The 144,179-nt window shown below is 46.4% G+C and overlaps 2 protein-coding genes across 6 annotated transcripts in view; one reads left to right on the top strand and one right to left on the bottom strand.

Moving 5' to 3' along the window:
- The window catches only part of DIP2C (disco interacting protein 2 homolog C), a 476,875-nt gene extending 470,108 nt beyond the window's left edge, over positions 1-6,767 (top strand). For all 4 annotated transcript variants that reach the window (XM_066585296.1, XM_066585294.1, XM_066585295.1 and 1 more), the window contains 3 exons: positions 1,834-2,008; positions 3,131-3,254; positions 4,362-6,767. In XM_066585296.1, the coding sequence (XP_066441393.1) occupies positions 1,834-2,008; positions 3,131-3,254; positions 4,362-4,614 (552 nt within the window). In that variant the 3' untranslated portion in view covers positions 4,615-6,767. The remainder of the gene's footprint in view (positions 1-1,833; positions 2,009-3,130; positions 3,255-4,361) is intronic.
- A 31,090-nt stretch (positions 6,768-37,857) lies between these two features.
- ZMYND11 (zinc finger MYND-type containing 11) lies at positions 37,858-115,892 on the bottom strand. Of its 2 annotated transcripts, none has more exons than XM_066585318.1 (16): positions 115,816-115,892; positions 103,519-103,656; positions 97,447-97,606; positions 89,802-89,855; positions 82,915-83,076; positions 76,173-76,250; positions 71,351-71,443; positions 68,677-68,764; positions 64,789-64,844; positions 62,390-62,467; positions 62,051-62,169; positions 60,321-60,528; positions 54,963-55,031; positions 51,399-51,677; positions 46,904-47,089; positions 37,858-43,967 (listed from the first exon to the last, which is right to left on the bottom strand). In XM_066585318.1, exons 2-16 carry the CDS (start codon positions 103,650-103,652, stop codon positions 43,845-43,847), a joined length of 1,887 nt encoding a protein of 628 aa, XP_066441415.1. In that variant the 5' UTR covers positions 103,653-103,656; positions 115,816-115,892; the 3' UTR covers positions 37,858-43,844. The 2 variants fall into 2 exon arrangements, with proteins under 2 accessions (XP_066441415.1, XP_066441416.1); XM_066585319.1 differs by having other exon boundaries at positions 54,963-55,028.
- Between the last annotated feature and the right edge of the window lie 28,287 nt (positions 115,893-144,179).

The raw sequence follows: 144,179 nt of genomic DNA, 5'->3' as shown, positions 1-144,179 counted from the left end.
AGCGCTAGCCCCATTGAAAGGAAAAGCAGAATGCCGGGGACTTCTGCCACAGCTGTGACAGCTGTGGCTGGAGTTTCCTTTATCCCCGCGGTCCCCACGGGGATGAAGGAATCCTCTGCCACAGAAGTCTCCGGCATTCTATCCCATTGCTTTCAATGGGATCGGCACTGCTGCGGATCCCATTGAAAGCAATGGTTTCTGCCAAGCCCTGCAGTAAGATTATCGGGGAAGGGCTATATCTTAGCTATTCATGAATGAATAGCTAAGGGCTATGTGTCATTGGCTGAGCACTCAGCCAATAGCTAAGCAGTAGCTGCTATTGGCTGAGCCCTCAGCCAATCTGCACAGCCCTTTTAAAAGGCGGGGATTTTAAAATCCCCAACTGCTGAAAGAGGTTGTCCCGCGCCGAAACTGTTTTTTTTTTTTCCAACACCCCCCCCCCCCCCCCCCCCCCCCCCCGTTCGGCGCGAGACAACCCCGATGCAGGGACTTAAAAAAAAAACAGCACAGCGCTTACCTGAATCCCCGCGCTCCGGTGACTTCTATACTTACCGGTGAAGATGGCCGCCGGCATCTTCTCCCTCCATGGACCGCAGCTCTTCTGTGCGGTCCATTGCCAATTACAGCCTCCTGATTGGCTGGAATCGGCACGTGACGGGGCGGAGCTACACGGAGCCCCATTGAGAACAGAAGAAGACTCGGACTGCGCAAGCGCGGCTAATTTGGCCATTAGACGGCGAAAATTAGTCGGCTCCATGGGAACGAGGACGCTAGCAACGGAGCAGGTAAGTAAAATACTTTTTATAACTTCTGTATGGCTCATAATTAATGCACAATGTACATTACAAAGTGCATTAATATGGCCATACAGAAGTGTATAGACCCACTTGCTGCCGCGGGACAACCCCTTTAATAGCAGTGCAGGGGAGCCACCACGAGGACGTGTCTGAGCGCCGGAGAGGTGAGTAATTATTTTTTTTTTTTTATACTTTTTGCTGATTATCGGGGAAGGGCTTATATTTCAAGCCCTTCCCCGATAATCATTTAGCGGGGCATGACAAAGCAGTGTTTTCAATGGGATCGGCAGCAGTGCCGATCCCATTGAAAGCAATGGGATAGAATGCCGCGGAATTCTGCCACAGGGGATGAAGGAAACTCCTGCCACAGCTGTGGCAGAAGTCCGCGGCATTCTCCCTATGTTTTCAATGGGGCTAGCGCTGCTGCTGCTGGCCCCATTGAAACCACTAGCGATATTCCGGTTCTATACCGGCGTCTTTCTTGCGCTGCGTGGCGAGTGTCTTCTCGTGCTCTCGCAGCGCAAAATAAAAAAAAACATCGCCAGTGAGCGTCCACCCTAAATCAAGGAGCGTCAATAAAACTTTTGCCTCACAGGATTCTCACAGCTGTAACTTTTTTTTCCATTTGCCTACAGATATGACTGCTTGTTTTTTTGCAGGATGACATTTATTATTTCATAGCACCATTTTAGAGTATATAAACAAAATATTTAACTTTTACAGTTTTGGGGCAGTCCAAAGAGAAAAAACAATCCTGCCATTGTTTTTGCTTTTTACACCACTTTTTGCCGGTGGTGGGCCATGGGTGTTCGAAGACAACCCCCTCCCTTTGTTTAAATTACTTAGATGCTCTGATCACCATCACCGGCTCCATGTTACCCCTAATAGGACAGATAATGTCCTGGATACCAGTTCTGTTCAGAGAAAAGTTCTTCCATTGTTGTGCCACGTGAACTTTAAAATGTTCTTATTGGAAATCGAACCTTGTAGGAAAAGTTTACATTTTGCCAAACTAAAATAATAATTTTTTCTGTAGATTTGGGTTCACAGTGCGCACAATGCGAGCGGCTACTTCACAATTTATGGAGATGAGTCTCTGCAGTCCGATCACTTCAGTTCCAGGCTTAGTTTTGGAGACACGCAAACGGTCTGGGCAAGAACGGGTTATTTGGGATTCTTAAGAAGAACGGAGCTAACAGATGCAAATGGCGGTAAGATATTAAATGAGACCCTAATCTGCTGTTTAGAATCTTTGTGCCTTTGCAGATGTACTACCGGAATGCTAACATAGATTGTATCATTACTGGGGACGACTACTGGCTCATACAGTCAATTGTCTGCTCAGAACCAGATAATACTATAAGATTTAAAGAGAACGTATCATGACTCGGGCACTGTATAGCTTTGGAGCTGCAGCCCACTAACTCCAATGAGGTCTTTCTTCATTCACACTGGCTCCCGTTTCCCTATACAAGCTCATATCTTCTTAGATTCATTTCCTAGTGCTAGGAATGTGTCAGGTGGGCGGTCCCCACCACTTACACTCATTGGGTCACATCATTCTTGATTTTCAAGTTTTGCCTTTCTAAACTGTTGGCAGCACTATATCAGTCAGTAATTAACCTTTCTAAACATGTGTCTTAGTGCCCATAAGCCCAACATATGTCTAGAAAAACTGTATGTGAAATGAGTTCTGAATGGTGAGCTGGGCTTTCCCGAACTGTTCCAGTTGCCCAGACTCGCCTTTTTTAACACATCCCACTCCTTTTGTTTGACGTGGATGACGTTCCTACTTCGTCTACAAACTACTCCAAATGAAACACTAGTGCTGCGCATTCTGGGTGTGGCGTGCACAGTTGGTTTTGCCATACTGTGAATGGACACATCAGCTTTTACTGCTCCCAGTATGGGCGGCAAAAGCATGTGTTTTAGGACCGCTTGTGGGTGATAGAGACATTATCCACATCAATCAAAGGAACGTGTTTACAGAAGAGAACTTGGATCACTGGAACTGTCCGGATACGCCCACTGGACCATCCAAAACTTAATTAGCATACAGCATGAGAGTTTGCTGCTCCTCTACAGGTATTCCGGGCTTATGGGCATTAAACGCGACGTGTTTAGAAAGGTTCATCACTGAAGTTATTTGTTGACAGGTTCCCTTTAACTTAAAGAAACTTACATGCGATAAGTCTTGGTTTCTGGATGAACAGTGTGAAAGTTCAAAGGACTGAGGAATATAGAAGTTACATAAGAAACTTAAATTTGCATTTATTCTTTTTGTAATGTTTGACCAAACTTTTCTGAGCGTTGTTTCCTTATTGTCCATCTAGAACGACACGATGCTCTTTATGTGGTTGGTGCTCTGGATGAAGCAATGGAACTACGAGGGATGAGATACCACCCAATCGATATAGAAACATCTGTGATCAGAGCCCACAAGAGTGTTACAGAATGGTAATTGCTTTGTTTTCCTTTTAATTTAAGTTCTATTTACAGCATAGAGTATAGCAATGCCATAAAGTAGACTAGAATACGAATTACTATCAATAAATCAAATAAGAATAACAATAGGAGGGAAAATTTTATAGGCAAGTTTAAAGGTGTTGTGCCAAAAAAAGTCCGATTATGAGACGACTGTTCAGAAGATACAAGCTAGGAAAGGTGGAGTCTGTACAGGCCATAAAGCAGAAGTTTTGCTGTAAGACTATTGTGCTAAGTTAATTGTGAATTCAGCATGTCAAGGTACTTCCTGACATGCCAATGTTGTTGTTGGAGCATTACTTCAGACAGAAGACATTTCTAGCTATTCATACACAGTCCTAATCATTCTAAAGGTGGCTGTATACATTAGATGATCGCAACCTACCGATTTCAGGAGGGCCAGTTGACTATCTAATGTGCTTTGGGCTTCTTCTGAAATCTGGGGAAGAGAGGACTGGACTGGAAGAACTGGGACTTAAGCATGAGGTTTCCCTTTGTTTTCAAAGTCCAGACAATTATCCAATGTCTATGCAAGGGTCTCCAGGAGGGCATATGTTGAGGGAAAGACTGGACTTAAACACGCCCATGTTTTTTTCAAAGGAGATAAGCCAATAAGCCACTGCTAGAGCTGTCTGAACTCATAGAGATCACATGCGTCGTTGGCCGAGTCAAATATGCATGTATGTCTACAGTGGGATCGGGAAGAATAACTGATGCCTGGATGAACAACTGACACCTTTAACGGTGCAGAGTAGCACTAGACAGGAACATCAAGGTTAGCCAAACACAATTTAGTGATGTCATTGGGTGATGGTAAAATCGGCAAGTTCCTCCTTTTTGGCCATCTTTACTTATTTATTTTCACTTTACGAGAGTTAGTGAGTCCTTGAATATTTTAGGAGCTGGATTTTGTAAATTAATTTCACATATTTAATTTTGTGGTAGAGTCTACTTTAATGACGTAGTATGCGCCACGTGTCCGCATCAATATGAACAGAATATTGCTGAAAATTCTTTGCCACATTTCAGTTTCCCATTGCTTCTAAATCCAACTTTTTTTGTCCTTCTTTCTTCCACTAGTGCTGTTTTTACCTGGACAAATTTGTTGGTCGTTGTGGTAGAACTTGATGGCTCTGAACAAGAAGCCTTGGATCTGGTCCCGCTAGTCACCAACGTGATCTTGGAGGAACATTATCTTATTGTAGGCGTGGTTGTAGTAGTGGACATTGGTGTCATTCCTATCAACTCCCGTGGAGAGAAACAGCGTATGCACCTACGAGACGGGTTTTTGGCAGATCAGCTGGACCCCATATATGTGGCCTACAACATGTAGTCTTGTAATTTTAAAGGCTTCCATGGACTTCACAATAGATGTATAAATTTTTTTGTGTCCACTAAAAAAAAAAAAAAAAAAAAAAAGCCCACAAAAAAAAAATTGCAAACTTGCAAATAGGGGATTTAACCTTTGTTCAGAATGGATCAGTTTTCCTCATTTTAACTTTCCAATTTCTCAAAAAATTGGGCAGACAGAATGTGAAATGTGCTTTTGTTTTTACCACTACATTTTAGCACCGAGAGACTTTTTTAAAAGGTACTTTTGCTGCCTCAGTTTCACGGGCCGACAACTATGCAGGCCTCCATTGTACGAAGACCTGTGTGACCCTCGGCTTTTTTTAATTATTATTTTAAAATGCCAGTTTTTAAAGAAAGAAGTTTTTTCGTCTTTTTTTGTTGTTGTTGCTAGACTGACCCCATTGTTTTCATTACGTAGCTATGTATTTTATGAAGGATTATTTTTCAATGGAACGACATAGGTGGTAACAGGATCACGACAGGGTTCACATCTGTGTGTCGGAGACCGTTGAATCCTGTTATTTACAAAATTTAAAAAATGGTACGAACACAAAAAAAAATATATTAAAAAAATCCAGTTTCATAAGGATACACCACTTATAGAAAGGATCGAAACCACAGTTTTAGCTTTTATTTTTGTTTTGTTTTTGGGTACTGGATTGAAGCCAAAGTTTGTAAGCTGCTAATCTGTCCAGTGTTTTAACCCCTTAATATCAGAGTGGAAGGTTTTTTTTATTTTATTATTTTGTATTTCTCCGTCTGATACAGCAAAGAAAAAAAAAAGAGGATTGGTTGCGAACCGTCAAGGGCACAAGTTGGGCTTTGAGGTGCAACTGAAAAACCAGACTACTGTAGAAAGTCTTTATTTTAATGTTTTATTTTGACTTCTTGGGTTTGAAGGATGACTGATTTGAGTGCAACTTAGAAATCTAATTTCTGCAACCCCAAGACGGTCTAAATAGCAATTCCTGAGTAAGCACACAAATGAAAAAAACTAATTGCTGTTCATCTCAGATTGAGAGTAATATAACTAGCGATTGTTTAAAATTACGTCGTATGCATTAGGTGGACTCTGGCAAGTATCTTTGTACTGAACTAAAAAGATAAAATAAGTTAACTCTCCATATGTAATTATGTATAAAATGTTTAATTTATTTTGATCTCTTTAGAAGTATAAAACAAAAACGGCATTCGGGAAAAGTAAACTTTCTCGTAATGTTCGCTAATATAAAAAAAAAAAAAGCGTTGTATTATCTTGAGTGGATAGTATCACATCAAATATATATATATGAAATTATAAAATTCACTAATGGGTTATGCGGGAAGGGATATATTTTAATGTTTACGATGCAGTACGTGTCACTTGCATGGTGTCTCCCACTGTATATAACTGGGTGTTATTCACAATCTTTGTTCAAAAAACTGCAATCGTGGATTGCCTGTGTTCCCGTATACAAGATTACTCTAGATACCAGCAAGTGGATTTTAAATACCATCCTTTAGATGGTGTACAAAACGTATGTCTGATATGCACTATCATTTTTTTTTTCTTTTCTCCTAGAGAAGCAACAGTAGATACAATTGTATAATGTGCGTGCCGACCGGAGGATGCGTTTGATAATATGTACAAAAACTAAAAATAAAAAAAAAATCATGTTGAGGAATGACGCGGTATCATCATCATCATCATCATCATCCTTGTTCAGAATTGTGCTGCCTCACATCTTCCATGGGCATTCAATATTGTCTAGATTGTAACGATACGTTAAAAAAAAAAAAAAAAATTGGATTTTTACTTTACACAACTTTTCAAGACGATGTAATGACGAACCAAAATTTTGAAGCCCCGTGAATTTCAAATTAAAAGCCACCTAAAAAATGAAAAAGGCATCAATCATGTTTTCTTTTGTATGGGGTGCATGGAGGTTCCATCCAAAAGGTTGTTTACGTGGACATCTTTTTGTGAATATGAATTGCTACTGCATCATCCTAAATTCTGTGCAACATTATTTAAGTCTGTCCTCAGAATGGGGGGAAAAAAGTTACTTTTTTGTAATTGTGTCCAAAGCAGGGAATACACGAAATCTCTTATCTTCTCACAGGGTAACACAAATAAAAAGAACTTTGGATTTAGTCATTTATCTTTAAGAATGTCTGTTATGTAAAATTAAGCCTGCTACCGATCAGCGCTCAGGCAGGGAGCGGCGTCCTGCCATGATTTCTTCTGACAGAGCTTCCATTGGAGAAAAAAATTGTATTCTTCTGCCCAGCGTGCTGTGTTCAAACGAGCCTGAGCCCATCTGATGGGCAGGCTGCTTGGTTCAGACTCATCCTGTGCTTCTGCCCTTGGTTTTTCTCAGCCCCTCCCCTTGCCTAATGATTGCATAAGCAAGCTGTCATTCATTGAGCAAGGGGAAGGGTTGAAGAAGACAGAGCAGAATACACGCCGAGTCTGAGCTGAACGGTTTGCCCATCGGAAGGTCTCCGATTCGTTTGTATAGAGCTCGCAGGGCAGAAGAATAAGGATTTCTCCATGATGGAAGCTCTGCCAGAAGTAATTATGGTATGATGCCCTTCCATATCTGAGTGCTGATCTGACAGCGCTAATAGTAGGGTTAATTTCACCTGACACGACTTCCATTAAGTGAAACTGTGACAGCAGTTAGGTCTTACCCACCATGGTCTTCTGCCAGCTAATACTATAGAAGCTGTACTTTCTGAACCCGGAACTGGAGCTAAAGTGAAATGCCAAATTTTGGATCATTTAACGTCCTATAGTTAAAGAGGACTTGTCGGTGAAGCTGGCTACATAGCTTAGCAGACACTACCCGCTGACTTTATCGCAGCTTCTATTTTCTCTCTACTGCCCGCCACCTTTTTTCCCCATACGGTCCCATTAGGTTCAAAGCACCAGGAACTGAATCTATGAAGTCAGGGGATCTCCACCACTCACTGTCAGTCAAATCTGACATCATCCATTGACAGTGAGTGGTGGACACTGCCCAGATGATATTCAAATTGCCTAGAGCCAAATCTAACTGGACTTTATATGGGGAAGTGGGGTAGTGGGAAATAAAAAGCTGTGATAGGGTACTTTTACATGTTCTGAAAGTTCCCCGAGTAATTGCTCAAAAGAGTGTTTACGGGTGACTGTCGACCCGTGCAAACACATAATCCAACAGGTAAGTGAGCAAAAATCACTCACTTGTTGGAGTCACTTGATTTTCAGCTCGCCTAATAATCAAGTGACTGTCAGCCTGTGTAAACAGGCAGTTGTTCATCTGTGAATGACTTCCTGTTTACTCTGGATGGAGGTTGGTGGCTGGAAGAGCTCTCCAGCACGTTCTGCCTCCATTCAGTGAGTGATTATCACTCCTGTGTGAAAGTTCAGGAATGATGATAGTCAGACAACTGTCGGGCGTCGAAGTGCCTGACAGCTGTCCTGTGTAAAAGTACCCATAGTCAGCTTGGCCGCAGATGCAAAGTTATGCAGCCCACCTTGCTGACTCGAAGACACGACAGGTCCTTTTTAAATAAACTAAGGGTGGTTTCACATCTGCGTCAGAACTTCCAGCCCGTCAGCTGGGTGGACCCCACTATAATTAATGAGGTCCACCCGGGGCTGTTCGGGAGCAGGAAGGAAGAATCCCTGTAGCCAAACGGAGCAGGAAAGCGGAATGCCCAGTGCAAGTGTGAAAGCACCCTAACTCATTGCTAATTCCAATAAAGTTTCAAGTATATGGTCTCTGATTATTTCTAAAGTTAAGGTGCGATTGTAAATTTTGGTTGCAAACTGCAGTTTCTGTGTTATGAGCGGGCAGACGTCCATGCTAAGTGGGGTCAGATCAAGGTTTATGGAAGAGTATGCAAGGCAAATAAATCAGAGCTGGACAACACAAGAGGGTATGTACACCTTCGCCACCATTGCTCGAATGCATCTAAAATAAAAGACTTTACTAGATTTTGAAGCCTATTTGCATTGTTTTGTTTCTACAAGTCATATGCAGACGGATATGTACCCATGGTAACAGACCACAAACAAACCTTGTGTAGTCTGCTCCTGTAGTTGTACTAAATGTATGTTAGCTACAATTAGGGAATGGATGGAATTAAGTATAACTGTAGGATTAGCCTACACAAGGTTCGAATAGACAGGGAACTGTAGATTTTCAATGACGACCTGTCATGTCCGCGAGGCTGGTTGCATAGCTTTGCAGCTGCTGCAATACTGACTCTGCCAGAGCCCCACCTTCTCCTTCCACCGTTCCTTAGATTTGGTTCCAGGCACTTGGAATGTGTCAAGTTGCAAATCTCCACGAATCACTGTCAATGGGTCAGAATTGATTGACAGTGAGTGGTGGAGACCGGCCACTTGATATGTTCCAAGCGTCTTGAGACGACTAGAGCGAGTCTGTAAGGAAGAATGGAGGGGAGTATGAAAAAAAGAAGAGCTGTGATAGTCACTGGGGCTATGCATCCGGCTCTGGCGATATGACAGGTTCCCTTTAATGTAAACTATTGGTGTTCTCTTTTAAATGCATTAGGGCAATAATAAAGCAGGTTTCAGAGCTGTACATGGCTGTTGGCAAGAAACTAATTTTATTTCTATACCTTTCACCGAATACGAGGCAACTTTGGGATTGTGTGATACTTGTATTAGCGGATCTGCTGTTTCCAGTCTATTTCCCTGGTTGTTGCAGTAATTTGCAATTCCTGGGGCTGTCCGCCCCTGCTGACTGCAGACACTGATGTTTTATGGAAGTACTCAGAGCTACTTTAGCTGTCCGCAGGCTATCATAATACACAGCTGGCAACCTGTAGTTGTTGGACGAGGTGCAGCCTCTGGAATTTTTAATTCACGAGCATTTCTGGAAAGAAAATACAGTAAAGAGCAATTTCTTAATACGTAGTGAAAAGTGAAGCTTCCAGTAAGTGATCCTGCACGTACGGCAAGCTTCTAGCCGCACCGTTTGCTTATTTTACAGTAGAGATACTTTACCGTACAGAATAGACATTGAATAAGCTTTGCCATCTGGCATTTATAAATCATTTGGTACCAATTAAAGTGACCCTCAGTAAGGTTTTTACAAGGCCCGACCTCTATGACAAGTGCATGTCGAACCTTTAATATCAGTTTTGTTTTCACAACCATCAGTGCTGATTATTGTCTTAATTCTTCCTAATAGTCTTTGAAGCTCCAGTTTAGTGATACAGAGCTCTGCGTCCCCCCAGAGATGTAGAGTTAATGGGGGTGACCACTTTTACGTGAGTCTTAAGGGGTGTGTGAGAATGGTGGGTTTATATTACTTCTTAATAGAGTCTTAAAGGGGTTGTACTACAAATTAAAGTTATCCCTCATCCTGTGAATAGGAGATAACTATCCATAGAATAGGGAAGAACTTGATCAGTGGGGGTCTCACTGCTGACACTGCCGCCGATCTTGGGAGTCCCATTCTGCAGATCAGACCTCTACTGATCAGCAAGTAAGACCCTATGCTGTGGATTGGGGCTAACTTGCAATTGTGGTACAACACCTTTAATTACAAATGGCTCCCAATGTCTTTAGTTTTGAAGCCACACCTTCCCAGCTTCCTTTTCCCTCTCAACAGTGTTTTCTGTCCATACGATGGCAGCCTGTGGAGGGGCATATGATCAACACATCTTGCCGCCTCCATCAAAACACAGTGCACTCGCCATTTGCACATGTGCAGCTACTGGGCATTGGGAACGAACGCACTGTGTGTCAATGGGACAGCATGATGATGTCTTGGTCACATACCCTACCATAGGATGCCGTGAATGCTGTACAGAGGGGGGACAGGAAGTTGGCCAAGCTGGGGACATGGCTTGAAAACGAAGGACATTGGTGATATTTGCAATTAAGACTGCATTAGTAAGTAACCTAAACCCACCATCTCACACGCTTCTAAAGACTCCCCTAAAAGTGTCCCTTTAAGTGATCTATCTGCAGCCACCTCTAGAGAAAGCTTCAGAGTTTACTGCATAGTGTCTTGTTATAAACTTTCAAGGGATTCTGAAGGACTTTGATATTGATGACTTACCCTGAGGATAGGCCATCAATTAAAAAATCAGCAGGTGTTCAAAGTGGATATTTCCTTTAAACTTGGGACCTAACAGCGAAGTAGAGCTTTTAGTATATATCAAATAGATCAGTGTTCTCCAACTCCAGTCCTCAGGGACCGCCAACAGGTCATGTTTTCAGGATTTCCTCAGTGTTGCACAGGTGATGTAATTATTGTCGGTGCCTCAGACATTGCCACAAGTGTTCTTACCATAGGATATCCTGAAAACATGACCTGTTGGTGGTCCCTGAGGACTGGAGTTGGGGACCCCTGATATAGATCACAATGGAGCAGAATGAAAAACTATGTCGTAACAATGCTGATAGCTTTCTGTAGGATCATCACCTTACCTTCATCATGAAGAGTACTTTATTTGTAATACAGGACAACTTCCCAAGTAGATGGATCAAGGACAGCCCAGGGTGAGGGTACTTGCCTTTTGTCATCAACTGACCTGACCAAAAAACAAAACCAAAATTAGTAAAAGATTTTGGGGTATCTCTAGAATTGTTTTGTACACCAGTTTTGTGGTGCACAAAAAGTGCAATTTTGGCACATAGGCACAATGTGTGGCTTTAGACTTTCACATTCCTGCTCATAGCTGCGTAGGATTCCACCTGGCACATGAGAGGTGCTGCCAGATGTGACAAATAGATTAAGAGGCTTGTGACTCTTACTACGTTTGTAAGATAAACACCAGTGTAAGTAAATTTGCCCCATGGTATATTAAATCTAGTTATTTGTATAGCACCAACTCATTCCGCTCTGCTTTCCTGTGATTTATTTTTTACTCCCCCACCCCCTCGGTCCGCTTCTGTATTTAGGCTCCATGGACAACCTTTTACAGACTTCTATCCCCCCAGATATACCCACCACCCCTATTCATAAAGCCCCATGTTGAACTGGGTCCAAGGAGCTGTATGGGTTTTCATTACTTAGATTTTTACCTTCTAGCTGATCTCTGCTTGTCATCAGTGTCTGTATATGATAGACAAATAGGTTGGGCCAGGATGGCCATGCCCCTCTGGCTAAGCTATGCTCTCTTTTTTAAGCAGGCGCCAATGGTGTAAGTTTTAAAAAGGTTGCAAAATGTTTGCACAAGGAAGACATGCGCCAAATTTTTTTTTTTTAACTCCCAAGTTTTAGAATGATAAATTACCCCCCAAATTTGTGTCCAATACAGGAAACAGAAAGTAAAACTGATGAATATGAATCTCCTTAGTGGTAAAAAAAAAAAGAAAAAGGGACAATTGTGACATATTGCAAAAAATATATTTAAAAGTGTTGCTTGGTATTACTATTGGCCATGGATCATGTCTTGTATTGTATTTCAGTCTCATTCCCGTGAATGGGGATAAGTAGCAGCATTAGACAACAATGACCGCTTCATGAAATAAAACAGACCCTTTTGCTGATACTAGCCAGCCCCTTCCTATTCAAACATGGATTTTTGTTTTTACTAGAGATGAGCGAGCATGCTCATTAAGGGACAAGACTGGAGCGAGTATCGTCCTTTTCGAGTACCTGCCTGCTCGTCAGAAAAGATTCAGGTGCCGGCGGGGGTGAGCAGTGGGTTGCAGGGGGGAGCGGGGAAGAGAGAGATCTCCCCGCCGCCCCCCTGAATCTTTTCTGCCAAGCAGGCAGGTACTCGAAAAGGACGGTACTCGCACGAGTATTGTCCCTTAACGAGTATGCTCGCTCATCTCTAGTTTTTACACATCGAAAAGCAACAGTGCCACAACTTTTAAAAGAGTCCAAGAAGAGAACTGCAGTCATAAGCGCTACATTTAGAGGGTCGCAGTATTTAATGAAGAATCTCAAATTTATTTAGTCCAGGTAATTTTTCCTTCCCATTTTTTTTTATAATGCTCTTCTATAATTCGTACAAAGTTTCGAGCTGCAACCACTTTCCTTATGGCAACCCAACAGCTGATCACTTCCATTACATTTCATCATTGGCTCCAGTGTAAGTCCAGGCAGTCATTTACAGGATGCTGTCCTGTTTGCTGTACATAAGTAATGTTTCTTGACTTTTTGGACAATGAACTGTAAGATGTAAACATTACTTCATCAAACACTATGGACACTTTTGGAGAACATTTTTTTTTCCACTTGAATGCCTTTTAGGGTGACAAATTATTTTTTTATTCAAAAATGTTATACCTTTTGTCTTGTCTTTTGCAGCTTCTACATATCACTGTATATAGAAACTGCAGTCTAAGCGCTTATTCCAACGTGCATATGTTGTCCGGGTTTTCACACCCGGACGTTATATGCTGTCCCTTTCTGCAGAGGGAGGAGGCAGGATGGGACAGGCCAGGAGCAGTGCACTGAGCTCCTGCCCCTCTACGCCCCCTCACCACTATTTGCAACGGGAGGGGTGGAACTTAGCTCTGCCCCTCCCATTGCAAACAGCGGCGAGGAGTGGAGAGGGGGCAGGAGCTCAGTGCACTACTCTCAGCCCGTTCCACCTCTTTCCCCTGCAGAGAGGGACAGCGTATATCGGCTGTGCGTAAAAACATGGCCAATATATGGTTGTCTGAATAGGCCCTTAGTCTGAGGCTGGACTGATGGCTTAGTTTCCTTCTGCTCTCTCCGCCCCTGCACCTTCCTCTGAGCAATTTTCTCACCACAGTACAGTTTTGTTTTTTTTACTGTGCTCATAAATGAACTGATAAGAAAGCACAGGAGAGATAAAGGCTGAAAACTAAGCCAACAGTCCAGCCTCACCAGTGGATCTCCTATTGGGACTGACGGTCCTTTTACATGCAAAGATAATCTTTAAAACTGCCAAAATATTTAGTGATCTATTTGCATAAAGTGTTAATGGCCATTAACACTTTATCATCTTCATTTGCATGTAAAAGGACTTCCAGGAGTTGTTTGCTGAGCCCAGCTAACAAACAGCTGCCGCCACATTACATTAGAGTACCCGCGGGGAGAACAAACATGCTGCGGGGAGAACATCCGGCAGTCTTTTGAAAGATGAGTGAATTGCATTCAAATGGAATGTATTTGCGCCGTCTTTCACTGGCTGAATGGTGGATTTTATGTGACGTAAAATCTATCACTCGAACGAAAAGTGCACGATGCCCATGTTTACCTGTAACGATTATCGATCATTTTCAGCTGTTTGGATGATCGTTCGATAATCGTTGTGTGTAAAAGGGCCTTCAGACTGCAGTTGCTATATACTGTGATATGTAGAAGCTGCAGAAGACAAACACAGCAAACAGTTTAAATAAAACATTATTGGAAGAATGATTGTTTGCCCAAAGTACATGTATTTAAGTGAAAAATATTTTGACCGACTGGGGTGTCCATAGTCTTTAAAAAAAAAGGTTTCTTCAATCATAATCCTAATGACTTAACAGATCATTAAGGTAAGTTCACATGCAGCATATTGCTTGCAGAAATTTCAGAAATTATCCCAAACATTTGAATGCAGCTTTCAGAACTCTATGTACTTGCTGCAGAAAAGCAAGAAATCCCGCTGAGATGTATGGAACTGATCACCAATCGCAGAAACTTCTAAAACAGATTTACTGTGTGTGAATACACCCATATGTATAGAAACAGGATCAGGAATTTCTCTGTAGGGCAAAAAAAAATATTTTACAAAAATCAAAGTTAGTTAAGTAACTGTAAGGCAACGGCTCATTCCCTAATATAATGGGTCTTAAAAGGGTTACTCAAATTAGAAAACTCATTTCCATAAACCCTATTAGGGAATCCTGACTTTATAGGGGGATTCATATGTTGAGAATACTCCACTATTAGCCAGAGTGGAGAGCAGTTACAAAGAGCATCTCTCACTCTGGAGGACCGGCCACGTCCTACATTACAAAGACAATATACTGATTTGAACAGACACCGTGTAATACTTCACTTCCCCTGTGGTGGCACTGCAGGGCAATGAACACTCATCGCTGGGTTTCTCCACAGATAACAACATGGGGACACTTTGCGATTAGCTTTTAAGGGATCCTGATAACTAGTAGGGATTTTTGAAGGTGGTGAACCCCTTTAATGTCTCTAGCAATTGGTGTGCCCAGTAATACGCTGCAAAACTGTGTCAAATTTTAAATGGTCAGAAGCCTCAGACCATTTTATGGCAACCTGTAGAGTCCACCGACAGTCTGCAGTAAACCATGTCATGCAGTAAGCCTACAGGTCTACAACATGCCAACTGTAGGACACTAGGATTGGGTAGACCAGCGTACAGGTTATTCTAGATGGCCCTATGCTCCTAAAGATATTGCTCACAATAGTGGTAATACACTGTATTGGAAAATTACTATTAATCCAACTGACTAACCAGTACAGATATGAGGTAGCCATTGTATCTTCAGTAGAGTATATGTGATTAACCCCTTGTCATTCCATAAGAAGGAGATTTCCATCATAAGGTTCTATTGTGTCACCTTGGGACATGAAAGCCAATCATTATATTCACCGGGCTTCTTTGGCTTCTCACCTATAAACTTGATGATTATGGTGTTTGTGGCGGTAAAACATTTCTAGCGATTAAAACGATTGAACACCCTTTACAAGGAAGCAGTACTGACCTGTTTGGCTCTTTTTACGGTCAAGTAGACTCATAATGCCAGCATCTGACCTCAGGTATTAGAAGTGACGGAACAGCAATTATTCACTTGGGAGGGTCATCGGCCAACGATGTCGTAAAGACTAAAACACGTAGCACTACTATCTGCCTGCAAATAGGAAATGTATAGTAATAGTTCTCCAGATCTTTTTGTGTATTGTGCCCATCATACATGACACGTGACTGCTCTCTCTGGTGCTGGCAAGGTTAAGAAACAGCAATAAAGGAAGATTCTGTATTAGGATGCGTACTGTAGATATACCATTCCCGGGATCTTGTAACGTCTGTCTTGTGACCTTTGTGCTTTTTTTGAATTCCGATGTGGGTAGACAGAGAGCGCAGATAAACCCCATCCACACAACACACAGTCCAACGGATTCCTCATGGTGCTTGTTTTATGATCTATTTAATTCTGCTTGACACTTTACCCCCCAGGGAACGACCGTCCCTGTCTATCAGTTGAATGTTAGCAGAAGCGTTACTTCATGGAGTGTTGACTGGTTTGAGAATCGTCATTTACTCGGCCAATCACAGCTGAACCGATACGAACTAAATAAGAAAAAATTTTTATGTGCAAAAGACAGCAACCTTCTTGTATGTTAAACCACCAGTACGCTTTGTACATCTGTGATAACGCCTGTTTTATATTCAAATGAACAAATAAAAGCTTTTATTTTTGTTGCTCTGAACATTCGCTCTGCTCGTCATTTCTTTCTTACATCCTCGGTTCTACACCCGATGTAGTTTATCGTTTGACGTCTTATTGCCTTAGTGTTAACATTTATAATATCACAACCTAATAAGTGTTAGGTTATAAGCTTTAGGCTAAGGCTACGTGACCACTTTGGCTACCATACAGGATACGTGACCAATAGAGATGAGCGAGCACCCAAATGCTCAGGTCCGCGTTATTCGAGTCGAGCTTTTCGTAAAATTCGAGAGCTCTACTCGAGTAACGAACCCCATTGACTACAATGGGAGACTTAAGCATTTTTGTATGTGGGACGCCGGGTCCTGAGCTTTTTTTTTTCTTTCTTTCTTGGTTCTCTCTCGCGCGCACGTCGGGGAGGGGCCAAAACAGGCATGTCACAGCGGGAAGGAGCCAAGAACTGGGGCGGGGTCGAACACAGCGTGATGCTCGTTCGAGTAACGAGCACCATCGAGTACGCTAATACTCGAGCGAGGATCAAGCTCGGCAGAGTACGGTTGCTCAGCTCTAGTGACCAAAGATCGCCGTTTAGCCCTGCAATCCAGCACTGTAAGAAAAGTCAACGCAGTTATGTTTGTAGCTCCCAAATTACTGGGACCTGCAAATGGCAAAAAAAAAAAAATTCCACAGAGCTTGGATTTTTTGCGTTCTGCAGAGTGTGGTCCGCACTAACTTGCGAGTCACAATGTGACAGCATTGTCTTTTACGAGAATGGAAGGACGCCGGACTACACTGTGACCTGTGCCATGGCCAATGTCACCGTTTAGCTCTATTCAAAGGGGTTATCTGGGTATAAAAAATAAAATAATTTAACTGCGGGTCATGCAATAGAAGAAAAGAAGCAGTACTTGGCTTCCTTCATTCCCTGGGTGAAGATCCCGCAGTCAGCACAGACCGGTGACTGCAGCAGCCAATCCGAGGATGCAGTATTGTGCAGATTCTTCTGGCATCAATGCTCACATTTTGGACACCATGATGCCAAGAGTTTGGAACAGTGTCGCTCCGGCTTCTAAGTGGCCACAGTGGTCACCTGACTTCCAGTCTGTGCAGACAACGGGATTATCACTGGAACCGCTCCGCTATTTTCTGGGGAAAGAGGAAAACTAGGTACCGCTTCTTTTCTTTTATTGCATGCACGGCCATTTACATTGTTTCTTTTACACTCTGACAACTCCTTAAGGGTGTACCTCAGTAACAAATACCACCTTGAGCCTGAGACTCCGTCCAACGGTGGCTGCGAATAGCGTTATCTTGCCGACCTTATCGGCAGAATCGTGCTTCTGTTGTCAACCGTGGCTGGGTGAAATTACAGCCGCAAGCCCGAAACGTTAAAGACAACCCATGCTAGCGTGGCTGGTTGCATAGCTTTGCAGTCGCAGCCCCGTGGGCTCTACAGGTGAATGGGGAGTATGAATAAAACAGGCAGTGGTAAGGGCTCTTCTTAGAGCACACTCCAAGGTTGACAATCTGTCGGGTTTCCTCCACCCACTGATGTCAGTTATTGACAGTGAGTGGTAGCGACCATCCACTTGACAGATTCACTGCACTGGGTGCCAAATCTAAGAGCCCATGCAGGCAAAGAGACAGTAATAGAAAAGCGGTGACGCAGCTGTAAAGCTATTCTGTCAGCTTTGCTGACAAAGGCACATGACGGGTCCTCTTGAATTAGAGCAAATCAAAGTGTCCTTACCCTTAATCTTTGATCAGCTTGGTTTGGTTGATTCTATGAAATGCTGCGTTAGTGTGTATAGGCCATAGAATTTATGTGAACCCATTCATGGGTAACTCAAGCCTTCTCGGTAGTCAAGCAAGGCTGAAAGAGGCTGACACTCAGCCAACTGGAAAAGATGTGGATCTGATGTAGGTAAAGTAGGGAGCAAAATCTAAAGGATTGTGAGTTCTACATGCTTAAACTCCACAAGGAGGTAGACACTTTTCCACAGGTCACCCCCGCAGTAGTCTCAGTTGGCAACAGCTGACATGTGGACAGGCTATTGCCCCTAATTCGCTGTACCAAGGCAGTATGCAGAAAATGAGGTTAGATGGCCATAGGTCAGGGTAGGAGGTATTCTGCTGCAAACGAAAGGCTGACAGAGGTGAAGACTAGAAAAAAAAAATACACCTTTTCAGAGTACGGACACCAAATGAACATTATTACTGAAGGACTAGGAAAAGGGGGAAGGGTACCCAAGAAGCCTATAATGACGGCATTGGCTGGAGAAAAAGTGCATTGTGGCACGCTGGCACTTTTATTAAGCCGGAAGCAAGTGCGCACGCATACGAAGCAACAGCACAACTCAGTCGTAGAGAGGCTAAGAAAGGGAGAAACGGCAAGACAACTCAGAGGGGAATGTCGAGGAAGATGGCCAAGAGGGAAACCCCATGCTGTAGGAACTCCCAGCATTAAAGAGGGAGAAGGCTTAGCTGAGAACATCTAAGAATAAGAGATGTCGTCTGCAGGTGCTGCTTCATACTATCACCTGCACTTACCTCGGCTATGCCCGAAACATTAACATATCTGTGGTGGACTTAATAAAATTCGCTAAGCATTGACCATCCACGAGTGCTGTCCTGTGGATCCTAAGAGGTGAGCATTCATAGATTAACACAAGGGTTTTAGTCATCCACAAAAACGGACACTTTACTTTCAAGGTTATGAATAAAAAAAAGATATAAAAGAATTGGGCCTAACAGAGATCCTCTGCCAGGGGTATGTCTGTACGTTAAATCGTACTTAATGCCGAGGCTACGAGAAGCTATAGGGGCAGGAAATGAACATGTGGAATCTCTGTGGGTAGAAATACAGGGAGAAAAAAATAACAAAATCCTGATAGTAGTAAGTTTTCAGTTTCTTCTGTTGCTTTTGGTGGTCTATAGAAAACTCCTAAGGCAGATAGAAGAGGTGTCAAACCGCAACGAAGTAATTATCATGGGGGACTTTAATTATCTGGATATAACATGGGAAAATGAAACCTGCAAATCTCATAGGGGTGAGAAGTTCTTGAGATCAATTAAAGATTATTATCTGAACCAACTGGTGCAGGAACCAACGAGAGGGAGGGCCACTCTGGACTTAGTATTAACTAACAAACCGGACTGAATAAAGGGGGTACAGGTTGAGGGGCACTTGGGGAACAGTGACCACAATATAATCAACTTCCAGCTGTCAATCAATAGGAAGCCTTATCAAGGAGCGACAAAGAAACTAAACTTTAGTAAAGCAAAATTTGATCAGCTTAGAACTACTATCGGTAACATTAATTTGGGACAACATCCTCAAAAATAACGGTACAGAGGACAAATGGGAAAAGTTTAAAAGGATCCTAATCACCTCATGTGAGCAGTTCATTCCCTTTAAAAATAAAAGAACTTCAAGTTAAAGGAAACCATTGTGGCTCGACAAGATGGTAAGGGGGGCAATAAATGAAAAAAAGAAAGGGTTGAAATGTCTAAAAGCAAAAAGGCAGCGAAGAAGCACTAAAATCGTAAAGGGAAAAAAAAACAAAATATGGAAAGATAAGATCAAAATTGCCAAGGAGGAGGCAGAAAGACTGATCGCCAAAGAGAGCAAAAACAACCCGAAAGTATTTTTCAAATATATTAACAGCAAAAGGATTTGCAGGGAGAGCACTGGCCCTTTAACAAATAATGCAGGAGAAATCATTGAAGATGATGGAGGGAAGGCAAATCTACTAAATAATTTCTTTTCAAGCGTATTCACAAATGAAAAGGAAATGCCACACGAGATGCAGAGAATTAAGAGAATTAAATGAACCATTCACAAAATATCTCATAATGCAGGAGGAAGTGCGGAACAGGTTAAAGAAGATTAAAATCGATAAATCACCAGGCCCAGATGGAATACACCCACGGGTACTAAAGGAACTAATTGATTTGATAGCTAGGCCACTATATCTAATATTTGTGGATACTATCAAGACCAGGGTTGTACCATTGGATTGGCGCATCGCCAACGTGGTTACAACATACTAAAAGGGGACCAAAAGTGAGCCTGGTAACTACAGGCCGGTAAGTCTTACTTCAGTAACGGGAAAAATATTTGAGGGGCTTCTGAGAGACGCCTTTGAAGAATACCTCAAGGAGAACAAGGGAATAACTCCTCACCAGCATGGGTTCATGAAGGGTTGATCATGTCAGACCAATCTGATCAGCTTCTATGATGAAGTAAGCTCTAGGCTGGACCTGGGAGAGTCTATTGATCTCGTGTATCTGGACTTCTTCGGATTGGGTGAAAATGTGTGTATCTGGGTAAAGAATTGGCTCAAAGATAGAAAGCAGAGGTGGGTAATAAATGGTTCATACTCTGATTGGGCCACAGTCGCTAGCGGGGTGCCACAGGGATCAGTACTAGGCCCTATTCTGTTCAATATATTTATCAACGACCTGATAGAGGGGCTGCACAGTAAAATATCCATATTTGCAGATGACACAAAATTGTCCTCCGTTGCATTGATTATATTGTATAATGTACAGCTACAAATGGACCTAGATAAGCTGGGGGCTTGGGCAGAAAAATGGCAAATGAAATTCAATGCTGATAAATGTAAGATTATGCACATGGGCAGGAGAAACGGATGTCACCAATATATCCACTAAATGGGGTACTGCTAGGGAAAAGTAAGGTGGAAAAAGACCTGGGGGTACTAGTGGATTGTAGACTAAACTGGAGTAACCAATGCCAGTCAGCAACTGCAAAAGCTAATAAAGTCTAGGGGTGCATTAAAAGCGGTATAGGGGCGAGGGACGGGAGCATTATCCTCCTACTACCGCGTTTCCCTGAAAATAAGGCACCCCCTGAAAATAAGACACCCCTGAAATTTTCAGAAGTCCAAAATATAAGGCACCCCCCGATAGTAAGGCATAGTAAAGTGTGCAGGCAAGTCAAGAGGCCTGTCCCCTGCTGTCATCCCCGTTGTCTCTTACCTCCAGATGTATAGGTAGATCTGCAGACAGTCTGCTGTTATCCTGTCCCTGCTCTGCTGTACGAGTGTGCTGTTGTGAGCTCCCCTTGCTGGCTGGAACAGTCCATACTGTACGTTCTGTTCCTGCTGTACACGTCTGCTGTGATGAGCTCCCCCTGGTGGCCGGAAGCTGCAATACCATCCCTGCTTACAAGTGGTACAGGAACTTCTGTCTGCAGACAGGTACGTTACTTTACAGCCCTTATTTTTTTATGGCTCTGTGTGTGAGTCAGGCAACCTGTGTGTGATTCTTAAGGCTGGGTTCTCACAGAGCGTATTTCCAGTGGAAATGTTTGGCCACAGCGAGATTTCCGCCGGGAAAGCGCTGCTTCAAAACCTACGGCACTCAGCCGCTTGTTTTGAAGCGACCTGGCTGCATGCTTTTCCGTTTTTTATGGCCGGTGAATCACCACAACACCGGCTTCTCCCAGCTTTGCCATGACAGATTTGCTGTCCCATGTGGACGAGATTTCTGAGAATTTTCGTCCACAAAGCTGGCCAATTTAGGGATTAGCGGCCACAGACGGATTTTCCGCGGTGAAATAAAACACCCCCTGAAAATAAGACGTAGCGCATATTTGGGAGCAAAAATTAATATAAGACGTGTCTTATTTTCGGGGAAACAGGGTATATAAGGCACTAGTCAGGCCCCACACTGAATACTGCGCACAGTTCTGGACATCAGTGGTCAGGAAAGATGTTACAGTGCTGGAGGAGGTTCAAAGAAGGGCAGCTAAACTAATACATGGGATGACGGGACTGGAATACCCAGAGAGGCATCAAAATTGGGATTATTTACTCTAGAAAAAAAGACGTCTAAGGGGCGATCAAATAACTCTGTATAAATACATGAGGGGACAATACAAGGATCTCTCCCAGGATCTGTTTATACCCAGGACTGCGACGGTAATGAGAGGGCATCTGCTACGTTTAAAGGAAAGCAGGTTTCATCACCAACATAGAAAGGGGTTCTTTACAGTAACAGCAGTTAGACTGTGGAACTCTCTGCCTGAGGATGTGGTGATGGCAAAATCCATAGAGGAGTTTAAAAGGGGACTTGATGTCTTTCTGGAGAGGAAGGATATTATAGGCTATAAATCTAAGATTAATTGTTAATCCTCCAGGTATACAGACAGGTAGGAACTATTAGAGGTTAATCCAGGGATTAGTCTGATTGCCATTAGGGAGTCGGGAAGGAATTTTCCCCCCAAAAGGGCTAATTGGCTCCTGCCTCTTGGGGTTTTTTTTGCCTTCCTCTGGATCAACAACACAGGAGGATAAACAGGCTGGACTAGATGGGCATTGTCTTCATTCGGCCTTACATACTATGATACTATGTTACAAGTTTTATACACTGCAGTATTTTTCCACACCTGCTTAATTTTTTTACAAAGTAAGAATGCTTTCAAAAATAGAAGTTATAGTCTATTATTGTCAATGAACAAAATCCAAAGTGAATAAAAGAGAAATCTAAAATTACATCAATATTTGGTGTGACGCCCTTTACCTTCACAACAGCATCAGTTCTTCTAGGGACACTTACACACAGTATTTGAAGAAACTCGTCAGGGAGGTTGTTCCAGACATTTAAGAGAACTACGCACAGATCTTCTGTGGATGTCGGCTCGCTCCAATCCTTCTGTCTCTTCATGTAATCCCAGATGAGGACACCATTAGTTCAGACAAAATCCCGAACTCCATTTGCTGAAATGCAGCCCCAAACTTGCAAGGAATCTCCACCATGCTTCACTGACTACAGACACTCATTGTACCGCTCTCCACTACACTTCACTGCTGTCTGCAGACACTCATTATTGTACCGCTCTCCACTGCACTTCACTGCTGCCTGCAGACAATCATTATTGTACCGCTCTCCACTGCTCCCTGCAGACAATCATTATTGTACCGCTCTCCACTGCACTTCACTGCTGCCTGCAGACACTCATTGTACCGCTCTCCACTGCACTTCACTGCTCCCTGCAGACAATCATTATTGTACCGCTCTCCACTGCTCCCTGCAGACACTCATTATTGTACCGCATTCCAGCCCTTCAAACAAACAAACTGCCTTGTTACAACCAAATATTTCACATTTTGACTCCTCAGTCAGGAGCACCTGCTGCCAAAAAAATAAATAAATAAAAATAACTAAAAGTAATTGTGCACATTAGATGAATATCTGCCAAACCCACTGATTGTGGTAGAGTTGATCAGCCAAAGATTAAGGATGTCCTAGCTTTTTCCTGATGGCAGACATTGGAGGAAAGAAGGATCTGGTAGTTGGACTTCAACATGCATGATCTTTTGTTCTCAGCGGAAAGGAGCTCCCGCCAGAGGTGTTTGGCAGCAGTTTATTCCCCACTCATCTTTGTGAGCACACAGATACTTGGCCAAGTGTGTATGAGGGTGTTGGGACCCCCTAATCTATCAAGGGTGATCTACCTTAGAACCAGTAATGATCATGCATGCCTGACACAGAACAGCTAAACCCACATCACTGAGACATGTATATACACTAAATGGCCACATTGTGAGAGACACCTTGGAAACAGTGGCCATAATATAATGAACTTCCACTTATATTTCAATAGGGTCTTTTGCTATTGAACTTCAGAAGGGTGAAGTCTGATTAGTAGAGATGAGCGAACGTGTTCGTCCAAGCTTGATATTCGTGCGAATATTAGGGTGTTCGGGATGTTCGTTATTCGTAACGAACACCATGCGGTGTTCTGGTTACTTTCACTTCCTTCCCTGAGACGTTAGCGCGCTTTTCTGGCCAATTGAAAGACAGGGAAGGCATTACAACTTCCCCCTGCGTTGTTCCAGCCCTATACCACCCCCCTGCTGTGAGTGGCTGGGGTGATCAGGTGTCCGCCGAATATAAAAGTCGGCCCCTCCCGCGGCTCGCCTCAGATGCCTGGTGAGTTAGATGAGGGACAGTGCTGTTTGTACCGGAGCTACTGTAGGGAAAGAATTGGTAGTTAGTGTAGGCTTCAAGACCCCCAAAGGTCCTTATTAGGGCCACTGATAGCTGTGTGTTGGCTGCTGTTAGCAGTGGCAATTATTTTTTTTCTCAAAATCGCCTCTGCAGAGCGTTGCACCTGGCATTAGGGACAGAAGTGCTGCATAGGCAGGGAGAGTGTTAGGAGTGAGTGTAGCCTTCAAGAACCTCAACGGTCCTTTCTAGGGCCATATTTATCCGTGTGCAGTACTGTCCAGGCTGCTGTTAGCTGTGCTGCATTTTTTTTTCTTCTCAAAATCGCCTCTGCAGAGCATTGCACCCTCCATTGATACTGCAGGGAAAGAATTGTGTAGGCAGGGCGACAACACAGTTGTTATTCATTGAATATACGCAGTGCTGCCTTTTGGTGGAAAAAAACTGAAAATAATTCTATTTGTCCTGCCTCTGTCCGTCCTAAGGGCGGTGGACACGTGTCGGCTGCGTGTGCAACGTTTAAAAATCAGACGCACCCAGCTACGTTTTACTCCTGGCTTTGCCATTTGCTTTCCTTAATTGGGAAAAAAAATACCTGCTCTGCCAGAGTTAATAACTCTGCTACCCTCACGTTCTGTGACAGATTAGCAGGGACACAGCACAGTTATTAAACTTAGATTATTCATTCACTAGAGGCAGTGGGGCCTTTCGTTTTCAAAAAACGGAAAAAATTATATTTGGCTGCAGTCTTGCGCCAATTTATTTCCTGCCTGTGAAATCAAATCACTGGTAATACAGCATGCTGAGGGGTAGGGGTAGGCCTAGAGGACGTGGACGCAGCCGAGGACGCGGAGGGCCAAGTCAGGGTGTGGGCACAGGCCGAGCTCCTGATCCAGGTGTGTCGCAGCCGACTGCTGCGCGATTAGGAGAGAGGCACGTTTCTGGCGTCCCCACATTCATCGCCCAATTAATGGGTCCACGCGGGAGATGGTTATTAGAAAATGAGCAGTGTGAGCAGGTCCTGTCCTGGATGGCAGAAAGTGCTTCGAGCAACCTATCGTCAACACGCAGTTCTGCGCCGTCCACTGCTGCAAATCCGAATCCTCTGTCTGCTGCTCCTCCTTCCTCCCAGCCTCCTCACTCCACTACAATGACACCTGCTCAGGAGCGGGAACACTCCCAGGAACTGTTCTCGGGCCCCTGCTTAGATTGGGCAGCAGCGGTTCCTCTCCCACCAGAGGAGTTTATCGTCACTGATGCCCAACCATTCGAAAGTTCCCGGGGTCCGAGGGAAGAGGCTGGGGACTTCCGCCAACTGTCTCAGCAACTTTCTGTGGGTGAGGAGGACGATGACGATGAGACAGTTGTCTTGCAGTGAGGTAGTAGTAAGGGCAGTAAGTCCGAGGGAGCAGCGCACAGAGGATTCGGAGGAAGAGCAGCAGGATGATGAGGTGACTGACCCCACCTGGTGTGCAACGCTTACTCAGGAGGACAGGTCTTCAGAGGGGGAGTCAAGGGCATCAGCAGGGCAGGTTGCAAGAGGCAGTGCGGTGGCCAGGGGTAGAGGCAGGGCCAGACCCAATAATCCACCAACTGTTTCCCAAAGCGCCCCCTCGCGCCATGCCACCCTGCAGAGGCCGAGGTGCTCTAAGGTCTGGCAGTTTTTCACAGAGACGCCTGACGACCGACGAACAGTGGTGTGCAACCTTTGTCGCGCAAAGCTCAGCCGGGGAGCCAACACCAACAGCCTCACCACCACCACCATGCGCAGACATATGATGGCCAAGCACCCCACAAGGTGGGACGAAGGCCGTTCAGCGCCTCCGGTTTGCACCCCTGCCTCTCCCCCTGTGCCCCAACCTGCCACTGAGATGCAACCCCCCTCTCAGGACACAGGCACTACCGCCTCATGGCCTGCACCCACACCCTCATCTCCGCTGTCCTCGGCCCCATCCAGCAGTGTAGTTCAGCGCACCGTCCAGCCGTCGCTTGCGCAACTGTTGGAGCGCAAGCGCAAGTACGCCGCCACGCACCCGCACGCTCAAACGTTAACCGTCCGCATAGCAAAATTCATCAGCCTTGAGATGCTGCCGTATAGGGTTGTGGAAACTGAGTCCTTCAAAAGTATCATGGAGGCGGCGGCCCCGCGCTACTCAGTTCCCAGTCGCCACTACTTTTCCCGATGTGCCGTCCCAGCCCTGCACGACCACGTCTCCCGCAACATTGTACGCGCCCTCACCAACGCGGTTACTGGCAAGGTCCACTTAACAACGGACACGTGGACAAGCACAGGCGGGCAGGGCCACTACATCTCCCTGACGGCACATTGGGTGAATTTAGTGGAGGCTGGGACAGAGTCAGAGCCTGGGACCGCTCACGTCCTACCCACCCCCAGAATTGCGGGCCCCAGCTCGGTGGTGGTATCTGCGGAGGTGTATGCTTCCTCAACTAAAGCACCCTCCTCCTCCTCCTCCTCCTCCTCCTCCTCCTCTGTCTCGCAATCAAGATGTGTTAGCAGCAGCATGTCGCCAGCAGTCGGTGTCGCGCGGTGTGGCAGCACAGTGGTGGGCAAGCGTCAGCAGGCCGTGCTGAAACTACTCAGCTTAGGCGATAAGAGGCACACGGCCCACGAACTGCTGCAGGGTCTGACACAGCAGACCGACCGCTGGCTTGCGCCGCTGAGCCTCCAACCGGGCATGGTCGTGTGTGACAACGGCCGTAACCTGGTGGCGGCTCTGCAGTTCGGCAGCCTCACGCACGTACCATGCCTGGCCCACGTCTTTAATTTGGTGGTTCAGCGCTTTCTGAAAAGCTACCCACGCTTGTCAGACCTGCTCGTAAAGGCGCGCCGGCTCTGCGCACATTTCCGCAAGTCCCACACGGACGCTGCCACCCTGCGCACCCTGCAACATCACTTTAAGCTGCCAGTGCACCGACTGCTGTGCGACGTGCCCACACGGTGGAACTCTACGCTCCACATGTTGGCCAGGCTCTATGAACAACGTAGAGCTATAGTCGAATACCAACTCCAACTTGGGCGGCGCAGTGGGAGTCAGCCTCCTCAATTCCTTTCAGAAGAGTGGGCCTGGTTGGCAGACATCTGCCATGTCCTTGGTAATTTTGAGGAGTCTACCCAGGTGGTGAGCGGCGATGCTACAATCATTAGCGTCACCATTCCTCTGCTATGCATCTTGAGAAATTCCCTGCAAACCATAAAGGCAGCTGCTTTGCGCTCGGAAACGGGGGCGGGGGAAGACAGTATGCCGCTGGATAGTCAGGGCACCCTCTTGTCTATTTCTCAGCGCGTACAGGAGGAGGAGGAGGAGCATGAGGAGGATGAGGAGGAGGGGGAAGAGACAGCTTAGCCCGCTGCTGATGGTACACCGGCTGATTGCCTGTCATCCTTTCAGCGTGTATGGCCTGAGGAGGAGGAGGAGGAGGATCCTGAAAGTGATCTTCCTAGTGAAGACAGCCATGTGTTGCGTACTGGTACCCTGGCACACATGGCTGACTTCATGTTAGGATGCCTTTCTCGTGACCCTCGCGTTGCACGCATTCTGGCCACAACGGATTACTGGGTGTACACACTGCTCGACCCACGCTATAAGGAGAACCTGCCCACTCTCATTCCCGAAGAGGAAAGGGGTTCGAGAGTGTTGCTATACCACAGGACCCTTGCGGACAAGCTGATGGTAAAATTCCCAGCCGACAGCGCTAGTGGCAGAAGGCGCAGTACCGAGGGCAAGGTAGCAGGGGAGGTGCGGAGATCGAGCAGCATGTACATCCCAGGCAGTGCAACAGTCTTTAAGGGCCTGGCCAGCTTTATGGCTCCCCACCAAGACTGTGTCACCGCTCCCCAGTCAAGGCTGAGTCGGCGGGAGCACTGTAAAAGGATGGTGAGGGAGTACGTAGCCGATCGCACGACCATCCTCGGTGACGCCTCTGCCCCCTACAACTACTGGGTGTCGAAGCTGGACACGTGGCCTGAACTAGCGCTGTATGCCCTGGAGGTGCTTGCTTGTCCTGCGGCTAGCGTCTTGTCGGAGAGGGTGTTTAGTGCGGCTGGAGGAATCATCACAGATAAGCGTAGCCGCTTGTCAACCGACAGTGCCGACAGGCTAACACTCATCAAGATGAACAAAGGCTGGATTTCCCCAGACTTCTCTTCTCCACCAGCGGACAGCAGCGATACGTAAGCAATACGTAGGCTGCACCCGCGGATGGAAGCTACGTTCTCTCTCACCATCCAAAACGGGGACATTTCTGCTTCATCAATCTGTGTCTAATATTCCTCCTCCTCCTCCTGCTCCTCCTCCTGAAACCTCACGTAATCACGCTGAACGGGCAATTTTTCTTAGGGCCACAAGGCTCACTCAAATAATTTTTCTGAACAATTTTTATAAGTTTCAATGCGCTTAAAAGCATTGGAACTTTAACTTGAACCAATTTTTCGTTACACTGGGCTGCCTCCAGGCCTAGTTACCACTTAAGCCACATTAACCAAAGCGATTAATGGGTTTCACCTGCCCTCTTGGCTGGCCATGGCCAATTTTTGGGATGTACATTAGTACTGTTGATACAGCAATTTTTGTGGGCCCTCGCCTACAGTGTAATCAAATTAATTTTTAGCCCACCTGCATTCCAGCTGACGTTACCTCAGCTGTGTTGGGCAATGCAATGGGATATTTCTATGTACCGCCAGTGGCTTCCTGGCACCCACCCAGGCAGTGGGTCCACAGGGAATTATAAATGCATCTGTTTCCACTTGTAAAGAACCCCAGTCTGACTGGGGCATGCAGTGTGGGCCGAAGCCCACCTGTATTACGCACGACATTACTACCTCAGCTGTGTTGGGCAATGCAATGGGATATTTTTGTGTACCGCCGGTGGGTTCCAGGGAGCCACCCATGCTGTAGGTGCACACGGAGTGTAACCTAGATGTGTCCACTTGTAAAGAACCCCAGTCTGACTGGGGCATGCAGTGTGGGCCGAAGCCCACCTGTATTACGCACGACATTACTACCTCAGCTGTGTTGGGCAATGCAATGGGATATTTTTGTGTACCGCCGGTGGGTTCCAGGGAGCCACCCATGCTGTCGGTCGACAGGGACTTCACAATAGGGAGTTGTACCTGCCTGTGTCTATGAATTAAAAAGCCCGGTCTAACTGGGGCATGCAGACACCTTGACAGAATGAATAGTGTGTGGCACATAGGTTCCCCATTGCTATGCCCACGTGTGCAGCTCCTGATGGCGGTGGCACAGGATTCTATTTCTCATTGCTTCTGTACAGCATTGTGGGCTATCGCCCCGCCCCTTTTAAAGAGGGTCGCTGCCTAGCCGAGCCAACCCTGTGCAGTGTGTGCCTGCGGTCCCTCGTCATGGCAGACGCACTTCTAAATAGACATGAGGGTGGTGTGGCATGAGGGCAGCTGAAGGCTGCGCAGGGACACTTTGGTGTGCGCTGTGGGGGGGAGGGGGGGGCGGTTGGGCAGCATGTAACCCAGTAGAAGTGGCAGTGGAGTGTCATGCAGGCGGTGATTGTGCTTTGTTGGAGGTAGTGTGGTGCTTAGCAAAGGTATGCCATGCTAATGATGGCTTTTCAGAAGTAAAAGTTGTTGGGAGGGGGGGGGGGCCCACTCTTGCCGGTATTGTGGCTTAATAGTGGGACCTGGGAACTTGAGATGCAGCCCAACATGTAGCCCCTCGCCTGCCCTATCCGTTGTTGTGTCGTTCCCATCACTTTCTTGAATTGCCCAGATTTTCACACATGAAAACCTTAGCGAGCATCGGCGAAATACAAAAATGTTCTGGTCGCCCATTGACTTCAATGGGGTTCGTTATTCGAAACGAACCCTCGAACATCGCGGGAAGTTCGTTTCGAATAACGAACACCCGAACATTTTGGTGTTCGCTCATCTCTACTGATTAGTTTACGGATGCCCTTATGAGGGAAATTATATCTTCTAAGATTTTCTTTTGTACTTAAGTCTAATTTCGGCTCGGTCTGCAGGAGAATATTCTGCAGAGTAAATTCCTTACAATATGTTAAATGTAAATTTTATCTGTGTTTATATCACCAAGCCAGAGAAGGGTAAGCAAAAGATTTCTATCTACACAATGGAGCCAGCAGAGATGAGTCAACAGAACGTGATCATTTTTTACACTTCAAAAGGAAACCCAGTTTGAACCAAGTGAATGATGTAACGGTGTTCGGCTTTGTAACACAGCTTTTCGGTTTCTCCTGGAGACCTACAGTATTTGGTCTATAAAAACTTGGTGGATAAAAATCAGAAAATCTCTTGGTAACACATTCCATGTTATTGTGTGCAGCGATTTTCTCCGGGTTCGTATCAACCACAGCTAATACGGCACCCACAGTATATCTAAGAGCACGATTGCGCTACCATCCTCAATCTTATAGACTGGGACAAAGTCCTCAAACATAAGAGTACAGACTCTAAATGGAATATTTGTAAAAACACCATAAATACTTACTGTTAGAAGTTCATACCAAACAGGAATATTTGGTTGAACTTACTGTAAAATCACTTTCGCGTTACATTCATTGTGGGAGCGCAAACCATGGATATAGCTACTGGTGCTAGGAGGCAACACTAAGCAGAAAGTGTTAACTTTTCCTACCAGCTATACCCCTCCTGCTGGCACCACGCTGATCAGTTTGTATGCAAGCAGTAGGAGCAGCCTAGTAGGATACAACATAACATTAAATCAACAATATGCAAACAAGCATCAACTCTATGGTACGTATATTACCGTCATATTTGACTACAGAAAACTTAAGTTCCAACAGGAAAAACATAGTAACCACAAAATAGGTGGATGCGGTGTCCCCCAATCAATGTGACGAGAAAGTGATTTTACGGTAAGTTCTACCAAAAATCCTGTTTTCTAGTCCATACCAGTGAGGGATACAGCGAAAACCATGGAACGTTCCTGAGCAGTCCCAAAAACAGGGGTGGGTTACCTCTCATAGGACCCAAGACTCTCTGACCTAGGGTGGCATCCGCAGATGCAAAAGTATGCACCCTGTAGAATTTGGAAAAGGTATGCAGGGAGGACCAAGTCGCTGCCTTGCAACCTAGAGGGCTGAAGCCCCATGGTGAACTGCTCAGGAAGCCCCCACTGCAAGTGCGCACTCACACAGAAAGCGGGCACATTGCCCTTGGTACCATGCCGTGGTACATCAGGGACCACTAACAGGGAATCGGCTCGCTGAAACTCAATTGTTCTTGAGACGTACGTCCTTAAGGCCCCCATTAGGTCTAGCCTGTGCAAAGCCCGTTCCTCCGGATGAGCCGGCGAAGGGCAGAATGACTGAAGAGTAATGTCCTCTTTAGGATGGAGCAAGGACACCACCTTCGGCAGGAACAAAGAGACCAGACATAACACCAGCTTGTCCTGATGGAAAGTGAGAAAAGGGCATTTGACTGACAGCGTCTCCAGCTCTGAAACCTGTCGTATAGATGGCAGCGCCAGTTCCGAAACCCGTCGTATAGATGTGATGGCCACCAGAAAAACCACCTTCCAGGACAGAAGGCATGACGGTACCTCTCTCAGCGGTTTAAGGGATGAGACTGAAGAACATCCAGGACGAGATTCAGATCCCAAGTAGGGGTCGGCAAACAGTACGGGGGAGCAGAGTGAGAGACCGCCTAAAGAAAAGTGTGGATTGCTGACTTGGTGGCTAGAGGCCTTTGGAAGAGAATAGATCGAGCAGATACTTGCCCTTTCAAGGAACTCAAACTAAACCCCATGTCCAATCCAAGACATGGGTCAGGGAGAAACCTATTGGATGCAATCGACGTTCCTCGCACCAAATAAAAAACCGTTTCCAGACCCGACGGTAAATCCTGGAAGACAATGTTTTTCAGGCCTTTATTATGGTCTGAATGACCGGCTCCGCAAACCTGCGTGCCCTTAGAACAGCGGCTCCAACAGCCGCGCCGTCAAATGAAGCAACGCTAAATTCGGACGGAAGAGTCGACTCTGTGAGAAATCCTCTCGCTCTGGCAGGCGCCACGGAGCGTCGATGAGCAGATCTGTGAGATTCGCGTACCACGCTCAGCACGGCCAGTCTGAAGCCATCAGAATTACCGGACGGCCCTCAATCCTGAACTTCTTGAGAACTCTCGGTATGAGCGGGAATGGAGAAAAGATGTACGGGAGGTGGGTGGAATTCTGTCCACAGAAACACCAATGCGTCCACCACCAGGGCCGCGAAATTTGAGATTTGGCCAAGTGCTGCGCCTTGCAGTTGAACCTGGAATATAATATACAATTGCCCTAGGAATACTCTGGGTTAAATAAACACAATTCTAATTGCCAAATGCAAAAAATACCCATAGGTAATATCCCCTAAAAATATAAATACTTTATTATTCAAAAAAGACAAAGACGACATTGAATGATATAAAAAAAAAAAAAGAAAGACAAATGGTGGTAGCAATGAAATGTGACCAGCAGTCATCACTTAGTATCATGTGTGTAATTGTGCATATACACACTAAAACATAGGCCTGGATGGCCAACTTCCAAACGCCTATGTGGAAATGAATAAGTCAGCACCACCAAAACCCTATTAAAATCTAACCTATAGCCACCCCGACATGTTTTGCCTTGCGGCGTCCTCAGGAGAAGCAAAAGACCAGGGTTATAGTGAGCCGAGTGCTGAACTGATAACTTTTAAATAGAAGAGAGGCGGAACATTTTTTTTTGAGTAGACCTCAACAAATAATGATGTGAGAAAATCTTAACAGGCAGCAAACGGTACTGTAGTTTTTGACCAATCCCATATTAATGGCTCCACCAAACATAGTGTGTTGCCAGAGCATGCCCAGTGCAGAGCAGGCATGGCTATCTCAATAGAGCGTGTGCAGATAAAATAATTGAATGCTGTCCGCATCAACTGAGCATGCCCAAGTACTTAGAAAAACATAGCAAACACAGCTATATCAACAGATGTGCAGGTACTCAGAAACTGAGCATGCCCAAGTACTTAGAAAAACAGCAAACACAGCTATATCAACAGATGTGCTGGTACTCAGAAACTGAGCATGCCCAAGTACTTAGAAAATGCCAAGCATAGCTACCTCAAGAAGAGATGTGCAGACACTTACAAAAACAACTGAGTGCTGCCCGAATCAACTGAGCGTGCCCATGGACTTCGAAAAAAGCAAGTGCAGCTAGCTCAATACAGAGTGTGCAGATACTTAGAAAAAATTCTTGAATTCTATCCGCATCATCTGAGCATGCTCAAGCACTTAGAAAAACATAGCAAACACAGCTATATCAACAGAGCATGTGCAGGTACTCAGAAAAATTAGTGAGTGCTGCCCGCATCAACTGAGCATGCCCAAGCACTTAGAAAATATGGCAGGCATTGCTTATCTCAATAGAGCGTGTGCAGGCACGTAGAAAAATTATTGAATGCCAACCCCATCACTGAGCATGCCCAAGTACTTAGAAAAAATAGCAAGCACAGCGTGTGTACAGGCATATAGAAAATGTATCAGATCTTATCCGCATCAACTGAGCATGCCTGAACACAGAGAATATAGCAATGTGGCATCTCAATAGCATCTGTACGGACACTTAGAAAAATTGCAATGTCTAATCCACATCACTGAGCATACTCAAAAAAACAATGCTAGCAAATACCACTGTCTTAGATATCACTATCTTTATAAAAGGTATATTATATGGGCTAGATAGGCCACAGAAAGGAAGAATATAAAATATAGGTAAAACACATCCGCTCTCAAGTACAGCAAACTAGAGCTAAAAAACATCATATAGTCTATTTAAACAGAATAGATCAGCTCAATCCATATACGGGAAATTCATATCAGCCAGAAGGACTATTTAAATGGAGACAATGGAAAATCTTCACTAAGATCAGTAGGACTCATGGATGTCAACCTAAATATCCATTTAGATTACTTAGGTCTCAATCTGAGATCCAAATTACAACCACAAGGTCCCAATCGAGTCTGACTGAGGCCTATGAATCTCAGGCAATTAAGGTCACCACTATGCATTCTACTAATATGGCGAGCCACTGATGTATCTTTGTAGTCTGGATAGTGCTAAGATGTCCTGACAAGATGAATCTCAAGAACTCCAGTCTCTGCGCTGGAGTCGGACATGACTTGTGGTGGTTGATGATACAACCAAACCTGTTTGCAGCGTCATCGGGAGGCTCTCCAGATTGTCTGCCCGAGACAGGGCTTTCACGAGTATGCCGTCCAGGTTGGGATGGAGACGATGCCCCTGGCATGAAGAAGAGCCATCATTGTTGCAAGTACCTTCGTAAACACTCGAGGTGCTGTGGCCAAACCGAAAGGCAGAGCTGCGAACTGATAAGGATTTCCCTGCATCTAGAAATGTAGAAACCAATGAGGTTTCCAATGTATAGGAATGTGGTGATACGGGTCCTTCATATCAATCGAGGAAAGAACTCCCCTAGCTCCATGGATGTGATGATCGATCCCAGGGATTCCATTTGAAAATAGCTTGCCGTGACATAGCGATTCATGTGCTTCAAGTTGGGAACTGGTCTGACTGTGCCGTCCTTTTTGGGTACCATGAACAGGTTTAAATAAAAACACTGACTGTGTTGGGACCGACGTACTCGTATAACTACCCCCCTGAGCGAGCAGGTAGTCAACTGTCAGGATACGTTCTGAAGCCCTCTCTGGCGCCCTTGGGAGCCTTGATCTAAAAAAGCGATCCAATGAAAGCGTTGTAAACTCTATGACGTAGCCGGAGGAAGCGATCTCCCGTACTCAAGAATCGGACATGTGAGCTAGCCACAGGTCTCTGAACAGGGAGAGCTGCCCATCCCCCTACCACTACCACCACGTGGATTAGAGCAACCAAAAGGACCGGAAAGAGGATTTCTTCCTTAGCGGAGCCTTTCCTCTTTTAGCCCTTTTTGGGGGAAGGAGCATGTTCTTCCCGCCAGTAGCTCCCTTAATTATCTTGCCCAGTCTGGCCCCGAAGAGTCTGTTGCTGACAAATGGAATCTTCGTTAGCGCTTTCTTAGAAGTCACATCTGCGTCCTAGACCTTAAGCCAGAGCGTATGAAGAGAAGCCATGGATGCTGCTGACGCCTGGCCCAAGAATTTCGCTGAATCCAAAGAAGCTGTGCCTAAAAACTTCCCGGCGAGAACAATGTTGTCTGCCACGTCTACCAACTCCTTGGTCAGGACGTCCGATAGTATACCTTGGCATAATAGTTTGGCCCACACCATAGAGGCCTTACTAACCTATGTAAAGGCAAACGGGACACAGAGCAGCTCCTGCTGCCACAAATATAGTTTTAGATAGGTAGTCTAACTTCCTATCTTGCGGATCGGACTGCGATGCCACGCAGGCCGTGGGTAGAGTGGTGTGCTTGAACAAGCAAGACACCGGGGACTCTACTACAGGAGACTACTTTTTAACCAGGATTTCTCCAAAGGCATACATAATGTCCCAAGCCTTGCCGGGTCCCTTGTAACGCTTGTTCGGTACCTCCCACTTCTTAGCCAGGATGTCCTTAAATTCCCCATGAAGAGGAAATAGCTAAGGGGGCGCCTATGTTGTCTAAATGATTTGGCTGCGTCTGGAGCTGCTGACGCTGTTCCGTCACGTGGAGGGTCTCCTTAACTGCCACAATAAAGCTGTCCACAAGAGTGGACAACTGAGATGCTTGATCCTGATCTATATCTGAGGGGGACGTGAAGCGAGATTGTTCCCCTTCCAACTGGTTGATGTCCATGAACGCCAGGGCCGCAGGCCTATGAGCCCGGAAGGTAAAGAGCTAAGAGGCAGACGAAGAGAGGATCTAGCTCTGCTACATGGACCACTATGAGATGACTCCCGGGACAGAGGAGTTCTACCTCTGTTGTGTGATCTGCGACAAGAGGAATAATTTCCGTCCCTATCTAGCCTGCATAAATTGGCTGCTGATGTGCTAGCCAGGCCGAACACGGCTGCAGCAAGGGAGAGCGCCCATTCAGGTTTGACCGCCTTGTCGGCGAAAGCAGCAGGAGCGTCTATCTATAGCAGGTATTACGGAAGCCTGCCATGAGGGAAGGCAGTCTACACAGCGTGGTTTAGACTGACCGCATGCAAATTTTGTGTTACAGTGAGCACAGGCGTAAAACTTGGTGCTCACATTTTGTGGGCATGGCCTAGCTAGGCCCAAAGCCAAGACCTAATTTTTAACCTCCACCAGCCATAGAAAAACTGCCAGAAAAGCGCCGCCCGCAAGGACTGAGGACCACCCTGGGCAGCAGACAGTCAGCACATCACCCAGCCTGGCACTGTGAGGAAAAATGGGTAGGCCCAAAAAAGACCAGGACCTAAATTTTAGGGGTTTCCGGACAGACCAATTAGCGCCACTGCCACCTACCATTGCTGCAGGGACCCCACCGCCGCAGAAACCTCAGGGAGTAGTATAAAATTACGGGGTCTGGTAGGCCTAAGAAGTCAGGACCTAAATTTTGCAGCTACCGTACCCAGCAAGTTTCCCACACCGTGGAGACCCAGATCGCTGGTAGAAAAGAGACACCACATGGCTTAAGAGAGCGGGCCTAGTGCTCCCGATTTCCCCTCTACACAAATAGCATCAAGAGGAACAGGGAGAGACAGAGTGAGTCGGGGGAGGGGATTATACTCACCTCTTTAAATACTCTTTAAATACTCAGCCCTTCCCGGTGAACATCCCGACACATCCAACGCGTAGCCATATGTGCTTCCGTCAGTTCGGCCATGGCCTCCCTCCTCCAGCAGTGTTCGCCACCGTTCTCACCGTCAGGGAGAATGGGAGTTGCCTCAGAGTGGGGAACCCTATGGCTGGCAAGCTACGATTGAGTGTCACAGATTGATTGTGCCTCCTTTGACTTCTGTGGGCTGGGCACTGTGGGAGGACATGGAGAGACCTGCCTCCCTGTATTCCCACAATCAGATTACTTTCTTGAAGACCTAAACTAAACAGGTCTGCCTCGTGCAGACACTAAGCTAAAAACTGATCAACATGGTGCCTGCAGGAGGGATATAGCTGATAGGAGGAGTTAACACTTTCTGCTTCGTGTCGCCTCCTAGTAGCAGAAGCTATACCCATGGTCTTCACTTGGTTCCCCAATGATACGGATGAGAAACACCAATGTAGCTCAATAAAGATGTAAAGGGGGTAATAAAACAACAAAAATAGAGCATTTAAACTAATAAAACAAGAAGACAGCGAAGATGCACTAAAACCTATAAAAAGTTTTTTAAAAAGTCAAAATCAAATAAAAGCAGCAGAATGTGTAGACAGAGAGCCTCATTGTCACAGTTCACATTGTGCTTTAACCAACAATGGTGAATATTGCTTGACGTACACATCGTCTATAAGTGACGAAATGTAGTTCAAAAGTGCATAACTAGGTCTGACCTCCATCACTTTTCTATACTTTTTTTGTTGTTGTTGTGGGACAGAAAAGAGTTGCATTCCACAAAAAGAAACTGTATGTTTGATGTGTGTATTATTTTATATTACATTCAATGGAAAGTGAATGGAAATGTAAAGCTGTATTATTTACATATGTTTAGGCATTTGAGGAAAAACACATACGTTAAGCAGAACACACACAAAAAAATAGTGTTCAACTACAAAACGTTTTTTAGGGGCCTCAAATCAAGTGGTGATTCGGTGTATTCTAGAACACTACCTGTGCTGTTATCTACCAGGAGTCCAGCGGGTAAACTTAGATGAAAGCTGTCGTTTCCCTCCTCGTTGGCGATTTTCTTTGCGTTCCCTCACCTGCTACCGTATCGCAATGAGCAGGACTGAACAGGCACCTGTAAAAAGAATACACTGCAGAAAAAAAAAAAGTACCTTTGACAAGGACAGCATGACTTAATTTTAAATACATTTATTAACAAATGTTAACACATATTGCTAGTAAGAGCAGCTTACAAAATGGCAGAATGTGTCAAAGAACTAGACCAGCCACGATGGATAATTACAATGTGCATAGTGGCCAAGCTTAACATCTTAGTACAGCTTAAGAAACAGAAGTGAATTCGCTTTTGTAGTAACGGTCTCAAAACATTTTTTTCTTTTTTTTTGTCCTTTTTTTTTTTAAAGTTTTTAAACTTTAACTTACAACATATACAAAACCAGGCCACAATCTTAATTGTTTTTTGTTTTCACACAGATTTGATTCTGCAATGTGCAACCATGTCAAAAAGACACAGGAAAAGAAGCCCAAATAACACAAGTCTTAATCTCATGCAGATAACCATTATATTGTATGTTTCTTGGAATGATATTACATCAATGTATTTTTTTTTCTATTTATTTCACAATACACTTTTCATTCATAGGTCTGGATCGATACTGCGGAGAATATAAAAGTAGGTGTTCTGCCAGGATTGTACTATAACCCGTTTATAGCTTTGGAGTGCTATATTCTGGATGGATGGATGGACTGAGGAAGATGTTGATGTCACCTTAAGGAGAGTGCAGTCACGTCATGCTGATTTTACGTATGAAGCTGAATATATTAAAAAAAAAACAAAAAAAGCCACCGCGAGAGTCTATGTAAAATCTGACGGTCCAATCGAGGCATTGCGTTCCGTAGGAACCGGAATCTGGCTATTTTATTGACTCTTACCCCTTCATCAGTATCCGTAATGGCTCCCCAGTTGGCGTTTTCTAATCGCTTGCAATAAATATCAAAGAGCTAAATAAATATGTACAGTTCTTCGTCGATATTCTTCCCACCGATTAGCTAGCATGTTAGGTTTTTCTACATTCCTGCTCAGAATCCTCACATAAAAATGTAAGAAGTGGAACTCCCATCCCTACCCCCTCCCCCCCCAAAAAAACGTAACATGAACTTCGTTTGACACGTGAAAACATAAGATATATGACAATACGATGGTGACAGATGTGGCGACTGATGGGGTTTTTAAAACAGCTTACGTGAAAAATCTTTTTACGATCGATCCATTCCTACTGTTAATGTTCTTTAGATGTTGCGAAAACGGACAAATTTACAAGAAGACTGGCATGCATTCATTTTCGGGGTGCGTGTGGAGGAAGCGTCAAATGCTTCACTGAGTTCTTTCCGAAAGTCACTGCTGCGTGGTTGAGTCTGCAGACGTTAGGGACTCCGACATCGAAGCGATTCCTACTGGTTTCTGGTAGGTTGGGAATGAATTAAAAATGCTTGAAAATATAAAACTATTCCATCACTTCATGATTTGGTTTAGTATCTCCTTTGCCAAATCAATGGGATAGAGACCATCGTTGGTGGGCTGGAAGTAGACGCCTGCCTTCGCCACCAATATTTTGGCTCATACAATCCAATACGTCATTTCTTTAATTCTCACCCAATCCATGCTAAAATGAACAAGAAGGCAACTGTGAAATGGTCTCAAACAGGTTGTGTAGGAATTGGAAAAAAAAATGGCTGCCGTTCGTGCAGCCTGTAAGAAACCGGTCCTAGGGTGTAACTAGATGGGGTAGTAGGCGGGGCCATAGGCAGAGTCTACTGCCTGACTGTTCATTCCGGTCAGGCCGATTAACACCAAACTTGACAGTAATGAAAAGTGACGTGTTAAACTGGTCACACACTTCAGAAAATAGTAGGCCGAAATAACCAATCGCCCCCCGTGACATTCAAGGCTATATTTTTACATCTTTCTTCACTGACTTTTTTTCCCGTTTATTGGGGGTAAAAGATTTTTTTTTTTAAACATTTATAGTTTTTAACATTTATAGCATCCATAGGAGCCGCATCCATAAGAGCCCCAGTTACAGGGGAAAACATTAATAGTCAATGGTAGAGCTGATCAGGGTCTGCTAGGACTCTGCAAGCTCTGCTGTAATAGGGGTCTCTCAGCAGTCATTCGATCGCCGGCTCGCGTAGTGGAAGTTATACTTTCAGTTTCTTCTACTTATCACTTATTGAGCGCTATGTACCGTGGAAAGGAAAAGGCAGAAGCGGTTAAAAAAAACGCTTCCCCCTCCGGGTCCTCAGCTGTAACTAACAACTGATAACCCGACCTGCTCCTGCTTGATTGCAGGAGCAGAGGCTTTAATCTGTCCGTTAATAAGGCATTAATGTCTCCCTGTCCAGTGGAAGAGCTTCTGTCACAGCTGCTCCGAGCACAGAAGAAGCTTGTAGCAGTTACTTGACATTCACTGTGCATGTGGCTACTACCAGCTTCTTCCAGGTTCGGCAAGGGGGCTACTGAGTGGAGTGAGTGGAGCGTGTGTGTATAACTTTAAACCCTTCCCGTATAGGTACGTCATGGAGTGGCAGGGTATTATGAAGAGAGGTTGCGGGGCAACCTCTCTTCATACAGTGCAGGCGTCAGCTGTTTATTACAGCTGACACCTGCGGGCAATAGCCGCGATTGACAGTTCGCGGCTATTAACCACTTAAATGCCCCAAATGATGTTCGGGGGTCCCGCACGCCCCCCTGCGGTGAGATCGGGGGAGCCCTGCAGGTGTCATGGCAGCCGGGGGCCTTTCAGAAGGCCCCAGGGCTGCTTTACCAGACCGCCTATCAAGCCATCCCCGTGGGGTGGTTTGATAGATTGCCTGTTAAATGGCAGTATGACGTAATGCTATATAAATAAACGAGTTATGATTTTTTTTGAAGGGGGGGGGGGGGGGGGAGGAAAAAATGAAAATGGAAAAAGAGGGACTGCGTCATTAAGGGGTTAAAGAAGTGAATATAGGTGAATTTATTCCAAACTAGCTATATATTTGGGAATTGCTTTTATCTTTGCTGTAACTGGCGAGACCATTTGTATGAACGATCCCAAGGATGATCGATTGACAACACTGGCCGATCGATATCCCAAATATGTATGGACAACTTTAAGCTCTGCCCCCACCTCTTGTCTAGAGCTACATTCAAACAGTCTTAGTTACATTCTAGAACAGGTTTCTCACAAGCTGCAGGGATGACGTCCATTTTTCCCTATTTTCTATAGAACCCTTAAACTAAAAATCTATTGTTTAGCCTTTACAGCTCCTATGCAGACCTGCGTTTCTATGGTTACAGACTACAAACAAACCCTGCGTAGTCAGATTCTGCATCATCACTTAGGCTCTGTATTCCTTGACGAACGCCACTATATAGGCACAGGTCGGCTATTGATTCTCATTTGTATACCGCGCGAATGGTTGTCAACATGTGTCTGTCAGAACTGTAGACACAAAAACAATTGATTTTTAATAAAGACCATTTCCAAAGTTGGTTCATTTGCTATTTTTAAAGGGAATCTTTTATGTCTTATTCTCAAATGCTCCAGGGTTTCAGAAGAAACATACTTTGAGCTCCATTTGGACGAGATCTTCAGAGTCATGGGGTGGGGAAGGTGCTGGCTTCTTCCCGTCCAGATGGCTCACAGTGACAGCTCTCTCCCTGTTTGTGTATAAGGACAGAGCTGTCACTTTTGATGATGTGGGTGGGAAGAGTCCAGTGCTGGGCCTCCTTATGGCTCCAAGCTCCGTTTGGAGTGGATCTTCAAAGTATATTTATTCCGCCATGCTGCAGCATTTCAGAATAATACATACCTGCCCTGCAATGTACATACATGTCCCACATTTCCGGATATCGGACAGTATGAACCAGATGACAGGTTCCCTTGAAAAATTAAGCTTGGTTGCAAAGTTGGATCTTTCTTTAAACCAAGTGCAACCTATGAACTCATCATTGGGTTTGTTCACAAGATTAAGGTTTCCATCCTATGCTGTTGGCTATTTAGTACAATTTACCATGCACATACTCATTGTATTAGCTTAATATGGCAGTGGTGCCCTGATATTGTGCATACTTTGTGTAAGGTCTTAAACCCCGCGACAAATAGAAATCGGATACTTAAAAGTAAGTAAATAATAGAATAACCTATCCTTCGTATATATGATGCTCCAGTAGATTCAGGACGTCAATCAGAAGTCCCCAGAGCAAGAGGATTCAGATAGACAGCCCCCGGTGACAACAGTAAATGCCTAGCAGTAGTGTGAACAGGTGAACTATTTGTGTAAAAAAAAAAAAAAAATCAAGTTAAAAAACCCAAAAAGGTACAATTAGGGCACACACGAGGTCTTCATAAACCCTGTAAGTAGTTGTCCCAGGTTGATTTTTGCTTTGCTCTTTTGAGTGCGCCTCCATAGGACTATGAACTGTGCAAATTGTAATGTAATGCCTATGATCTATGATAAGATTACCTGTATTTAAAACTATGCGATCAAAAGTTAATATATTTAATTTCTTTATAAAAGTTATATATTGAGGATAAGTAATGAACGTGGGATATACTATACAAATAAAATAGGCAAGAAAAAAAAAACATTTCTTGCTTTTTGTGAACCCTGTTCCCCCCCCAAAAAAATCTTAACACCCCCCTTGGTACAGAATAAGTAAAATATCATAATGCCTTTCAAAAGCAGAAGGAACGTAATAATACAAGCTTGACAGGTTTTCAGATATTGAAGCTTTGCTTAAAAGGGGTACTCCCATCACAGCAAGTGATCCCCTGTTCACAGGATAGGGAAGCATTTTCTGATTTGTGACGGTACACCCCCCCCCCCCCCCCCGCGCGCTGATCTCGAGAATTCAACTCGGACTCATCTTGAAGTATGGGCAGAGGAAGATGAGCATGTAGACCTCCGCTCCATTCACTGTAATGGGACCGCCAGAGATGGCTTAGCATTTGGACTCAGCTATCTATCATCAGCGGTTCCATTCAAGTGAAGTAAGCTGAGGTGCACATGTCCTTCATTACCCACACTTTATGACGTGCTGGGCTTAAATTCTCTGCCTCAATGGGGAAAACGGCTGGAAACCTGAAAAAAAACCTGCAGACCTAGAGCATCCCGATGTGTGTGCAGCTGAGGATGCGTATGTGCACCTCCGCTCCATTCACTTCAATGAGACCACTAAAGATCGCTGAGAGCTTGAACTCGGCTATCTCCAGCAGTCCCACTGAAGTGAATGGCATGGAAATGTGCATGTGCGCCATTTGTTGACCACACTTCGGGAAGAGTTTGGCTGCAATTTCCAAAATCGGTGAAGGTCCCAGTGGTTGCACAACCACTGATCAGCAAATTATTCCCTTATCCTGTGGATAGGGGACTACTTGTTGTGGTGGGAATACCCCTTTAAAAAGTAATAACACCCCCCTCCCCTAAAGTTTTTTTTACATTCACAGATCCATCAGAAATGACTTGCACCGTGCATTTGGCTCACTGTGTATTCATCACCGCTAAAAGCTAAAATTTGTGGTCCAGGGTTACTTGGTAAGACCAAAACAGGGTGCTTTGTTTCACTCTCTGGGGAGGATCAAGCCCTGCTGCTCGGCCGACGTACGCATGTTAAACATTATCTTAAAAGGTTAAAACATTATAAAAAACACAAAATGCCTCGAACCTGAAATGCAAGAATCAACTAGAGAGAAATCTACCGTGTATCAGCAATAATTCCATTATGAATGTAAAACGTGCTTCCGACTTCTCGTGTGTTAGTACAGGAAGGAACGACCGCCTAACCTTGGGTGTGTTCAGAAGAGATGTCATGCACTTATCTGGGTAAAAAAAATTTAAAAAAAAACACACACTGCGGGATCCTCTGGCAGCAAACAGGTTAGAGAGACTGAATACAAGCACTGGGACGATTGTGCAAATAGGTCTTGGTGGAGAAGAGTTTTCAGCACTTCAGTACTGGAGGGCGTGCCATCGGCAGAGCTTCCAGTACTGAGCAAACTAGGAGCTGCTTCGGAAATGGTATGCAGATAGTAAGCGGCATCTTGGAAATTAAAAAACAGAACACAAGAGTTTGAGGAGAGAGATCAAGGAGACGATACAAGAGGGAGGGGACGATTCATCTTTTCCTGCGACAGGTTCTCTTGTGTTCAGCGTGCCAGTGCTCCTGCTGGCATTTAATGGAGCAGTAAGAGGTGTTCCAGCAGCAGTGGTACATCGCCTCCTCTTCACAGTTGTAGCACTGAGGGGGACAAAAGAACACAATCGTACAATTATAAATGTCAATGGCCAAAAATAATACACTGAAGTTGCAAAAGACATTGGAACAGACTTAAAGGGTTTTTCCGGGGAGAAGACTATTTATGACCTATCCTCAGCGAGAGTCTCTACTCTGACCTCTGTGAAGTGGTCGACGCTTGTAACTGCAGGGGCGGCTTGCGTTGATTTCAATGAGGATAGGTCATCATTAGTATCTTCCCCAGAAAACCTCTTTAAAAGGGAATGTCCAGCTTCTAACTATGGCTGACCCATCCTTGAATGGGAGCGGCACCTGCAATACCAACTCCGGGGGCTGCAAAGTGTACAGAGCTGTCTGCTTCCGTCTTCGTACACTCACACAGCAGATCGGCAGCAGGTTTCAGGCAGCAGATCCCCGCCGATCAACTATTGATGGCCTATTCTGAGGCTAGGTCATTGATAGTTAGGAATACCACTTTGAAGGGGTTATTCAGCTTCTATCTTATAAAGCAATTACTGTATGTCACAAAGCCACTCGCTGTCAAGGAAGGTGGCAGCATACATGGTGAAGTTTGATATACAAAAACTTTATTCTTCCATGTTTAAAGTAGGACAGGCAACGTTTCGACTTGGCTTGACAAGGACCAGGATAGTCCGAAATGTTGCCGGCCCTATTTTAAACATGGAAGAATAGGTTTTTTGTATTTTAAAACTTCACCATGTATGCTGCCAGCTTCCTTGTGCACATTGTGGATCACTGAAGGGATCTGAAGGTTCTAGTTCCCGAAGCGGCTGTGGATCTGTTCCACCTCATCCTGTTTGGATTTTTCTACTGTGAGTGCTGTTGCATTCCATACTTCTATACAAAGCTGCTCGCTGTGACGAGAACTGCAGAGCAAGTCCATTCAAGTGAATGGGGGGGGGGGGGGCGCTGCAGTTGTTGGGTGGTGGAGTGATCTGCTGTTCAGGGAAAACTTAGACGGGGACTGCGAACTAATGCAGCGCTGCGACCACCTTCATTCTCAGGGTCAGTCCGGTCCCAGAGGTCAGACAACAATCTATCATAAAGTGATTAGCAGCATGCAATCACTTTATGAGATGGGGAAACCCCTTTAACCTCCTAAGGACAGTCCCTATTTTTTTATTTTCGTTTTTCCCCCCTCACTTTCAAAAAATCATAACTTTTATTTATGCATGGACGTAGCTGTTCGATGGCTTGTTTTTGCGGGATGAGTTGTATTTTTCAAATTGGACTATTTAATGTACCATATAATATACTAGAAAACTTTTTCACGTTTTTAAGTGGAGTAAGGGAGATGGAATAAATCCTCCACAGTGCCACCTATTGAAAGGCAGCATTCCTTCAAGCCAAAGTCAGACTTTTTATACAAGCCTTGTTACAATGGCCAGGAATTAAAAGCAAAGCCAGACTCCATGTACAGACAGCTGTTTCAGGGTTTTTGCCCTTCATCAGTGTACAGTACGAGTCTGGCTTTGCTAGTGAGAAGCCTGGGACGGGGGTCTGAAACGCTATCTTTTCTCCTTAGGGAGAGCAACTATACTAGAAACTAAGTGAGGCGACTCAAATGGCCATGCACGCTCCTCTGGGTAATATGCAAATAAGGGAGATGGAATAAATCCTCCACAGTGCCACATATTGAAAGGCAGCATTCCTTCAAGCCAAAGTCAGACTTTTTATACAAGCCTTGTTACAATGGCCGGGAATTAAAGGCCTCTCATTAGCAAAGCCAGACTCCTACTGTACACTGATGAAGGGCAAAAACCCTGAAACAGCTGTATGTATATGGAGTCTGGCTTTGCTTTTAATTAGTTTCTAGCATAGTTGCTCTCCGTAAGGAGAAAAGATAGCGTTTCTGACCCCCTTTAAGTGGAGTGAAATGGAAAAAAAAACAACAAAAAACCACTGCAATTTTGTGATCATGCTATATAATGCAATACCGCTGTATTACATTATCCTGCAATTTGACAGGCATTCTAGCAAGTCACACCACAGGCATAGCTTGGTAGGCAATTAGCCATTGCCCCAGGCTTCTATGGTAACAGAGCAGCACCTCAGGATTGCATGCCAACACGAGTGGGAGGGGAGGCCATTCAGAACCCCCAAACTTCGATTAGGGGGTTTTAAATGCTGCTTTCAGAACAGACAGTAGCATTTAAAGAGTTAAAAGCAGCGCTCACGCTGATTATGACTGTTGCTGGTGGGTGTCAGCTGTAAGAAACAGCCAGCACCCGCATTGTATGGAGCGGGTTCGGCTTCCATTCCCCTTAATACAAACCCCAAACGCACAGGACATGACTGTACATCCTGCGTCATTAAGAGGTTACAAGGTATGTTCACAAGTGTTGGATCTGTTTTCTATATTCAGCAACAGCAAAATCTGCACCAAATGATGTAGCTTTTGCCACAGGCAAGGCTTAATAGGCTTCCACATATGTCAACCCATAGCACCCTGCCATCACGTTGCGGGGGAAGCTGATGAGGCAACAGGAGGCTCTGCTCTGCATGAATGGCTTAGTTGCCTACATCTAAGTGGTTGAACAATCTGTGATCGGAACCAACTCCAATAGTGCCCATTGTTAGTGGGTGGCAGATGTTGAACACAGCCAGCACCTTCCAGCTATGGAATGGGCTTGGCTCCTGTGCCTATTCTATACAACCCCACGACTATTTTGTGTTATGTGGTTGGGAATGGATTAAATGGTAATTGGTTACCAGGACAGACCTTTAAGAACAAGTCAGCAGATGCTCCGGCACCCGTTGAGCTGCACCCTTAACTTTTTGCATAAATTTAGCACCAGTTAGGTGCCTATGTTGAAGGTCTCTATCTTCGCCTTCACCGTCCTTCTCACTAGCGCCGTCTGTCGTAAGCAAACAGTCTGCAGCCCTGACCTATAGTGAATAAGGACTGGGCCTCTTACCCACTGCTTCTTCTTGGTCTGGGATATCAGCTGCTTGTGTTGTGCCGCCAGCTTCTTAATTTCTTCAACAAACTCTTCCTTGCACTTTTCTTTTACTTGTTTGCACTTTCTATCCATCTCTCCTTGTATATTCGCCACGGCTTTGTTAACGGCTTGCCTCTTCTCTTCTTCCATCTCTGTTCGTAGCTGCAATGAGAATTTAGATGAAATGGATTGTTTTCTACTAAAATCTGTGCCATTTCTTTTTAAACAAAAAATTTAGCTGCTGCCAGCGAAGGGCAAAACATGACTGAAAGCGGCATTTCCATCACGTGACTGGAAGCCTACCGATCATAAAGCAACGTCATATTCCAAACTCAGGGACCCCCATCTAACCTGAGAAAGAAGGAGAACACAGTGCTGCAGACCCCTTACAGCTCCATCACCAAACAGCTGTGCCCGGGCCACTTGCTGCGCAGGGCAACTTTAGCACAACTGTATTCAAGAGAAGGGGGCCGGATGCCCAACTGAGTGGGTGACCCTTTTGTTCTCATAGCCTAGCAATACGGCCATGACTTAAGGATATGGGAATACCTCTCTAATGCAAAAGTTCTGATAACAGATCCATTCCCTGACTAAAGAAGAATTGAGCAGGCTGGATGATATCTAGTGGCCACATCCTGCACTTCCATTATTTGCCCTCAAGCCTCTTGAAGGTCCTGCATAACGGTCTTCAAAATCCCGTCCGAATCTGAAAAGGCACAAGAGTCGGAAGGTCAAGAAGGTCTGACTACTTGGCCTCAACTTGTGCCCCTAGTAGCTGCGAGGCCTTGACTTCAAACCCCACAGCTGGCCCTCTGAACCGGATCTAAGGTGGAGACAAATGTCTGACCAGCTCCTCCCTGCTATTCAGTCCCCCACCGCTGCCCTCACACGTGAAATAGAGGAAGTTAAAGTGAACATTAGCCTCCTAAGACGGGATCTCCAAAACCTGAGAGACAGTGCAAATATGGGAGATGGAACAATACCTCTGCAGTGCCACCTATTGGATGGCAGCATTCCTGCAAATCCATGCTTGACCCTTTATACAGGTCTGTAGAGCAATGATTGGGAATTAAAAACCAAGCCAGAATCCATACACAGGGAGCCGTTTCGGGGGTTTTGCCCCTCATCAGTGAGCAGTAGGTTTCTGGCTTGGCTAGTGAGAGGCCTGTGATGTTGGTCGGAAGGTTAACAGCTCTCCTTAGGAAGAGCATCAAAAAGGTGAATGGGGAGACTTATAAGGTCACTCACCTTCTTGGTGCTCTCCCTAAGGAGAACACCAAGCTTTCACATAAACTGGCAGAAATTCACATTTACAGATACGAGAACGGTTCATGGTTGAAGAGATCTGCCACCACCAGAGACATGACAAATATTTCCCACTCACTTCCTTATCTACAAGCTACATTTAAAGCCCCGTGTGCCCTTCCTTTGTTGGTTGCAGGGAGAATTAATTTAGTTAAAATTATAGTACTTCGCTAATTCCTATAGGTCCAGCAGACGCAGACAATGTAGTCCTACAAAAAGTTTTCTTTCCCCTCTGTGTGGGGAAAATCTTGAACCAAATTGTGTCTAGAAACCCTACAGTGTCCCAAATACACGGCGGGAACTGCCCTTCTTAACTTTAAACTTTATTATGTAGCAAGTCAACTATGATACATATGATCCTGGCTTTCTGAAGCCCCCTGCCAAATGCAGACCACCACCAGATGCACTTCCTATCCAAAAAATCCCTTTGGTCTGTGCCAAAACACTCAGATTTGTACACTAGACAACCATTACCTATGCATAGACTAGCCACCTGGCTCTGGCAATGGGGGAAACAGATAACTGGGTATAGAGGAAGTTCTCTTAAAACTCCCCTTTGTGGCAATGGATCTCTTCCACAACTGTTAAATCTCCCAGACAGACAATACTGGGTTGGTTATGGCTTCACCTCTAGAATACAGCACTGCCTGTGGCCAGTGAGCCTTGCGTATCTGTATTTCCCTAGCAGCGGCGTCAGCACAGATCTCTTCACTTCTGGGTCTGCTGTGCTCTGTGCATGGTCCTCACGGGTCGCTGCTGGACATGCGCAGTACAGGTTTTTTTTCTTTCAAACTCCTACTTTCCCACTGATCTGCAGCACGTCCGCAGTGTCAGCTGCAGGTGTGCCACGGATCAGGCGACTTCCATTGACTTCAATGGAAGCTGTCCATGCGGGATCTGCCCAAAAATGGAGCACGCTGCGATTTGTTTTCCGGATCAGGAGCTCCATATATCAAAACACATCCTTAAATTAACTTGTAGACACCCATGCATTCCTGTGGGCGGCTTGATTTGCAAATATCCCACAAATCAAATTTGCCCGTGGACATTGGGCCTTAGGCTCCATTTATGTATTTGTGTCTTTTGAGCAACTACAACAAATGCACCAGATTCTCAGGTCCGGTTATTATAGATTTTTGCAGCTTAGGCATACGCTTCATGCGCAATTTCTGGAGCCTCAGAAGTCGATCCGCCCGTGGACATGAGGCCTCAAAGAGGTTCTCTTTATGGCTTGGACACCTAATGCAATGAGATGGATGGATAGGCGCCTCCTATCTTCTCCTGGGGGTGCAATATTGGTTGATAATACAATACTTCCACATGTAAGAATAGAAAGTGTCCCGATAAATTCCCTAAAATATGGGATACTTGATGCAGCTCCCAGCAGCGATCCGTACACAGAATGCATTCCAGTATTTACTGGACTTATTACAGCCGCCTGCAGCTCCCCGGACGGACTAATCTATATTAGATTAAACTACATGTTATTACTAATGTTGATTTTTATATGGATCTCTCTTAGATTGTGATCGCTTAGTCATACGATTTTTTTATGCCTCTCTACCAACCACTATGTAAGCGGTCACTAGTGTTAAATCGGTTAAGGCCTCTTTAACCCTTTCCAATCCACTGTCTGACCTCTGAAGACATTATGATTTCAGGCTGTACAGCTCCGATGTTGGAAGACGTCCGTTGGGGTTCTCTTACTGTATATTGCCAGCCTCTCTGCTGTCGGAGCCTATCCAACGTTTCACCTCATGCAGTACTGGCTTTAGCCAGCATATAGCGCCGTTGTATAACGGCAGAAAAGGAGCAAGCCCCCTAGGAAAACCAGGATACGAATTGGACTGGAAAGGGTTAACACCGGTGACAGCGATTTTTCTCGAGAATATCATGGCAAAATTGCGTCTGTTTCTACAAATTTTTCAGCGATATTGCTGTTTTTTTTGGACCGATCTCACATTGCGATACACTTGCGCAATAAAAATTGTGTGATGTATTTATTGCAAGAGTCAATAGCATTTTCAAATGTTAAAAAACACATTGCATCGCACAAAAATTGAAAGTTTGTGCGATGCAATAAACAAGGAGGCTTCATATGGAGACATGGGCTACAAAAAAAAAAACCCACATTGCAGTGATTTGTTTTCCCCGCAACATAGCATCAGTCACAACATTGCTAATGTGAAGCAACCCACTGAAAAGCATGGGCTTCACAAATATGCGATTTCTCGCGCTATCGCGATTTTGTGGCGTGTGTGAAAGCAGCCTTAAGCTGCAAGTGTTATTGTATCTGCTATTTTTCAATAAAACGGGTTTTAAAAAAAACTTAATGGGTTAGAGCGACATGTTAAAAGTTTTGATCAGTGGGGGTCCAGGTGCCGAGACCCCTACTGATCACTGAAATTAAGGGTCGGTCTGCAACGCTCACCCAAGCATTATGTCCCTTTAGCTGCCTATCAGCTCCTTTTGGCAGCTAAACACGAATGCATAGAGGTCTATAAAATTCTATGCATCTGTCATCAGCTGCTGAGATGAGCCAGCAAGCAACTAAGACAGCTGAAGGGGCGCAGCTTTTGGGTGAGCACTGCAGCCCCTTCCTTTCAGCAATCAGCAGGGGTCCCAGCACCCCAGCCCCACTGATTAATACTTTAGACGTGCTGCTCTAACACATCAAAAGTTTTCAAAAAGTGCAGCTACTTTTTAAAGGAAGTCTGTCCCTTGATTTTAGCAACGTAAGCAGGTTCCTTTACAAGATGTGGAACAGGTGCATGAAGATAACTGTACCTGAGATTAACTCCAATGCCAAAATATCCTGGTATGCAAATGACAGCTAAGCTGTCTAACGGGCGGTTCATCTTTTGCAGCGGTCTCTCTGCCTTGTTTAGTCAAAATACGCTTCTCCGAGTCTTGGCTGATGTACGCAGCTCTGGCAGCTGAGGACGTTGTGCGTTTCAGAACTCTGCAACTGCACCGCCCCCCCCCACCCCAAGTCTTCACTTTCAGCAGGACAACCGGGGTACCACAAGGAGAACAGCGCATGTGCATGAGGTCACTTGTGAGTCAGTGCGCATGTGCGGATCCCCTAGTGTGGCGCAGATTTTCTGAACCCGCTGCACTGAGAATACACTAAGTTTACAGAAGTTTTTGTTTTTTTCATTCTCACCTTTTCGCTGGCTTCCCGCACGGCTCGTTCGGTTTCCCTCTTGTTGTCTGTGCTCATTCTTTCTTTGAAGTCATTGAAGATCTTACTGTACTTGTCGTGACACATGTTCTGGCACGCGCTGTCATTATTGGTCTGTGTGCTGCGGTGTGACATTCTTGGGGACGAGGCACTTTGCTTCTTAGTCTGTGTACAGACAGACACCTTTTCAACTGGCGGTGGCAGAGGTGGGATCTCCTGGCTTGAGCTCACGGCTTCGGTCTCAGGTTCTGGTTCCGGGTCCTACAAAGGAAACGGAGTGGATTAGATTTACAGTACGTGAAGCTCATGTTTGCTGACGACGAGGTTCACGGCACGGAAATAATTGTTTATCGGATTTTGAATTGTCTGAGTCTTAAAATAATTTTTTTTTTTTTACAGATAGAAATAAAATGTACAATAAAGTGGAAGCACTTGGAATCGATTCCTTAAAGCACAGGTGTCAAACACAAGGAATCCGGCCCGCCGCCTCATTTTCTGTGGCCCGCCGGCTGTGCAGTTGTCAGTAGGCGATCTTCTATCGGCTTGTACTGTCTAGTGCAGACAGTAATAGAGGAGTGCCGATAGCACACTGACAACGCCCCGGAGGAGGGAAGAAGACTGCAGAGAACATGATCTCTGCAGCGAAGAGAGCGACACTGAGGAGGAGCATCTACAGAATCGTGCGCGTCTGTGCAGGTGTATGCGCAGAATGGCGCGCGCCTGTGCGGCACTGGCCACTAGGGGGAACCTTATTACCAATCGGACCACTGTGGGGTTCACTTTTACTGTCTTACAATTAGAATCGGCCCTTTGAAGGCAACCATAAGGCTGATGTGGCCCTCGGTGAAAATGAGTTTGACCCCCCAGCCTTAAAGCATTCCTGACCAGTTTCTGCAGTTTAGTCGAGAACATTATCCTGCTGATAGAGGGCATTGCCATGCAGGGATACCCATCTGTACAATGTTAAGTAACAAAATGATGCCAGGATAACATTGCCCATCACACAGGATATCACCGCCAACCTTGTGGCGTTTTCTCATGTCAGGTCACTCTCGCAGATAGCATTGCAAGACAAAGTGATTTTACTGCCATTTTCGGTCCCAGCTCACTGCGTCCGACAGCGGTTGTGATGGGTGAGGAGGTGCATTAAAAAGCATCAAAATAAAGCAGACCGCTCTCGAAAATCGCGGCGTTGGAAAACGCTGCGATCAAGTGCATGTCTGCGAGGCCCCATTGAAATCAATAGGAGAGTTATATCATGATTACCATGGCATTCAAAACACCGCAGTAAAAAGTGCATGTGTGAGAGTGGCCTCATGGTGCGGAGAATATAACGAGAAGGGTGTGATCGAAGAAAAACTTACAGCGAAAGAGGATCCTGTGGATGGAAACAACCTGTCACTAAAAGGGGTCAAAAGAGGATGTCAGGAATCGTTCTGATGAACAGGCGCTGCACAATCAAGAGCTTCAACATACAACACCGCTGCTAGAACGAATGTATCTGGACACACAGCTCGTCATTCCTTAGCATGAATGTGCTATAACAGTAAATGACCACTTCCAGCGCCATTGCGTCTAAGAGAAACGGAAAACTGACACTCCAGTGGGCAAGAATTAAAAAACAAAACGCTGGATCGTTCAAATTTGAAGGATAGCCTTCAACAGAGCCAACGATCGAATGATAATTTGTTTGTTTATTGATCATTTCATGCGAACATGAAAATAATTGTTGGCTTGTTCACCAATCATTCATTCATTCATGCTCATTTACTGGTACAGTGAATGTGAATTACTGATCGATTTAGGCCTCATGTCCACGGGGAAAGTCAGGCCCGCTACGGATTCTACATGGAGAATCTGCAGCGGGTCCCTCCTGCCCCGCGGACATGAGGCATTAAAATAGCAATTTAAAAGAATTAACTCACCCGCAGCGGACTGGGAAGGCCTTCTCTTCCTCATGGCCGGATCTTCTTTTTCGGCCGGCGGATGAACTAGTCACGCCGGCGGCACGTCGCCGACGTGCCGCACGCATGCGCCAGGCACATCCGCCGAGCCGAAGCAAGAAAGATCCGGCCGTGAGGAAGAGAAGACCTTCCCGATCCGCTGCGCGTGAGTTAATTCTTTTAAATTCCTATTTTAGGTCTCCCGCGGATCCGGACGGCTTCCATAGGCTTTAATAGAAGCCCGCGGGAGCCGTCCCCGCGGGAGACCCGCACGAAAATGGAGCGTGGTCCGGATTTTTTCATGCTCCATTTTAAAAAAAAATCCCTTTTATTGACCATCCGCGGGTATTTATATACCCCGCGGGTGGTCAATGCATCCCTATGGGGTGAGGATCCGCAGGCAGGAGAAGAGTTAAAATCCGCTGCGGATTTTAATTCTTCTTTTGCCCGTGGACATGAGGCCTTAGCGAGCGAACAATATATCTGCTTGTATAAACAGGCTGCACAAGCAAACTCTTGCGCGAACAATACATCATTATCTCTAAAGCTGGGTTCACACAGGGCGGATTTGCCGCAGCAATTCCGTCCGGAATTTCACTGCGGCAAGTCCTCCTACGGCCGCTAATCCCGGAGTTAGCCAGCCATGTGGACGAGATTTGTCAAAAATCTCGTCCACACTGGAAGGCCAATCCATTGTGGCAAAGCCAGCGCTCCAGCGTGGATTTCCTGGCCACAGCATGTCTTTTTTTTCCCCCATTGCAGCCGCGATCCTCTCTTCCCTTTCCTGGTGGAAATATCGTGTTTTTTCGCTGCAGCAAAACCGCAAGATTTCCGCCAGGAATACGTCCCATGTGACCCCAGCCTAAAAGAGCCTAAGGCCACCTGCAGACGGCCGGATTGAATCCGGCTGCGAGAATTCTCGCAGCGGGATCCGACTCGAGTGTCTGCAGAGAGCAGCGCGGGCACTCACCTCTCCCGCGGCCCCGGCTCCTTCATGTGATGGCTGCTGGGCAGCCGGCGCATGCGCAGAGTGGAGCCGGCGGCCGGGCAGTGACGTTTCTGTGCGGGGCTTTGCGAGCCCCGCACAGAAATAGAGCATGCCGCACGAGATTTTGCGCAGCCAAATTGCGGCCGTCTGCATAGGATTGCGTTTGTTAACGCAATCCTATTGCAGCTTCCAGCGGCGGAAATCCTGCTATTCCGCCCGTCTGCAGGCGGCCTTACCGTGAAGTGATATCAGAGTGATTTTATTTACACTTTGCATTACTGTACATTGGGTTTAGTTAGGTTTAGATAAGAGAACAATACTTTTTTTAAAGGGTTAAGATAACTTTCTGGGCCGTTATATCACAATGAAGGTAAAATTTCCTTTATCTGTACAAAACACATAAAAAGTAACTGAAATCTCAGAAAGATCCATCAACGTTACATTTATTCTTCACTTCCTCATCCCCATTGACTTTGGTTCGAGGAACCCCTGAAGAGCCGACTCGCTGGCTGTAAATCCCGATCTGTTAATAACCTTCATCTCCATACACACTATTATATTATTGTACATCGGCCGCTATGTCTGAGGTTAGAGCTGCGGAACGCTGCCACTTACTTCCTTCTTGGGTTCTACATTCTGGCTGCGACGCCCCTTCTTGGCTCTCGGTTCCTGAGTTGCCTTCTGCTGGAGAGATTAAAGATACAAAGTCAGTGTAATCCCGCTGACATTACACAGGGTGCCGACATGCTTTTCATCCTGTAGAAATGGACAGCGACAAGATAATCTTTAAATTGTGCAGAGCTCGTCGGCGTTCTGTTTATAGCTCGTCTGGGTCTCAATTAGAAGAGCGCTAGGAAACGATTCACAGACTTGTCTTGTTGCCCAGACAATATATCTCTTTAGGTTTGCCACAAACTAGGACACACTGTGAGGAGGTTGTGTGAGGACTGCAGGTGTAGCCCAGGTGATCCGTCGCTGCTGGAGCCGGGCGCCTATAAATACCAGCGGAGATCACGGGGACAAATAACACGACTCAAAAGCGCCAACAACGGGCATTGCATATTTTATGTAGAACGATGGCGACATCACATGCAGCGACTTACAGCTTTAGGGTGCATTCACACGAATGTATATCGGCTCGGTTTTCACGCCGAGCCGATATACGTCGTCCTCATCTGTAGGGGGGGGGGGGGGGGGGGGGGAGATGGAAGAGCCAGGCGCAGGAACTGAGCTCCCGCCCCTCTCTGCCTCCTCTCCACTATTTGCAATGAAAGGAGGTGGGATGGGGGTGGGGGCTAAGTTCCGAAAATTAGCCCCACCCCAGTTCCGCTTCTCCCCATTGCAAATAGTGCAGAGGGGCGGAGAGGAGGCAGAGAGGGGGCGGGAGCTCAGTTCCTGCCCCCTGGCTCTTCCATCCTCCCCCCCCCCCATGCAGATGAGGACGACGTATATCGGCTCGGTTTTCGTGAAAACAGAGCCAATATACGTTCGTGGGAATGCAGCCCCACGCACCTTTTCTCTACGGCTATTAAACCAATCTATTTTCCGGTTCTCCATGTAAGGCGTTGTCCCACAGAATTAACCCTTCAAGGACATGGTCCTGTTTTGCTTTTTTATTTTTGCTTTTTACTATCCACTTTCAAAAAAAAAAAATCTAAATTCTAAATAATCTATTTTACTGTTGATGCAGCCGTGTGACGGGTCGGGTTTTTTTTTTATGTTTGCTGGATGTCCTGTAGTTTCCCCTGGTACCATTTTGGAGGGCATATGACTTTTTGAACCCTTCTAATTAAAATTTTCCTTCAAGATGGGGCGACTCAAAAAGGGCAATTCTGGCATTGTGTAATTTCTATTCTGAAGATGTAGGATAAATAATGCGCTACTTTTGATTGTTTTTTTTATTATAAATATAGAAGGCGGGGGTGGGGGGGTTAAACTTATAATATCCTTTATTTTTTACAATAACAACATTTTTCTCACTTATTTTTACTTAATAAAAAGTTGCCATAAGGAACTTGAACTTTCGATCGTTTGACAGTTGATGGGATTTCTGCCAGCATTCTATCAAGACAGTCCACAGACCCATCTTAAAGGCCCAGAGTTGTCATGGCCACCAAACGGCACCTTGCTATTTCATTGTGAGGTGTTCGCTTGGGACCTCTGAATGCCAATCAGGCATTTAAAGGGTTAATAGTTATCATCATCATGAAAACTGTTGTTTGTTGAGGCTGACAGTGTAGGGAGCAGGCTCGACTCCCAATCCTGCTCCATACAAACCCCGTAAACTCAGGTCTTTTATATGTCCTCGCCGCTAAGGGGTTAAAGAGGTCTTCTAAAGGCCCATTTATGCAACGATTATCGCTCAAAAGCCATCTTTTGGCCGATAATCGCATGTAAATGTGCTCATCTTTCAGTTTGCTGCATAACGATGGATTTCAGTTCGGCTTGAAATCCGTCCTTTAGCAGAACAGCTGATGAGACGGACCGCATGCTGTGCTCTGCCTGGGGCGAGCTGATAACAGGTGATTGCATTGTCTCAGCTGTTCTCAGCTGTCAGCCCCCCTGGCAGAACAAAGAGAATTTATTCAGAGAACAGCAGGTGGTCCTCTGAATAAATTCAGCTCCCAGCAGCTCACATGCTACTAATTGGTACTAATAGGCATTACTCACCACTCCGATCCCCCGCTGACCCAGAGCGCCTGCTCCCATCTTCACCGCTTCTCTACGTCTACTTAGCTGTGGTGGTGGCGTGTACGTCTACAGATGTGACTGCTGCAGCCAATCATTAGCCTAGGCAGTATACTTCTCAAGACCATTGGGATCAGTCATGTATAAGTACAGACAGGTCATCACTGTAGTTTGCCAACCAAGTCCAGCAACTGGGATGGAAGCGGCGGTGCTGGACTACTGAGGTAACAAGTTGTGAGTGCAACTTATTTTTTTAACTATCTGCTGCCCTCTCCCCAGTTGTACAATAACTTGGAAAGCCCCTGCAACGTATATCTATTCACAGGATGGGGGGGGGGGGGGGTAACCAAGTGATCATTGCAAGCTCCACTGATTACGAAAACGGCAGTCTGGCAGGTCTCCCAATAAATGCAGCAGTGGTTGAGCATGCACACTACGGCTCCAACCATGTCAATGGGAGCACCAGAGAGAGAGTAAGTGCTCTGCTATTTCCACAAGTCTCACTGAAATGAATGGAGCGATAGCAAGCACGCATGACCTGCGCTCTATTGATTTGGGGGGCTTTGGGATCTCCGCTTTTGTGACCCACTCCTTAAAGTGACCCTCCAGGTTTCAGGACAAATTTCTGTCCCAGTACCAGAGGGTGTAATTACCTGCAGTAGTTGTGCTCTGCCGTCTTGGCACTCCAAGTCGCCATTTTTCCTTGCTGTGTCTTTAACTTCTCACAACCTTACCCTGTGATCAGTTTCAGTCACCATTAGCATCGCCATCTTCTTTATTAGTTGACTTTCCTCCAGTTGCACTTGCATAGCCTCCTCTTGCTGCAGCCTCCTCTTGCAACAACTGGTTCCGCAATTCCTCCATACTGATAGAGGCTGTCTGCCTTTTCATTGGCGTCTTTGAGCTGGGACCTTCACCGCTTGTGCCAGCGCATCCTCCACCATATGTGACAACACGGGGGTTACATATCACGCCAAACGGTCACTTCTCTTCTTTACTTGCACTTGATTCACACAATCTTTAACAGCAACATAAACGACTGGGTCTCCAGATAAATGATTGCAACAACAAAAGTCTCTGTTCCAAGTTTTAACCCTTTACAGTCTGTAGGGCAAGCAGATTAATACTCAGGTGAGGAGACCATATAAGTCCATAGAGTCTCACAGACCTGTGAATGTCCAGAGTGCAGCTGGTCCTCAGTCTGTCGTGCCTTCAGACCCTTAGTCCGAGGGCAGGTGTACTTCAGGGGTCCTGCTACCTCTCGCAGCGCCTTGTCAACAGCGCCTCTCCGCTCACAAAGGGAATCACCGCAGCCTGGATCTCCCAACCACACACCTCTCCTAGGTGTGGAGGTGAGGGGCATCTCCCTGTCCACCTCTAGCCTTCTTAGCCACACACAGGGCCTGGCAGCTTTACAGCTCCACTGCGCTGACACACTGGGCCTGGCAGCTCTGCATGCTCTCTCTGCAGTGGGAACAACCCTTTTTTATAGCACTGACCACACCTGCGTTTTCCCTCTTGTTTCAGGCATCAGACTGATTGTCTGTTGCCCCCTACAGGCCATCCTCTGTAGCGCACCCCTACTATATTTTATATATAAAATAAATTTAAAAAAAAATTATATAAAATCCTGGGACAGAATTTTGTCCTGCAACCAGAGGGTCGCTTTAAAGAGGTTTTCACATATTATAAAGTTACGGCATATTGTGGGGTATATGCCATCACATTATGAACAGTGGGGGATCGGTCTTCTGGGACCGCCATGAATAAAGGGGACTCGGTACACGCTTAGTGCCAAGTTCCCTGTACAGCGATACTCTTGATCACCTGTCTGTGCAGGGACTGTAGAGGCTTCTATTCACTGGAATGGGGTTGGCCTGCAGTTCCATCTTCTTTCTCAGGAGTGGTCCCAGAGGTCAGTCCCCACTCATCATAAAGTAATGGTGTATCTTAGTGCTATGCCATCATTATACCCCCTTAACCCCTTGAGTGGCGGGTTTCCTACCACCCTGTCGTGCCCACCAGGGCAGGTTTTTTAAAATGGTCTAATCATTGAATTTCAACTAATTTTGCAGTTGCGTCTCAAGAGCCATAACTTTTTCATTTTTCCATTGACACGGCCATATAAGGGCTTGTTTTTTGCGGGACAAGTTGTGATTTTTTAAACAGGGGGGAGGAAAAAAAGAAATGGGGAAAAAAGAAAAAAAGGGGCCATGTCATTAAGGGGTTAAATAATGTATTAACTTCCTTCTCTGGGTCATTACGACGCACACGGATACCACATGTGTGATTGTATTTTTGATTTTTTACAAAGTAAAGGGAGACAAGTGTTTTTATTATTTTTTTAACAATTTTTTAACTTTTTTTTAATTTAACATTTTTTTTTTTTTTGTCCCTTTAGGGGACTTCCACAGGGACCCATCAGGACCCCTGATCACATTCTGGGGGTCCGATGGTGACAGCCCTTTACATGCTGCAGTGACAACCCTTTACATGCTGCAGTCACATAGACTGCAGCATGTAAAGGGTTAACACAGCAGAGATTGTAGGTTTTCTCTGATCTCTGCTGTAAGAGCTAGTACCTAGCTGTCCTCTGACAGCTAACAACCAGCTCTCCCTGCCACAGAGACCATCGGCTTGCTTCTGACAAGCCGATGGTCTCTATGGCAACCTGTAAGCAAACCAGTGCAGGAGGTTGCCGACATATCGGCAATGTCTTCTGCTGGTTTTTCAAAGCCCTTGCTTTGTTCTCTGTGGGTCTGTGCAGGCAGAGCACACTGTCACAGCTTGTGGCATTGTGCTCTGCAGCTCCCATAGTGATACATAGCCCGGAAATCTTCCGGGCTATGTCACTATGAGCAGTGGAGCTCGTCCCGGAAAATTTCCGGGCGTGCCACTCAAGGGGTTAAAGCTACCTTCCAGTGTCAGGACAAAAATTCTGTCCCAGGACCAGATGGAGAGAAGAAAGGGGGGGGGGGGTATATTAACTGCAGCTGTTCTTCCTCCCACTGATCCATTGGTTTTCGCCTCAGTTTTTGTCCATCCAGTATGTCCACTGCAATTATCTAGCTACTTAATACACACTGGACACTGGTTTCTGATGTCATGAGCAGCGCTACCCAACCAGAGAGAAGATATAATATATTGGTAGTGGGGATTGAGTAGTCCGAATATTGCGTCAGCCATCTTGGACGGCCCACGAAGGGACCAGGAACCAGAAAAGTCACACTGTGTCTAAAACTTTGAGCTTCTGTTAAATAAATGTACTTTTTGCGACCCACTTGCCTGCTCATTACTAGTCGAGGAGATACTTGATTCAGCTTCTTCCTCCCCCTTATCTTCTCCTTTGGATTTCCAGAAGCGGCCTTCACGTAGGAAGCGTTGGTGCAGTTGCAACTCATCACAGGCTTTCTTCCAGCCCATGCTTCTCTTTACATGGAGCTGATGAACATTAACGGTAATTTCCTGAATATTCTCTGATGGAATCCAGGCCCTGTGATATAAGGGACGTGTCACAATGTATCACTGTTGGTTATGCAGAACTGAAGTCAAAATAGAACGTAGAAAACAAAGACTTGGGACAGTTTTGTGAACTCTCTATTTTTTGGCTTTTCCTCTCTCAAATATCAGAACTCTTATTTTTCCGTCGATGTAGCAATCCGAGGGCTCGTTTTTTTGGATGAATTGCAGTGTTGAAGGATGCTACGTAGAGATGAGCGAGCATACTCGTTAAGGCGATTTACTCATGAGAGCATCGCCTTTTTCAAGTACTTGCTGGCTCGTCCCTGAAGATTTCGGGGGGGGGGGGAAATCGGGAGGGAGAGAGAGAGAGAGATCTCTCTCACTCTCCGCCCCCCGCATCTTCAGGGATGAGCCAGCAGATACTCGAAAAAGGCGATGCTCTCTCAAGTAAATCGCCTTAACGAGTATGCTCGCTCATCTCTACTGCTATGTAAATGTACCGTATATTGGACTGAAAAGTGGAGTAAGGGGGGGGGGGGGGAAAAGCAATTTTGGCACCTTGGAGAGGGCGGGGGTCTTGTTTTTATGGCGTACACACTGGCAAAAATGACATATTACCGTAATTCGATGGGTCAGTACAATTATACCGAATTTATTTAAATGTTTCTTTATTATGCTACATTTAAAAAAATAAAAAAAATCTTAAAACGAAATTTTTTGTCGCCATCTTCTGACCGCCATCATTTCTTTAGGTTTACGTCGACGGGGTTGTGCGAGGGCTCGTTTTCTTTTTTTTTTTGGAACAACCTGTGGTTTGTTATGGGGTACCATTCTGGGGTGCATACATCGTTCTGTATTTCTTTCTGACGACATTTCTGATGCGTTATTCTGACAGATCGGACTTTTGTGGACGTGGTGATAAAAAAATGAAAATAAAACATATTTGGTATTAGAAATATGCAAAAAAAACGCTTGATTTTTTTTACTTTTAACAGTTTTACAATAATAAAAACAAAAACTTTAAACTGATTTTTTCTTTTTTTGTGTGAACTTGTGATCGTTTGATCACACATACTATATACTGCAATACTTCGGTATGCAACATGTAGCATTTCCGCCAGTATTCTATAAAGATCGGCCAATGGCCTATCTTAATAGGCAGAAATATATATAACAGCCCTGGGGACCTTCAAAAAGTTCCTAGCTGCCATGACGCCTGGATAGCACCTCATGATCTCACCTCAAAGTCAATCAGAACATTTAAATGATACTGTTGGAATGGACAGCGGCATTTAGGGTTTACGGCCACGATCAGCCTTGCGGCTGGGTGTCACCTTACAGACTGCTTAGACCGGCTGTGTATGGAGCAGGTCTGGCTGCCGATTCTGCCCCATACATAAACTGTGCACCCATTACGTACATATACATCCTGTGGTACTAAGGGGTTAAAGGGGTTTTCCAAGTTAAGCATAGGTGACTTTTACAGCCAATCACTGCCCCCGTGACTGACTGTACATGGTAGTAAATCAACAGCTCCCAAATTCCACGAATACCTCTGGTGATGATGGCCAAAGAAACGAACATCCACTTGATTGTCTTCTTTCTGCATGATTTTAGCAGGCCAGAAGCCAAAGCCCTTCATCTTGGCCCATACCAGCTCATGATTGGGAATCTGTAACCAGACGCAGTTTTTGGTTAGATCAGCTGTTAGGAATATACCGTCGGTAACAAAGAGAAATCCATAACAGAAGAGGAGAACTAAAGGGTGTTGATAAGACCCCATGCACGGTTCACATGCCATCGTTTCGCCACGGATCCCACTCCAAGTGTCAGATCCACGTCGTGTGCATACAAATAAATAGAGCAGACGTTTCCTTCACTCATATACGTACACAAGGATAGCAGAACCAATTGTCAGGCCGGGCATTCGACAAGAAGAAGCAGTTTTTGCACAGCTGCAGCTCATCCAACTGAAAGAAAAACAAAAAAGAATACAAAGTCATAAGATGCCAATAAGAAATGCAGGAAGGGTCTATTGTCCAAAAGAAGAGAGTGCAAGGAAGAAGGGGGACATTACAACATGATTGGCTGTGGTCAGTGACGTCCCTGCTTTTACTAAGCGCTTGTGTTGAGACGTATCCTGTATGTTACTTACGACATACATATGACAACATACACTGATCTTCACCAATGTGATGACCGGTCACAAACTGTGTGCTGTTATTTCGCAGCGCTCCACCGTACTGGATGCTACGGTTTCTGTTCTGCTGCTTATGTAGTGGCAATATATGCTGCAGTGGAGTTTAATGATTGTCAACTTGCTGACTCAAGTATATGACTAGGGTGGGTTTATACTCTAGTTAGGTCCGTGCGCCATTGCTTTCAACGGGGCCACCGCTGCTGCCGGTGGCCCCATTGAAAGGAATAGGCTGTGTGCAGTGATTTTCGGGTAAGGGCTTTAAATATAAGCCCTTCTCTAAAAATCATCCCAAACGTGTAAAAATAAAAAAAAATACTCACCTCTCTGCCGCTGTCGGGGCTCAGGCACGTCAAGCCGCTTGGTCCTCCGGCAGTGCAGTGAAGTTCTTTAGCAGGCGGAGATTTAAAATCCCCTCCGGCTGAAAGGGCTGTATCTGATTGGCTGAGCGCTCAGCCAATCACAGGCAGTGCTTAGTCATTCATTGAACCCCTGACCAGGAAGCGCTGGGGAAAAAAACTATAGACAAGTGTGCAGGAGCTGCGGAGAAGAAGTTTGGTGGAGCGGACTGCGCCTGTTAGTTGATATATTGTGGTTCTTTTAATGCAGATAAGAGTTTATTTTACGGCTCAAACAAAATTTCCTACTGCAAAAGTTGCATGAAACAGAAAGGAAGGCTCCATAGGGAAACATGGGCTACAAAACATCGCAAATCACGGCTCTATAAAGCATGCCGCGATTTTGTATTTTTGCAATGTAGCTGACTGCAAAACATCGCTAATGTGAAGGAACCCATTGGAAAGCATGGGCTTCACATACATGCGATTTGTAGCACTGCCGCATTGCAAGATTTTGTCACCCGAGTGAAATCAGCCTAAAGGGAACCTGTCACTTGCCTAAAGCATCACAAACTAATTAATGGTTCAGTTAGTCAAGGGGACAAGGAGTCAGGTGCTGTATTTTTACACTCACCCGTTTTCTGCGTTGGTTGCTCACTACTGAAGTCTGAAAAGAGTTGGATTTTCATCCGGCGCACAAAATCCCAAGTGCGTGCTCTTCCATAGACTTGTACAGGATAGCACACACAAGGGACTCTGAAGAGTCGGATTTTCGCTTACGTGCGGACTTGAACAGCGGGAACCAGGGAAAAGGCGAGTATAAAATATACATTACCTGGTTCCCTGTCAAATGCCCTAACAGCACAATAAGTTGGTTTATTCTGCTTTAGGCAGGTGACAGGTTCACTTTAAACTCTACCCTCACCAATGCATCCTGAATGCAGCAGCCAGGCTCCTCTAACGGTCCTACAATGATGCCTCTACCCTGTGCTAGTCACTGCTCTGATGCCTCCACCCTGTGCCAGTTCTTGCATTAATGCCAATGCCCTGTGCCAGTCAGTACAGTGATGCTTCCAGCCTGTGACAGTCACTGCACCATCGATGCCTCACACTTGTGCTAGTCACTGCCCCAATGCCTACACCCTGTGGCGTACACTGCACCAATGCCTCCACACTGTGCCAATCACTGCAGTGATGCCAACACCCTGCGTCAATTACTACAACGAGGCCTCCACCCTGTGCCAGTCACTATATTGATGGCTCTACCTTGTGTGATTCACTATATTGATGCCAACACCCTATGCCAGTCACTGCACTGGTTGCCCATCAGCTATAGAATATAATTTATACTCATCACTTTCATCCATAAAGCCATCCACAGTGCTGCACCGTCCTATATCTCCTTGCTCATCTCTGTATACCTCCCTACCCGTGCTTTCCTTTCTGCTAATGACTCCAGACTAACATCCTCCATAATATGAACCTCCCACTTCCACCTCCAAAACTTTTTCCAAGCTGCACCATTTCTCTGGATTGTGCTACACCAGTGAGGTTAATCACCAACACCTACCGTTTTAAGTGAGCCCTAAAATGTCATCTCTTTAGCCTATCACTTCCCCTAATTAGCACTAAAACATGTTTATACTTTACTTATGCAGCGGATTTCCCATTGATTATACGGTAGAGTTCTTACAATGTGTTTTAAAGTTGCACGTGAATTCTATCATCATTAATAACCCGGCACGACCCAGCTTACCTCATGACAAGTGTCCTTGTACAGAACCTTGGCCACATCAGCCTGCTCACTGTCATCTGTAAGAATCACAAAGAGAGCGTGTTAACCGATGCATTATCCCAAGTCACGTCTATAACATTATAGCACCAGAGAACTGTATCCAACCAGCAGCACAAACAGCTTGAAAATGAAATAGGTTGCAAAGAGATGTTACAAGATGGTATTTCCACATGACTCGGGACTACATGAGTGACCCTGTGCCTGGGATGCTATGGTTCTTGCCTAGAACCATGGTGGCTCACCCTCGTGGACTGGCAGAACGTTATGCTACCAGGCACATAAGACAACAGGTTTTGCCTAAAATCTTAGCACTGAAATGGATGAATCTCTCTAATTTATCCTACTCAAGAGCCACATTCATATGTACAATTTTATTTCAGGATAAATACTAGTGCAGTTACTACTGGAGATATGCCATGAAATGGTCTTAGGGCCCATTCACACAGGCAAATTTGTGGTCCGTGTGAAGTCTGTGCATTCCACAGACAGGACAAGGACCCATTATAGCCTACTCCCTACAATCAGCCGTTTGCTGGAGTGATGCACTCATGCACCGAGACGATTTCTGCAGGAAGCATCCAGCCTACTGCAATGGCCTGGCTTAGCATTTCAGGTAAGATTCACATTGAAGTCAATGAAAATTTGGCCTGCAATACCAAACCTGGCCACCGCAGTGGGAACGATGCTGTCAGGTTCCTGCAGAAATCAGCTCAGTGCACTAGTATGCTGGGCCGACAAACAGCTGATTGGAGAGGGCCCCAGACTGCTGGACCCCCAATGATCTACTACTGATGGCCTATCCTATGGATAGGCCATTTAAAGTTTAGAACTGGACAACCTCTTTCAGATTGTTTAGTCTCAGTCTGCACTTTCACACAGTACTAGTAAAAAAGCCCCTGTGTATTCATTACGGCTTTGCACAAAGGGTGCAGGACTCAAATAAGACATCAAGCGCCATAAATTGTGTCCCAATTTTAGTGCAAAAAACTAGCTTAAACTAATCCAACCAGTAAGTTATACAAAAAAGTGTCCTAAGATGCACCAGATTTATCATCCAGCAGAGTCTCTAGGTTAGACAGTCTGCAAATGTGCCAGATTTATCACAAAGGCCCTATTACACGGGCCAACAATCGGGTATGTAAGTTTGTTTGCCAGACTGATGGCCCATGCAAAGTTTTACCGGATCACCCGACAAACGAGCAAACACTTGTATGTCGGCTTATTGTGTCTCTCGTTCACCCAATGAAGAAAAAGGTGCGTTAGCTGCACAGCTGTATGTGAGCAGAGTATGCGCTCCCGACAGCAAGGTTTCTCTATGCTGGGAGAACAATCACCTGATCAATCATTTATCCCGCAGAGAGTCTGAATTGGCTTGTGTAAAGGCTGGGTATAAACGTGCCGCTCTCGCTCGTCAGTACTTGTCTACCGGAGCAAACTGCTCATGTAAAAGGACCTTAAAGAAGTGGTTTCATGACGGGTTTCTCCCATCATGCAGACACTCCAGCAACGACAGTGAATGGTAGCAGGTGACCACACACGCGCCCCTCCACTACATTCACTGCAACGGGACTTCTCGAGATAGTTGACTTTGCCATCTCCAGCTGTCCTATTGCAGTGAATGGAGTGGTGGGGCGCAGGTGCAATCTTTTGAGCGATAATTGTTTCATGTAAATGTGCCCATCTTTCACTTTTCTGCTGAACGATGGATTTCAGTTCGACATGAGATCCATCATTTGGCAGAAGACCTGATAATAAGGACCACACGCTGTGTTCTGCCTGGGGAGCGCTGATTACATTGTCTACGCTGTCAGCCCCGTGGCAGAACAAAGGTAATGAATTCAGAGAACAGCAGGTTGTCTGTTCTCGGAATACAGCTCCCGGCGGCTCACAGGCTACTAATTGGTACGAATAGGCATTAGTAGTGCTTCCTTTGTCCTTACACTGATCTTGGTAATTAAAGCAACCCTCTAGTTTTGGGACAAAATTCTGTCCCAGGACAGGAGAGGGAAAAGGGCATATTACATGCAGTTCTTCTCTGCTGCTTCTACAATCTGCCAGTTTTGGGCCGTGTTTTTGGTCATCGGCAGCAAAGGACAACTGCAAGTTATCATACCCCCTTCCCCTCCAGTCCTGGGACAGACTTATCAAAAAAATAGCGCTGCTTTTATCTATACTAATCTGCAGGGATTACAGGAGAAAGACTTGGTTTCAGTAATAAGGCCCTGCCATAATCCAAGGCTTTCGGTGTCAAATCAGTTCAGACCTGGTTGCACTGTTTACGTACAAATCCTTTAATAAAACTACGGCTCTTGGGTTACATTTTTGGTGAACCCCGTTAGTTGGCATTGCCATCACGAACAAGCATACTAGGACTATGAATCCATTATGGATTTATGAGATGCGCACATCATGTTTGCAGACAGGTACCAATAGATTGCTGCTGGACTACAACTTCTTTTGCTGATAGTTTTGGATTCCCCGTTCGCTAATGCGAGGTCTTCATCCGTGCATCAAGCCCTACCTGGATTCACCTGTGTTCCCTATGGTGGGCAGCTGATTTATAGACAAGGTCAAAACGACTGATCCAGCGCTACAAACTGCTGCCCTATATTGAAATAACAATAGTGTAACTGAATGGGAAGAGCATGGCAGTGCTATATGAGGGTATGGTGCACGGCCCCTGGGGGCCAGGAACATTGATTTCAATTTTATGTTGTGGCCCTTGTAAGAGAGAGAAACACAGTTGCAAAGTTGAAGAGTAGCAGATTAGAAGCAGAAATCCGCTTTCTGTGTCTCCCCAAGTGCTGTCATGTCTGAAGTAAGGAAAGCGTACTCTAAGTGGCCTCCTCCTGCGACGATACATGCATGGATCACCAGTGCAGTCCAGGACTGTCACGATCATCGCAGGAGTAATTCGAAAGACACACATCAAGAGTGCGTGTATGGCAGCAAATCTTACTTTTCTTACTTTATTCATAGCAGAGGTCCTCCAGGACTTGGAGAGATGCAGAAAACTAGACTTTGGTACTCACCGTAAAGTCTCTTTCTCGTCTCATCCATTGGGGGGCACAGCTCTAGAACATTGGGATATAGCTACTTCTCACTAGAAGGTGGAACTAAGCAGAAAAGTGTTAGCCCCGCCTACTCGCTACATCTCTCCTGCTGTCACCGAGCTAATCAGTTTTGTAGCAAGCAGTAGGAGCAGCCAGGAGGCAGTACACACAAAAAACCCCCAAAAAACAGTTAACACCCTGTTTCGCAGACCGTGCAAAGAAATAGGTCTGCCTCCTACAGACACTAAGCTAAAATCGAGTAGCTCCTTGATGGCAGGAGAGAGATGGCGAGTATGCTTTTCTACTTAGTGCTGCCTCCTAGTGACGGGTGACTATATCCCATGGTCTAAAGCTGTGTCCCCCAATGGGACGGATGAGTAAAATGGATTTTTACTTCTCACATGCTAATCTTCAACTTTGCAATTGGGTTTTTCTCTCTCTCTTAGAAGGGCCACAACACCAAATTGGAATCCATGCTCCGGGGGCCCCCAGGAGCCCATGCACTTTACCATCATGTAGCGCATACTTGCCTTTCTATTCAAGAACGCTATTGTTTTTTTCAATATAGGACACCGGTACTGAAATATAGCTCTGCTCATCGTATTGCAGGGCAATTGGTCTGCATCGTAGCCGCACTGCATCGTACCCGTCTGCAAATGAGACATTATCAAAGCCCATTGAGAGAAAGAGAGGGGGCAGCACCGCCCTGGACCGAAATGTTTATTAACATCCTAAAGATGTGTCTTTTTTTGAGTAGATGTTCTCTGCTGATAGGATAATAAATAAAAGGCATTACCTCCATAAAAAATAATGGTGTTGTGGAGGAGAAGCTGAGCGTCGGCTTTGAACTCTTCATAACTCTTATACTTTCCTTCACTTACTTTCTGGAAAAAAAAAATATTAGTCAAGTAAAAGATCTGCAGGGGGGGAAAACTGAAGTCATTTCATTGTGCTGTAAAAAGAAGAAATATGTGTAATCTGCCCCTCAGAACAGGAAATGGAACCATCCTTCAGTGTAATTATCATCCAGACGACACCAGGTGTTCTGCAGAGCACGGACTTCATCAGGGGAAGGGCTGCAATGTAAGAGGCAATAAGACAAGCGTACATTGTTCATATATATATAGGAGTGAGCGAGGAATACTCCGTCACTGGGAGAACTTAAGGCCCATTACACACAAAATTCCTATTGAGCGATAATCCTTGTGTGTAAATATGTGCCCATCGTGAACTTTTCGTCCATCGCTGACTTCAGGTCCGCATTAAATCCTCGTCTCTCAGTATAAGATGGAGCGTACGCTGAGTTCTCCACCGGCAGCGCTTATAACATTCTTTAACAGCTGCTGTCCCACTGGAGAACAATAGTGATGTATTTAGAGAACAGACCACCCGCTGTTCTCTAAATGCATGCAATGAAGTACTATAGTGGTTATTTATTAGCCCATTAGTACCTATGCAAAATGATCGCTTAAAACTATCAGTTTCTGACAAACTTTGAGCAATCACCTGTGTGTGTAAATGCACCTTTACAATAAACCTGCTGCTCTTTGCAGGAATAATGGCAGTCAGCCCATACACTGACTAGCCACTTTATTAGGGACCCCAGGCCTCTCACGATTGGGGCTTCATTATATGGAAATTGGACCCGTGACTCTACAGTGCAGCATAAAATCACATTTTCAGTGTGAATCCACATTAGATGGGAGAATGCAGCGATCGGAGTGATTCCAACAAGGCCGAGTCATCACTGCAACATGTGGCACAAGAACAAGCGAAATAAATGTGTAGTTCCGCGCTCTTTATATGGCTAAGATGTACAAACAAATAATCTTTTTCTTATATTGTGACACAAGCACTTACTTCTTCCGGAGGTCTCCTCCTTGGAGACATGACAAATGGCCGACACAATGCAACGCGTTTCGGGACAACAGCGCCCATTTTTCAAGCATTGCATTGTGTCGGCCATCTGTATTATGTTTTTGTGTTTGTACAATAAAATTAGTGTTCGCTAAATCCTGGAGGATTGTGACTCGGACATCCCGTCGGTGGTGATATCTTAAGGCTCTCTCATCCAAAAAAGGGGGCTCTCTAAGGAGGAGACTTCCTGAAGAAGTGCTTCTATCACAATATAAAAGAGATTATTTGTTTGTACATCCCATCCATATGAGGAGCGCAGACTTACACATTTATTTTGCTTGTTCTGGTTATTTTCCTGGGTTCCTGCGGCTCGCCAGCGGACTCCATCTGGTTAAAGGAAGGGATTTTCTCTGGACAGACTTTGTTGTGGAGGGTCGATTTCTGAGGTGCAGCGGTCAGTTGCCCCTTTCTGGGGGGAGAGATCGCGAGCACCAGGTGAGTCCCCTCTACTTTATTAATATATTGAAAATTGCATACCCTAACGGCTATTCCGGATATATATTTTGATTTTCCTGTGACGTGAGAGTGAGTGAAAACGCACCATTATGGAACCAATGACTTTCAATGGTTTTATTCTCATTTAAGATGTTTTCACTTCTGCGATGCTGCATGAAAAATGCTGCGGCCCAATGGAAATCGATGGGAGAACATTGCGATCCCCTGCCGTGACTGTGACAGCTGCAGCAGGGAATTCCTTCAGCCTCGCAGGGATGTGAAGCTGTCACATCCACGGGTTTCCAGATGTTTTCCGTGGGGCCAGCAACAGCGGCGCCAGCACCATTGAAAACAGTAGGAGAACATCGTGATCTCCTGCCGCCGCAGGAATGTAGAGAACCCCGCAGGGATGCGAAGCAGTTTCCTTTTGAAAACGCCTCGCCAGTGTGCAGACGCCCTTAGACCACTCTTACACAAGCGTTTTACAGCGTGCCGAGCTGCGTTTGAGCAAAGAGTTGTAAGAGGTTGGTAAGTTGCCGATTGCTTGATAGGCTGCCTTTACACGGGCGAGAAAATTCGCATAAGATTTGCGAGTTGTGAGATGCACAAAGATGAACCCCCCTTTTTTCTTTGAATGGGGTCATACACACAAATGGCACCGCGATGCAGGAAACAAATTGTGGCACGCTCTATCTTTGTAGGCATCTCGCATCGCAGAGCCCATCGTTTTCAAAGGGCTGTCGGTAGCATCGCACCACATGCTAATTGCACGCAATGCGATGCGTAGTCTCCCATTGGAAACAAGGATAGAAAACTCTGCGATCCTCCGTCGCGGCTGTCAGGGGATGATCCCTGAGATGATGCGGGGCTGTTTTGACAGAAAACCGCCTCACATGCACGGGCAATTAACGCGGTAGGAAGTGCGATATGAGGTTGTGATTCACAGCATCATATCGCACCCACCCATGTGAAGTTAGCCTTTAAAGGGGGTTTTCCAGGACTAGAAAAAAAAAAAGTCTGATCTTTTTTCAGAAACAGTGCCACGTCTGTCCAGAGGCCGTGCCCAGTATTGCAGATCATCTCCATTCACGTGAATGAGCATAACTATCTATACATACCTCGTTAATAGTGGAGACATCGATGGCTGTGTGCACCAACCGTCTGTACATGGGATGTTTACTGTCTTTTCCTTTCTTGTTCAGTTCAATGGCCTGAAAAATAAATGGCTTCCGTGAAAAACCTGTTTTTTCCATCTGCAGAAAGTATTTGACAGTCCGGCTGTGTTCATACAATCAATGAGAGTTCGAGCTTCATCATTACGATGACATTAAGGCTGGGGAGCCTGAGCCCAGCGCACCTCTTACAGTATAGCACAAACTAGCTTTCGATGTAATGGTATAAATGTGAGCCGAGGGGCCAACCACATCGTCGTCTGTTGTGTCTGTTTTACATACAGATTTCGGAAGTGCGTCCCGGCCTGAACGCAAAACTCGAAGCATTATATGCAGTTCCGCATCAGCTGATTAGTGGGGATCACAAGCAGATCTTCTAATCGGTGACCCGTCATCAATAGTGTCTTACCTGGACACCCCGTTAGGGTGTGCGCTCACGTCAATGATGCTGGTGCACATTTTCTCGTGGATTTTGGTGCGGATTAATAGCAGATTTCACCACTTCAATCTAATTTCAACTGAATGGCTGCAGATCCGCACCACAATCCGTAGTAAGTCAGCTGTGTGAACGCATGCTTAGGGCCCGTTACATGGGTGTATTTTCTGTCCACATTTCTTTTTTCACGGACTGACTACGGACCATTGAATTTAACTGTTGTTAACCCTTTCCAATCCAATTTTAGTTTCATGGTTTCCTAAAAGGCTTTCTCTTTTTGCTGTTATACAACAGTGCCATCTGCTGGCTAAAACCAGTGTGTGTGCGCCAGAGAGGCTCCGACAGCGGAGTGGCTGGAAATAGACGGTAAGAATACCCTGTCGGACGTCTTCTGACATTGGAGCTGTACAAGCTTCAATGAGAATGTAGGAAGACGTCAGACAGTGGATTGGAAAGGGTTAAATGCAGCATGTCTTATTTTGATTGTGGACCAAAATTGACCATGAAAGTCTAAGGCCTCATTCACATGGAGGTATGCAGTTTTGGTCCATAAAGATCATACTGTGATGTATGTGCGGTTTTGATGCCTTTGGGTTTGTATGGACGTCTTTATGTCTGCGTTGCATCCACATATCCCATACAAAGAAAAAAAGGCCGTCTGATGTCACTTTTCTTTCACCGTCTCCAGGCAACATGTGTAAAAAAACTCAGTGAATTCACATGTGACATCTGTTTTCTCTGCATTTTTTTTTTACACTCCCATAGACTTTCATGGGTGATTTTGCTCCGTGATACAGATCAAAAGAGGACATGCCGCAATTTTTTAAAAATGCGTAATAAATGTACGCCTGAATATGCCAATTTAATTCAATGGGTCTGTATTCAATCCCTAAAAAATACAGACTGAACATGGACAGAAACCATGCCCATGGGCCCTATGGGAGTGTAAAAAAATAAATAAAAAAATTGCAGTGAAAGGACGCATTCAGACGACCGTATATTGGCTGAGTTTTCACGCCGGCCGATATACGGCGTCTCTCTCTGCAGGGGGAGGAGGCTGGAAGAGCCGGGAGCAGTGCTCTGAGCTCCAGCCCCCTCACCGCCAACTCTCCACCCGCTCTCCGCCCCTCTGCACTATTTGCAATGAGTTGGAACGGGGGCGGGGCTACGTTTCGGGAATTAGCTCCGCCCCGTCCCGCCTCTCCTCATTGAAAATAGTGCAGGGGGATGGAGAGTAGGCAGAGAGGGGGCGAAAGCTCAGAAGACTGCTCCCGGCTCTTCCAGCTTCCTCCCCCTGCAGAGAGAGACGCCGTATATCGGCCGGCGTGAAAACCCAGCCGATATACGGTCGTCTGAATCCAGCCTAAAACTGATGTTACATGCATATTCACTGCATTTTTTATGCAGGTTGCCAGGAGACTGGAGAAAAAGTGACATCAATTGGGCTTTCTCATTTTGTTTTTTTTTCGTGTGTGTGAAAAATACAGTGAATATGGTGCAACACGTATGTAAAAAAAAAAAACGTACATACATTCCAAAAAACACGCACGCAGACAGTAAGAAAGCGGCCCAAAGTATACCGTGTGAATGACGCCTTACAGAGCGGATTATACAGAAATATAGACATCAAAAATAGTATCGCCAGCATGAGAGTAAAGCAGAAGATCAGAGATTAAACATCAGTCCTTCCAGTGGGCCAGGAAGGCCGGGCGTCCCCAGCGTTACAGCGCAGGCTTTATGGCCTTGCATCAGGAATATTGTGGTAGACACCGGTCACAAAAGTTAGACTGTCAGGCCCAATGTCCACGGGCGGAATTAGTGCAGGAAATCTGCAAATCAAGCCGCCCATAGGGCTACATGGGTGTCCGCAAATGAAATAAAGAATGTGGATTTGATCTGTGGACCTTTTGGTCCGGAAGGAAAAAAAATTTGCAGCATGCTCCGTATCAGTGCGGCATCCCGAACGGACCGCTTCCATTGAAGTCAATGGAAGCCGTCTGATCCGGAGCCCGTCCGCTACTGAATTGCAAAAAGGCTGCGGATTCCACAGGAAAGGAGATTTTTAAAAATTCTGTACTGCGCAGTCTGACGGCGAGCCGTGCGGACTATCCGCAGTACAGGAAACCCGGAAGTACAAAGGTTTGCGCAGATACCGTCACCTGCCCGCAAAAGGTATGCAGGGTCAGGTTCTGCTGCGGGCTCCCGCACGCGGAATCCGACCCGCCAGAGAAGATGAGGCCTTAAGGTCACTTGCATCAGCAAATAAATGGAGACCCTCCCACCTTTGGGCTTTGGTAAGATAGGTCAGCCAGAGAGAAGAAGTCCACAAAGTGCCTTAAAGTATAACTAAAGTTTTTCAAACTTCAGGCCTGTCGGCTGTATCGATCAGTGGTGGACTGGGTGCTGAGACCCCCACCAATTACTAAAATGAACAGGTAGAAGCGGTCATGTGAGCGATGTGCAGTTTGGAGGTTTCCAGCTTTGCAGGGAGCAGTGTATGTGCTCCACAGTAAGTCTATGGAGCCTGTACACCGCTTGCTGACAACAGCCAGAAGGCACAGCGCTCACATCAGTGCTTCTGCCCATTCATTATAGTGATCAGTGGGGGAGTCTCAGCACCCAGTAAACATCAATTAAAACGTCTGACATATCACTAGGAGATGCCCGAAGTTTATAAAAACTTTAGTTACATCTTAAGAGTCAACAGAGAGAAGGAATTAAATTGGCCTCCTAAAGAGGAAAACTGGTCCAGAGCTTGCAAGAACAAAATGCCTACTAACAAGTGAAGCACAAACACTCAGTCTATGATGGCCTGATAAAGGGGTTTTGAATGACTTGACATTGATGACTTATCCTTAGGATAGGCCATCAATACCAAATCAGTAGGGGTCCTGGCACCTTCACAAGTTGGCTGTCCCCTTCAGCATTTACCAGGCACAGCCCTGTAGATTTTGTAGTGGCTGTTTTTGGTATGGCAGCTCAGTCTAATTTACTTCAATTTGAATGGGCTGCAGATCTCTGCAGTACCGGGAGCAGCCACTACCAAAAGTATGGAGCTGTGTCTAGTAAACCATAAAGGGGACGCTCAGTGGTAACTTCAATCAGCTGATTGGGGTAGAGGGGTAACAAGAGTTCGAAGTTACATAGTTGGAAGTTAAAGGGGTTGTATCAAGATACACAAACCCTTTTGAGAATGCATGGCTTAGGGAAATCTGCTAATTGCCCCAAGTCCCGCTCTCCGCCGCAGGAAAAAAAAGTAACATTACAGAATGGCCAGTCACATGTAGTGTTGAGCAGACCAGAACAGTTGAACCCTGTTTGGAGTCAAACTTTGCAAAAAAAGTTTGTTGCTAACTCACTAAAATTTTTCTTTTTCCTTATTTTTAAAAACATGCAGGAAGAAGGATAAATAAGAAATGAAAATAGAGAATAAGTATATACAAGGACGAAAAAAAAAATCTTTTTTCCTCTTTTTCTTTCACTTTTCCTTTTTTTCTTATCGCTTTTCCCTTCTCCTCATTTTCTTCATTAACCTTGCCTAAAAAAATTGCTCAAAAGCACTTAGATACACTCCTAGGTGACCGAAAAGTGTTATACAGGTCTTTAAGGCTCCTAGACAGTGTTCTGCACCAGTTCTCAGGTTACTGGGAAAGTTCAAGTTTGGTTCATACTAGTTTGAACCAAACCAAACTTTTTGCCCAAATTCGGTGAAAAGTTTTCTCAGCACTATTCACATGCATTGCTAAGCAGCACTCTGTTCTGGAGGATATAAAGGGGGTCTGTAGTGAGGGACCCTGCTGTATGACATTCATATGCCCTAAAATGGTCATGCCATCTTGATCTAATCCTCTTCGTCTGACATTCTGCGCCGCAGGCTCCGAATGGAACCTCCAGTGCTTTACTATTAGACTTTTATAGCCTTGCCTTGTAATAATGGATGGAGCTGGGAGGCCCAGAAATCACTATCCGGCTACTGATTTCTATCACCAAGCTTTCAGGTTTAATGAACAGCAAGCGATTAGTATAATTAGTTATGAGGTACAGCAGCCACCTCTGCGCACCGCCCCGGTCATCTTATCTTACTCACGCTGCATGCATATTCTCATGATGGCCATAGACATTAAACAAAAGTAGGCTGCGGAGAGCTGACAGTTCGGGCAGGAAAGCTATACAATCCGCAAGACATTTGTAAAGGCGTAAACGGCGGCGAGTGATGAAAGCGCGGCATAAACAATAACAACACATGCATATGAGAACAGCAGCGGCTCCGGCAAGAAGTGATTACCATGTGCGTGAGACGGGGAATCAGCTTACTCTAGAAGTAAAACCTACCCGCTCCTTCATACGGGACACAATGAATCGCAGGTATTTACCCATCTCCTGCTTGTTGCCGTTTTTCTTCTTCATACTCTGAAGAACAAAAAAAAAGGAGAAGTAAAAGGTACTGGAGTCTCAAGCAACCTACAGAAGGCATATACTAATGTGTGCAGATAACAGGGCTAATATATCACTGCAGCATGTAATACAGAATGCGAGAGATGGTAACAGCAAGCGCTATGTTGGCAGATTCAATTTAGGGTCTGTCCATATTCGACTTGCACTGAATAGCCCCTTTATTAGAGACCCCGACCTTTTGACGTTAGGAGCTTCCCTGTATGGGGATTAGAGCCGGAGTGCAGCGGATCAGTTCCAGTGTGTTCACATGCTGCCTCCACAGTGCCACCTATTGGAAGGCAGCGTTCCTTCAAGCCAAAGATAGACTCTTTATACAAGCCTTGTAACAATGACTGGGAATTAAAAGCAAAGCCAGACTTCATGTACAGACAGCTGTTTCAGGTAATTATGGCTTGAAGGAATGCTGCCTTCCAATAGGTGGCACTGTGGAGGTATTATTCCATCTCCCTTATTTGCATATTACCCAGAGGAGCACGAATGGCCTTTTGAGCCTCCTCACTCACCGTCTAGGTGCTCTCCCTAAGGAGAAAAGATAGAGTTTCTGACCCACATGTTGCCAAAATGCTGTGGATTTTTCCCAGTGGAAAAGTTTACTGACAAAGTGAATGTGATTAAAGCAAATGCCATTTACATGTAGAGGAAAAACACCTCTCCTGTAAGGCCGCCTGCAGACGAGCGGGTCAGATCCGGCGGCAAGAATTCTTGCCGCGAGACCCGACCCCAGCGCCTGCAGGGAGGAGCACATACTTACCTGCGCCCGGCGGCCCCGGCTCTTTCACGTGCTGGCTGCCGGCGCATGCGCAGACCGGAGCCGGCAGCCGGGTGAGTGACGTTTCTGTGCGGGGCTCACAGAGCCCCGCACAGAAATAGGACATGCCGCGGTTTGTTTGCTGCGTGAGATTTCGCGCGCTCAAACCGCGGCCATCTGCATAGGAGTGCGTATTGTAATGCAGTCCTATGCAGGCTTTCAGTGGCGGAAATCCCGCCGCGGGATTTCCGCCCGTGTGCAGGCGGCCTAACTGTAACCGGAGGAGCAGATGCAGAAATGTCGCAACAAAACCTCAGCCTTTCCGCAAAGTGGCAACACATCTCTCGATGGAAAAATGCAGCAATCTAAGCGACTTCCAACGAGGTCTGGTCATCGGTGCCAGGATGTCACTGTCAACCATGTGGGGTTTTCTTGGGTAACAGTGTGGAGAGTATACTGGGCATGGGGTGATTGAGGAAAAACATCCAGCAAAAGGGGATCCTGTGTTTGGAAACAACTCGTCACTGAAAGGGGTTGGAGGAGGATGTCTGGAATCAATTTGACCAACAAGCGCTGCATAGTCAAGAGCAGCCAAGTACAACACCGCTGCTTCAACTAACGTGCCTGAAAACACAACTCGTTGTTGCGTAGCACTGATGGGCTATAACAGCAAACGACCAGTTCCAGCGCCATTGTGTCTAAGGCCCCCTGTCCACGCACATGTATTCGCCGGCAGTAAACAGCCGGCAAATCACACCGGCCGACGCTTTCCATAGCATTGCTATGGAAAGCGCCGGCACCTGTCCATGAGCGGAGAATCATTGCGATTCTCCACTCGCGGTGGACAATTCACTGCATGCTGCGAATTGCCCCGATTCTCCGCGGCCAGCCTATTTATTAGATAGGGCTGACCAGCGGAGAGTCGGCAGCGTCTCCGCCGCGGGACTTTGCAACGCCCATGGACAGGGAACCTAAGAGATAGACGATACTCCAGTGGGCAAAAGACAGGAGAAACTGGATCACTGGGCAGCGGAAAAACATCTCTTGGTCAGATGAATCCAGATTCCTGTTGCCCCGTGCCGATGGGAGGTCAGAATTTGGCACAAGCAGTATGAATCGATGACCCCTTCCTGCCAGGCTGGAGTGAGGAAGGTTTTCTTGGCACACCCCGTGTCCTCTGACACCTGTGGGTGGAGGCCATGATGAACTGCTGCAGTTCTGAAGGCTCCAGCTACTAGATGGGGTCTCTAATAAAGTGGCCATTCAGTAGAGATGTTCAGTTCATTTCAAGTGCTGACCCCAGAACCTTAAATGAACTCTTCAGACAGTTGTCAGACAGGGCGGAGCGGCAGGAAGGGACCTGAATGGGCAATCAACTCTTTGTTGAGGCTTGTAGTAAAGCGTGCCGTTTAACGTGGTTTTCCGCAACTCGTAAAAATTTTTTTTTTACGAGGATGGAATGGTGGAAAAGAAAGAAAAAAACACCATACTTGTCTCATCCAGTGAGCCGCCCCTCTAAGCCCTTGAGACCTAGTGCCCTCATCTGTGGTCATGTGCTGTTCATTGTGCATGTGACCACTCAGCCCATCATAGGCTTCAGCACTAGACGTGGCAGAATCACTACTGCAGCCTGTGATTGGTTGAGCGGTCACATGGCCACAGCCGACATATCTTCTGGGTTTGGAGGGTGTGAACTGGGGCTCAGGTGCTGGATGAGGAGCCGCTGAGGAGGGAGAGTATGACCCTTTTGTTCTTTATTTTATACCATTCCATGGCAGTAAATGAGTCCAGAAAAACCCCTTTACATTCTCTTCTCCTTCGCTATATGTGTACACACACACACACACACACACTTCCATGACTCCAGATGATGACTAAAATGGTCACCAATGCGCCCTAGAATTTGCAAATGGATAAAATCACAGAGGTGAGGAAAAAGAAAAAAAAACACATATTCACTGAAAAAGCCAAAAACACAATACCTGAAGGTCTGCAAAGCAGACACGGTCGCCATAGGCACGATCGCCATAAGGCAGGCACAATCGCCACCGGCACAATCGCCGTAGGGCAGGCGCAATGGCCTTAAGCCCTGAAGATATGTAGTCAGCCAGACAATAATGTGTGGAGGAGCAGCTTGTTCCTGGCAGGCTAATATGCAGTGGCGGTTGGCGATTGTGCCTGCCTTATGGCGATCGTGCCTATGGCGACCGTGTCTGCTTTGCAGACCTTCAGGTATTGTATTTTTGGCTTTTTCAGTGAATATGTGTTTTTTTTCTTTTTCCTCACCTCTGTGATTTTATGTAATTTATTGTGAGTTAGCGTAGGTACTGACGGAAGCGGTGTGACCTCGACGCGGTCCGTCAGCCTATGCGTTTTGGCCAAAATGCAGTACCAACACCCGCATTTTATTAGTATGCATTAGTACTTTTGTATGTAGTTTGCTAGTTGGTGGGGGAGCCCAAGATGTCAGCCAGTGTGGCCCACCTTGGAGATACAGGGCAACCCGCTGTCATATCAGCCAGGGTTGATATCCTGTATGGTGGGTCACCATCCATCTATGGCTGGCATCTTTGGTATCGTTCACATGTGCAGGCTATTAGTATATGCAGTCACTCCTCCCCAACCTGGGCTGGGATGAGTGGGTGACTGCATATTAGCCTGCCAGGAACAAGCTGCTCCTCCACACATTATTGTCTGGCTGACTACATATCTTCAGGGCTTAAGGCCATTGCGCCTGCCCTACGGCGATTGTGCCAGTGGCGATTATGCCTGCCTTATGGCGATCGTGCCTATGGCGACCGTGTCTGCTTTGCAGACCTTCAGGTATTGTATTTTTGGCTTTTTCAGTGAATAAGAATTTGCAAATGGCAACAAGAATTTACCCCATCGCCATTTGTGACTAAATCCTGCTGCTGCTGTGGGTTTTCCTCCTTGGCATTACCAGATGCGCCGCACAATAGAGGCAGGTATTTCCCATGTGCCCAACACACATTGTGCACCCAGATGCTTCTGCCAAGCCGCCCTGACAAAGGGCTTTAACCCATGCAACGTGACAGTTTGGGCGCTCCTGTACTCGGTGGAGGGACGAAGCTCCAGCAGTCTCCTCCTGCATCTTGAAACATCCCGGAGTGCAGGTGAGCTCTACAGAGCCTTACCCCTCTCAACCCCTACTACACATCCTGCAGCCACTATAGCGCCATGGGGCACAGCGGGGCACTTAGCAAGTAGAGTGGGGAAGATAAATACTAAACAGTGGGGAAGGAGATGGAGCATCTGAGCTATATGCTGGTGAGGGAACATTCTGAGACACATGCTGCACAATGCGTGTGTGGGGGTATAGTGAGGTACATGTTGGAAAGTGGGTGGGGTATAGTGGTATATATGCAGTAGATTAGGGAAAATATAGTAAGCTACGTGCTGACCAGTGTGTGGAGAGTATAGCAAGATATATACTGAACTGAATAGTGCAGAGCTCAATATGGAGACCAAAATGGTCACCACATCCCAGATTTTGCAAATGGCAACAAGATTCTACCTCGGCACCATTTGTGACTAGTTTCACCACTGCACGACAGGCTTAGTGAAACGAACAGTATATTGGGGCGCCGCACTTTGGATATGTAGACTACTGGGAAGAGGGCTTTGGATAATCATACTAAGGAGGGGTAGGGCACCGAGCTTATATATTATTTAAAGAAAGACTTCCTGTGCTGTACTATATGTACCTAAATATGGCGAGTATTTTTTAGTCCAGAGCACCGACTTAAATCACACATATCCTAAAGGGGGTTTTCAGGGCCAAGATATTGATGACCACTCCTCAGGAAAGACAATAAATATCAGATTGGTGAGGGTCTACGGCTCGGGACCCCTGCCGAACAGCTTCTCTGGCCTGCAATCTTTTGTCCATCAGTCACATGGCATAAGAGCAACTTAGTCCCATACCAGTGAATGTGACTGAGCCACTATACTGGGCACCGCCACTGTAGTGGGCACCACCACCTTACAGTGTACAGCTCTGTGCCTGGTATGCAATGAAAGAGCCGATTGGCAGCAAGCAGCGGATCCCACCGATCTGATGTGGGTGATCTATCCTAAGAAGAGCTCATCAATATCCTAATTCCAAAAACAAAAAAATAATCCTTTAATACATTTACTCCTGTAGGTTACATTAAAGAGACCCCCTGGTTTTGGGAGAAAATTCTGTTCCCAGGACTGGAGGGGCAGGGGGTACATAACCTGCAGTTCTTCTTTGCCACTCCTCTGATTTGCTGATTTCGGGCCTGGTTTTCGACCGTCCAAGATGCCTGCCAACTGTCCAAACCCCTGCTATCCGGACCAGAAGAAGGAGCCGCTGCCAGTTCCTCTTTCCCCCCTCCACTAACTCATTTCAATGTGATCATACTGACAGGACCGGATGCCGTGTAGCTTCACTTCTACCCCCCACCCCATTAGATTATAGGATGGATGGGGCAGAAGAGAGGATAAGAGATGTGTTTTACATGGGACTGTATATAGAAGGGGTATGTTGAGGGACTGAAAGAATGGGGAGGGTTCAGTTTTTTACATGGGACTTTAAGAAGAGATGACGGGAGGGAGAGTGGCGTTTACACTGGACTGCATGTTGGGTTTGAAGGGGGTGGGGGAGATCTTTCTTTGCATGGGTCTATATAATGGAGGGGGTGAAGTGAGGGAGAGTCTGGTTTTTATATGGGACTGGATAATTGAGGAGTTAGTGGAAGCACTATAACCAAAGGGGCCACAGGGGGTCACTCTAACTAAGTAGGGCCACAGGGTGGGGGGGCAGTATATCTAAGAGTGACCATTTACTATGGGGGTAACTGGAAGGGGAATTGGGGGTATCAGCAGGATAGGAAGAGTGTGCAGAGGTAAGTCGTAGCTGGTGATGGCGGTCTGGGCTGAGATAGAGAAGTAAAACAAAAACGGATGACACCTGTGATCAGTGTGGGTCACTGTGTACAACTGGTATCCTGGCTTATAAGTATTAAAAAACCCCCCAAAAAACACTGTGTACCCCGAAATGGTATAAATGTAAACATCAAGTCATTCTGCAAAAAACAATCCCTTGCGCTGCTTCGCTGATGACAAAGCTATGGTTTTCAGAATATGGCGAGTTAAAGAGTAACGGCACTCTTCAGAAACTTTGGAAGTCTCAGAGAGACATGTCAAAAGTTTTGATCAGTGAGGGTCCCGCTGATCACTAGAATGAGGGCGCTGCAGCGCTCACCCAAGCGCCGTGCCCCTTCATCTATCTTCGCTGCTTTTCAGCTCCTCCCGACAGCTGAAGATCAATGCATAGAGGTCTCCACCAATCAAAAAACTTTTCAAAGTTTTCTGAACAGTGCGGCTACTCTGTAAGTGCTCTATGGTGCAAAAGTCATAAGAAAAAAAGGAAAACTATCACTGCAATCGTATCATCATTCACGTAGAATCATAATTATGCGTCTAGTTTTAACCCTCATCACAAGGGTTTGCTGGACCTTCATTGGATGACAGAGCCAAGTAAGTGGACCTTTAAAAAAAAAAAACTAGTTGAGCACCCCTGCACTATGGGGATAGTAGTCTGAAGAATGCATCAGCCAATCGGATTGCTGAGAACAGGACTCTGAACCAGAAGACTGCAGAGAACTACAGGTAATGTAACGCCCCACCACCACCAGTCCCAGGACAGACTTTTGTCCCACACCGGAGGGTTGCCTTAAATGTACTACTATAGACTATATATATATATACTATAGACTATATTCCATGGTCTGTGTGCAGTTACGGATCAGAGTATCTCTTGTGTAGGAGTTCTGCGCACACGTACATAGGTTACTATGCAATCAGATGGATGAGACAGGACCTTACCTTGCACACCGGGCACTGCCAGTGGTTACTGCTGTCCCTGAGTCTTAGGTCGTCAGGTAAACATTTAGGGTGGTAGACACGAAAACACTGGTCACATATCATCACCTCTCCGGGTAAATGACATTCAAAACAGTACCAGTCATGAGTTTCTGTCTCCCAATCCTAGGAGAAACACATGGTTATTTGGAAAGGCAATCGGTTAAAGTGTCGGGAAAAGGTAAGTAGCTGAACCTAAAGTTTCAATTAGCCATTAGTATAATGTTCCTTATTAGAGATGAGCCTATCAGTGCCGCCAGAGCGGGCAATGTGTTGCTCTTCAGTCCTACGGACAGTCTCTTGGCCCAGAGAGTATGAGAAGTGAATAAATAGTAGTAAATCTACCAAAACCAGTCTACAATAAGCCTGAAGAGTTGGCGGTATATGGCAATATACGCCGGGTACTTTTATACATCACCCCATATTGTATTCAATGTATGGGAAGTGTATACAGGTCCCATGTGCATGAAGATAGATTAAAGGGGTTGTAGGAGGTTGGAAAAAAGGGGCCTGCTCATAGGTTGTGCTTGTAGAGTAGGTGCAGCTGCAGTACCAGACTGAACCTGTAGACGGGAGTGGCGCTGCTCCTAGGGAACAAAAGAGAAACAGATATTTTCTTTCTTATCCTGGACAACTCTTTTAAGTCGTCTTCTATGTTATTTTTTTTTAGAATAGGTGAATATAAGCATTTTTACAATACCTTTTAAATCAGCCTATACTGATAAAAAGCCCTCATCAGCTGTGCAGCTTAAGAAATCAGTCTCCAGCCAGCTGCATAGCTGAACAGGGAGCTCCTGCCTGCACGGTCATCTCTAGTGCTGGCGCAGCAGCTTACATAGAAGTGTATACTCATAAATGTCTGCCTTTAGTTTTATATATACACACTGCTTCCCTATAGCAATCTTTCCCAACATCTCTTATGTATACGGCTCCTGCGTCCGTCCCTCGTCCTCATCACAGTATGCCCGTTCCCTGCCGGACCCCCCATACTGTCAGGGTCTCCGTGCATCTGGTTGTGACATAATGTATGTTACGACATAATGCACGGAGTACCCTGACAGTATGGGGGTTCGGCAGGGAACGGGCATACTGTGAGAGGACGAGGGACGGACGCAGGAGCCGTATACATGAGAGAAGTCAGGAGAGGAGACTTCTAACACAACAGGGTGAAGCTGTGCTCACATGGGACAGCGGGATTTTGATCAGTGAAAAACTGACTGTTTTCCATGCGATTTTCACCCACATGAGAAACATGCGTTTTTCTCCGCTCCGCACTCTCTGGTTCTTTTTTTCATGTGGTCCCCATAGTAACCTGCGTTAAAAACGCATTGCACTCGCATGGAGGTTGAGGTTTTTTTGATGCTCCCATAGAAAATAGTGGGCGATTCTTAAGGAAAAATTGCACAAAAATAGGGTATCCAGCGATCTTTTGAACTCGGACTATCAGTCCAAGAAGAAGGATCATTCATGCAAGTTAGCTCATTCAAATGAATGGTTTTTTTCTCGTCTGAGAGCGGTCCATCTCGGAGTCAGACAGGCGCTACACAGGAAAATCAACTGTGTGAATACAGCCTAAATAAACATAGAAATGTGACTAAAGGCAGACCGTTATTATTGCACTGTACAATGTAAGCTGCTGCGCCGGCACTAGATAGAAGCGTGCAGGCGCAGTGCAGGCTATGCAGCCGGCTGCAGACTGATCTCCCAGCACCACCCTCTCCTAGCTGCACAGCTCAATAGGGGGTTTCTATGAAAAATGTACTGAATAGACTGATAAAAGCAGATGGCAAAAATGCTAATAATCACCTATTTTGTACGTTTTAGCGTTGTTACATTCTAAATTCAATCGGTCACCTTATTTTATCATGAATGGGTAATACTAGCAGAAGATGTGGGATTCACAGCTTACAGGGGACCCGTGACGTCCCCCTAAGTACCATAAACTAAGTTATGTTTGGGGACATGCCAGGGAGCCGGGTGATTTATTTGTTATACCTCACCAGCTCTGGCGATCCTGCGGTGCCCCCTATGAAGATTGTGCTAGCACTGCAAGTCCGAGTCTTTCACATGGCCGTGCGTGCGCACTCCCATAGACTAGTACTTTTTTTTCAAAGAGGCACCATTCTAAAAAGATCTGCTTCTGGGCGCTTCCCGCACAGTATGACGATTTCTTCTAAATGGTCTGATGGGCGATTCTTCACACAAACTCATTCGGGCTCCCTCCCCATTAGTAAAACACGTCCCTCCTGATGTGGATCGTCTCCTTGCATCAAACATAGACTGTGCATGCACCGTGCTAAAGAGGTCGTGCACCCAAAATAAATTGCATATGCCCAGAATCTCCAGCTCGGTGCATGCGCAGTATACATTGGACGCATGGCACCGCCACATTGGACGCATGGCGCATGCCACATTGCATGCTCAGTATACATTGGACGCATAGCATTGCTACATTGCATGCTCAGTATACATTGGACGCATAGCATTGCTACATTGCATGCTCAGTATACATTGGATGCATGGCATCGCTACATTGCATGCTCAGTGAACATTGCATGCTCAGTATACATTGGACGCATGGCACCGCCACATTGCATGCTCAGTATACATTGGACGCATGGCACCGCCACATTGCATGCTCAGTATACATTGGACGCATGGCACCGCCACATTGCATGCTCAGTATACATTGGACGCATTGAATTGCTACATTGCATGCTCAGTGAACATTGGACGCATGGCACCGCCACATTGCATGCTCAGTGTATAGTGGACACATGGCACCGCCACATTGCATGCTCAGTGTACATTGGAGGCATGGCACCGCCACATTGCATGCTCAGTGTATAGTGGACACATGGCACCGCCACATTGCATGCTCAGTGTACATTGGACGCATGGCACCGCCACATTGCATGCTCAGTGTATAGTGGACACATGGCACCGCCACATTGCATGCTCAGTGTACATTGGAGGCATGGCACCGCCACATTGCATGCTCAGTGTACATTGGAGGCATGGCACCGCCACATTGCATGTGCAGTGTACATTGGAGGTATGGCACCGCCACATTGCATGCTCAGTGTACATTGGACGCATGGCACCACCACATTGCATGCTCAGTGCACATTGGACGCATGGCACCACCACATTGCATGTGCAGTGTACATTGGAGGTATGGCACCGCCACATTGCATGCTCAGTGCACATTGGACGCATGGCACCACCACATTGCATGTGCAGTGTACATTGGAGGTATGGCACCGCCACATTGCATGCTCAGTGCACATTGGACGCATGGCACCACCACATTGCATGCTCAGTGTACATTGGACGCATGGCACCGCCACATTGCATGCTCAGTGTACATTGGACGCATGGCACCACCACATTGCATGCTCAGTGTACATTGGAGGCATGGCACCGCCACATTGCATGCTCAGTGTACATTGGAGGCATGGCACCGCCACATTGCATGTGCAGTGTACATTAGAGGTATGGCACCGCCACATTGCATGCTCAGTGTACATTGGACGCATGGCACCGCCACATTGCATGCTCAGTGCACATTGGACGCATGGCACCACCACATTGCATGCTCAGTGTACATTGGACGCATGGCACCGCCACATTGCATGCTCAGTGTACATTGGACGCATGGCACCGCCACATTGCATGCTCAGTGTACATTGGAGGTATGGCACCGCCACATTGCATGCTCAGTGTACGGTGGACGCATGGCATTGCCACACTGCATGCACAGTCCATGTTGCAGATATCAATCCACATCAGGAGGGGCGTTTTTACTAAAGAGGGAGTCAGCCCAGACGAGCTCAGGTGAAGAACTGCCTATCAGACTATTTAGAAGAAAGTGTGGAAAAGCAGATATTTGGAGAATAGACCCCCTGTGGGGAAAAAAAGGTAATTCCGTTATTCCCACAACTTCTGATAGCATTAATTGTTAATGGTAAAAAGCAGGGAACGGTTTCCTTTAAGGTCTACCTCCTGTTGTATTAAAGGGGTTTTCCCATAAAAAAAAATAAGGGTTGCAAATGTGCTAAAGCATAAAAAACAGCACTCATCTACTCTCTGCCCCCATGATCCTCGCAGTCTTCCTGATGTTTGTTTACATGTGGACACCATGTGACTTCTGCAGCCAATCAGTGGCCGCAGCGGTCACATGCCAACAGTACTGACATCCCAACTGGTGGATGGGAACGCCGACGCCAGAAGTTACAGCATGTGACCAACAGCCGTACCAGATATCACTGGTGTTCACTCCAATAGCAGGTGCCATAGAGAGATCATGGTAGGAGCGAGGGCCGGATTGCCGCAGCATGGAATAGGCAAGCGGTGTTTTTATGTTTTACCATATTTGCAGCTCCTTTTAAATCCTTTAATACAGGAATATTGTGCCGGGCATACATGGCACAATGCATCTGTGTAAACCTTAAAGGAGTTCTCCATGGAGGCAAATGCCTGATTCGGTAGTTCCGCCATCAGGTCACAGGGTACGGACCTCTTGCTGTCGGTGACATCACTGCCAGGAGCTGTCAGTTCAGATCATTTCCATAACTAATCCAGCCCTCTTCTCTGTATCGGCCAAGACTAAGAAGAAGAGGGTTGGTCAGATATTGAACCTCGTCAGCCAACCCCCTGCAATGAGGTCTGAGGGGCAGAGAGGACTCCACACCATGTGACCTGGTGTCGGATTCGGGACAGAAGTAGAGGTGCAGGCACCACCGGACCCGATCGGATGAAGATGTCCCTCCCTGGGAAACCCCTTTTAAAGTGATTTTTCTCTATTTCTTTGATACTGACTGATAGGAGGTTCGCTCAAGATTGCGCTGTGTGCCATTCATAAGATAAAGACAAACGTCCTGTCTCCTAGACTTCCATGTTGTTATGGGTAGGAGCGTTGTAAGGGTCCGTCCTCATGTGTCAGATCTGGCACAGATTGTGGCGCAGCCTCCATGACAAAATATACATCAAATCTGCTGGCAGCCCTTACCCCATGTATGTGGCTCCTGCAACCCCGCTCACATGGAAAATGTCCAATTCTGGCCGTGTCGGCAGAAAATACATAGCTTTTTCAGACAATATTCATAGAAATGAATGACTGAGGATTGGCTCCATTGAATGAAAGTGAGGGGGGGGGGGGGGGGTACTACTTTTGCAAATCTACATTTAAGCTGCACATTTGCTGCAGAAATATTGGATTTCTGCCGGAGAACCCTCCAGTCAAGTATGTGCCGGATTAAGTCGGACGGGTGTGACTATACCCTAACAGGGCTCTGTTGGCAATATGGGGGCCTAGAAGACGTAAGTGACTCTCGGCACGATCATGAGCAAGTCAAAACTGAAATATCACTAGGATGGTAGAAAACTGGCCAAAGGGATAAGTTAAGAGATGATGCACCTGGGACCTGCATCGTGTTAACTGGAGGTTGGGAGAGGAGCCATTTCTCCTTGTGAAGAGCGCCAAGTAGGCGTCAGGAGACTTATGGGCCACTGAGTGCTCCTGGAAAATTTGGTATGCAAATGAGATGGTAGACTGCCTCTGCAACGCCATCTGTTGGAAGACCGCTTCCCTACAAGTTACTGTACGACCTTCTAAACAGGACTTGTAACATGATTAAAGATATAAACCAAAGCAGAAGCTTCTCAATAAGGAAAAGATAACCATGTACAGACAGCTGTTTCGGGGTTCTTGCTCCTCATCAGTATGCAGTAGGGCTCTGGTTGACCTGGTAAGAGGCCTCGGATGCAGGGTGAGTGGGGTACTGTATCTTTTACTTATGGAGAAAACTTTGGTTTAGCTTATATCCTTAGTCACATTATGCAACCTTTTAAAAGGGCCAGTTACCAGGCAACATTCCCCCTGTAGTACCCTCTGCTGCCACAATCCAGGCCTGCTGTAGTCCCAGTGTTTGTTGTAGCAGATAACGTCACCAGAAGTCACCAGTACAGCAGCCTTGCGGCCTGTTCTTCTGGCATCAGCACTTACAGCTTGAGTGTCATGATGCCAGGGGTTCAGAAGGAAGACGCTGCAGCCTCTGATTGGCTGCAGTGGTCAGGCGACATCATCTGCTACAATAAACACTGGGACCACTGCTGGATCGTGATGGCAGGGGATGGGCAAGTACTATTCCTTTTCTTATTTTAGCACAATGAGGAATGTTGTCTGATAACTGAACAACCCCTAGAAAGAGTGGAACATTGACTTACCTGGAAGCTGTCCAAAAGATGGCGCTGTGGAGGCATTATAACATCTCCAGTTGTGATGCTCAAGTTAACTGAAGGTACACTTTACAAACATACACACTGTAGTATTCAATAAGTAGTCTAGAATAACTCATTTATGTTCTCTAATCTTGCCCACCCCTTCAGAGCAGCCCGTCCCCCCTTAGCCACATTGGTTTGGAAGAGCCCAACCCATGTCTCTTTATATTGAACCGCTGGATTTTAATCCAGGGCTTCTATTGCAGAGCCGTAACCTTGCAGATCCCTTGCTACCAGCTAGATACTAATATATTACATATATGCCTTGGCATTTCTAGAGCGAGTGTCTGGGGTCTCTATGGAGAAGGAAAGGAACGGCAACACATTGCAGGCTCTTCCACTGAAGGCTCACAGAAGGCTGCGGTCTACGTGTTTACACCCTAGTTTAAATTAATTAGTGCGGGAAATTAATGGTGAACTTTTAATACATGGCAATTAATCCCAATGCAGACTTGCCTCCCACTTTATTAGGCTACGTCATGGGGGTCCCACTGCTTTGACTATGGAAAATAAAGAAATTGTTGGCTTACATACTTGCAAAAGCTCGAAATCAAAGCACTTTAACAAACCTCAGGTGAATTCACTGATTTTCCCTCTCTTCCGTGAATTTGGTGATGTTTCATCTGCAATAATTTACAAAAGCGTTTTGCTAAACAGAATTGGCATATTCTGGAGGGATTGCAACATCAGGTAAAAAAATGAATACATTCGGTTAAAGAAATGCTATATAACAAGAGGGCCGCCTCCTCCACACCGAGGTCCGCCACTCATTACAGACAGGGTGGGGGGGGGGGGGGGGTTTCTACTTTTTGAAGGAAGTAGAAAACATTCCTGCTGCCAGCAGAACGAACTGCATGTAAATACCTACCTGGTTATAATAGAGCGAACATATCTGCAGATGCTTATTATAGGTCTTGGAACGTACGGATTCTTCTTGAAGAGATCCAGCTGACGTGGGGAGAAGAAATGCTCCATGGGAAAAAACACATGCAAATTAGCTCTTATCCAGAAGGAAAAAAAATGGCCTCCTAAGGGTACACGTGCAAAAACTGGTCTCGAAATACCAGGGGGGAGAGGGGGACAGACCAAGAAAGAAAAAAAAAAGGCTCGGGACCCGGCGTCCCACATTCAAAAATGCTCGAGTCTCCCATTGTAGTCAATGGGATCTGTTACTCGAGTAGAGCTCTCAAATTTTACGAAAAGCTCGACTCAAATAACGCGGACCCGAGCATTTGGGTGCTCGCTCATCTCTAATCAAGAATCTTCCCAATATCCCCGCATATCACAGGGCTCCTGCCCAAAATTTTTTGCAGATTTTTGGTGCAGATTCAGCATTGAAAATCAGTTGCTTAAAACAATTGATGAGAATGGGGTTCTCACGGCGACATTCACGTGTAGCAGGATACGCTCTAATTTCAACATTTTTTAAAGGGGTTCTTTATTCCCCCCCATACCACAAACTGTGCTACAATAACAAAAGGAACAGTACTTACCCCTCTCCTCTGCCGCCGTGGTCCAGCACTGCACCCCGCCCAGGGTTTAGGGCCCTAAAGGGTATTTTTACAAGGGATGATAATGATCCGGATGTGCTTAAGCGTCCGACAGCCGGCCGAATCATTATCGTTCCTGTGCCTGCAAACAGAAGTGATGATCACTCACTGAATGAAGGTTGAGCGTGCCGATGACCTCTCCCGGCTGGCGGCCTCCATTCACAGTGATCAGGCAGTCCTTCACAGACGAAGGACTGCCTGTTTTCAAGCGCCAACTGTCACTTGTGACGCTGACAAGTGAGAGACTCTCGCTTACTCCCCCCATCAGGTCCCGCGATTACTAGGGCGACTGTTGGCCCTTATAGACGTACCCTAAGAGTAGGTTTACGCGTACCAGAAAATGGTGTGTTTGTCTGCACCGCACAAGTCACACCAAATTCAGCATTAAGACCGCGACAGAAAACATGTGAAAATCTGCGCCATTTCTACAGATTTTGACATGTTTTTTGATGCAGTTCTGCAGCAATTTCACCCTTTCGATTGAAAAGAATTGAGAGGGTGAAATCTGCCTCAGATCCACACCAAAAACCACGTCAAAATACGCAACAATGGCGTGGATTTTTATGCGTTTTCCGACGCAGTCTTGATGCGATTGTCGCTGCAGACAGCCCACCCCATTTTCTGGTGTAAACATACGCTAAGGAGCTCTGTGAGCGGATATGCTCACAGACGGAAATCTAAGGGCCGGAGTTCCTAGGTCCCCAAGTGACTGCCCCCCAGATTCTGTCCTCCAACAACCCAGTTAGACTTTGTTCAAATCTTCTTTTAAGGTTTCTGTTCCATCGCAGGGGCAGACAAACGGAAACAACTGTTCCCGCTTAATTTCCTTGTCAGAGGATTGCAAGCGTTTACCATTGATTTCAATGGGACACGTCACAGCACACGGCATGCGATCCCATTGAAACCAATGAACGAGGCGTTCCGAGGGAACGCCAAGAGAGCGTGCTGCCATCTTTTTTCCTCATAGCGATGGGGCGGGGGTGAAATCGCTCGTGTGAATAACTCCATTCAAGAGATTCGCGCGGGTTCTGTGCCTGTGTCAATAGAGCCCAAAGGGAAGAGTTTCTACTGAAGAGGCAGCCCTACTGATGGAGACACTGGATATAAAACGCCTACAAACCCCTCAGAATGCCAGGCTTTAGTCATGTTAAAAAATAAATACGACAAAGGTGACCAATTGGGATTTAGTTTCCACTTCAGTGTGACCCGTTATCGGGACAATGTGGTTACATAAAACCAGAACCAATACTTGGTTGTTGTACCCTTTTGGGTTGGGTAGGTGGACTTGGCAATCTTTGCCAACTCTTCCTTTCAAATCTTTATGGCAGCCACAGATCTGCAATGGGATTGGCTCTGGCCGGGTCGTCCCTAAACTCGGATCTACTTCTAGGGAAGCCATTCTTTTGGGGATTTGGAGGTTTTTGAGGGACATCCACTTCTTGGCAATGTCACTGTTGTGTCCACTTCGTGGTGACGTCTGCCCTGTGTCCACGGGTACATGTAATGCCTTGTAAAGGTTTTGGCCCCCTTCTCCTGACTGACACCTTCCAACAATCAGACCCCTTTTGATGGGCTGTAAGATTTTTATGGACCAGCTAAGAAAATGTCAGGAAAATCCTCCTAGAAGTGAACTATACATGGGACAACCTGCCGGGCACAAGATGCCCCACGGGTCGTCCCCGCGATAATAGTTTCTATGCTTTCATGCAGGAACAATTATGGCTATAGAAAAGGCGGAGCTCGCTGGGGATAGTTCCGGCCCGCCGCCTCCATTCACAATAAGCAGGCAGTCATTAAGTGAACGACTTTCTGTTTACAAGGCCAACTCATTATTTGGTTTTCTGCATGCAGAAACTGAATGCCGAACAAGAAGGGAACAAATTTTTACCTGTGTATCGTTAATCTGAATTCCTACATGTTGCGTCGTCCTCCTTGGCTAAGAACATTCCTCCGAATGCCGGGAGGAGGATTATTACTCTTCGGTTCACAACTCCTAACCGTCTCCCAGCCGCCATCCTTCTATCCCCGCCCTATCTGAAGCACTAGCGGCATACACACTGTACGTCCCAGCCAGCCACAAGGCTTCACAAGAGCAGGAAGATCCGGCACTCTCGGCGGTGGGTCGTGCCCAATACGAAGCAGGGGCTGATTCTGCGCAGATGGTTGGTGAACGGGGCAGGAGACGAACCATCTGCAATCTCATCGTTCATGGAGGTTTAGGGTCCACAAAATCCACCAAAACAATTGCTGGGATTCAAGAGTAATCTAAACTAATATGATGAACTCCAGTAACGACCCCATAGAAGACACATGCAACTTATGAATGAATGGTCTGCAAAATATGTCCGCACCAGTGGCTTACAGGTGAGTAGAAGGAGATTGTTGTAAAGGTATAGAAATGCAGCAGGCAACAATCCTTAGTTGTATGTACTAACATGTACCCGGCTGGCTTCAGGGCGCAAACCTACAGGATTATTCATCTACGCTAGAGGCTGAAGGCTCGGATCCGGCATCAGATCCTGGATGAAACTGTGCAGGCGCAGCCGCCGATTCCTGATGATGTGGCAGACCCATGTCGGATTGTTCTCCCGCATGGACATCCCCTAAAGGGTGTCGGTCAGATCACTAATGGCGCCTCTACAGTAATTGCTTCAGGAGTTTTGAAAAACGTACATTTTAAAATTTTGCAACAAATGGCGCAGGCGAGTCCAGTGCAGCTCGTTACCCCCGTCCCGACGTGCGCCAAACATGTACGAGGCACGTCAGGTGTCGGTGTAGGAAATTGCTGGCAATGAGCCATGGTCAGCTATTCATTGAAAGTTTTTTTTGTTTTTATATACAAATATTTTATTTGGTTTTCAATCTTACATCATTGGTAACGCACAAGTCAGCAAAGGCAAAAACAGTACAACAAAGAGAGTGGGAAAGGGGTACGGAGGGCGGAGGGTCGGGGGGGGGGGGCTGCTTGTGGGGCACTTTGAAAGATTTTCAACTTGGTAGAAGTGGCAGGCTAATGCGCCTTAAGTTAAACTATTTTACTTCAAAAAAGCTTCATGTGCTCTATTAACCCCTTAGTGACGAAGCCTGCATCTTAATAACCAACTAAAAATTTCAGTTTTTTCCCGGACACATTCTAGGAGCCATAACCTTTTAGTTTTTCTGTCACCATGTGGGGGCTTGTTTTTTGTATTTTGTAATGACCCCTTGGGATACATAATATACTGTAAAAAAAACTTATTAAAGGGGTTGTCCCGCGAAACCAAGTGGGTCTATACACTTCTGTATGGCCATATTAATGCACTTTGTAATGTACATCGTGCATTAATTATGAGCCATACAGAAGTTATTCACTTACCTGTTCCGTTGCTAGCGTCCTTGTCTCCATGGTGCCGTCTAATTTTCAGCGTCTAATCGCCGGATTAGACGCGCTTGCGCAGTCCGGTCTTCTTCTTTTCTGAATGGGGCCGCTCGTGCCGGAGAGCGGCTCCTCGTAGCTCCGCCCCGTCAGGTGCCGATTCCAGCCAATCAGGAGGCTGGAATCGGCAATGGACCGCACAGAAGACCTGCGGTCCACCGAGGGTGAAGATCCCGGCGGCCATCTTCTCAAGGTAAGTAAGAAGTCACCGAAGCGCGGGGATTCAGGTAAGCAATATCCGGGTTTTTTTTTTTTTTAACCCCTGCATCGGGTTTGTCTCGCGCCGAACTCAATGGGCTAACATCGTTCTTCTCTGCCACAGCTGTTACAGCTGTGGCAGAGGAGAACGATCGCTATGCTGACAGTGCGGGGGGGGGGGGGATGTCTCACTCTTGCCACTATTTTGGCTTAATAGTGAGACCTCGGAGCCCGAAATGCAGCCCAGCATGTTGCTCCTCGCCTGCCCTATCCATTTCTGTGTTTCTTACATGACTTTGGTGATTTGCTAAGATTTTCACAAATGAAAACCTTTGCGAGCATCGGCGATATAGAAAAATGCTCGAGTCGCCCATTGACTTCAATGGGGTTCGTTACTCGAAACGAACTCTGGAGCATCACTGAAAGTTCGACTCGAGTAACGAGCACCCGAGCATTTTGGTGCTTGCTCATCTCTAGTCATTACCTAAATTTATATTACAAAGTGCATTATTATGGCCATACAGAAGTGTATAGACCCACTTGCTGCCGCGGGACAACCCCTTTAAATAAAAAAGTTTTTATTTGTGCCGAGACCCCTAACCTTTTTTTTTTTTTTTTGTCAACGGTGCGCGTTCTAATTTGTGAACGCGGGGATGCTAGGAAACACCTCGCTGTAAGTAATTTGATTGATAGTGCACACATATATATATATATATACATACACACACACACACACTACGTTGTAAATGTTTTAAAATGTATACAGCTTGATAAAGGCACTAAATAGTGCTGAAACGCGTAGCGGAATAAAAGATTTTAGAATTAGAAGTTTTTGTTCATATCGGTGCCGGTACATTTTGATTTGTATAGCTCTATTTGCTAATCCATACAACGATCGCTTTCTATTCCATTTCTGGAATTAGCTAATTAGCTATTTGTGCTAGTCTTTTTTTGCATGGCATGCACTGTTTTGGTTAAATAACATTAACTTTTTTCTTTGGGCCATTACAAATGCCGGAATACCAGATTTGTATCTTATTTTTTATTTTTACATATCAGTAGTAAAAAAAACAAAAACAAAAATATATATATAAAACTTCATAGCCCCACCTCTCCCCTTTTTACACTTTTTGATTTTGTCCCAGTAGGGCACTTAAAAATCACCATCTTGTATCATTCTTATAATAAACTGCTATACTTTAGTATAGCAGCGTATTATAAAGCGTTTGAAGCTCAGCCGAAGGCTGAGCCTTACAGGCCACCGTAGCTGGCAGACCGGGAGGCCATCTTCAAACCTCTGGGTTCCATAGCAACTCATCGGGACTCCAAGATCACATCGCGGGAGTCTGATGGGTGACAGAAGGAGCCCTTTACATGCCACAGTTAAACAGCAAGGATTGGAGGTTTCTTTGGTTCCTGCTGTTTGAGCACGCGACAGGCTGTTCTATAGAGGCGTAAAATCGTCATAATCTTAATAATACACAAAATAAAGATACGTAATTTTTACTGCATCATTAATGTCATCCAAGCCCCCCCTCCCCTTCCCCCCAAAAATGGTGCAATTGCATTTACTTTTTATTTCCCCCACTTGGAAATGTTCAGCAGCACATTATATAAAACAATAGCTCCAATGAAAGATACACCTCGTCCCACAAACAAGCCGGCATGAAGCTGGAAGAATAAGAACTAGGATTTTTATTTATTTTTTTTTTTAAGTGAAGGAGGAAAAAAGTAAAATGAGAAAACCAAAAAGGGCTGCGGGGTAAAGGGGTTAACATTCATGTATCCGCTGCCAGTGACTGTATTACTGCGCCCATGGAGAGACCTGACCATCAGCGATGGGAGGGGGGGGGGGGGGGCAGTGAATATAGAAATATTAATGAACCAGACTGGACTCATTTCCAGTTTTCCAAAACATCTGAAGCGATCAGTATAAGGCCGCTTTCACACGGGCGACGAAACCTTGCGTTTTTCTTGTGATGCGACATTGCTACAAGGCGCATGAATGTGAAGCCCATGCTTTCCAATGGGTTCCTTCACATTCGCGATGTTTTGTAGGCTGCTACATTGTGAGAAAAAAAAAAACTGCGGCATGCTGAATATTGCCACGATACGCTAGGTTTCATAGCCCAAGTCCTACTGTTTGAGCCCTATCTGCCTTTAAAAAAAAAGCAAACAAACAAAAAAAACAATACATCACCTATCAGGCGCTGTCCGCTCCGCCGCATTTCTCCTCGCAGGTCCCCGGCACACTTGCTTGTAGTTTTCAGCCAACGCTTTCTGGTCAGAGGTTCAAAAACCCTGCTCCAGGAAGTGCTGCAGTGATTGGTTCATCGCGCACTGCAGTGATTGGCTGAACCGCGGCACTCGACACAATCACAGCGATTCAATGCGATGGCTGCAATTGGTTCATGGAGCGCTGCGGCTCAGCCAAACAGAGCTAGCACTTCCTGGCCGTGTGGTTTTTGAACCTCTAGAAAGCGTTGGCTGAAAACTAAAAGCAAGTGTGCCGGAGCTGCGGAGAAGAACTGTGCTGGAGCGGACAGCGCTTGATAGGTGATGTATTGTTTTTATTTGTTTTTAAAGGCTGACAGGTCTTATTTTCAGGGTAGGGCCTATATTGCAAGACCCCACCCCCGAAAATCCTGGCAAAAGAGCGCTACAAAATCTTGATATCACCGCAAGAATACGCAGCGATATCGTTGTCGCCCTTGTGAAAGAAGTTTTAATGGCAGACCGCTGAAATGTGTCCGCACCCCGGGTACCATTAGAGACCTGACAGCTTCAACTTAAGTAACTTATAAATTATATTATATATATATATATATATATATATATATATATATATATATATATATATATATATATATTCACTAAAGATGAGGCTTTGCTGTAAGATTATGATGCAGAGATGTAAGAAAATCAAGAAGAAGCAACATAAATAGTATATATGTAATAAATGAGATGGATCACACTGATATAACGGTTCATGCCGTCTGCACATACGTGGTCGTTAAAGCATAGACTTATATACATACGGACAATACTTACAATTTCATCCCCTGGTAACCAGTAGCCCTCCTGCTCGATGCCAGCTTTAGATCCCTTACATCCAACAGTCAGTGTCTCCACTATCAGGCCGTCTTTTACCGCCAGGCTGAGTTGGCGTGTGATTTCCTTTGGGTGCATGCCATGAACACGGGTCATGTACCTGGTAGATGACAAAGGGAAATAATGGTTGGACGACCTATTCTACTGTAGCAACTGGAGCGTAGCCATTAGTAAATCACGGCATTAGAATTCCTAAAACCATGGATTCTACTGAAAGTGACTCTCTCGTACCAGAACAAAATGTTGGTGGCGGTCACTGATGGGCTTTAAACCTATTTACGACATTGCAGGTATAGACTGGCACAGGAGTCCTGTGCCGGGATGACCCGGGGTGCAACCATCTACTGACAGCCGGGCTCTTACCATTATGACTAGGATTGAAGAAACCTCAGATCCCAACCATTTAGCTCCTTAGATATCATGGTCAATATCAACCGTGGCATGCAAGTGGTTGACAGCGGAAGGAGGCCCACATGATGTTTTCAAGGACTGCAATGGGTTGCAATGATAACCAAAGACCTAACAAAGGCTTCTGCGCTTGCCATTAGACAAATATCATTAGACCCGGCAAAGTACTGAGAGGCATAATACACAGCAATACATATGTACTGCAGTGTACTAGGTAAACAATCAGAAGATTGCATCTTCAAGTCCATTTGCGGGACTAGTTGGTGAAAAAGTTTAGTAAAGTATAATACATAAAAGAATGCCATGTAAGAAACGTGTTTTTGCAAAAAACAAGGAAAATAAATTATATGTGTTCTGGTGTTTGCAACAGCATGAACTATAAAATAATCATGTTATTTATCCTGCAAAACTTAAAAAAGGCCAAGCTACTTTTTTCCAAAAAGATGGAAAAAAAAAAAAAAAAAAGGTGCACGTGCCCTTAAATAATACTTATAAAAACTACAAAGCGATTAGCAAAAAGACGAAAAAAGAGTCCTCATACAGCGCTGTAACAGAAAAATGTAGATGTTATGGATTATTGAACGGGAAGACATTTATAAAACATTTACGCCAGTTTCTAGTATGAAAATGAGCAACAATTTGCGCAAGGCTTGCTTGTAGAAAAATCTTGTGACTTTTGGCGGTTTGCGCTACCGTTAGCCACTTTCCCAAAAAAGTAAATAGGGCAGCTCCAGACAGACACCTTTATATATAACTTACGCCAGAAACTGGTGTATGTTATACCAGCTCGGACATGGCATCTGTTTCTGAGCAGGCGCAGACATATATGAAGAGGCATCCGTTAGGCGCAGCATGGCAGCTCCTGAAATGCCGGTTTCAATAAATTTCCCTCATAGTTTTTTGAAAAGATGCTTTTACTGTGCAGAAATAGCAAAACATAAAAAAAAAAAAGTACAATACAAGTATGGGCAAGAAAGTTGTGTGACGCACAACTATGAACCCCGATCTTTTGAATGGGGTCATATACATGAGAGATGTTTTTCCGTATCACACCGGGATGAGATGTGGAAAACAAATCGTGGCACGCTTTATCTTTGTGCTCTCGCATCACACAGCGCCCCGTGTTTTCAATGGAGCCAGCGGCAGCATCCCACCATGTGCTAGGTGTGTACGATGTGAGGTCCGCCATTGAAAAGAATGGGGGAAAGTCCACAATCCACCCTCCGCAGCGGAGCATCGCTTATTCCCCGAAGTAATGTGAGGCAGGTTTGACATAATAACACCTTGCATCCGCCCAGAATTCACATGATGGCGAGCGTGAAATTAGGCCATGATTCACAGCCCGATCTCGCACTCGCCTGTGTGAAGTTGGACCCGTAGTGAGCAGGGGGTTGGACCCAATGACCAAATGGACTCCAACTCTACCAAGGATTTTAATAAGTCTCTCGGAAGACCCATTGCAATGTGTTCTAAAAACAGCGCGCCCATCCTTAAAATATTTATTTCCAAAATGCTCCGTTCTCCAGATATTGCAGATGTTGAAACGACCTCTTCTATGGAAAGAGATAGCGGTACACAACAGTAGCTGGCGGCCGGGCCGAGAGTCCAGTGTGCATGCATTCTTGATATCTCGTCATCAGATTTAGATGAAAGAAAGGGAAAGTGCCGGCCTCCTCGGACATTTTCTTCCAAAGAGCTGGTCCGTTTCCCCGGCAACAAGCAGTAAACAACCGGAGAATGGAGGAATCAACATCTGCAATATCTGGAGAACGGAGCATTTTGGGAACAGACAACTTTTGGGTGAGTGCATTGTTTTGCGATGTCAAACAAAGCAAAATAGGATTCCTGAGATGGGAATACCCCTAGATTTGCGTATTTTGCATATTTTGGCGTGGAGTTGTGCAGCTCTGCGTCTCGTGATGCGATCTGGCCAAAATATTCCGCCCATGTGAAAAGCCCGAGGTTAAATTCACCTTTTTAACTGAGACTAGCTGCACACCTAGACTAACATTAAGGCCACTCTGATGCGGGGCGTATTGTCATTGTGTGTCGCGAACACACAATTTTCCTGCTTACGACACACAATGCCAATAGCCTATTTTGTATTGGGCCGCTCACAGCTGTGATTTTTTGCATGCGTATTACTCCCACAAAGGGGAAAAAAACCAGAATGTTCTATCTTGGCGCGTATTACACGCACACATGTGGGCCCGGCCTAAGACTGTCCTTGTTGCCCATAGCAACCAATCAGAGCCCTTTTTCATTGTTTTTTCTTTTAATCTGCTTTGGCAAAATGAAAGCTGAGCTGTGATTGGTTGTGATGGGCAATATGGATAGCCTTAGGCTGGGGTCACACGGGGCAGAATTGCCGTGCAGACTTTCCGCATGGAAATTCTGCCTGCAATCTGAAGCCTGAGACTACGCAGCAAAGTGGACGAGATTTGCGGAAATCTTATCCACGCGCTGCAGAAAGCTCGTTGCGCCCAAGCCGCGCTGAAACTAACTTGCTGCACGGAATTCAAAGCCGTGGCATGTCAATTCCATCTCTGTTTCCGCTGTGGGCTCTCTCTGTGGGGAGAGATGGCCGCAGTGGAACAAATCACTTTCAAAACCAGTGGGACCTTAGCTGCGGAAATCTTGCTGAATTTCAGCGTGGTCCCGCTGCACCGGAGATTCCCGGCTCGTTTTCATAAAGGAGTTTTTGCCCACAACCTCAAATAAGGAGGATAATTAGATTTATACCCCCCACTTACAGCAGTATACGGAATGCAGCGGGGGACACAAAGGAGTTCTGGGTCCTCAGAAATATATCTCTCCGAAGAACTCCAGAAAATGGAATCGGTGACACCTATACATAATGTATGACTTACCGGAGCGGCCCTTTATAGGACCGGCGAGAGCCGCACGGCACGGGTTCTCCAAGCAGCTATTAGCGAATAGAATGTCTCTTTAATAAACCTCCGTCCATTCCCCAACAGATATTTCAATTATGAGGTTGAAACGGCGCCCTTGTGTAACGCGTAATCAATAAGCAATAAATTACCCTAACAGAGGATGGCGCGACGCCAAGGGCCGTGTCTCTTACCAGCCAGGAGACATTGTGGATGAAGGTAGTGAATGAAAGCTAATATCAGGTACGTACGAGCGAGTCCTCCGGCCGGCGGCAACTTAATTAGCAAACTCTGAAAACCCCCAATTTCCTAATACACACACCGCCTCGCAGGGAGAATGCTGCACCATGAAGACAAAGCATGTTCAGGGTTTGTTCAGACAAACAAGTTATGCAAATCCATGCAGTTTGGGGTCAATCGTGTGATCTGGGAGGGTTTCATAGACTGCTGTGGTGGTACGGCCATATGTCACAGCGCGATCAGTCGTAGGGCTGGGTTACTCATCTGCAGGAGGCCGTATTTACACGGGTGAGCGGGATATCTGTCCGATAAAATCGTAACCATATCACACGCATAAATATGCAATCTTACCAGTAATTGCGATGCGTTTGGCAAGAAATAAGCATTGTGTCACTGCGGATGAAAAATCGTATGTTTTAAAAGTAACAATTTTTTCAAGTCGCAGTTGCATGAAAATAAAATCTGCATACAAGTGTGACGCAATTTTTTTTTTTACTCCCATAGAAAATAACGTGTAATATGCCCCCCCCCCCCCCTCCCACTGCAATTTTTCTATCTCGGACTCTCAGTCCGGGAGAAAAATCGACTGAGGGTAAAAACAGGTAGAAAATATTTATTTTCTTGTGCGAGTTCCGTCTGTGAGACAGAACATGCCGAAGGAAACCCCGGTGCACGTATGGCTTCACAGGTGACTTAGGCCTCATTCACATGGGTAAATTCTTTGTCCGCCGGCAGTCTGTATTTCTTACTGACTGAATACGGACAGCACACTCACCTGTTAAAGTAAATTGATGTACTCACACGTGCGTTTATGCCGACCAATGTGGAGTATTATTTTTTTTAAATTGCAGCATGTCCTATTTTGCGCAAGAAGGTGTATAGGGACTTACATACTATATAATTTTCACATGGATGTTATGTGCGTGTGGTACCTTTTTTTATGCGTGTTGCCAGGAAACAGTGAAAACAAAAAAAAGGGAAATCAACTTCTTGCAGGTATTTTTTTTAATGCACACGGAAAAATGTGAAGTCACACAGATGGCACAGGAACGCAAAAAAAAAAAAAAAGCACATAAACACAAAACGCATGCAACACACAGTAAAAAACGGACTGAAATTGCACCTGCCCATGTGAAGGAGCCCAAAATGTGCCCACAATATGCTCCTGTGAAACCAGTTTTAGGGTGACTACCAACTACAGTTTTTTTTCACTGCGAACATCGCAGCGTTTTTTATTCGGCAGGGGTCTATGGGACTTGTAATGTTAAAAATCGCGATTTCGCGGTAAATTGCGATTTTGCGTGATCGCGATTTTAACATTACAAGTCCCATAGACCCCTGCAGAAAAAAAAACGCTGCGAATTTCGCAGTGAAAGAAAAAACTGCAGTGGGTAGTCACCCTTAAAAAGAGTTGTTTGGTTAAAATCTAGCTTAAAATTAGACTCGAAGGGCTTAGGCCGCCTTCACACGGCCGAGAAAATCATGCGACATTTGTGCCCTGCGAGACACAGGAATATGAATCCCATTGAATGGCGTCATACACACGAGCGGTTTTTTCTTGCACTGCAGCGCTGGAAAAAATTAATTGCAGCATGTTCTATCTTTGGGCATTCCCCCATTATTTTCAATGGGACTGCCAAAGCATCGCGGCGGAAGATGGCTACTTTCCTGAAGTGCCTCTCATCAGCGGGAACATCGCATGTACACGATATGGGACAGAGTTTCATGGCCCAATATCGCACTCACCCGTGTAAAATTAGCCTTAAAAGAACAAAACAAATGGTACTTACCTGTCCTCGGCCCCGGTGATCCACTGCTGCAGCACCACAACTCTTCCGGTCTCAGTAAGGTGACCGCTGGCTACCAATCAGAGGCCATAGCGCCACTGTCCTGAAATCATGGCGCCCAGGATAGGAGTACTGATGCCAGGAGAACAGGCGGTGATGCTGCGGCCTCTGACAGACAGACAGCGTTCACCTGACTTCCATTGTCAGAGCCCGAGAGAACTATGGGGCTGCAGCACTTGATCACCAGGGCCGAGGACAGGTAAGTATCGTCTGATCCATTGTTTTAAGCCATTTGGATCTCATTTTAGAAGTACGTTTTTAGCCAGACCTGCGATGAGCTGCTGCAAGCAAGTAGAGCATATAACTGGGAGACATCCACTCTCCTATCAGTCACAATGGCACAAAAATACTATGCGTTGTGCTAACAGGAACAATCAAAGGGACCATTGTTATCCCGATTAATGGCTGGCTGCTGTCAGTCACCGCTGAGAGGGGCGGAGGGAGCGCTCCCCTCAGGATTACAGTGGACTCTTTGATCGCTCTCCCTGTAATACCCTGCACTTCTATACGGCAGCTCATTTAGGTGACAGGTACGCTTTAAATGAATCTAATAGAAATGGATCTGATTCCCCATAAACACCTCAATGCAGAAGAATGGCACACGACAGACGTCTTGGGTGACTTACTTAGTAATCCGATCGATATTTGCAATCTGCTTCTGATTTCTGATCACTTCTATAGCTGTCCATAAGTACTGAATAACCTTCGTATCCGCCTGTCGCCTCTTTGTTAGGCGAGCCATGTTCTTATCCGGCTTCATGGTTCTGCAAAACAATACAGGGAAGAAGTCATTGGGGGTCCGAGTAATGCAGGATTCTGTAGATACCAACAATGAGTCCCAATGCGGATTATACCCTGGTGGCCAAGCTAAAAAGCAACGATGCTCAGCGTTAACATGCTGGAAGGAACGCTGTGATATATCAGGCTCATGGGCTTCCCTTCTTTAATGTGACCCTCCAGTCATGGGACAAGTTGCCCAGCTACTGGAGGGGAGGAGTTCTATTAGCTGATGCCCCCTTATCCCTCCATTCTACCACCAACCCACTTATTCCTGGTGCTCCTCTGTGGTGGTCCAAGAGGATTCTTGACCCCTTTAACAACCACCAATATGTCAGCGCTCATTAATAAGTCTTATTCTGATGCATACGCCTGCTTACGACATTGCATCACAAGCTTGGCAGGGGTAGTGGGCTCAACTGTCTGATGACAGCGGGGCTCCAGCTCAAATGGTGGGGAATGGAGAAACATCTGATCCCAGCTGTTTACCCGGTTACATGGTGCGGTCGTGTGTAAAAGGCTGACAGAGGACTCCCGCCGTCATCGATCAGAATCTCACGATGTGAGCGCCAAGTCCCCAAAGTTCAATTCAAAAACAAGGTTCTACTGGTTCGGATTACTGAACACTAGTCACAACCCACAGAAAGCAGTGCGCAAAATCCGGATGAGCACCATAAAAAAAAATGGCAGAATTGATGCGTTCTTTCACCCCATTTCACCCTCACAAATGTATAAAAGTTATACAATACCCTAAAGTGGCACCAATAAAAACTAGAGCTCACTGCGCAGCCGACAAGCCCTCGTATGGCTATTCTGATGGAAAAAGATAACCGTTATGGCTCTTCAAAAGTGAAGATGAAACCCTCTCCCCCAAAAATAAAAGTACTTAAGTACTATTGTCCAGTATTGGGACAATAGTCTATCCCGGGACCAGAGAGGACAGAGAGCAGGTTATCTGCAGTTACTCTTCTCCACCGTCCCTCAAATCGGTTGGTTCCGGTTTCTGTTTTCGGCCTTCCAAGGTGCACCGGTAGTGTTAAGACTACTAATGCACTATACCTGCTCTCTGATTGGTCAGAGCTGCTCATGTGATCAGCGCTAGTCAATCAGAGAGCAGGGAAGAACGACCGCAAGTAATATACCCACTTGCCCCGAGATAGAGGGTTGCCTTAAGGGGTTAATAAATATCATGAATTACAACAAAGAGCCACATAATATCAGTAAAGTAACATCTTCCTCTAGGAGCAGAACCCCCAGGTTACGTATCCGGAGGAACACTGTCTAACAATGGCGATCCAGTGTGACGTGTATCCATAGAGACCGCAAGTGACACAAGTAAACACGTTACAAGCCAAAAATAACACTTCCCCAAACAATGCGCTGCCATCACCAGGACACACCGTGCCGTCGCTGCCCGTCTGTGGGGATGCTACAGGGACCGCCGGAGAACCAGGAAGAGAGCGATCCTCGCCGTCACAGCTGGTTAAAAACCGCCGGGATTTACTCCCCCGACGACTACGTGAAGAAAACACAAGATGTTATCCGCCGGGAGATATTTAACCCTTTACACTAACGCCGGGCATCCCTGAGCACAACACCGGCACATTTCTGCAAGTCGTATGCCGATAATGTATCGATGACCAATCCTGAGGAGAGGTCATCAACTGTACTTCTCTGGAAACCCCTTTAAAGCCTGAATACACATGGCCTTTAATCTACAAAACCGCAACAATGTAAGGTGCTTTCTGATATTTGGGGAATGGGTAGGGAGGGGGGAGGACTTGCTGCAGGGTAGGGAATGGTGTAAAAAGATATCACAACCATTACTCCATTCTTCCATTTCCTCCAGACCAGTGCCGCTAACCCAGTCCTCGTGCTCCGGTCCCCGCTGATGACGTCATGATTATCACTCTTGCGTGGCACGTGACTACTGAATTCGGCACTTGGCTGCAAATCTCATGTGAGCGATGAATGTGAGGTCATGGCTTTCTGTATCGGCGCAAAGGGACCGGGTCGGTGAATTTGAACCGGAGGAATCGTAAGAGGGCGAGTAATGGCTATTTTTTTTAGTTTCAGATAATTCTGTCCCAACTTATTGCTGGAGGGCCGCTGTGAGACCTGGAACTCCTAAGTAGTCGGACCATGGCTGCCATGTTTTCGAGAACAGCTCCATCCTGCCTTCTCTGATAGCTGAAAGCTTCTCGTATGCCATCATCAGCGAGATTCTAGCTTTGACCGGGCCAATCTGCAATACGGGCGATACCCATTGTGAGGCTATGTATACTCTGGTTGCCATACAGATGTTTTGAGCCAGTTTTTGCTGTTGATTGTTGAAGCCTAGTTGTTTATCCGCCAGCAAACATGTCGCTGGGGATGGGTCGGAGGGCTTACTGATCACTGATGATGCTAGGCCAGCTACCTGTCTCCAGAGGGATGTCGCCCTCGGACAGGTCCACCAGGTGTGCACAGTAGAGCCTAGTTCAGCACAGCCTCGAAAGCAAGACGATGAGCGGGTCTGATTAGATTTGCTGATTATTTCGGGGACCAAGTAGAATCTGTGAAGAATCTTAATTGAGGTCTCCGCCAACGTCACCTGGTTGCTGCCCTTAGATGCAAATGTGCAACAATGATGCCGACGTGGCAAAGAGAGAGAAGTATCAAGGTCTCTTTCCCATCTGATCATATACGAAGGTTTTCTGTCAAGAGGTGGTTGGTTCATAGATGCATATAGACAGGAGATGGTCCCAGATTGGAGGGGGGTCCATAGGCATATCTTTTTGATTTTTGATTTTTGTTTAACCCCGACCTTAGGGCACTTTTTATTAAAAGGGTATTCTGGTGGGACCCCCACAATCCTGAAAATGGAGCCTCCATTTCCCTGGTCCTCCTCACTGCAGCCTTGCAACAAGGGGGGCATTGAATAGAACGCAGGTCGCGCTCGCTCAGTGCCGCTCCGTTCATCTTCATTGGGACTGCTGGGGGTAGTCGAGTAGAAAGTGTGCAGCTATTGCTGTCAGCCCCATTGAAATTGAGCAACCTGCCCTCCATTCAATGATGTGAAGAAATGAGGAGGAACCAAGAAATGGTGCACCCCCCTATATTGCCTCCCTCATCTCAATCCATCACCCAGTCCGGGCTCTCCGCTCTGCTAATGAAACCAGACTGAGCGCCCCTTTAATTTGAACTTCTCATTCCCGCCTCCAAGACTTCTCCAGTGCAGCACCGGTCTTCTGGAACGCACTACCAAAGGATACTTGGGCAATCCAGGACTCGCAGAACTTCAGGCGTGCTCTAAAAACGCACATCTTCAGGGAGGCATACCGCATTCCCTAAACAAACCTCTCTGTACTCCGCCTGATAACATGCTCCCTGACCTACTGACTGCAATCCCTGCTAGCCATCATAAACCGCTCCTGCAGTCACACCGTTTCTGCCGTCACACGGCTAAATGTCTGACCATTGTCTATGTGTATAGCATCCCTCACTCTCCACCCCGCCATACCGTGCACATCTCCAGCCCCATTACCCTCTGTATCACCCCATTACTTGTAGTATGTAAGATCGTTGGAGCAGGACCCGCACCCCTATTGTTTCCATCAACTGATTACTATGTAACCGTGGTTCTGTAATGTTTGTATTTTGTCTTTCTGTATTCCCCCTGTCTATGTAAGCGCTGCGGAATATGTTGGCGCTATACAAATAAAGATTATTATTATATGAGGAGGACAGGGGAAACAAGACTCGCGTTCTCAGGATCGCTGGGACCCTCACTGAACAATCGATTTTCACCCAGTTTGTCCCCTAACCGGAAAACTCTTTTAAAAAGTTTGGAGAACTCCTTTAATGGTATCCGTACACAAGACTCGCTGGGCACATGCTCCTCTCCGATGTCAGACTAGGCAGGAGAGTATGCCAGGGCAACAGCCTTGTCAGCAGAGAATAAAATAAATAAATAAATCTTGGTATTTGTATAGCGCCAACTTATTACGCAGCGCTTTCAGGTAATTATTACTTAATTACCCCCCACCAAGCTGGGTTCTCATTTTACCGACCTCGGAAGGATGGAAGGCTGAGTCAACCTTGAGCCGGCTACCTGACGCATATGGGGATCGAACTTGCAACCTCCAGGTCGTAGGTGAGAGCTTACACTCTGCACCACACGAGAGAAAATCACATCTGTTTCTAGAGAGATCACAAGTGGGACCAGTCAGAACTGCAAAACTGAACTAAAAAGCTGGGGAAGATATTAAACAATATAGAGAGGCAACATGGACCAAAAACAGCAATATGTAAAGAAGATTTCATGGCTAATCCTCAGGACAGGCCCCCACTAATAGAATGGAGCCAGGACCCCTCTCATCAGCCATTCTTTGGGCCAGCGCACTCCTACACTGAACTGATTTCTGCAGGAAGCAGACAGCTCTGTTCTCGCTGCAGTGGTCAGGCTTGGTATTGCAGGCCAAGTTCTCATTCACTTTAATGGAAACTGTGGCTGTAATACCACGCCTGCACATTGTAGTGGGAACGGAGCTATCCGATTCCTGCAGAAATTAGCTCGGTACATGAGCACATGAAACAGTAAGCAGATGAACAGCAGGGGTCTCTGGCAAAAAAAAAAAAAGCTACACCAAACTAGGATTGGCCGTCAACAGTTTACAACTAGACAACCCTTTAAAGGTTTCCGTTTTGTTCCCCATTGATGTCAACGGCTTTTCATTAAAAATGGAAATATTCCCATTTAATTCCGTTCTGCTATATTTTCGTTATTTAAACAGAATAGCGCAGCTGACGGAATAACGGAAATGAAATGTAAATATTTTTTTTTTTTTTTACTGAAAACTCATTCAAATGTGTGGGAAAAAATGGAAACGTTTAATTCTGTTTCTCTGCTCCTCAAATAGAAAAATAGAGAAGCAGAAATGCCTAACTGAGGCCAACGGCGGTGGAGACGAGCCCATGCTGCTGAGAAGGCGAATGTAGAAATGGATTATAATGCATTTATCTCAAAAAGTAATAAAACATAAAATACTACAAGAACTACGGTAATCCCCCGACAACTTGTATCGGCCATTTGTAATGGCGACCGGCTCATTTAGGAGAGCATAAAAATGTTCGCTAGCGGGCCGCTTGTCTCCCTATATGACCCAATGACGGATGTATGGGGATGAACAATTGTACCCCTTCGGCCTCGGGACAAAACAAGACAGCGGTAAGGCCTTCCTCACATGCGCAAGGGTGATTGCGGTCAGTGAAAAACTGATGAGGTCCCTGCAAGTCTACGTGAATTCTACATTGTTCTTACCCTGTTTCCCTGAAAATAAGACATCCCCTAAAAATAAGACATAGCATGATTTTCCAGAATTTTTGAGGATGCAAAATGATTTTTCAGGCTTTTTGAGGATGCTTGAAATATAAGCCCTACTCCAAAATTAAGCCCTCACAGTTAATTAAAAAAGTCAATTTAAATAGTGTTCAGGCAGCTATACATGTAAAAAAGTTAAACATTTTTGAACGAAAATTAATATAAGACACTGTCTTATTTTCGGGGAAACACGGTAGCTCAGTTTTTTGCATTTTTAATGCAAAAATTTAAAGGAAGGCGGCCTAATTTACACCACTTAAAAGTCCAAATTAGGTCAACGGATGCATGGGAAAAAAAAACAAAAAAAAAACAAGCCATGTGAGTACATTGTGTGAATCACACTGAAATACGAACATGCTGCGATTTTTTTTTAATTGGACCATTGGTTCATGTACAAAATAAAAAGTCGCACATGTGAATATAAACGTAGACTTCAGTGGATCGCGGGAATCTGAGCGATAATGGCTCCCGTGCGAAAGCCCTGAAGCGTTTACCGCTGGGACGGCCACCAGACGCTTCTGCGCCCAACAGTCGTCCAGTGTAAAAGGGTCCTTATAGAACGGCTGCCCTACACCCGCTCATGACCAGGGCTACTCATGTGATCGGTGCTGGCCAATCAGACAGCAGTGCACTAGGTAGTTTGTAAATCGCGGCAGCCATCTTGTACGACTGAAAACAAGAAAACGGGCCAGAAACCGGTAGATCCGAGAGACAGCAGCAAAGACGACCAACGGCGGGTTATATAACATATCCGCCCCGACAAAACTTTGTCCCAAGACCGGGAGGGTCGCTTTACCAATCCAATCTACACACAGGCCGCAAAATTTCCGTTTCCCCGTGTTAAAAATCTGATTTTTCATTCAGAGACGTTTAGGTCGGGCTTCTACACGTGACCCGACGTGCGGCCGCCGTGACCGGATCCTCCATAACAAGGGACCTCTGTAGACAGCTGATATAATGTGACACAGGGGGGTCCTGACCGCGTGTAGATGGAGATCACCGCGCAACACACCAGCGTCCAGGGGGGCGCCGTCACAACAGACAGAGCGAGGACACAAGTGTGTATGAACGGCGCTCATATCTGGCTGCGGCTGGTCAGATGAATGTCCTCCATTGTTCCCCGGCAGCCGGCATGACAAGCCAAGAAAATCTGCAATAACTTGATTTTGGACATCTGGAAACACCTGTCTACCATCTCCGATATCTCCGGATGTCATTAACCCCTTCCTGCCAAAGTCCCCCATTTCCCCCCCCCCCCCCCCCCCCCCCATTTTTTTTTTAATCGCCACTTTCAAAAAAGTTGAAACTTTTTCATTTTCCCGGCCTTACAGACACGGGGCGGCTTGTTTTTTGAGGAACGATCTGTACTTTTCAGTGACATTTAAAAAGGAACCCCTCATTAACAATCAGCACCGTAAAATGAGTTCTGGCGCTTGTAGTTCGGGCGATGTGGAGTCTTTAGCCGGCTGCACGCAAACGGATTTCCCTTGCAGAATCTGCGGAAGGCATCTGCACCGCGGTTCTGCGGCAAATACCGTTCACAGTGTGCTATGGAGAATCGCTTCTTCCTGCACCCCCGCGGAATCGAAGTGTGATTTCCACTCGCGGAGGAAAGAAAATAAAAATTCGCAGCATGCGCTATTTTCGTGCAGATTCCGCATAGACGACTTCCATTGGCAATGTGGAAAGGTTGTGGATTCCGTCTCATTGCCTAGCGACAGCATGGAGAAAAAAAAAAAATTGGAAAAAATGATACTGTCACAAATCTGGCGCACCGTCCAGACCCTCCACAGTACAGAAGATACAGGTGCGCGCGGACGCTGGCCGGGCACAGGGTCCGATTCCGCTCCGGGGTACACATGCAGAATCCGACCCGTTCGTGTGCAGACGGCCTTTTTCATACCCACCCGGTTCCCTCAATGTCCTGCAACAAAGTCCAGGCACAGGAACCGCGACTGGCTGGCTGCGCCCGCACACCTCCCATGAGGTTACTAGGAGTGCGGGCACAGCCTGCTGAAGAGTCATGGTTCCTGTACGCGCACTCACTTTGGGGGGCACCGCAGAGCGTAATTATGGTACTGCGTATTTTTTTTTCTGATGGCGTTCGCACTGCAGATAAATAACGTGATATTTTACTAAACTGAACGTTTACGGACGTGGCAATACGAAGGTTTTCCATGTTATTTATTTATTTGATACAATAACTGGGAAAGGTTTTTTTTCTTCATCATTAATTTAAGAAGTATTAAAAAAACAAACGACTTCATCTTATTTTTACTTTTTCTTTTAGTCCCCACAGAGGACTTGAACCGGCTAATGTGCACGTCGCCTGCAAGGAGGAGTACGCTGTGCATGTGCGCCCACTGTTCTCTATGGGAGTAGGCACGCTGACCAGCAGAGTGATTGTGCTGGTGCTGACGTCCACGGGTGACAGCGCATTAGTGTGGAGGCGGGTGCCTGGCGACTCCTGGCCTGCGGGCACCAGGTATCCGGATATGCAGTTCTGTGGGAAAACATTTGGTATAACTTGGGTTTTATGCATTTTTATCTCTGCTCATTCTGAGTTTGGAAACCCAGTGGGCGGTGCTATGAGTGACAATCGCAGATAGGCCCCGCCCCCTGGACTCCAAGGTTCAGAATGGGCAGAGAATAAAACGAGTAAAATCGAAGTAGCCCTGAATATTTTCCCATACGACTGTCCATCAATCGTCTCCGCTCCTTCTGCTCTGAACCATGCTGCCTGCGGATTGGACAGCGAGTTCGAGTGGACGGGTTCCATTTAACGCAACTGGCGACGTGGCTGCAATTTTATTTTTTTTTAATGTGTAAAACAGCAAATACTATGACTGCTTTCACACGTGGCAATAAAATGGCGCAATTGTCTCGCGATGCAACAGTGCTACAAATGGCATGTATGTGAAGCCCCTGCTTTCCAAGGGGTTCCTTCACATTAGTGAGGTTTTGTAACCGGCTACATTGCAGGAAACAAAAATGGTGGTATGCTGCATATTGCCATAATTTACCATGCTTTGTAGCCCATGTTACGCTATGGAGCCTTCCTTCCTGTTGCATCGCACAAAAATGCGATTGTCATGCGGTGCGATGCGACTTTTACAGTAGGAAGTCCAACTGGTCGTCCCTAAAATAACCCCTGGCTACATTTAAACAAGTAAAGCCAATACATAACCTAACAGGCGCTCCGCCGCACTTCTCCTCCGAGGCTCTGGCACACTTGTCTGTAATCTTCACCTGGGACAAAAAGTTCAAAAGAGTTCAAAAACCCCCATCCAGGAAGTGCTGGCTCTGATTGGTTCTCGAGCACCGTGGCTTGGCCAATCACTGCAGCGCTTAATGAACCAATCACAGCCATCGCATTGAATGGCTGTGATTGGTTCATCAAGCACTGCAGTAAATGGTTCTTGAGTGCAGCGGCTCAGCCAGAGCTTTCTGTATGGGTTTTTTTGAACCCCCTCACCAGCAAGCACCGGTTGCAGACTACAGACAAGTGTGCCGAAGCTTCGGGAGGAGAAGTGCGGCGGAGCAGACAGGTAATCTATTGCTTTTTTTTTTTTTTTAAATGTAACCAGGGCTTATTTTCGGTGTAGGGCTTATATTTTAAGCCCGGGAAAGGGGTGCTACAAAGTTGTGCAACTTTGCATCGCCATGAGAAAATGCTCCAACTTCCTCATGGCGATATCGCTCTTGTGAAGACGTCTAAAGAATACATTTAGCCAGATGACATCAAGACAGACCAATAGGAAAACCAAAGTCCGGCTGCCGTCACATCTGCGTTGGGGGTTCCGTTTCCTGCTCCGTCATTAAAGCAGGAAAGGGGAATCCCGTTGCCGGACTCGTTTTATGACGGAGCAGCACAGAACAGCCCCACCGACTAGAATGAGTCCCGCTTGGTTTCCATTCTACCGCATGAACAAGTCCTTCAAGCAGAAAGGCTTCTTCCGGTAATTGTGCCGCATCCCCGAACAGAGGAGCCGGCCTACTGAGGTGAGAGCTACATGGCGACTTTAGCCGGGTGACATGAAGATCGCACCTAATGATCAGCAACGATGTAGTCTGGAAGGACCGGCAGCCGCAGGAAAAACCAAACCGGTGGAGACTTGGATGCAAAACACAAGATTTAAACAATCAGCAGCGACCTCGACGTCCGGCGGGGGCGCCTTGCTTTTGACTTGTGTTTTTAGTAGCATCATCAAAGCTATAAAGTTACCGTCACGCGGGTGAGCGCGGCATCACGCCGGCCAACGGGCATTTTTCACACCGATTTAAGGTATTTATCATAGAAAAAAAAAATCTCCCATCGCTTCTGTAAAATCGCGATCCGCGGGGGCGGCAGAGGATCACAAGCGTCTCCCACTGACTTCAATAAGATCCCCTCGCACAACATGCAATGACCGTGCCAGGCCTTCTATATGCAAGTGTGGGCGGGCACACGGGTGGTTTTTGGTAGTTCCATTTTAGGATAAAAATGACTTTTTGATCACTTTATATTCAATTTTGGGGGGGGGGGGGGGGGGTGACCATCTGCAAAAAAAAGTGCAACTCTGGAATTGCATTCTTTCCGCTCCCAGACGGCATTAACAAGGTGAGATTTTAATAAACTGCACTTTTACGGATGGAGGGACACCAACGGTTTTTTGGCGAGCGCTAAAAAAAAGGTTTTAAAAAACTTTAGATATTTTAATTTTTGGTGATAATTAAAAAAAAAAAAATCTTTACCTTACTTTTTTTTTTTTTTACACCCCTGATGAACTTGCGGCCATTTAATCACTTCTGCTGTTTGGGACATTTAAATGCCGCGGTCAGTCACTGTGAGCGTGAGTCTACACTGACAGCTGTCAGACATACTTCACTGGGGTCATCAGACCCCAAGCAGCGTGACAGTCCGCAGCTCCTGGGCTGGGTTCACGCGGAGCGGAATCCACGATCTTGAAAATCTCGTCCACAAGCTGCGGACCGGTGCAGAGACTGACTTGTGGCGCTTACGCCCGTGCAAAGCCGGCCTGAAACAGCCGCCGACACGTTTTCTGAGGCTTCGCACACCTGAACTCGCCGCGCCGTCTGAGCCTCTCAGATTTATCGCAACGGCCGCGCTGCAGTAGGTCACACGGTCCCGTTACCAATCATTAGCTGTGATGTCACGGCGCAACACGGACAAAGGCGCCAAGTAACGCTGGTGGATTTCTTTGCAACGGTCCTGTCTGGGCAGGTCACATGACCGCAGCATCAGATACAATGTAGCAGTGCAGCACCGCCACTAAACGGTCGCACAACAGCAGCATCTTCTCCGGGACTCGGACAACCGAACTCCCCGTGTGACCGCAGCGCTTCAGAGGTTGCGCCGCAGCAGGTCACATGACTAATGTCCACGTGGCGCGACCGGAAGCCCAACCTTTAGTAGCGATGTCACGTGCGACTATCGCCGCCCCAGGGGTCATTCACACCGTTTTGGTTGGTGAAGAATCATTCCGTCAGCGCCCGTTCACACCGCCGGATTTTCTGTGCGAGTTTTTTTACTCAGACGTGCGTTTTTTAAGTGCGTAAAAAAAATAAAAATAAAGTCGCAACATGCCGCATTTTGGGCCGTATTATGGACAAAACAGTGAAGAAAATCTTCCATGAAAGTCTGTGCTTTTTGTAACACACGGGCGGTATTGGAAAGAGTCATATCAGGTGCGCCTTTATTTTTTGCGCAGGTCAAAAACCCAGCGACGAGCCACGCAACATAGACGGAAAAATGAGCCCCAAATGTGTGCGGTCACACGCAGCAAAAACAGCGCGGCTATCACGGGCCAGCATTGCATCCCGCGGTGCGTACGAGGCCTTACCAATAAGTGCGTGCCACATGCGGTTTTTTACGCGGTGGGCGGTTTTTTTTTTACTTCTGTATCGTGTCAAATTACTCACAAATACAAAAAAAAAAAAAAGCAAACCCGCCGTCACTTTTTTTTTCCATACGGATTCCCGCGTGAAAACCGCAGTGAATATGAACGCAACTGCGTATCTGCTGCGCTTTTCCACGATCTCATTCGCTCTTCCGATGGCGTTCGGTCCATAAATGAAGTATAGTATTTTTTTTTTTTAACGCACGTAAATCCCGCCGCCTGAATCACCCGCCGTTAATCGGCGTCGTTGCATGCGGTGCGGATTGCATCCATGAAAAAATCCGGACAGGAGACCCGCCGGTGTGAAGGCGCCATAAAGCGGCCACACGTATTTTTGTGCATGTACTTCTTTAAACTGGATGTTGCGCGACCGAAGCAACCCTCGCTGCGATTCGCGTGCGACACGTCTCCATTTACAGTCACGGTTTTAGAACAGGAAAACCTCAGCGGTGAAATAGGCGCAGACTATCCGCCTTCGACTGGTCGGCAGCACCTTTGGCGCGCTCAGCTGTCGCAGCACATTGCGCAAGCAGGGCAGACCTGTCCGTGCTAATATTGCCCATCCGCCCGCCGTGCTCCCCCTGCACATGGCGGCAACTGTTTGCACTACTGTGCAGTTCCCACTCCTGGCTGCACTAGTCAGGGGGCAGCACTCATCTGTCACCCTGCAGCACCTGCACACAGCTGTCCATAACAATACAGGAACCGGGTCCCAGGGAGTAACACCAGTCCCGGCCAGCACGGGGCGTAGTCACGGGCGGCCCCACACACAGACCCACCCAACCATTTGTAAAGAGGGGGGGATGCACCGACCGCGAGGGGGGGGGGGGTAGAAGGAGGAGGAAACGGGGCTGCAACGACGCAACGCCGGTCCGCTCACTTACCTGGGCTGGATCGGATGATGACTGGCCCTTGCCTCCCACCAATAGCAGCGCGCAATCCTGCTCTACAGCCGCCCGCTGATTGGTTGATTACTGGTTGGTGGATCGCAGACGTCGAGAGTGACGTGTCGCGCATGCGCAATAAGGCTCCAGGCCAGAAAATCTGCGCCGTTTCGCGGCCTGTCGCCATTACCGTGAGGGGAGGAGAGTTTTATACCGTCCCGCTGCTTGTCGGCGGCGGGTTACCGAGTATTAGTGTCACACTCCTGACTAGTTGTGGTGGAGGGAGTGGTCCGGAGTGACAGCATTTGAGGGGGGGAGAGGCGGCTACCTGTGGCTCTCAAGAGGTCGTGGGACTACGTGTCCCAGCATGCTTTGCGAGCCAGAGGCATCATGGGATTTGTAGTTTTTTCCCGCGCGCTCCCAGAGTTAATAGCAGGAGCGCCGGGCTGGCCGCGGGACGGGAAGGTTTGCTAACAGTTCCACCAACTTTGTCTCACTACATGGAGATATATTTTCGTGTCTTGACCGATATAAATGGCGTCCAGGAAGGTTTATGGAGGAACAGTTGTAGTGACGGGCGCACACAGGACTTATGGGGGCCCCAGAGATGAACTCGGAAGTGGGACCCCCGAAAGAGGAAAAAGATAAATATATATTGTATTCTGCAACATAGCGGATGAGATAGGCTACCTCTAAATATTGCAGTCACTGTATATTAGATGAGCAGCTCCGCATGATGATAGTGATTGCAGTGCAGTTACCTCCACCGATCTCACGTGGCTTCTCTACTGTTGGGGTCGGCTTTCCGTTTTCCTCTCTATTCGGGTCCCGAGTCGTCATGAAGACTTCCAGTTATTACTGGTTGCTACCCCCAATGTCCCACTCAATACTAATAGTGCCCTCTGTGGTCTCCATTTAATAATAGTACCCGTCGCAGTGCCCCCGCCATAGTAATAGAACCCGTCTCAGTGCCCCACTATAGTAATAGAACACATCTCGGTGCCCCCGCCATAGTAATAGAACCCCTCGCAGTTCCCCACCATAGTAATAGAACCCCTCTCGGTGCCCCCGCCATAGTAATAGTAGCCCTCTGTGGTCTCCATTTAGTAATAGTGCCCCCGTCATAGTAATAGAACCTGTCTCAGTGCCCCACTATAGTAATAGAACACATCTCGTTGCCCCCGCAATAGCAATAGTACCCCTCTCAGTGCCCCCACCATAGTAATAGAACCCCTCTCAGTGTCCCTGCTATAATAATAGTACCCCTCTCAGTGCCCCCACCATAGTAATAGTGCCCCCTCTCAGTGTCCCTGCTATAATAATAGTACCCCTCTCAGTGCCCCCACCATAGTAATAGTGCCCCCTCTCAGTGTCCCTGCTATAGTAATAGTACCCCTCGCAGTGCCCCGCCATAGTAATAGAACCCATCTCAGTGCCCCCACCATAGTAATAGTACCCCTCACCATAGTAATAGTACCCCTCTTGGTGCCCCACCATAGTAATAGAACCCATCTCAGTGCCCCCACCATAGTAATAGTACCCCTCACCATAGTAATAGAACCCCTCTCGGTGCCCATGCCATAGTAATAGTACCCCTCGCAGTGCCCCCACTATAGTAATAGAACCCATCTCAGTGCCCCATTATAGTAATAGTACCCCTCGGAGTTCCCCACCATAGTAATAGCACCTCTCTTGGTGCCCCCACCATAGTAATAGTACCCCTCTCAGTGCCACTCACCATAGTAATAGTGTCCCTCTCAGTGTCCCTGCCATAGTAATAGTATCCCCCTCAGTGCCCCCTCACTATAGTAATAGTATCCCCCTCAGTGCTCCCACCATAGTAATAGTACCCCTCTCAGTGCGCCCACCATAGTAATAGTACCCCTCTCAGTGCCCCTGCTATAGTAATAGTACCCCTCTCAGTGCCCCCACTATAGTAATAGAACCCATCTCAGTGCCCCATTATAGTAATAGTACCCCTCGGATTTCCCCACCATAGTAATAGTACCCCTCGCAGTGCTCCCACCATAGTAATAGTGCCCCTCACCATAGTAATAGTGCCCCTCTCAGTGCCCCTGCTATAGTAATAGTGCCCCCCTACCATAGTAATAGTGCCCCTCTCAGTGTCCTTGCCATAGTAATAGTATCCCCCTCAGTGCTCCCACCATAGTAATAGTACCCCTCTTAGTGCGCCCACCATAGTAATAGTACCCCTCTCAGTGCCCCTGCTATAGAAAAAGTACCCCTCTCAGTGCCCCTACCATAGTAATAGTGCCCCTCTCAGTGTCCCTGCTATAGTAATAGTACCCCTCTCAGTGCCACTCACCATATTAATAGTGCCCCTGCTATAGTAATAGTACCCCTCTCAGTGCCCCTCACCATAGTAAAAGTGCCTCTCTCAGTGTCCCTGCCATAGTAATGGTTTCCCCCTCAGTGCTCCCACCATAGTACTAGTACCCCTCTCAGTGCCCCCACCATAGTAATAGTACCCCTCTCAGTTCCCCTGCTATAGTAATAGTGCCCCTCACCCTAGTAATAGTACCCCTCTCAGTGCCCCCACCATAGTAATAGTACCCCTCTCAGTTCCCCTGCTATAGTAATATTGCCCCTCACCATAGTTATAGTACCCCTCTCAGTGCCCCTCACCATAGTAATAGTGCTCCTCTCAGTGCCCCTCACCATAGTAATAGTGCCACTCTCAGTGCCCCTCACCATAGTAATAGTGCCCCTCTCAGTGCCCCCACCATAGTAATAGTGCCCATCTCAGTGTCCCAGCCATAGTGATAGTATCCCCCTTAGTGCTCCCACCATAGTAATAGTACCCCTCTCAATGCGCCCACCATAGTAATAGTACTCCTCTCAGTGCCCCTGCTATAGTAATAGTGCCCCTCTCAGTGCCCCCACCATAGTAATAGTGCCCCTCTCAGTGTCCCTGCTGTAGTAATAGTACCCCTCTCAATGCCCCCACCATAGTAATAGTGCCCATCTCAGTGTCCCAGCCATAGTGATAGTATCCCCCTCAGTGCTCCCACCATAGTAATAGTGCCCCCACAATAGTAATAGTACCCTTCTCAATGCGCCCACCATAGTAATAGTACTCCTCTCAGTGCCCCTGCTATAGTAATTGTGCCCCTCTCAGTGCCCCCACCATAGTAATAGTGCCCCTCTCAGTGTCCCTGCTGTAGTAATAGTACCCCTCTCAGTGCCCTCACCATAGTAATAGTGCCCCTCACCATAGTAATAGTGCCCCTCTCAGTGCCCCCTTACCATAGTAATAGTGCCCCTCTCAGTGCCCCCACCATAGTAATAGTGCCCATCTCAGTGTCCCTGCCATAGTGATAGTATCCCCCTCAGTGCTCCCACCATAGTAATAGTGCCCCTCTGTGTCCCTGCTATAGTAATAGTACCCCTCTCAGTGCCCCTCACCATAGTAATAGTGCCCCTCTCAGTGCCCCTCACCATAGTAATAGTGCCCTTTTCAGTGCCCCCACCATAGTAATAGTGCTCCTCTCAGTGTCCCTACTATAGTAATAGTACCCCTCTCAGTGCTCCCACCATAGTAATAGTGCCCATCTCAGTGTCCCTGCCATAGTCATAGTATCCCCCTCAGTACCCCCACCATAGTAATAGTGCCCCTCTCAGTGTCCCTGCCATAGTAATAGTGCCCCTCTCAGTGTCCCTCAACATAGTAATAGTGCCCCTCTCAGTGTCCCTGCTATAGTAATAGTACCCCTCCCAGTGCCCCCACCATAGTAATAGTGCCCATCTCAGTGTCCCTGCCATAGTGATAGTATCCCCCTCAGTGCTCCCACCATAGTAATAGTGCCCCTCTGTGTCCCTGCTATAGTAATAGTACCCCTCTCAGTGCCCCTCACCATAGTAATAGTGCCCCTCTCAGTGCCCCTCACCATAGTAATAGTGCCCTTTTCAGTGCCCCCACCATAGTAATAGTGCTCCTCTCAGTGTCCCTACTATAGTAATAGTACCCCTCTCAGTGCTCCCACCATAGTAATAGTGCCCATCTCAGTGTCCCTGCCATAGTCATAGTATCCCCCTCAGTACCCCCACCATAGTAATAGTGCCCCTCTCAGTGTCCCTGCCATAGTAATAGTGCCCCTCTCAGTGTCCCTCAACATAGTAATAGTGCCCCTCTCAGTGTCCCTGCTATAGTAATAGTACCCCTCCCAGTGCCCCCACCATAGTAATAGTGCCCATCTCAGTGTCCCTGCCATAGTCATAGTGCCCTCTCTGTGGTGCCCACTCAGGCCGGGATCACATGAGTGTATTTGACAGCGTGCAGGCTGCAATATATACACACACGGCTCGCAACCAGTGCGGAATGACATTGCGTACCGGTTACACGCAGCCCATAGCCATGCACTTTCTTGGTGTGTATGCAGTCGTATTAGGCACCAGGATAGAACATGCTGCGATTTTTCTTGCACACGTATTTCGTGCAAGTCGTGTAAGCGCCAATATGGCTGCCAATGGCAGATTGTTGCAGCGTATTACGGGGGTGAGACACTCTTGTGTGACCCCCGTCTTAGTAAGAGTGCACTTTTCAATGCCCCTTATAGTAAAAGTGGCCCCACACTTATTAGTAGTGCTCCTCTGTGGCCCCCATGCAGTAATAGTGCCCCTTCTATATGTGGGCCCTGTGATATTGGCAAATCATCACCCATCTTTCCATGTCAATCTGCCACTTTTCTGGTTTGGGGAAAGTTGAGTTGACCTAGACAGATGGTTAAGGGTGTCTTCTGTCAAGCGGAACTCATCAATCTTCATCCCACTGCAGTTCACACCTCTACCAGAAGGGGTCTTTGATGTCACTTGCTCTTTCTAGGTAAGATAAAGTTCCCCGATGCAAGCGCCGAGTCATTGCTGACTCCTCGGGGGACGTCACATCATGACGTTTCCTTGTGTGTTTTCCCGGGGTGGTTTGCCATTGCCTTCCCCAGTCATCTTTTACCCCCCAGCAAGCTGGGTACTCGTTTTACCGACCTCGGAAGGATGGAAGGCTGAGTCAACCTTGAGCCGGCTTCTAGGACCAACAAGAAAACCCTTTGTAGTGATGTTACCAAGTTACAAGGGGAAGTCAATTGTCATATCCCCCCAACCGCTTGTCTCCTATCCAGTATACACAACCCAGACGTTGTGTCACTCCGCCTGTATACTGTATCAATGAGAGGAGGAACTAATAACGGGATTAGGGGTCATCTGCATGTCTCCATATCTTCTGACCCGCGAGTGTACCGCAGACTCAATGCATTTACATTACACCGATACATGGAGCCCACAGAATCGCGGACCTGTGAAGCTAATCATTTGTCGCAGATCATGCTTGACATCCTCGTGTAGATAAATTCATGATATATTACATAGCGGCTAGAGCTTGCCCATTGAAGGGCCTCCTGGGGAAATATGGACAATATGTTAAATTAAGGTCCATCTGGAAGATCTGCACATATACTCTGCCAGCCCATCCATGCTGTCAAAAAGGAGGACGGTGGAGGTGTGACTCGGAAAAGAAGACCTTAAAGCGAAGGGTGTCCCCTCCCCAAATTGTCAGACCAAAGAGATGCATCTAAATGCAGGCTGCCAACTTCATAGACTGGTATTCTCTATTCATCTCTTTTGTTTTCCTGCTGTTTTGTGTGTATTTGTCGCTCCTCACCATTTTTGTAAATATCTCCTTTTTTATATTTTAGAATAAAGCTTAAAACTTTTATTTGTCGTCATTGAACCTTTTAAGCAATCCATAACCCCAAAGTGTGTTCGTTGTGTGTCGGCTGTTGGAAACTAAGGTGGCAGACCCACCTGTCGGAAACGATCAGCGGTGGCAGCTAGGGGCATGCTAGGCCATGCAGGATGCGATTTGGGCTCCATCTTGCAGGAGTGCAGGACCCGGGGAGCTGGAAATAAGCTGACCCTGTGGTCTGCCCCTGGGTGCCGCACATCACAGGTTGGTGACTGTTGGACCCGTAAAACACGTATCCGTGACAGTCCCAACGTAGTTATAGTGCTCCTCTGTGGCCCCATTTAGTAACAGTGTCCATTTCAGTGCACACCGTAGTGATAGTGCTTCCTCAGTGGCCCCCACTTAGTAAGAGTGCCCCTTCAGTGGTTTCCACTTAGGAAGAGTGCCCCTATCAATGACCTGCATAGTAATAGTGCCCCTCTCAACGCCATCCTTAGCAATAGTGTCCACCTTTGTGGCCGCCTTTTAATAATGTTGTCCTGTCCATCCACCCCCACTCGCTGAACCTTTATTGCCCGCTACAAACTACCAGCTCACAGTAAAAATCTTACATGCTGGCACCGTCATACTGATGCCAGTCGGAGTGCTCAGTGCGCTGTCTGACTCTCCCCCCCAGTCTTTTGCACACTGCTCTGACAGCAGGATAGGAAGGAGTTGTTGGGTGCACTGAGTGCTCCAGCCATTGTTAGTGCGGCTTGGTAAGCTGCTTTCACACGGGTCAGGAAATCGCGTTGCGAGGCGCATAAATTCTGCCCGAATATGAACCCCATTTTTTGTGAATGGGCACATCTTTAGGCATGCTCTCGCATCGCACCTCCCACTGTTTCCAGTTGAGCCGGCGGCAGCACCGTACCTCATGCCAGGTGCAAGTGGTGCAATGCAAGGTTTCCCCATTGAGAACAATGGAAGAAACTCTGCGATCCTCTGCCGTGGGTGACAGCTACGGCGGAGAATCACTACTTTTCCGAAGTGATGTCAAAACCGCCTTGCATCCGCGGGGAAATCGCATGTTGGCAAGTGCGATATCCGATTGTGATTTACGGCCCGATATGGCATTCGCCCGTTTGAAGTTGGCTTTAGTATGTAATAGGTTTTTACTATCGGCTGGTTGTTCGGGCAGCTTCGGGGGAGGGCGAGGTCCTCCAGCCCCGGGGCCACTTTACCATTTGGGCCCCATAACAGTTGCGTGATCTACCTTCGTTGGCCGCATATCACTGCTGAAAGCGACATTTTTATGTAATTGTGGGAATAAGGAACTTCAAATCCTCCTCATACGGATGCCGGCTGGATTCACTGGCAGTGTTTTAATGAAACATGCAATGTTTTCTCGGTATTTGCGTGTACTTATTTTTGGCCCAAAAAGCTGTGTTTCCTGGCAGGGTAGGTTCCTGAGTGAATGGAGCGGAGGTCGTATAGACACATCTCTGCTCCATTCACTTCAATGACAGCACCGGAGATTGCTGAAGTACTCGAATTCAGTCATCTCTGGTGCTGGCACTGAAGTGAATAGAGCGGCAGCGCGCCTTTGTGACCTTTGCTCCATTCACTTGGGTACCGTTCAGATCTCCTTCTCGGGATCAGAGGGGGAACGCAGCGGTCGGACCACCACCAATCATAAAGTTCCATGTTAAAGTTCTGATGTTACGTACATAGTAGGACACTACCTAGTGTAGCAACATGAACATGCATGCTCTGCTTGGTGTCTGGGTAGGGATTCTCCATTTACTGCAGAGCAGTCAATAGAAATGGCTTTCTGTCAGTTTGTGAGAGAAGGAGCACAACTCTACAGTAGCTTGGCAGTATAGCTGAGAAGACTCCTTCAGGGGAAGTAAGAAAGGATCACGTTATACTGTCAGCTGCTAGAGGGAGAAGGAGACGGATTCTGTGCAGAGCCCACTCCCAGCAGGACCGCCACCAATGTTGAAACATGGAAGCAAAGAAATGCTGCAAATTACTTTAAAACAGCTATTATCAGCATTTCAAGACTTCCAGTATGAAATCATGCATAGGATAATCCCTTTTACATGGTCTTAACCAGGCTACAAATTTTGCATAAATCATTATTATAGGTGAATATTAGAAGCAATTCTGTCTTGTCAAAGAAAAATGCATCTTAATCCGTCTCATTTCTTCCTCCCTCAGTCTGTTCACTCACTCTGAAACACTGCACAGTTGTGTCTTGGCAGATAGAATGGAATAAGAGCTCACTGATGGATTAGATTACATGCTGCTCATAGAAGTCTATGGAGAGGATGAGGTGTAGCGAGCGAAAGAGAAGGAGAGAGACACGGAGATGCTGCTGCTAATAATATATATATATTTTTTTACTCACAGCTATTTAGATAATACCTATACTGCTTAGTACTACTGTATAATGTTCTCTATGCTGCTGTTATTTATGATGAACAGAGGTAGAGGTGACATCCTGTTCTTCTGCGTGTGCAGTCCATATTCACCAGCTCAGGGATAGAGAAGAAATTCTGCTCTCCTATGTGTGGAGTGTATGGAGACATCATAGCAACAGTTTACATCCACCAGCTCAGAGATCCTGTTCTCTTATGTGTACAATGTATGGAGACAACATACCAGCAATCTACACCCTTTAGCTCAGAGAGAGATGAAGAAGTCCTGCTCTCCTATGTGTACAATGTATGGAGACATCATAGCAGCAGTCTACACCCACCAGCTGAGAGAAATAGAGAAGAAGAGATCCCACTCCCCTATGTGAGCAGTGTAGGGAGACATCATAGCAGCAGTCTACATCCTCCAGCTCAGAGATCCTGTTCTCCTATGTGTGCAGTATATAGAGACAACATAGCAGCAATCTACACCCACCAGCTCAGACAGAGAAGAAGAGATCCTGCTCTCCTATGTGTGCAGTGTATGGAGACAACATAGCAGCAATCTACACCCACCAGCTCAGACAGAGAAGAAGAGATCCTGCTCTCCTATGTGTGCAGTATATGGAGACAACATAGCAGCAATCTACACCCACCAGCTCAGACAGAGAAGAAGAGATCCTGCTCTCCCGTGTGTGCAGTGTATTTATCCAGGGGTCATAACAGGACAAATCACCCAAGGAGCAACACCCGACCATCTCTGATTCTTATGAAACTTTGCAAATTTGTTCAATACTAGAATGTATATTAAGACTTAAATTTTCAGACCCATGGGGTCAAGAAATGCAGGTAGGTCAATTATCCGAAGGCCACTGGAAACCATAATTTCTGATCATTCATATTTCAGAAACTTGGAGGCGTAGGAAGATGAGCACGGTGTTGTTATCTTTGAAATAATATGTAGATTTATAACATATTTTTCCTAACACTGTAATTCCATTGCAAATTAAATAAAAATTTCTAAACGTTTTTGGAACTGAGCCACTCCTGAGAGAATGCTGAAATGTATATATGCCCCATACATTAAAGTTTCTCACCACTAAATTTCAGGAAGGAGTTCTTTGTAGTTTTTGAGAAAAAAAAGTCTTAACCTCTAATGTCATAAAATAATGCATGATTATTGATACCGGCAGGTGATAGATAAATCTAGTGTTGTGGGAAATTTCGGTAATATCTGTATATACCGTATTTTTCTGACCAAAAGATGAATTTTTTAGCCAAACTAAAACATGTAGTGTCCCTGTGCTCTATAGTCTGACCGCTTCCCCTCTTCCCTGTCTGTCCCTGTGCTCTATAGTCTGACCGCTTCCCCTCTTCCCTGTCTGTCCCTGTGCTCTATAGTCTGACCGGTTCCCCTCTTCCCTGTCTGTCCCTGTGCTCTATAGTCTGACCGCTTCCCCTCTTCCCTGTCTGTCCCTGTGCTCTATAGTCTGACCGGTTCCCCTCTTCCCTGTCTGTCCCTGTGCTCTATAGTCTGACCGGTTCCCCTCTTCCCTGTCTGTCCCTGTGCTCTATAGTCTGACCGCTTCCCCTCTTCCCTGTCTGTCCCTGTGCTCTATAGTCTGACCGCTTCCCCTCTTCCCTGTCTGTCCCTGTGCTCTATAGTCTGACCGGTTCCCCTCTTCCCTGTCTGTCCCTGTGCTCTATAGTCTGACCGGTTCCCCTCTTCCCTGTCTGTCCCTGTGCCCTATAGTCTGACCGGTTTCCCTCTTCCCTGTCTGTCCCTGTGCCCTATAGTCTGACCGGTTCCCCTCTTCCCTGTCTGTCCCTGTGCTCTATAGTCTGACCGCTTCCCCTCTTCCCTGTCTGTCCCTGTGCTCTATAGTCTGACCGCTTCCCCTCTTCCCTGTCTGTCCCTGTGCTCTATAGTCTGACCGGTTCCCCTCTTCCCTGTCTGTCCCTGTGCTCTATAGTCTGACCGGTTCCCCTCTTCCCTGTCTGTCCCTGTGCTCTATAGTCTGACCGGTTCCCCTCTTCCCTGTCTGTCCCTGTGCCCTATTGTCTGACCGGTTCCCCTCTTCCCTGTCTGTCCCTGTGCTCTATAGTCTGACTGGTTCCCCTCTTCCCTGTCGGTTTTGTGTCCGGCCAAGCACGGAGTGATAAGGCGGCTCCTCCATCAGCAGCCAGCTGAGCTTTCACTTAGTGTAACCGTTGAATGACTGATCCCAGCCAACCCTTGACTGCAGGTACTGCCTAAACTTTTTGTCTTTCTTCTTATTCCTCTCTCTCCTCATTCAGACTGCTGATCATATCTCCACCCCCCTCAGCACAGAGGCAATCTGTAACAGTGAGATTAGGCTGAACTTGGAGGCAGAGCATTTAAAGGGACTATCCAAGTTAAGAGAAACCCCTGTGATCAGGTCCCCCATGGTATAAAATAACACATCAGCTGTGACTCACCTCTTCCTGCTCCCCTGTTTGTCCTCCGCCATCTCTGGTCTTCATGTGATGTCACTCTACATGTGGAGCCTGTCAACAAACAAGCTGCAGCAGCCAATCACAGCACTCGGCAAGCCGAGGGCTATCATTCCTTGCTACAGCATGTTTACGGGATCTCACAGTTGCCTGTAAACAGACAGCGGAGACAGCTGTGAAGGACGAACGAGAGAGCTGGGAGAAGTGAGCAACTGCTGATTTGTTACTTTGTAGCATGGGGGACCTGGTGCTGGGTTTCTCTTAAGGCTTCCTTCACACGGGCGACACGGCATCACCGTGAGAAAATCGCAGCGATATCGCATCGCTGGTTCGCGCGGCAATACCACGATTTTGTGGCGCTACATGCAAGGATTTTCGGGAGGGGTGCTTGAAATATAAGCCTTACCCTAAAAGTATACCCTAACTGTGGAAAATAATTTAAAAAAAAGCATACCTCACCTAGAAGCGCTGTCCGTGGCTCCACTGCAGCTTTTTCCCAGTCCCCGGCACTTGTCGTCTTCTTCTCTTCTGGCCGGGGATTGAAAAATCCCTGCCTCCTTGAAGTGCTGGCTGTGATTGGCTGACACTTAGCCAATCACAGCCAGAACTCGATGAATGGCTATGATTGGTTCATCGAGCGCTGGCTGTGATTGGCTAAGCGTCAATTCCTGGCCAGAAGAGATAAAGGAGAATAGTGCCAGGGACCCGGGGAGAAGATGCGGCCAGGCTGACAGCCCCGGAGAGGTGATGTATGTGTTTTTTTAAATTTTTTCTTGCAGCCAGGGTTTAGATTAGGGCTATGACAGTAGGATTTCCTACTGGAAAAGTTGCATCCCACTGCACGAAAATCACGTTTTTATACGATGCAACACAGAGGAAGACTCCATAGGGAATCATGGGCTACAAAACCTCACATGTCACGGGCATATAGCCGGACCCACGAGGTTTATGTATTGGGTTGTTGTATGCTACAAAACATCACGTGTGAAGGAACCCGTAGGAAAGCATGGGTTTCACATGCATCCGAATTGTAGGCATGCTACAAAATCGCGCAGCTTTGTCGTCCGTGTGAAGGAGGCCTAACTCGCACAAATTCTTTAAGTCATGAGAGGATTCCATGCTGCTTAATAATGTGCAGTTATTGAAGATGAAGCGATACTGAGGAGGAGGTTAACTACAAGTGAATGGAAAGTGGACAGAGGACATCACCGTTATGTCAGAAATACAAGTGTCCAGTTTTACAGTGAACTCTCAGTGCACAGAGATGGCAGGAGTGAACAGGCCAGAAGACATATGCCAGTTGGTGGTTCTCCAGCACCATGGAAGTTTAAAAACAAGCATTTATTAGAACATCTGGATAAAAACTAAGGATTGCCCTCTAAACAGAATATCCACGAGGAAACTTCATCAGTGCGGGAGAAATACATAGAGCTCTCGCAGACAGGGGTTCTGTTGTGCCCCACCCATCCCCTTTATTATGGCAGATTATAATAAAATGTGAACCCCCTTTCTATCCTACAACACCAAAAAACTGACACTACTGTGGACAAGTTAGTGACATTAGTATGTTTTTCTCCTATTTTCTATTGTCTTCAGCCTGTGTGTGCCTTACAGATCGGTGCATGGGCCCCTGCACACGGTGGAAATTTCACGGTTGGATTTCCTGCAGAATTTCCGCCCGTGGCCGCTGCCATAGGATCCTAGGCAGATGGCCGCGATTTGTCCGCGTGAAATCACACATGGAAAACAAATCGCGGCATGCTCTATTTCTGTGCCGAAGGTGCCGAGTGAATAAGCAGGGAGCTCCACATGGCTTCTGGAGCCGGTGGTCCATTGATCCCAGGCAGCAGTATGGCCCACTGGCAATTTGACCAGTAGGGCAGATTAGCAGCATGGGCCTGAATGCAGGCAGCAGCTATAATGCAAGGCAGTGTAATGATTAATGCAGCTGCCAGTGGCTGGAGGGCGCGGTCAGGCCTCGTTCACACGAGTGCTGTTTTAGCGTGTGAAAAGACGGTGGCTATATTGCGCTAAAGATCATGTGAATGGGTGAATTCCAGCCATTTTAATTATCCCGTTCACCCCATCAGATGTGCGTTTTTTCTTGCTCCCATAGGAGTCTATGGAAAGCACGCACCACAGACAAGTCAGGTTCTATCTTTTCTCGCAGCATGGACCTTACATGGGTGCATTGCAGTCACATGTCCCATCTTTGATTGGTAGGAGTATTTAGCACGTCTAAAATTCGTTCACGTGAACGTTTCTATTGGAAACAATTGGTTCCTATAGAAGCGCTCTTTTCACGCTCCTCTTATGCGTGAAAACAGCACTTGTATGAACCGCTGCGACTAACAGGGACAGGGGTGGCGAGAACATAATTAAGGGAGGGGAGAAGCAGGAACAAGAATGGTGAGGAGAGGAGTGATACAATTGTGTCTTGTCTCCATCACAAGTATGAGTGGCAACCTAGTGATGGGCTGTACCTGCCCTGTGTACGCGCATAAGCTAATGATTGGCTGCCTGCAACAAGATCCTAGCAGTCTAGGGAATCAGTTATGGCTTCGATGGAGGGTTAGGGTTAGTTTCAATCTTAGGCTTTCATTATTAGATGTAAATGCGTTATCTCTCTTCCAGCCTCTAAAGCCCCCACAGCTATGGAGACAGCATCCAACGCTGACATTTTCAATCCCCCCATGGCGCTTTCGCACTTCCCTGGGCTTAGCTGTCACCCCGCCGCTCTGCCTTCAGCCTTCCATACTCTGACAAAGTCGCTCTGCCGCTGTAAGTCTCCTCGCCGACCTCGCATTAGGCCAGCCATCAGTGACGGTAGCGAGGGCGACAAGACTTACAGCGCTGGAGCCGTCAAAGGGACAAGGCCGAGCGGCGGAAGGGTGATTGACAGCAGCCAGCAGGGGAGATTATGCCCACTCATTCAGCCAATCCAGTGGGGGACGTTGGTTGTTGGTGTGCATCTTGTCTCCACCCATTCTTATGGGTGGAGACAAGATACAACAACACCGGGAGGAGTCACATCCTTCTATCCAAGGAGCCTGGATGAGAAACACCCTCCCTGGAGTTGATTAATGATAAATTCAATTGTTGTTTACAGTTATTGTCCTAATTGTCACCTTATGATTTAGAAGTCGTCACGGCTGGGGTGTTATGTAGGCAGATGGTTTCTATGCCAGCAGTTGTTGCAGGAGAATGGAGTTTCATCAAGCCCGAGGTTATAGCGGGGCTTTCTGATGTCTTTTCTGACTCATCGAAACTTCTAGGAGGAATGTTTAAGCATAGAAAAAGGTTTATTAAAGGTTTGGAAATAATAATAGATAAAGCTCTGGCCTACCCCACTTAAAAGCCAAAATATGTGTGGAGTTTTTTCTCTTAGTTTAAGAAGGGGAGCAGGTTAATTTAGAAAGAGAGAGAGCATCCAGTCATTGCCGCCCCCTGCATTTGGCAAGGGGTGCTGCCTCATAAGTGGGACACCCCTGGACAGAAGCCGCAGTATATAGTGCAGTCCTCAGTTCTGCACAGCTTTCACCATACGCTGCACTCTGGTTTGTAAAACCACACAGGAAATCCAGTTGTATGAAGCGTAGAGCTGCAGGGTGCAGAATAAGGGGAACCCTGAGTGTCTGAAGATATTCACGAGTAATTGTGCCGTGTCAGAAGTGGTTAAGGAGATTACAAAATGTGTGTCACTCGGGAAATGCTCAGAAGACGAACACTGCTTGTGCAAATAAGCATTGGCAAGCGGTTTCTCTGCGTGGCACCACACGTACCATAGGCGCAGTTTAGTGGGTCCTTAACGACGAGATCTGACTGGCGATCACGGATGACCTGAGCAGGTTCTGCCATGACAAGGCTAGCTATAGGAAGGTTGACCTGCTCACTCGGCGGTTCACAGGACCAAAACTAGGCATAAACTGCATCGATACTCAGAAAAGGCTTGAATGAAGTCCCAGAGTATAAGGCCGCATTCACACAAACGTATTTGTAAACGAAATACGCAGAAAATAGAACCCACTGATTTGAATGGGTTCGCTCACATGCATGTATTTGGGGTGCACAACTCCGTTGTGCAGAAAATAAAACACAGCAGGCTCATTTGCATAGGGAAAGAACACATCTAAATGGCTGCGAGCATTTTTATTTACGTGCCATTGCATAGGACTTGCACACACAAAAAGTTGAGTATAGACCACAGTTGCGCGTGCAGATATGCAACACCCGATGCGCAAAAACGTGTCACAAATGCAAATACGCTCACATGAATCTGGCCTAAGGGCTTTTTTAACAAGAGCATATATCGGCCGCCGTTCACATGTTTAACGGTATACAAGCCTATATCGGTGGCCGTTTGCGCATTTCTACGGCGCCGGCGGGCGCACGTAAGAACGTCTACAGCCGTGCGAAAGCGGCCTAAGGGCCCTTTCACACAAGCGTATATCAGCCGCTGTTTTCAAGGACAGCTGATATAAGCAGCCGGAGAAGGAAGGTAGGAGGAAGTTTAGCAGCTTGACTGCTTTACTCCCTCCCCTCTTCTCTCCTCCTCTGTACTCCTCTCCGGCTGTTTGCAATGGGAAGGAGCTAGGTTCCGCTCTCTCCCATTGCTGGCTGCGGACAGGGAAAGTTGCTTAGCTCCGCCCCCATCCCACCCACTCACATTACAAACAGCCGGAGGGGAGGAAAGAGGAAGTGAGCCGGGGAAGGAGAGGGAGGCAACGGCATTATGGCCTTATCGTATATGCTCTGGGGCTTGTGCTATCTGAACGGGCGCACAAACGTTAGATTTGTGTGCCTGTTAACGCGTTTTTACAGCGCCGGCGGGCGCTCGTAGCAACGCCTACGGCCGTGTGATGATGACCTCAGGCTGCTATTACATGCCAGCATTGCTCTACTGCAAAATGTAGGTGGAGAAAAGCTGATTGCGGTCGGCAACTAGACTCATCATATTGATTGAACGGACATGTTCAGGTGCCAGCTGCAATCAGCGTAGCTCCGGCTGCATTTTGCAGGGAGGAAATGCTTGTATAATAGTAGTCTGTGAGCGCTATTACATGGCAGCACTTCGTGCCTGCAAAACACAGGTAGAGAAACATGGATTGCACCTGGTATCTGGACTCATCATAGTGATTGAACTGACGAGTCCGGGTGCTGGCCACAATCGGCATAGCTCCACCTGCGTTTTGCAGGAAATATGCACTCATGTAATAGCTATCTAAATATGAAGATTAGCGAGCTAATTAGCAACCACTGTGGCAACACAGTTCAAAAGCAAGGAAGGACTAACTATTGAATAGCCACAGTGGACCATAGGACAAGGCACTACTGCAGGATCATATGGTGTCCTGGTCCAAGGCCGAGTGACATAACGCAACTTCCAGAAAGATGCTGCCAGAATGATGAGCTGTGAGCAGCTTTTACAAGTGGTGCAGTACGTAACTGCATGTAAAGTGGTGGACAAGCTCCTGCATTAATGATGATGACTGCCAGTGCTTTCAAGGACCAGTGATCACATGACCAAAGTTGAAAGTTACCAAGCCATTCACTGAATGGCTGTGAATGAACGAGCACCGGCTCTGATTGGCTGAGCCAATGATGCTCATGATCCAATCACAGCACTCGCTGGAGGCGGGGTATTCAAAGCCCCGTCACCAGAGAGTGCTGTGTTAATGCTGAGGACACGGAAGCCTGCCACAGCCCCCGAGACCAGTTCGGGGGACTCAGAGGCCGCCGGTTAGGTGAGTATTGCTGTAGGTTTTTTTCATGTAGTTTATCTAGGGCTTATTTTCGGGGAAGGATTTATATTTCAAGCCTCCCCGAAAATCAGGGTAGGGCTTATTTTTGGGGAAACATGGTATGAATAAATCATTATAGTTGGGGGCCCTGTTGCAGGTTTTGCATTGGGGCCCAGAAGCTTCAAGTTACGTCTCTGCCTGTACCTATACCTGTACTCATTTCTAAACTGTGCTGTATACAGCTGCAAAACCAATTTACATACATGAAGGCGCTGCAGAATAAGTTGTCGCTATACAAATAAAGATTATTATATATGATCTAGCCCCTTGGCGTAAGCTTTCTAAACACGACTAATTTCCTGGACTATGTAAAAGTCTTAAGCCGCTTTCACAAGGTCGAGAAAATTGCGGGAAAATATCGTGGCATGACCTATCTTTGGGCGTTCCCTTGGAACGCTTCGCCCATTGTTTTCAATGGATTGCACGGTGTATGAGGTGAACACGAGTGCGATGCAATGCATGGTTTACCCATTGAAAATAAAGGGAAACACTCTACTATTAGAGATGAGTGAGCATACTCGCTAAGGACAATTACTCGATCGAGCATTGCCCTTAGCGAGTACCTGCCCGCTCGGAAGAAAAGGTTCGGCTGCTGGCGGTGGGGGAGCGGCGGGGAGGAACAGAGGGGAGATCTCTCCCCCCCGCTCCCACCTGCTCACTGCCGCAACTCACCTCTCACCCGCGTCGGCAGACGAACCTTTTCTTCCGAGCGGGGAGGTACTCGCTAAATAATTGTCCTTAGTGAGTATGCTTGCTCATCTCTATCTGTGATCTTCCACCACGGCTAAAAGCACCGCTACTACCCCGATGTGACGCAAGCTGGTTTTAACACAAAAATGCCTAGCATCCGCGGGGACATCGCACGTTGGCGAGTATGATATCGGGCTGAGCTTCACGGCCTGATATCACACTCACCCATGTGATATTAGAGTTAGGCTGGGTTCATGTTTTTTGTTGCATTTTTGAACCACAATTAAAATCACATCACGCCCTTCATGCAGTATTAAAATACGCACGTGGATTTAAACCATGAGTACATGAGTTTCTTTTTATTTATTTTTTAACTGCATGCAGAATTTTTAATTGTGTGTAAAGTGTGCAATTATATACAGGATATATCCAGGTTATACCAGCATATTCCTTATCAGCATATACAGGAGATATATAACTTATACCAGCTGTAAATGTATAATTATATACAGGAGATACCCAGGTTATACCAGCATGCTTTATATCACTATATACAGGATGTATAACTTATACATATATAATTATATACATGCGATACCCAGGTTATATTAGCATGGTCCATATCACTATATACAGGAGATGTATAACTTATACCAGCTGTACATATATAATTATATACATTAGATACCCAGGTTATACCAGCATGCTTTATATCACTATATACAGCGAGATGTATAACTTATACCAGCTGTACATGTATAATTATATACAGGAGATACCCAGGTTATACCAGCATGCTTTATATCACTATATACAGCGAGATGTATAACTTATACCAGCTGTACATATATAATTATATACATTAGATACTCAGGTTATACCAGCATGGTTCATATCACTATATACAGGAGATGTATAACGTATACCAGCTGCACATATTGTGGCAAGGGGGTTTATTGCCTACGGATTGCCAACCTCAACGTCAGGAAAATGGCACCACGTTCATGTCATCAGGCTCCAGGAGACTTGACTTTTTTAAAACTGGCGCGTGCCAGCATTTATTCACTGCACACAAACATATTCATCATATTAATGTCCATGATTAAGGGTTCCTCACCCACAGGGCCACTGTCACTACCCTGCCCGGGGTGTCTGGAGGGCGTCTTCCTCCATCAGACGCATGACGTTTCTCACAACTGGTTCGCACAGGACCTCAGGCTCCCAGTCCTGATGCAGCATCTCTCGCTGGTCCACCTTGGACCTCAGGCTTGCAGCCTGTCCAACTCTGCTAAGCTGTCTCTTCTATCTTATTTTAGTTCCTGCCCCACCCATAGGTCTTAACCCTTTCTTCGCAGTAACAGAAGTCCTGTCTGTAGCCCTCTACAGGCCCTACTGTGTACTGCACGTCTACAATATATAATTACATACAAGAGCTACCCAGGTTACATCAGCATGCTCCATATGACTATATACAGGAGATGTATATATATCTATTGTATATAGTGAGATTGACCATGCTGGTGTACGGCTCGTTTCACTACTGCATCAAAACCTCTGGCTGAGGTTCCGTCACAGAAAAAGCGAACAAACCGGAGGTAAAAGCACTGCATGCAGCGCCTTTTCTTCCGTCCAAAAGCTGGGCAGCTGGACGAAAAGCGGATGGACCCTAATATAGTCAATGGAGTCCATCCAGCGCTGTTCTGTTCCATGTAGAGACGGATCCCTTCAGCCACGGGGATTCCTCTCCAAACGGAACAGGAAAGCGGAATCCCGAGTGCAAGTGTGAAACCACCCAAAACTGGGTATTTTCTGTATAAAATTCTGTAAGTACAGCTGATATAAGCTATACAATCAGTATATAGTGATATCAACCATGCTGATATAAACAGGCCCAGGTTATATCAACCTCACTAAATCTGGTTGGACGGAAAACGAAAGTTACCATATGGAGTCTCCCAAAGAGCATCACCTGTGATTTCCTATAGTTGATTAGCAATCCTTGAAGTCCTTGCAGATCTGGTCAGCGCATAGGATGGTCTCCTTCTTCCTTGCTTCCCACTTCCAGCTGTATCGAATCCTCCGGGTGCACGAACTGCATTTTGATTGTGGTAAATAGCTTATTGATCTCGCTTTGTGGTTTCTCAGATGAATGCTTACTGCCAGGGCTCGCGCAGTAACATGAAAATGGTCGTTTGAGTAGTTGCAGGATGAATGACGGGTGATTTTTAAAAATAGCTGGTCACCCTTGTCTTGTCCCATCATAACATAGGGTCCTTTCACACATGGGGGTAAGCTGCCCGTAACGAGTGCTATTGGACAATGTAGCAAGTCAAGAAAACTAAGTTAGTATTTGGAACCAACTTCACACTGGAGCCTAAACTTGTTCAGAAGGAATTTGCCATTTCTGGAAACGCACATTTCCCCCCTCGCAAATATCTTTCTACATGTATATCAGTGCTCTGTAAGTCCAGCCTACAATAAATAAATCTTGGTATTTGTATAGCACCAACTTATTCCGCAGCGCTTTCAGGTAATTATCACTTATTACCCCCCCCACCAAGCTGGGTTCTCACCGAACTTGCAACTTTCAGGTCGTAGGCGAGAGCTTACACTCTGCGCCACACGAGGCTCAATGCATTAGTAACAGTAGTTGGTAAAGATGCCGCGCCATATGCTAATTAGCAGTAAACAGTCAGCTGGAGATATGAGGACCGCGGCAGCAGGCTACTGAATTCACCCTAACCCGGCCCCAGCAATACACAGATTGTTGTGCCCTTTTATTCAGCACATGTGCCAGTTAGAGATGAGCGAGCATACTTGGCAAGGCGATATATTCGGGAGAGCATTGCCTTTTTCAAGTACCTTCTGCTTCATCCCTGAAGATTTAAGGGGGCCGCGGGGTGAGCAGGGGGTTGCAGAGGGGATCGGGAGGAAGAGAGAGAGGGGGGGATGTCTCCCACTCTCCTCCCCGCTCGCCCATGCTGCCCCGCGCCGCCCCCGACCCCGCGGCTCCCCCGAATCTTCAGGGACGAGCCAGCAGGTACTCGAAAAAGACAATGCTCTCTCAAGTATATCACCTTACCGAGTATGCTCGCTCATCTCTAGTGCCAGTCCTAAACGGTGCAGCTTGTTGAAGTAAGGGACGTCATTCACGTCAATCAAAGACAAAGGGGTCGGCTTAACTTGAATTTAATAGGTCCGTTTCTTGTATGGCATCCAGAGAAACGGGGCGTGGAGACAGCGGGACTCTTCTCGGCCAGATGATACTTCTCTGCTTATTTGTGTATGGCATGGGATCATTTTGGAATCTAATTGTGGATGTACATGGGAAAAGAAGTGATAGATCACCGCTCAATGCTCAGGGACATACGATTTAAAGGTCTGTAGGTCAGCAAAGTGACTAAAGAAGCTGCCTTGGACTAGGGGGCGTTGTGATAGATTGGAGAGGGCAGCGACTGGAGGTTTAAGGGTTGGATTAGAGTAGTAGGAAGAGGCGGGGGATAAAAAGGAAAAGAAGAGGCAACGTTGGAAGTACGGAGCAGTTGGAGAAGACACTCGCCCGCCCAAGGGAAGGGGTTCAAAGGATTACGGCGAAATTCAAACTAGAAAGTCAGAGGTTCTTTCGGAAGTTGTCACAGCTAAGGTGTAGGCAGAAGGTGTGCTTTCCATGCCAGCATTTGGATTGAAGTGCAGAGGGGCGGAGAGGAGGCAGAGAGGGGGTGGGAGCTCAGTTCCTGCTCCTGGCTCTTCCATCCCCCTCCCCTCTTGCAGATGAGGACGATGTATATCGACTTGGCGTGAAAACCGAGCCGATATACGTTCGTGTGAATCCGGCCTAAGGGTGAGATAAAGGTGACAGGTTCCCTTCAACAGAATGTGACAATTTCTTGAAATGAAAGAATGCTGGCTTTAAATTAGATTTGAAATCTAATCATGCATGCAAACAGAAGATGGCGCTCACTGCCGAATAATAGCTAAAACATGCTAACGTTACAAACAGGAACTTGTGCAACCTATAAGATGTGAAATATCATCTGGCCTTGGATGTGCACATTGATAGAATATATACAGTAAGGCCTCCCTCACACAGGCGTTTTAGTACAGCGATTACCGCTGCCTTTTCAGCGCTGCGCTAAATGCCACACAACACACATTCATTTCAATGGGGCTGTTCACACAAGTGTCAAAACGCTGCGCTTTGACAGCGATGCTTGTTCCATCTTTGGCCATTTTTAGCCCTGCGTCACCCATTGAAATGCATGGGCAGTGGTTTTAGCGTTGTCGAAAACAAGGCACAACTTGGTACCACGTTTTTGACAGCGCTAAACACAAGCGCTAGCTACACTACCTAAAAAATCAATACTCACCTAGGAGGCGCCGTCTGGGTCCCTGCTGCTGCCTAATGAATGACTGTGATTGGTTCATCCAGCGCTGGCTGTGATTGGCTGAGCCCACGGGCTCAGTCAGTCAGAGCAGTCTCTTGCTGGAGGTGGGGTCTTCAATTCCCATCACTAGCAATAGATGCTTTGTTGGCTTGACAAGTGGCCAGAAGCCTTCCCGAAGCTCCAGAGAGCAGTAGCGGGGACCTGGACGGCACCAACCGTGTGAGGGAGGCCTAAGCATCATTGTAAAACCCCTTAAATATGGAATATGATATATTTGTAGTTTGGTTTCAACTAGACAAACTTCCTACAGAAGGCAGATGAACTATTTTAAATGGTTGTTGTAAAATGCTTTGTTGCCCCCTACTGGTGCAGGACATGGAACTACAAATATAAAGGCAAGGCTAGAAATGAGGGCGATAGAGGAGCACACAGCGGCCAGGAGGAGGAAACAATCCAATCTCTCTTATTGCACTTTGTATGAAGCGCAGTCATGATGCATCGCGTATAAGGCAGCAGAGGGGGTGTTACACCCGCATCTCTGATGGCTTATTGGATTCTGTATAATGCTTCCAGCTGTGGCATTTATAATATCCCGTGTGGGAAGAAAAGCATATTCAGTGCATGTATCTCATGGTGTATAGGAAAAGTGAAAAGAAACTCATCAACTCACCACTGCCGCTCCTGAGGGGGACACTAAAAATCATGTCCTCTGATTAGTAGGGCTAATAAAAAATATTGTAAAAAAAAAGTTCAATAAAGTTTAACCTGAGGGGCACTTAACGCAACAGGACGTAAACTTATGTTCTGCAAATGGCGCAGGCTCAGAAGTGAGCCTACGCCATCCCACAGTGGGAGTCAGCTGTGACTCATAGATGGCCTCCTGTTGCAACAGCAGGGATTGATAAGAAGATTGATCCTCGCTATTAACCCCTTACATGCCACGAGCAATGTACATCGCAGCATGCAAAGTGTTCACAGAAGGAGTGCAGGCGTGCTGTGGCTTGTGATCGCTATCGTGAGGGCATGACATACAACCAATTAGCAGCCAGTTGTTGCCAAGCTTTTAGCTTAGGAAGGGGAAAAACAGGGTTTCTCTGACGTAAGGCATCTTCTATGTCTCCTGGAAGCACATAGGCAGGTGTGACAGGACAATGATTGTGTGGCTATTCTGGAGGACCCTCTGGGCCACTACACAAACATCACCTAAGAAGTGCTGTCCGGCTCTGCTGTGTCTTCTCCCCGGAAGTTGTCTTCAGGCATGTCTTCTGGCCAGAGATTCAATGAATGGCTGTGATTGGTCCATCAAATGCTAGCTGTAATTGGCTGAACGCTACGGCGCTCATCCAGTCAGAGGCAACACTTCATGGAGGCGGGGAATTTCAAATCACCCAGCCAGAAGACATGCCTGAAGACAACTGCCAGGGATTGGGGAGAAGACACAGCGGAGTTGGACAGCGCTTCTTAAGTGATGTATTGTTTTATATTTTTTTCTGTAGCTAGGGCTTATTTTCAGGGTTGAACTTGTTTTTCAAGCCCCCCCCCCCCCTCGAAAAACCTCGCACGTGGTGCTACAAAGTTGCACAACTTTGTAGCACCACTTGCGACTTAGTAGCACCACAAAATCACGGTATCGCCGCAAGAGAACACAGCGATATCATACGAACCACTGATGCGATATCTCTGAGGTTTTTTTATGCTGATATTGCATCACCCTTGTGAAACAGTCCTAATGCACAAAATCGGCTGGTCACGAAGGGGTAACATTTGTTACATGCACTGAACTGCCCAATTTTGGCAGTACCGGCTGACGATCTACTGTGTATGGCAGGACAACCCCCCCCTCCCCTAATGGCAGATGTTGCTAAACAAAGAATTGGAGATGTTGGATTTCACCTGATTACTGGTTCCTGAGATCATTCCCCTACGCCCACTGAAAACACATGCAAACTTGGAGGGTCCCAGCATGAACCGGAGTGGAGGTAGACAGGAGGAATAACATGTGGCCAGTAACTGATCTACTTATATGGGGAGCATCATGTAGCAATCGGTCTGAGACCGGGCTCACACGACCGTATGTTTACCGTGTATTCCGCGAGCTCTGTACACCTGTATAATATGCGGTAAATTGCATTGCCTTATGCAGTTCCACTCATATTAGTGTGTCAGAATTGCGCAATACATGTGCGCAAAAAAGAACGCGACGTATTCTATTTTGTCACATATATACGCGTGATAGAGCCCAATGTTCTCTAAGCGATCGGCACAGGAAATCCAAACAAAAAAAACAAGCGTACTGCGTATGATAGCGTGCATGAGTATGTAGTCATACGCAGTACAATTTTGCCGCCATACGCAGTAGTACGCAGGGTCACGGATGAGTCCGCATCTGCAAAAATGCTGTAAAACCCTTATGGCCATGTGAGCCCGGCCTAAATCCTAGGTGATTGTCATCATTAAAGCAGTAGATTTAGCCTAAAGCAGAGCTTACTTTGCTATGTCGCACTATATCTACTCCAATGTTCTCCGATCTCAGACAGCTCCTTCATTGCTGACTGACAGATATTTTATTTACCCATTATCCTGACTGTGAACACATTAGGAATATGTCAGCATTTCCATTTATGTTCCACAAGATGGCGCTATGAGCCTATAGTTTCAGTAAAGCCAAGAAGCTTTTTTTCACTGAATGACCACTTTAGTAGAGACCCCCATGTAATAGTGACTTGGATCGCGTTTGGCTTCCTGAATTGCAGCAATTCATCATGGCATAGATTCCATTCCATGTTGAGATTGCTCTGCTGGAATATCGGCCCCTGCAGACAGGAAGCTTCTTGTAGTTGCCGCAAATTAGATGAAGGTGCTGATGTCTGACCAGTGGACAGGAAGGGGTCATCAATTCATGCTGCTTGCGCCAAATTCAGACCTCCCATCGGCACGGTGCAACAGAATTCTGGATTCTTCTGATCAGGAGATGTTTATTTCCTGCTCAGTGATTCAATTTTTGCCCACTGGAGTCTTTCCTTCCTGTTTCTCTCAGACACAATGGTGCTGGAACTGATCATCTGCTGTTGTAGCCCATCCGTGCTAAGGGACGATGAGTTGTGCATTCGAACGCATTAGCTGGAGCAGCAACATTGTATCTGGCTGCTCTTAATTCTGTTGGCTAGAATGATTCCTGACATCCTCTTCTGACCCCTTTCCTCGACAAATTGTTTCTGTCCACAGGATCCCCATTCACTGGATGTTTTGCTTTGATCACACCATTCTCTGTATACTCTTCACACCATTACAGAAAAAAAGCTCAGAAGCCTGACAGGGAAATCCTGGCCCCAGCTAGTCTAGTATTGATGACTAAGCCTCATTGGGATAGTGGGAGACCTCTCCCTCCACCCCATAGAGCTGAATGGAGAGGTGGATGCGTATGCACACCATTGCTCCATTTACACGGGGCATTTGCAAGCACAGAGTTTGGGATTGCTGGGGTCCTAGTAGTTGAATTCCCAACAATCAGATAGTCTGTGAATAGGGGATAAATGCCTTTGATAGAGAAAATACTACATTTGGCTGTGCTTTAGGGCACCCACCCACTGACGTTTTTTTACCTGCGTTTTGCGTTTTTCCTGCACAGGCATAGAGATAACATGTGTTCCTGTCCACTGGCGTTTTTTTTGCATTGCGTTTGCGTTTTTAACATAGGAACTGTCAGTTGCATATGTGTCCTTATTTTTCTCCTAATGCACCCATGAATGTCAATGGAAATTAACGGAAAAGCCGCGAAAACGCCGCGAAAAACGCGCGGAAAAATCACGGGAAACGCGGCGAAAACGCTGCGTTTTTTCCCCGCGGAAAACGCAAACGCCAGTGGGTGGGCGCCCTTAAAGTGTAACAAAACTTTTCACAAACTTCTGACTGACAGGTCACACATGTTGATGTTTAGCAGTCAGTGTAGTCTCTGCACCCATACCTCCACCCATCGATACTTCTGACGTGTCACTATAAGGCTTCTTTCACACGAGCGCATATCAGCCGGCCGTTTTCACAGCCGGCCGATATACGCTATGCTGGGAGTGAAAAATCTGGCGAACGGTTGCACAAATCAAACATTGGTGCACCCATTCATATGGCCTCCTGTGGCCGGCGCAAAAGCACCCAGCTCACCAGGCCATCGGCCATTTCCCCTGCCTCCCTGCTTGTTCTTAGCTCTGCTCCCATCCTGCCCCCTCCCATTGCACAGAATGAGCGGGGAGGAACGAGAGGTGAGCCTGCACGGGGGGGGGGGGGGGGGAAGGAGAACAGAGGGAGTGAGGTTAGCAGCCACGCTGCTGAGCTCCCTACCACCTATAACCACTGTCATGGGCTCCCATAGGAGCCCATGCAGCGGCCAACATATGCCGACTCAAAAGATAGTTCCAGGATTATCTTTTGGGCCCGACGTAAAAACGCCTGGCGCTATATTGGCTGGGCCGGGCGTTTTTATGTGTCAGAAATACGCCCATGTGATCTGAAGCATTGGAATCCAATGCATTAGATCACAGCGTATATCAGCCGGCCGATATGCACTCATGTGAAAGAAGCCTAACATGTCAGAAGATTTTATAAAGTTAAGTTATAAGTGTGAGGTAGGACCCAGTCTGAAAGTTTTATTTGGGACCCTGATTTCTGTGTATGGTCTGTAGGATCTGTTACATTCCTATGAGTAATCTGCTAAAGGGACATAGTCTTAAAACAGGCTACAGTGTCAATTTTTTTTTTTAATGTCTTTCCAGGTTTGTACAGATGATTATATTTGCTATCATTTCCATCAGAAAGTACAATTTGTGCACATTTTCTCTGCATCGGACTGGACTCCTCAGGATAATACACACCGGTCTGGTGTGCCGTATGTAATCCATCCTAGCTCTGCTGATCACATCTGTTTGATCATCACACACGACTTCCTACACGTGTCCGCGCCTTCTATATCTAAACATCCCTCTATGGAGACGGCTCACCACCATCCAGAAACAAACTAGCATTTCAACTCCTATAAAATCTCGCAGCAGGAAAAATTCTTCAGTTTGATCCCATTTGAAGGAATTATTGCCTGTTAGGGGCAAATGAAGTCATAAAAGTAAATGATTTCTCCTTCAAAGAAACATTTTGCATGAATACATGTGGTAGTATTTACATACTACTGCAATGAAACTTAAAGTGTACCCGAACTTTTAGTTGAGGTTTCAGAATAAGCTGACGCGTGTGCACATGGGAAATAACACTGTATCTGGCTATAATATGACTTGTATCCTGCATTTATCACTAGTTTTGCGCTCTGCAGTCTGTATATCTAATTTCAGTTCTCTCTGAGCTAATGGGTGCAGACTGCTGCTATGATGTCTCCATACACTGCACACATAAGGAAGCAGAATCTCTTCTTCTCTATTTCTAAGCTGTTGCGTGAAGCCTGTTGCTATGATGTCTCCATACATTTTACATATATGAGAGCAGGATCTCTTTTCTATCTCTGAGCTGGTGGGTGTAGACTTCTGCTATAATGTATCGATGCACTGCACACATAGGAGAGCAGGATCTCTTCTCTATCCCTGAGCTGGTGGCTGTAGACTGCTGCTGTGATGTCTCCATACACTGCACACATAGGAGAGCAGGATCTCTTCTCTATCTCTGAGCTGGTGGGTATAGACTGCTGCTATGATGTCTCCATACACTGCACACATAGGAGAGCAGGATCTCTTCTCTATCTCTGAGCTGGTGGGTGTAGACTGCTGTGATGTCTCCATACACTGCACACATAGGAGAGCAGGATCTCTTCTCTATCTCTGAGCTGGAGGTTGTAGACTGCTGCTATGATGTCTCCACACACTGCACACATAGGAGAGCAGGATCTCTTCTCTATCTCTGAGCTGGTGGGTGTAGACTGCTGCTATGATGTCTCCTTACACTGCACACATAGGAGGGCAGGATCTCTTCTTCTCTATTTTTGAGCTGGTGGGTGCAGACTGTTGCTATGATGTCTCCATACACAACACATATAGGAGAACAGGATATCTTCTTCTATCTCTGAGCTGGAGGGTGTAGACTGCTGCTATGATGTTTCCATGCACTGCACATATAGGAAAGCAGGATCTCTGCTTTACCTCTGAGCTGAGGAGTGTTGACTGCTGCTTTGATGTATCTATACATTGCACATATAGGAGAGCAGGATCTCTTCTTCTCTATCTCTGAGCTGGTGGGTGTAGACTTCTGCTATGATGTTTCCATGCACTACACATATAGGAGAGCAGAATCTCTTCTTACCTCTGAGCTGGTGGATGTAGACTGCTGCTATGATGTCTCCATATACTGCACACATAAGAGAACAGAATCTCTTCTTCTCTATCTTTGAGCTGGTGGGAGTATACTGCTGGCTGTTACGGCTTGCCAGTTGCGACGGCCTCAGGGCATGGTGGCCACGACACAAGGTCAGACCAGTCACCCTGTCACTATGCAGGGCAAGGGTTAACGCACGTTGTGCAGAGATTGCTAGCTGCTCTACCTATCAGCAGGTGTGGAGAGCTTTATATTCCTACCATGCCCACTGCCCCTTTCTGTTGATTTCACTTCACTAGAGGAGAGGTTGGAGCTGATAAGATCCCCTAGCCTGGGTGATAGATCCCATTACAGATAAGTACTGCTTTATCGTTTCTGTTGTTTTTGGTTACCTTTGTCGTTTGTGTTGCGATGTCAGTCCATGTCTCCAGGGGTTCTTATAGGGATAGTCAAGGCCCAGAGGAAGACAGCAGGGCTGTCCTTATCAGGGCAATAACTCTGCTTACAGGCAGGGACTCTTCACTTCGCTGTTTAGTAGGGACAGGTTCTTTCCATCTACCTGGAGTGGTACTCATTGTCCTGTATTGTGTGGTGTTTTATACTTGCATTCAGT

Source organism: Eleutherodactylus coqui, chromosome 12, assembly GCF_035609145.1.
Source record: "Eleutherodactylus coqui strain aEleCoq1 chromosome 12, aEleCoq1.hap1, whole genome shotgun sequence".
Lineage (NCBI taxonomy): Eukaryota > Metazoa > Chordata > Amphibia > Anura > Eleutherodactylidae > Eleutherodactylus > Eleutherodactylus coqui.
Note: the sequence above shows the minus strand (reverse complement) of the source record. Positions and strands in the feature narration are given on the sequence as shown.

What these genes read in the sequence shown, in the direction of transcription:
- ZMYND11 (XM_066585318.1), bottom strand. Translation starts at nt 103,652, where the DNA reads ATGAAGCCGGATAAGAACATGGCTCGCCTAACAAAGAGGCGACAGGCG. An exon ending in AATATCGATCGGATTACTAA is followed by an intron (nt 97,607 to 103,518) that starts GTAAGTCACCCA and finishes GTCATCTACCAG; the next exon opens with GTACATGACCCGTGTTCATG. An exon ending in ATGTCTCCACTATTAACGAG is followed by an intron (nt 68,765 to 71,350) that starts GTATGTATAGAT and finishes TTTTTTTTCCAG; the next exon opens with AAAGTAAGTGAAGGAAAGTA.